Source organism: Calliopsis andreniformis, chromosome 7 (genome assembly GCF_051401765.1).
Source record: "Calliopsis andreniformis isolate RMS-2024a chromosome 7, iyCalAndr_principal, whole genome shotgun sequence".
Taxonomy (NCBI): Eukaryota; Metazoa; Arthropoda; class Insecta; order Hymenoptera; family Andrenidae; genus Calliopsis; species Calliopsis andreniformis.
In genome coordinates, this window is record NC_135068.1 from 8,227,415 (window position 1) to 8,371,593 (window position 144,179).

At 43.9% G+C, this 144,179-nt stretch overlaps 1 protein-coding gene across 2 annotated transcripts; it reads right to left on the reverse strand.

Moving 5' to 3' along the window:
* Positions 1-30,270: 30,270 nt before the first annotated feature.
* Positions 30,271-104,928, reverse strand: LOC143181790 (neural cell adhesion molecule 2). 2 transcript variants are annotated; one of them, XM_076382397.1, is made up of 6 exons: positions 104,797-104,928; positions 55,426-55,533; positions 48,937-49,109; positions 33,470-33,625; positions 32,160-32,493; positions 30,271-30,773 (listed from the first exon to the last, which is right to left on the reverse strand). In XM_076382397.1, exons 2-6 carry the CDS (start codon positions 55,481-55,483, stop codon positions 30,634-30,636), a joined length of 861 nt encoding a protein of 286 aa, XP_076238512.1. In that variant the 5' UTR covers positions 55,484-55,533; positions 104,797-104,928; the 3' UTR covers positions 30,271-30,633. The 2 variants fall into 2 exon arrangements, with proteins under 2 accessions (XP_076238512.1, XP_076238513.1); XM_076382398.1 differs by lacking the exon at positions 104,797-104,928 and adding an exon at positions 57,722-58,067.
* Between the last annotated feature and the right edge of the window lie 39,251 nt (positions 104,929-144,179).

Sequence of the window (144,179 nt, forward strand, 5' to 3'; positions counted from 1 at the left end):
TTTCGCAGAACGCAGTTTGATGAACTGAAAAAGAAAAATTTTCAGTCGCACGGAAGCTGATTTCTCGTTTTATTTATTGGTCAGGCAGGCACTTATCGATCCATTCGTTCTGCCTGCTAATCAAATTTTCATGAAAAAGCTCAGGGGAAAAAGTGATGGCAGAGATTTGCAGAATTACAACTAAAATTGTATTATTCGACAAATTACGGTTTGAAAATGCTAAATTTGGTTCCTGGAATAGCTGAACCTAGTTCCATTACTCAGAATCAAAAATTTTGGATACTATCTGTTAATGTTCGAATGGCTGACCTTCGACCACGATGTAAGAAACCGATTCTGGGTGTTTCTTAACCCATACGGTCGTTCAAGGATTAATGCAAAAAGTGAGAGTTGGCCCTAGTTCCCTCGTCTACGACTTAGGGTCCATCATTGGGCCTTAGGTCCCAGAGGAGTGTGCTTGCGTGGGACCGCCACAGATGGCTGGCGGCGTAAGTGGGGGTTTGAGGCGCCATCGCGCGGCGACCCAAAATGGCGCGTGGGACCCTACCGCAGGAGAGAGACATATTTCCCTCTCCCCAGAAGAGGGCCTCAGCGGAGTGTCCTGCCCTATTCCCCACTCTAGTGCAACCTTCGTGCCTAATCTGATCGTGAGACTGCGATCGTGAGACTCTCATCGGTCTGGATTAGACTTTTATAATGATAACCAAACCTCGTTCTCTTAAGATCATCATCTATGCGTCTACTCCTGTTTCTTCTTGTATCTGCTCAAATAAGGATGTCTACTTCCGATATTCAGAGGTCAAAGTAACCACGTTAGGACTACGCGAAACTAACGGTAGGGTTCGAGGTGGATCGTGAAGATTAAATGAGTATTGAAAGGCCAGCGGAAGTGGGTAGAAGGTGGATACTTCCGGTCGCAAAGTGAAACAAATTACCACGAAGGAGGTTCAGCCGACACGGTCGTTGATTCTTCCCCTAATTCTGCCGGCTGACGGAACCCTACAACCCTTTCAATTTTATCTTCAGTCAACCCTCTGCGTTTCGAATAATCGTCCCTTTCCCTTCGGAAACGAGAAACCACCTCTCTTGTTAGGATTCACAATTTTATAACGGTATTACGAAGCAGTGAAAAAAATCTCGCAAATTGAACAATTTAAACACGAATATCTCGCGATTTAGCGTTTATCGGAATCTTGATCGCGGAACAGTTTAATTCTCGTTTTCCCGCCGTTCCACCAGAGCGAAAACCTCGAAAAGGCAATTAAAAGTTTCGAGCCCGTTGCCCCGGGGACGTGCAAAAGCCGCGAACAGGTAAACGGAGAATTAAAGTTTCGGGAAGCGAAACGGATACGGTGGTCGTTACTTAGCGAGATCTCGCGAGACGCGTCTTTTCGAAAACCGCGCCGCTCCGAGGAGCCCCATTAGCGTCATGCAATCAGGAAACCATGAGACGCTAATGGCTGCTGTTGCTGCAGTTCCCGGCGTTCTTGTTTATGAAAACACAGTCGTAATCTTCGCTTAGAGAATCGTGATTTTATACCAGTTGAAGGGGAAAATATCGTTATCAGTTATAATTGTCGATGATTAATATGGAATGGGAAATGAATAAATGAATTTCTCAGGTGCAAAAAATAAATCCGTGTGTAACAGAGGTCCTCGGAAGAATAAACTTCAGGAATGGTGAAATATTCTCAAAGATTCCTCAAACTTGCGCTTATCGTCACCTGCCAGGCCATAATCTCGGTTTATGCGATTCAAACCTCATACTGATGAGCCTCACATAGACGACAGGTTCGTCCTGTTGTCTGAAAGAACTCATTCATCTGGTTGGTACACTTATCTCATTGGATTTTAACTGAATGTACATATTGACATGGAGGGGAGCTCTACTATCCACTTGTGCTAACTTCATACTGCTACAGGTAACCTAGCAACGCTATCTATGAAGTACTGTATATCTTTTATTTTATAATTTACGTCTTAACATTTTATTACAATATTCTATATTTCAATGTACTTCCTTTTTGGCACTCGACAAGAGTCTATTTGTTAAGAAACTCGAATTAGAAAGGTTATGGTATTGCGTCGGAAGCATCGGTCGCCATTTAACAATGTCGTAGACTTGCAGCCCCGCTAGATGGCGCAGGTAGTTTGTTAGTAGTGGGGGTTCTTGCGCCAGAATCCACCGATCAAAGTGTACACTGGCCGTTCTACTTAACTTGTGGTTGCTTCGAGAGTACGAATCTCTTAATGGATAAGAAACCCTCGAAGAGAGTGCACGCTTTTTCCGATTCCCTGCCCCGCAGAGATTTCTTCTGAACTAATTCCGCACTGAGTGTCGATTATCTTCTCTGGAGCGCCCGCGCTCGTTCTCTGCGGTATTATTAGAAGTTCGAGGGAAGCTTGTTCGTTTCTTAAGCGGAAACCTCCGTGGATCATTCCTCACGATATTGATAGATGGCCCGAGGATCGGGACGAGTCTCCTACGCAGAGACACGGTGTACGTCTGTGATAACGATCGGCTAATGCCTCGGCCGCGGAATGGAATCAAATCTAAGGTCGGAAGTTCTGGATCTTAATCTACTTTTAATATCCTGCGACTGAGAGGTCTTCGCGGACCGACGATCGCCGCGGATCAACGTGAACCGATGGAAAAGTTTTCTCGTTTGAAGGAAGGTACCCGTCGCTCATTTTCTCACGGAGATTGGGCCTGTGGAAAGAAAGGAAGACGCGAGGAAACCGGATCTGACCGACGATATCACGGGAAAGCGTCTTCATGGGGGCTCGCCGAAATCCTGCCTGTCATTGCGTCCCACCTTCTTCAAGACCCGATGAATTCTCTTGGATTCCTTGGGAGGCTGCTTCTCCAGCTTCTGCTTCATTGGACATTCGATTTCCACTGTCATGGATAGATATCGCGTAGCAGTTTAATGCATCGAATGCAGAAAGAATCTTTTGTGGTGCCATAGAAATTTGTTATGTATCTACCCTTTTTACTGAACAAATTTTGAAATAATCTTGAGATACTAATGAATAACCCTGTTAAATGTTAAAACGATAACGTACAGTTTCTGGGAAAGGTTCCTAAAGATCACCATATTTCCAGGCTGTTACAGTAGGATAGCTTCTTACAATTCTTATATTTTTATCATTCCTTACAATTACTCCATAATTGCAATTAAAAGATCCTTCATAGATAGATTCATAATCCTACATAGATAGATTTCTAATTAAGGACAGATTGGCACCACCGCCATCCCCCACTCAGTATCCTCTCTTTATTGGCCAAAACGAGACTACGATCATTAATGCGGACATCGAGCATCGACGTAATCGGTACGGTGAAGTGATCATGAGAAAAGTAGCTGCGGCTAATTAAGCGGCTAATTACAACTTGTAACGACCCGAGGTCTGATCAATTATCCTAACTAATGAATTTTACGCAAATAAATGCAATAATACAGTGACAAGTCGGACTTTATGACCGTGACACCTGGTTACTGTCTATGTATCGTTCGTACAGCGATATTTTAAACCGATATTCCCGATAGTATTGACGCGATGGACAGAACGAGTTCGACGATTAAATACCATCGTCGGTAAATAGACGTTTGCATATACATATCGCAGCTGCTTGTTAATTCTGACGGAGGTCGAGCTTCATTAGTTTTATCATATCCACCAATAAACCTCGACATCTACTTGCAGCGGTGGAGAGGTTATGTGAATCAGCGATTTATCTGCCCTCTATTGTTTTCTAATTATGATGTTCAACGGTAGAGGGCTTCGAGCATAGACACATAAGACTTTATGGGTTGAGTTAGTAGGTATGGGTTAGAATTAGGACGCTGTGTTGCAACTAAGATGGAAGGATAGAGGGATATATGGCAAGCATATAGCCCCTTTAGCGTAATGCCCATGCGTTAAGGTGGGTTTACGCTACATGTTATATAACAAAGTTGTATAACTTTATAGAAAACAAAAAAGAGACATATGTGTAACATCTCTCTTTTCTGTTATATTATTACGTTGTTATTAGATTTATTATCCAGGGTGTCCCAGGTTTTTTTGGTTAAATGGAGTCAGTATATTTTACGAGCAAAAATAAAGAAAAAATGTCACATAAACAGAGGGTCAAAAATGTTTTATTAAAAAATCATAAGAAAAATATGAAGTAATAACAAACTGATTTTTATTCAACGTAGAAATGTTAGTAGTATTTTTCTTGGTAATTATACTTTTCTCTTATCTGCGTTGACTTATCTAATCTATGTTTACTAATTCAAATCGTTTTAATATGCATGGTAATAGTCCTAATATTGCTTAGTAAATTGAAGTAACATATCGCGAGGTTTTTCGAATTGAGAGTACGCTGATATTCACTTTATTTACGGTTTTACAAACGAAAGTTTATCTATCAACAAATAAAAAGAAACAAAAAAAAAAATTCGTACGTTCAATTTTTCATAGATGTCAATGCTGTATTGTCAAAAACGGGCGATACATTGAAATGGAGCTTACATAGGTAAATATTTCCACTCAGTCTGTTGTTATTACGTATTTTTCTTTCGATTTTTTGATAAAGCATTTTTTAACGTATGTTTATATGACATGTTTTTCTTATTTTCGCTCTGAGAATATACTACAACCTTTTTGGGCGAAAAATCTGGGACACTCTGAATATTAATTCAACCATTAAATGACATATGTATTACTTCTCTTTTTTTCGTCTTCTAAAAAGTTATATAACTTTATCATACAGCATGTAGTGTAGACCCACCTTTAGGAAGGTGAAGAAAAGGGACCGACATATATATCTGTGCTTTAATGTTGACTTCACTGGCCTTTCATTAGAAGTATACCCAGTGCCCCATATGGCTTTAAGCTACAGAACCTCAATTCTGTGTATCGCATAATGAAGTCTTATACGTCCTTCGGTGACTCACTTGACCGTGTTACTTCATTTCCACGCGTACAGATAATCATCGCAATTATCATGTGGAATCCAGCGACAACGAAACCGACTGAGTGATTTATAATGTAACAAGGGCGACAATTTTGACAGCGCTCGCGACGCGATCCTCGTGCGTTTATTAATTTATGAAACCACGGACTAGTGTTAATGAAGCGACTAACGGAATAATAGCAGCCGATATGAATTACAATGATTGTAATTAATGAATCGCCAGCACCATCGCCTGCGAGCTCTGGTTGTCGGATTCCTGTAACTTTGTTACCATAATTCCGATAACAGAACATTTTCTGTACACGATGCAACGTACACTCGATATAACGAAGATAGCATAATCATACGATTCACAATAATCGTTGAATTTAAATTCAATAGAGGGCCTCTGCAACCGGAATTTCGAACGCCGCTGGGGCTAATTGGATCAACCGATTTTTACACAAAAAAATCTCTCGAATACTTACACCGCCCTTCCAAAATCCCAACGCCAGAATTTCCAATTTATCAAAGCATGCCAACGTTCGATTCGACCGAGTTTCAAATTTAAACGAACAAATAGCCACTACTCTACTCGAATTGGTAACGTCGATCCCTGTTCCCTAGTCGAAATCCTCCGCTCGTAACTAACAGAAAAGTCCCCTAAAAAAATGTGCTGATAAAATGTTAATTAAAAAGAAAATACTTTGTTAAATCGCATAGAACAGAAAACTCGTCCGACTTGCGCTCACGACACGCAGGCCTCTCGGGGCTATCAGAACAATCTGTAATATATCGACAGCGAGGAGGCGGCAAGGAGACGTGAGGATTAAATGGAATCGTCGAGGGGAGCGATCGTGAGCGTTTCCCTCGCTTGTACCGCGTTCCGGTCGCCTTGTTCCATTTTCCCCGCCGCGTGGTATTTGCCGACGATCGTGGTCTTCGGGGAAGCCGCGGTATCTCCAGAGACGTCACAGGAAATCTTCATTATCGGTACGGACGGCGAGGAGTGGTGGGGAGGATGGCGGGAGACAGAATCCAGGAGAACGGTCGACGCGTGAGACCGATGTGAAGGGGAAGCGGTGACGAAGGAGGGTGGGGAGAGCCGAGGCAGGTGCGGAAGTTTTCGAATCCAGCGGGAGAGAAATTGCATACACGGGTCTTGCATCAGCCCGTAATAAAGGCGATGAGCGTTCTTTCATCAGGGGAAAAAAGTTTTGTCCCGTTTTGCCGCGGCAACTTCCGCAGCGCCAAGAAAATCCAGTTTGTCCCTGGATGAATATGCATGGAACGGGGAACGCAGGGAGGCACAGAAATACAGACATCGTTCTTAATGCAACGCGCAAGGATACGTTCACGGAAATGATAATAATAAAAAGAGGGCTGGATGAGGAGGGATAGGAAAGAGCCATTCGCTGTGTGCTCCAAACGAGGGAACGCTGTTCTCGTTCGAAAGGGTAGAAAGCATCGAGGCACATCAAAGGAAGTAGACATGATATATGAGAGTTAAAAAAGCGAACTTGAAATTAACCTTAACAGTGTGAATGTCCACGAATATGCATATAATCTGGAGGCACCTGTGCTTATCTCTTTGGGAAGGTAATCGAAAGGAGTTCCTTCTTAAGTAACCCTAACCCTAGGTTGGCACCTTGTTTCCTTATAGCAATCAGGGTTGCCAGGGAATTCCTCACCTAGAAGAGAAACCGAATCTTACGCACTTCCCAGACAGGCAACTTTAGGCCTATCGTAGGGTGTTTGGAAGCTGTAGGACGTTTGAGGGATTTGCTTTCTCTTATCGGTAAAGAATCCCCTAGCAGCCCTGACAACGACTCGTGAACACTCAATCGTGGAAACATTACTCGGCAACAAAGGCTTGCTACGTCTTCGATAAGAATTTCATTCTGACAGACACGACAATAGCCCCTTGCTCGGGTCAGGGGCGCAACAATATCTTCCTGAGCGATCAGGGCAAGGGGAAAAGGAAGAAGAACGTCTTCCAGGGAAGTTCCTCTAGTATCTTAATTCAATTTTCGCTCGTACGAATTGTCATGCCCGAATAATCCACAGGGAAATACGCGTTCGCATTTTCCTCGCCACGTTTCTTTTATCCTGCGTACAGGGTTCGTTCCCTTGGTATTCCTGCGGTTTCCACGCGAGTACATATGTATACATGTATGAAAGCGTTTAGAGGTAAGATTTTTAACCGGAAATGCGGAGAGAAAACATTTACCTAAGGTCTGACGTAAATCTGATTTTTCTTCTACTCCAGGACTGGAAATCTAATATTGCCAGATGTCGGGACAAAATGTCTCCCAGTGACGTCACGGAGTAGAAGAGTGGGAGTACGACACGGTATTCGACTGCATTGCCTGCAGTTTCTTCTACTCTTCTACATCTGCTCTTCTGCTCTATGACGTCGTTGGCAGACATTTTGTCCCGGTGTATGGCATACTGCTTGCAGCAGAGGTATCCCAGATCCAAGTTGCATCTATTCTATAAAGCGGTTTTTTGTGCACTCTTGCTATACTTTTCAATATTTTCCTCCGAATCACCGACGTACTTGGCATCCCTTGACTCACAGCCAACACAGACGCGTTTCTTTAACTGGATTAAAAGAAATAAATCTTATTAGGAAGCAATGATGCCAGAGATCAAAGAGTCGCAGCAACATCCCCGAAACATGATAACATACATTATTCTTTATCGACGGAAGTGGAATCAGTATCGATATCAGCAGAAAGAGCCAAGAAAGATATGTAGATAAAATTCCAGCTAGTTGAGCAATCGATTGCCCAGTTATTCCATTAACTTTAGCCAGTGAGCGATAACGAAGTGTGGTTCGTTTCATGGTTCAATGTAAATTGGTGGCGAAATAGAAAAGAACAAAACCAACCCAAACGGAAGCCGATAGTCGACCCATATAGAATTTTCGGTGAAGTCCTTTGAGCTTTCGATGCCGGAACGGGAAGCAAAAATGCTGGGGACACGTGTACAAGCATTCTTGCGCAATCAATGACAACAACCCACTCTTATTCACAGTTACCCTCATTCATCACGGTACCTGCACTCCCTGTTTCCCTCTGCTACGTCATATGTCTCTCTTCAGCCTCAATTGTTAGTTTTCCTCTTTAACACTCTACTATTCCTATCACCCACTTTCCTCCACTAGCCCACTCCTTTCTTTCTACCCTCCGCTGTTGTGTCCCTCTCCTCCAACACCCTTTCCTCCCTCCTCTTACCTCGTTCCTATTTACCGTTATTCTTCCTCTTCTCTTTGAGCTTCTCTTTATTGCGAGCGCACTGGATCATCTATCAGCGTCGAAGCCATGAAAACGCATAAAACTTGATGATGGTGGATACTGTACCATTCCATGCTACTCAATACCTTTAACTTCGTATTGTGATAGATGAATCGATGGAAACTCGTGGCGTCCTCAGTGGAAGGAATTTACGTGCGTTTGATGATTACTTGAACGTTGCCGCGAAGAGGTTCCGTGCATTCCGGCAGTATTTCTGATGAAAGCTTCCCGGTACCCCAGAATGTTGACGCAGAAATCAATATCGTGGATTGGTACCGTAAACAGCGGAATATCTTCGAACCCTGATTTCCGAGAGCTACACAATTTCAATTTTACACGTAACTGAATTATTTACTGGAGAATTCTGCGAATGCCCAATGGAATCGCAGAATAACTGCGTTTCCAATTAACCAGCATCGTCAGCGATTAAGTCATCCACCCTTCGCCTCCGGCAAATCAATCTCGCTGAAAGACTTCTATATTTGTCCCAGTACTTTGCGAAATAGAATTAGAAAAGACGTCATCCGCCAATATAGGTTACGAGCTGACATAGAAATTTAATAACGTAATTGCTCGTGCACAGAGCAGACCCATCGGTACTCCATCCACCGTCAGGAACAAGACAGCGCGAGCACGGAAAGCCACTCTAGATAAAACAGTAGTATACCTCCTCATTTACGGTCGCGAATATATTTTCGCGTCGCCGATTCGCAACAAGGAGGTGCACCAGTACGTGTGCCGCGCATATGCATAAAATATGTTACCCATGCCAGATAAAATACCTATCCACGGCTGTCGCGAGCGATAAAGTCCGACGTACGATGTCGATCCGTCAATCGGACGCTTTATCGCCGTCGTGAACCTCCCAAGGAAGATAACACTATCACCTGCTGCAGGTGGAAACTTTTCGCAGTAGTTCTTCCTCCGCCACGTCAACTAGCAAAATGCTTCCACGAGTCGCCGTTCTCCTTGCCCTGTTTTGCGTTGCTTTCGCTGCGGGAGTACAGGTACGTGTCCTTTGTTTTCGCATACCGCGAGTGAACTACATTCCTGAGAAAATGGAAATAAGTCAGATTCGGGTTTACTGATCTTCAAGCCGTGCATCTAGATATGCGAGAGGATGAGATCCTATTTTACAGTAGTGTCTGGCGAGCAATGCCTGAGCCAAATGACGTAACGGGGGTCTGGGGACTAAATGACCCAGGCAGTCGTACTTTAGCAGTTCACATTGAATTCACTATCAAATGAGATTGAAGGCATCAGGATTATTATACACCGGGACAAAATGTCTTCCAGTGACCTCCTAGAGTAGAAAAGATGGGGCGCCTTAGCAATGCAGTATAAATAATTAAATAAACAGCGTGGTATTCCTACATTCCTACTCTCTGACGTCGCTGGAAGATACTTTGTCCTAGTAAATGGCAACACTGGTAGGCATTCACGAGGGGAACTTCAACTTCACAATATACGTCGTCGTTCTGATTTCCCTCGTAAGTTTCGCGTCCTAAAAGTCTGCCTGGGAGTCGCGCGATTAACTTGTTTATGTGGCTGAATCACGTTCCCGCGTCGAATTTGGATAATATGACCCAACAGAGGGGAGCTGTCGAGGAGAGCTGAAGGCAAAAGCTAGCCACGCCCAGAAAATCCCTCTACTTAACTCGAACCTAGGTTTTGGGCAGCGCAAGGTCTGGAGGAGTAGAGGCTATTCTCGGTCAAAGGGACAGAAAAGGGTGGCGTCCACTGAAGGACACATCCGTGCCTTATCGTGTCGCGATAGTGGCAAGACCCTCTCCTGCTGCTTCGAGCTATTGCGTAAACAGAAGAAACATCCCTCGAAGATTAAACTTACCGGGAAGAGAAGGGATGCTTTGTTTTCCAAGGGAAATTCGGCCAGGGTACAAATATTGCTGTCGTAGAAGTAGTCTGCCCCGAGGAATGATAGAATCGAGAAATACCCTTTCGATGAGAATACGTGGACTGAAAATGGCTTGTCATATTCAACTACGGAGTGCATTTGTGTTATCCAAATCGATGAGTGTGTCATCTGCACCTTATGAGTTCTAGATTGTCTTGCTAACTCTTTTTGGCTTCCATGTCTCCAAACATAACAGTGCACCTATTTCTGCCTACACATGGTCTCTAGAGTCTGATTTTCTTCGTACAAGTGATCTGAGGTAGTCTTCCAACGAAGTTATGCCCATTTTTATGTTAGGGATTCCCGAAATAGGAGTCTTTATTATCCTGCCGGAACATTCTATTTCTTTGGTCCATCAGGGTCCTCTCCATTTCAGCCCCAGGCAATTCCATGTTATTATATCTAGAAGGATCAATACGACATAACTTAGACCTACCCCAAATGTAAATCAGATGTAGGCAGACCTAAACGAGCTAGTTCAATCTTAAGTCTAACCTAACCCAACCTTGGGTAAGGCGATTCAGCAGAACTAGCTTCTCAGTAGAGGTATACTGTCCCTCTAGGCTCAAGGATATATTAAAGGAAGGTGGTCAAAGTTTCTCTGCACGTAAGTAATTTTTATCCGATTGTCCGCGGTTGGGAACGGGATAAAGCGAGAATTGCGTTTGTCTCGTTAGTCCTGGCGTTCAGCTAACCAGAACAAAGGGGGTGGCTTGGCGCTGGCGTCGAAAACTGGATTATAAAGTTTCGTTGTGTTATCACTACTTAAGAGATTAGCGCCTTCTTGCGCAACGCGCGTCGGGAATTCTAATCAAGCCTGTTACTCTTCGAAACTCGATCGGAACTGTCGGATTTCCGCGTGAGCGGCGAAAACCGCGCTGAATACGTGCTATACCAATCGATCATGGATTTCCTTCTTGCCTAACATCCCGTTTCCCACACCTTCTCGCAAACTCAGAACACCTAGGATCTTGCTAGGTATGGCACTGAAAGAATTCTATGCAGCATCACGAAATAATAAATTAACAGAAAGAATGATTATGCACAGATTAAAGAAGAATTGAGTCTGATACATCTGAACTTTTCTAGGAAACCACTCCTCACCCAAAAGTGATACGCACGACCTTATCCGAAGTGGAGGTTCTTATCTCGACAACTGTGTGCTTAAGTGTGGCTGTGGCGATAGTTCTTCTCCCCACGCTTGTATATCAGTAAGTATACACAAATACCTGCAAAGAAAAAAAGCAGTGTTAAATTTTAAGGTAAAGTGATTGGCTGGTGTATACTCCGCACTTCGTTTCCCTGACAGTTATTGCAGGTGTCATAAATACTTAATGAGATTTTATATGCAATAAGCTTATTTTCTGCATTGTCTCCGCTCGATAACCATCGATGACGTGTCATGCGATGGGAAGCATACTCCGCGCTAATGAAAGACCGTGTTCTCTGGACGCGATAAGGTTAATCGCCTCGGCTAATGGAATCGTCTCGTTTCGAGCTTCCGTTTTATCAGTTTAATCCCTGTATCATTCATCATCTAATGATACCCCTCAGCGTCCAATCGAGTTATTTTTTCGATAGATAGCGATATCTATGATGCCCTACTAATGTCCAAACACTGATCTGTTCGATTGTTTCTGTAGTAGATGCAAGGACCTGAAAGACGAGATGATATAAGGAAGATGGTCAGCCATGATGAGACGTTTTTGCATAGAATTATCGTCGTTACTTGAACAGTTCTGTTAATCAAAAATGGTGTATTCCTCATCCACGATAGCCACCAAGAAGAGAAGGGAATCGTATGATCAAGCGTGATGGAGCGGTACTCATAACTTCGCATCCCCTGCCGAAGGGGTGGCTGGGCGCAGTCGTGAATGTATAAACTGTATACATAAAACTCTTACTGCCTGAGCACTAATAGAAAGTTCAATACGGCTTCGAACTTCCACGGATTATGCTCAGAGAGGCTTGCCACAGTGTGGGCCGCGTCCTCTCGTCGCAATGCAAATTTGAAACTGTTTCTTGGGCGGCAAGAAGGGAGTTCGTGTTTTATGCGCCGCGAAAAGCTTACTCAGGAATATCAGAGCGGCTTGCCACGTTCTGCGAAAGCTGTAACTCTTCCCCGTCACTCGTATATATGTAGTAGTCTCTATATGTAAGGCTCGTGAAATTTTATTTGACTCAGGTGGCCAACATGGATATATATCACCTTCCGCTACCATTGTCGCTGCTGTTATAGGTTCTAAACTCGAAATGTTCGGCACATTTACCTCACATTTGTAATCAATATTCCGTTTCGTATTCAAAAATATTCACGTCAATAAAACTGTGTATGAATTCTTATTCTAGTAACTTTTTATCGACTGAGGACGATTCTGAAGATTACTGACTGTCGATAAATTAGAGTTAGTAAATTACAGTCAATAAGTTACCGACAATAAATTGCAATCGGTATGTTACCGACAATCAATTGCAATCGGTAAGTTACTGTCGATAAGTTAGCTTCGGTAAGTTTCTGTCGATAAGTTACTGTCGGTAAGTTACTGGCGGTAACCCTGATATTATCCTTCCTTGGAAATCTAAAGCACAGACAAGTGGACAGGATAGACTGACATCTTATATACTTTTGTGTCTCACGTTCTGAAATACCGACTTCTGGAAAAACCTCTTGCTTCTAAGCGCCATTTACGATTTTCCAGCGGTGGATGGAGGAAACACATTGTTTTTGTGACTATCGTTGATGGTACCAGGTAACGAGAATGTAACAAGTGAAAATGTTATATACAAAAAAAATATTGCTGTCAAAAATTTTATAGAGTGTCAATATTTATTCTAAATAAAATGTGTAATTTTTTGTGCCTAAATTCAGTGCAATAATTGTGCTCCTTGTTTGCACCTTCCCTTCTGCGAGGAATTGGCGACGGTGGAATTTATTCTTCTTCCTTTGGAGTCCTAGATTGGAAGAGACGACGCGAAAGTGGAATTCCCCCTTATCCGTCAGATGGCCTTTCTAAGTTAGGTTGTTTGTGATGGTACAGTTGCCATTGTTACCGACTGCCATTAGTGTAGAAAACGTTATTTCTTACAGGTATCCATATTATCGTCTGGCATACCAGTAGTCGGTAACATGAAAGACATTTCCTGAAAAGATCGAACCGATTATATCAGACAAGGAGATTGATGCGAAAGGTTTCAAAGAAATTTTCAATTCTTGTTTGTTGTTTCAAGTGAAGGTAGCTTGCATACAAATATCCATATTAGATAGCACTGTAGAAAGATTCCTGTAACAGTTGGAAGTATTGTAAAGAGGGACTAAATCACCCACGTATGCAAGGATTACAGAGAGTTTCGAAGCTAGTTACGCATTGTTTTGACCAGCATACTTCTGAACTAATTCCTATGCGTTATCCCGCTGAATATTCCATCCTCCTTGGACCGTGCATCTGCACAATTCCCTCGAAGTTCCGGTTAAGGACTTCCTTGGAATGCTGATTTCCAACATCGCTCTACCAGCTCTAGCAAGGGAAATCAATCTTTCTCATTAGGAAAGGGGAGTCTTGAGTTTCGCGGGTAGATCACTCTGTGTGAAACCACGAGACTCATCGATCCAAGTCTGCAAATACGAGATTCCTCGTCTCTTCGCAAGACGTACTCCAGCTTGTAGCAGGGTGTAAAGCTAAACCCTTCCATTAACCTCGAATCCGTTTGTTGTTCGACGTAATCCAGCCAGCGACTGGTACAGGCAATTGTTACCTGCTTGCGGTTGCTTCAGGCTACTCTGAGTCGACAGAAAACTGAAGTCTAGGTTGGTAACTATGCTGAACCTAATATCAATAGTGCCTCTGTCCGCGTGGCTACTTGCTGTTCTGTTCATTTATGAATCAGGACGCTACACTAAATTCTTATTAAAACTTGCTGCTCGGTCATTTAGTATTCATAGTGCAACAGCAAGTAGTTACATTATTCTCAGGTGCCCAAAACTCGCAGTAGACGTGGGTATTCAATTAATGACAGGTGTTCGGTTGCCGCCTACGTCACTTAAGTGGAATCCATATCGTCCCTTAGGGAACCGGGCAGAGCAGGATCGCGAGCTAACGCAACGAACAGTTCGATCCCAAATTGAATCGAGTTACTCATTGTTTCCCTCGCTTCGTTTACAGGCGAATCTACAGCGCCGCTGAGAATGCGCAACGTGACTCGACTCCGCCTCAATGCCAGTAATTGCCTTTCGATTACCAGCGCTGCCTTCAACGGCCAATTTACAAGCGAAGTCGAACGTCGAGTAAGTTGAACGTACTTCCGTCGTTTCGATTCTCGAGCCGCCTCTTCAAGAAGTCTAACGCTCCTTCCATATCGCGAAGAAGCCACTGAACAACGCTACATACCCCTCACTGCCAATTAGACCGAGTTACCGTCCGAGTTTATTTCTGGAGAAGCATCATAATCCATCGTACAGGCTTTGGATTTCGTGTTAGGATTGCCGAAGCTGATTAACTCTCTCTGCTGTTGCCATATTGAGTAACCTTATACTCTTCAGAAACACCGAAAAATACTATCTTCACTTCTCATCTTTACTAACACGTCTTCCTTTCACCTGGTCTCGATCAACTCTCCTTTTGATTTCTGACATATTTGTCATCTCTATTCTCTTGAATCTTGAATTGAGGGGATTCCTTTACCGAAAACCGATCAAGTTTCATTGGTCACAGATTTCAAGTAGTACAACAAGACAATTAACGCGAGACAAGTAATCATCGCGTCTGTTTGTGCTTTAGGGGATATCCAGGAGCGAAGTTCTGATAGACTGTACCCACAAAGCAAGAAGCCAACTTGAGAGTCGCTGCCTTTGGACGTTCCAGGTATAATCAGGAGCTTGCCAGTAAACTATTGCCCCAGGAAACTATTATCGTGGATGCGGCACGGCCGGACGGATGCAAACGTATGGACGGAAGCGTCGCGTCGCGAGAACGTAATTTGAGGATTACGCCTGCTCGTATATTATCGCGGGAACAATGGTCGGGCGACGTCGGCGTCGCACAATCACGTACGTAAGCCGCGAGGATCTTCTGGAATTCTCTATTCCCAACAGCGCGTTCTGTCCGTTTGCTGCACCCTAAACACCCATCGCGAACCGACCAGCCGCTTCCCCAGTAAGCTTCCGGAGTAGCGCTATGATCCAGAAGGATTAACTGTCCCCGAACTTGGAACAAATTGTTTTCTGGGCTTGCTAATCTGTCTGAGGATCTTGCACGGCCAGAGCCACCAAAATTGATGGGTCTTTAATGGACCTCCTTGGAGACGGATTCTTTGAAGTTGGCCTGATTTCATGGCTGACAGTCCATGGATTCAGTCTACACTGAGGGACACTGAGGGGCACTAAGGATGGTAGCACTCCTTAAGATGATTTAGTAGGGTTGCCATATTTGTCCCGTTAGAGTCAGCTGCAAGTCTTCAACGTAATAATGTCAAAGATGCTCCACAAAAAGGAGTATATTCCTTGATGCAACGAAATACGTCTGTGTACCACATTTACGGAATGCCTTGTAGAAGGGGTAAAACTCTTAGGTTATGGTACCTGGGGATCTTAATGTTAAGAGTTTGCCTTATGATATACGCTGACGAAGTTTGAGCATTTGCTGTAATAAACGGGGGAAATGGGCATTACAGGCTGCTGTCGTTACAACGCTCCAATTACGACTTGACAACTTCCCTGCAAGACATGAAAAACTCGCGACTGGAACTTTACGGCTACTGTCGACTGCAGTTCTTCCCGCTTTGAGCATCGCCGTAATTTTTCATCGAAGAATTATGCGGCCCCTGACGCTGACAGCAACGGTTGCACGGGATCGAAATTCACTGGCGAGTTTTCGTTGGTTGCCTGACGACTGTTAATGCTGCCTGGAAAAAGTTCGATAAATGCCCCCCTAATTATTGCTTGTATCCCTTGACAGCATAATTTATTAGAAAATAAGGTAAAAACGGATTGATCGTGATTGGGAATACGTCACTGTCTATTATTGCTGTGAATATATCGGAGGATATAACTGAGGATTTAACAGGAATGAGACAGAACTGAAATCAGGAAGAATTTCCAACGGCGATTAAGGGCGTTATCGAGAAATCGAATTTCAGACGAGTGGAAACGATCCAGTGTATCATTCGGAAGCGATTTCCACCGATTTCCTAATCCAACTATCAGTGAACACTGACAGAGAATCTGCGCGTGATTGAAACACAGATGGAAATCCTGTCTGATTGACAGAAAATACATTTTTATTGGAATCGTAATTCCTTCGCTCGTTAGCTCTGTAGCGAGCGAAGGAATTACTAGTTACGATACTACCGCTTGTTTAATTTGTTAACTGGAGTGATGGTTAATGAAAGAAGATGAGCGAGTAGGTGTGAAAATAACCGCTATATTTTTAAAAAAAATTAAAAAATATTGCTTTCATTCGAAGTGAATAAAACACACATTTTGTAACAATTAATTAAGGATTCTATATTATGTCGAAATAAGACGAAAAGCAAAGACAGTTTAATTATGTTTGAGACCTGCTGTTGGATTTAGTAATTGTTGACGTTACGCGTGAAGTGTGTCTGACGCGAAACTTACCTATACTACTGATACCAATGCGTGACACCCCTGGAACTTTCGCCTGCAGTAGTATCAGTCCCTCTGTCAGACCTATTTCACACACCTGCTTAACAATGAACTCGGAGTGAAGTTCTAAATTGCTTATATTGGCACATAGAATCGTTTTTCGATATTTGCTGACACCTGTCACATTTTGTGATTATTGCTTTTGACTATCAGTCTTTTATAAAATATTGTTTTTTTTTTCACGAATTCTTTATTCTGACAAGGCAAATCCATATTTTTGATGAAAGCACACTTTTAAGGACTGTCTGGGACGCAAGGATTTGCGGCGACCAAAATCCTGACTCCACCACTTAGGGAATCCTTTTAGAATGCTAAGACGTACTCAGAAATGTCTCACCCTTCTCGCGCCTTTTATTTTCACCTCACGCGGCCTGAAATTATCGCAGTCACCCAGAAACGGGAAGCTACTCCCCTCCTGGCATCAAGCCGAGTGCGAAGATGGCTTTCTTTCCACGGTCGCTCTTCGTTGCTAATTAAATAACAGGGTCGCTGAAAAAAAAGCTACCCCCACGGAAGCTCGCGACAAGACAGCCTTTCACGGGCGTGGTGCTCGTAGCTTCCCTCTCAGCTCTCATTTCAAGCACATTCGTCCCTCCTATTTGATCTCCTCCACCCTAGTGATTTCCATCACCCTCCCGTCGTTCCAACCCTTGTTCCCTGAGTCGTGACTCACAGAACACCCTCTAGAAAACTTTCACCTGCATCGGGATTCCTCAATCGATTTAGTTGAAATTTGTGATGTGACTTCGTGGAGACTAGCTAATTACATTAAATGATCGATCGAGCTGGTCAAGGAGGTTAAATGCAGCTGTCCTCAAACGACTGATTTATCGCGCAAGATCGGATAGAGCTAAAGGAGATTACGCATTATCTCACTCGCGGCATCGAGCTTCAACAGTATCATCCCCTCTATCAGCTTAGCTATCGCCAAGATAACCATCTCTCACCCCAACTCTCGGACAGGGCTACTTTCTGACCCGAGGCGAGGGAAGGAAGAAGCACATTCGACTCGTCAGGTGCAGCCTGCCCTTTCATCCAGCTTTGTACAAAATTCAGCCGGGCAAAGTGCACTTTGCTCGCGCCTTCTCTGCTTGGCTGGACACCTTATTCGGTGCGGCGTTGCGTACCCCACGTCTGAGGAGCTCCATTTAGAGGCAAGTCGAAAGCCAGTCGCTTTGTCAAAGCAGCCGCAGGTCAAACTAGCCGACACGCCTTTTCTCGCTGAAGGAGCCTGCCTAGCGGAGGTCAAGTGTGTTGGCCACGCAGCGAAACAAAGCTCGAAAATAAGAATAATGGACGACAGCGAGAAACGCCTCGTTATGATCGAGAAACGGGGGCAAAAGTTGTCAGCGACATTTATGCTGAGGTAACGACCTCTTTGTAGTTGGTTATTGCACTGGTATTACTTCCACTGAATTTGTGTGAGAAAAAAAATGAACATGAAAATGGCCAATATGTCCTGGAACGGACCTAACATGACCTAACGCATAATTTACATACCTGATCTATATGTAACTTAATCTAGCATGACCTAATTTACACCTAATCTCATTTCGAAGTGGGCCAGCTGAATGTTAGAACGCTCCTACCCTTCTGCCAGAAATTGTCAGTGGTAGAATTCACTGTAATTCCTGTAAATCCTATTGATTTACGCCCAGGTTCATTTGCATAGGAAGAAAGATTCAAGCTCTCCCTTTGTGATCTGAAAAAGCGACCGCTTCTTATCGCCACTCCTGCGACAAATTGGCGCTTCTGAAGTACAAAGAGGGATGAACTGATTCCCTGGCATTCAGACCACTCGAGGCACGTGTATAGCAATTACTGTACCAAGGAACTGAGTGTCTGCGTGACGTGGAAGCCATTATTCTCGTTTACGTGTCTATTGTTACTGTTATTGTGCTTTCAAGAATAATTCAGTGGCGACTAAGTCAACGTCTCCTCGTCCTTTCTGCAAATCTACCAATTACTCTAAAACACAGCGGGATTTCTATGGTGCACAGAGGAGGAGGAAAATGATATATGGTCCATAATCAAAAGACGAGGAAGAAAGTTTTTCTCAATCAACCCTGCACCCGAAGCAATTGTATTAGTCAAAGTGTAACCGCGGGTACAGTAGTCACGTGTGTGTGGTCGATAACAGTTTAATAAACTTGTACACCGTCGATTGGGCATGGCATTTTACTCCACAGCACGTACACGTTTGCTCGACTAGTAAGCCAGTAGCAAATAACGCTGCACTCTCGAATATATCCACCATCGGTCGTCGTAAATTAGCCAGCGCTACTCGCGCGGCTAACTTTACTTCTTTATTGGGACGTATACCGGTGGCCCTCGCGCGAAATTGAGGTTTTATTTCAGCCATCAAATCTAAATGCCGTGAATTGGCACGCATCCCACTGCATCTCCCTTTTTCGCGGCATTAAGCTCTCTGCAGGATCGCGAAATTCCATCCGTCATGGAATTAAATTGAATTTCCTTCATTGCGAGGGCTGAAATAGTCATGACGATAGAATTTCTGCAAAAGTGAAGAAGGCACGAGAGTTTGAAACGGAAGCGAATGCCAGAGCAAGCGTAAAGTGATTTGAACGAAGGTAGCTGTATAATTTCTTTATTGCATTATCTCAATGAGTTTAAAATCTTTATACTACTGCCTGACAAGGCATTAACTTACACGACTACGTAAACAAGCGTTGATACATACTACTGTATCATCAAGCATTGACTCATACTACTAGCTGGCTGAGCATCGACTCATACTACTGTATCACTAAGTGCTGACGCATACTACTGGCAAATCAGGCGTTCGCCGATGCTACTGCCTGACAAGTTGTCGACACGTATCACTCTTTCACAAAGCATTACCTCATACTACTGTCTGAGAAATCGTAGATCCATACTACGGGCGAGGCAGGCATTGACACTCACTTTTAACATACCGAGTTGCAAAACATACTACTGCCTGACAAATCGTAGACTCATACTACTGTCTGACCAACCATTGACTCATACTACGGGTTGGCCAGGCATTGACACATATTACTGTCTCATCGTGCTTTGATTCATACTACTATCGAAGAGCACGTAGACTCATACTATAGCTCGGGAAATCGTAGGCCAATATTACTGCCTGACAAATCGTTGACCCATGCTACCGTCTGACCAAGCATTGACTCATACTACGGTCTAACTAAGCATTGACCCATACTATTTTCTGACCAATCGCGGACCTATGCTACAGGTGGACGAGTCACTGACACATGCTACTGCCTCACTATGCTTTGATCCATACTACTATCGAAGCAGGCGTCGATCCATAGTACTTTCTGACCAGTCGTAGATCCATACTACGGTCCGACCAGGTATTGACTCGTACTACTGTCGCATTAATCCTTGAACAACACTACGGTCTGACTAGAAATTGACTCCTACTACTGTCTGACCAATCGTAGACCCATATCACTGTCCGATCAGGCACTGACTCATATTACTGTCTGACCAATCCTAGACCCATATCACTGCCCGATCAGGCATTGACTCATATTACTGTCTGACCAAACGTCGACTCATATTTTTATTAATCCAGTTTCTCGCAATTCCCAACGTTTTCTTCGCACCAACAGTTGTGTGACTATCTGACAACAACCATTTGGACCGCGAGCGTGCCACTAGCGCGTGTTTCCACCTCCGTCGACTCTATGGCCGTCTAAGACGCCTCCATTGAACCCATCTCTCCCACTATTTCTCTGTATTTCCGTGGAGAAACCGACTTGGATCCCTTACACGGTAAAGTGGTGGCGCGTTGCGTGCCGACCGCTCGGGACAAATATGTCTGCGGAATAGGGCTCAGCTCCAATTCCACGCGGAGTGCCGCTATTTATGTTGCCTTGCTCACGCTCCCTCTGCTTGTTCATATCTCCGCAGTTCCTGCTTTCTCTGCCCCGCGATCATCCCCATTGTATCGGGGCTATATAGCCGATACCTGAATGGCTTCTTCGTGACGATGGCTTTGGGGAGTCTAGAAGTCACTCTGGAGCTAAGAAATGTGGACGTTAACGTCGCCATAAATGCTTCAAAGGTACACTGGGTTCGTGGGGTTGCCAAGGGTCTCTTATTTTCGTTGTGGCATCTCGATGAATTCTGAAGATGGAATTTGGCGATTACTGTGAATTTAATGTTTTGATTAAATACTTTTCACTGCATACTCTTCTTTGGAATTTCAGACCTCTAAGCAGAGAGTGTGTAAATAAACTACTATTTTCTTCAGCTATTTGTGGTATCAGCCCTTTCAGAAAGTACATCATTAATGTTTCTCGAATTCCTACGACTTGACGCTTCGCCAACTGTGCCAACGCATGTCCCGATAAACCTAAACAATTCTCTTTGCGGTGCCATGGTCTATACTTACGAGGTAGCCGCGGTTCGATGAATTATACAACCACGAATTGTTTGACGATCGATAACCGCACGCGCCGCTTGTGCAATAATAGTAATAAAGTAATCGACTGGTACACATCACACAGTATCGCGTGCCAGACGCATCCATCGGCGTCCATCAGTCAAATTTCAATAAATAAAGGGCGTATCCTGGGGCCGTAGTGATGGAGGGAGGAAAGTTGAAAAGGTCAGAAGGGAAACTTTCCCTCGACCACCAGCATACGTGAACGACAAGTCTATGGGCAGGTACACGAGCCAAATTGACTTTCCTCTTCGAGACATTCCCAGAATCTTCGGACGACCGAACGGGTAAGGCATTTAGGAACACGGGATCCCCGCGTGTGCAATAAATTACATTACGAGTGGGTGGCACGGAAACTCGTAAAACTAACCTATAGGCGAGCCAAAAGTGAAAGCTCAGCGAAAGCTCTCGTCGAGTACCGTGGCTTATGGTGCTCTGTCTAGGATACGCTGCTGCACCGACTTCTGAACAGGAATCGATAGTATCTAGATTGAGTAGGGTTCTGATACCAATGCTTACGATGTATTTCGCTATGTGCTTCTGACTTTTTATCGGATTCGAATGCAGGCTGGGTGAGAAATTGTAGTACAATGAGAAATTGTAGGCCAGGGGATTCTATGTAAAAAATAAGGAAAAAATTAGGTATTAAATTTTTTCACCCCCTGCTTGTTTCTCCTACGATTTTCTACTCATCCTATATATGCAGCATGAGAACCACATTATTCTACTCTAAATCACAACTGTTTTTCCCTGATCTAGGCTTGGCTCAATCATTTACAGAAATTACTATCAGACTGCACTTGGACCTAACTGGAACCTTCTCTTTTTAGCAGACCAATCCAAACCAAGACTAACCTAAATTAAATCTTCCCCTGCGCAGTGTTTGCAAAGTCACATGGAAGTTTCTGAAGAATCCTTAATGCTCTAAATAATGGGGCATGTTTTTTTAAGGGAAACGTAGAAGTTTTTAGAAACTCCTTAAGTATTCAAGCTCAGCTGACTGATGGCAAACTTTTCTTCCTGACTTTTTAGGGGATCTTCCATCTCGTTCTTTGATTTTTCAGTAACCGAATAGTACTTAAAGTATTTACTTTTAGTGGAGAGTTGGTACTTCCCGATGAACTTTTTTGTACGTCAGAATTCTGTACCCAAATTGTTCAAAATGGGTTTCATATTTCATCTCCAAAGAGCGACAAAGAAGTGTGAAGATAATCTTACTCACAGAATTATGGTCCAAGTGTTCTCATGTCGAGCAGTGACTCTAGAGATGGTTTAAGAAAATTTCTGTGACAAGTGTCAGCCTCCATTGTCTGCATTACATTGTTTATAAACAAGAGGAGAACGTTAGTTATTATTTTCCTAAAATCAACAGCACGGTGAGTTGAAAATCCAATCGCAGCGAGATGGTCGACGCGCGTGAATCGCCTCTTGATAATTTTCCAATTTCGCTCTTGAATGCAAGCGAAACGATGAGTGTTTCAATTCCCTGGCCCCATTGCGAACGTGGATGAAATCACCTGTAAACCCTTTTATTTTACAGATTGAAGCGTTTTTCAATAGCGCGAGTGGCTCGAACGCCGATCGCTATTTTCTAAGACCCTACTTTGCGTTAGGATCCATTCGACGAAAATCCCAGGTAGACTCGATCACAGAGCTGCGTGGATGGCCATTCACGAAACAATAACTCACTCCCGAACTTCCATAATAATTTGTACCAAGAGAACACTTCAGGGATTCTGCATGAACCAAAGCAATTGATCTACAAAAATGTAGTTTCCAGCTTCACGCGGCAGCGTTATGAACGTCGCTTTTTTGAGTCTCTATCAACGTGGTAGCGTTGAAATAAGAATGCCTGAGAATTAATAAGGTTGCACGATATTAATCGACCTAGAATTTCACGTGTCACGTAGCAATTTCCTGTCGTGCATATTTGTTCTATTAAAATCTATTGTCGATTTGGAAGCTTTTTAACAAATTGAAGTAAAGCATCTCATCGCCAGCGGAGGGGATTATCGACCCAGTCTCTTTAATTAGAACTTGACCCACAGGTATTATTTATTCCGACAAATAACGCACTTAAATTTCCACTCTGGTTCCACTACAGAATTGTAACATGAAATGCTAATTATTCATATAGTTACGTGCAAGAGAGCCGTGATGCTTCCAAGCAACTAGTTCGCCAAACAATGCACATTTCTTTCCAGGTTGCTTAACTTGCAACTCTCTAAACAGCATAATTACCCCAGAAATTCGCAACAGTTTGCGTCAGGCTCCAGCAGCCCTTCTCCGAAACTGTGCAGCGATTGCTGTTCTCTTTACCTATGCGTTGATACTAGCTACAGACTAGCTTAATGCTGATTGCTCGAACTAGAAAAAAAAATGTCGCCAAACCCAGTCTGAACTCTGTAAAGTCTTGTTCAGATTAGTTAAGTTACGTGAACTCGAGTCGCTTAAATGCAAGTGATTTGGGCCAATTTGACTACTGTAAACGTGTTACTTTACTTGAGTTGAGATATCCTTTCAAGTTTCAAGTGAAGTTAATTTCAGCTTTACCTTGCCCTCAAATGTACATTGAGTGATAGGTACTGTACTATCCAGGGTAAATTTCAAGCAAAGCGGCAAACACGTGAACGTCAGGGTAGCTGTCAAAAGCGCATATTCTGTTTGATAAAAATTTTTAACCAAATATCTAGTAGGCATCACTTCCTTTGACGCTATTTTTGTTATTTTTATGTGATAACTTGAATTCGAGTTACTTTTGAATTCAAACCACTTGAATTCAAGGAGTTTCTGAATTCAAACCACTTGAATTCAAGTAACTTTTGAATTCAAGTTATTTTTGAGTTCAAGTTATTTGTGAATTCAAATCACTTGAATTCAAGTTATTTCTGAATTCAAACCACTTGAATTCAAGTTAATTTTGAATTCAAACCACCTGAATTCAAGTTACTTTTGAATTCAAGTTATTTCCGAATTCAAACCGCTTGAATTCAAGTTATTTCTGAATTCAAACCACTTGAATTCTAATAACTCTTGAATTCAAGTTATGTTTGAATTCAAACGACTTGAATTCAAGTTATTTTTTAATTCAAACGACTTAAATTCGAGTCATTTTTGAATTCAAATGACTTGAATTCAAGTTATTTTTTAATTCAAACGACTTGAATTCAAGTAACGTTTGAATTCAAACAACTTGACTTGAATTCAGGTAGCGTTTGAATTCAAACAACTTGACTTGAATTCAAGGAACGTTTGAATTCAAACAATTTGAATTCAAGTAGCGTGTGATCATAAACTTGACATCAGGCTACATGAACACAAATAGCTCGAATTCAAATAACGACTAATCTGAACGAGGCTTAACATCATAATAAGCTGCATGAAATCGTAATTTAAATCAGATACAGGAAACGGTCAGGAATCAAGGCAAACGAAGAAACGCACGCGTAATTATAATAATCGACTGTGCAAAGGGGCCGACGTGACTTTCATGATCCATATCGCGATAACACGCTCTCGATCTCCGTCACCCCCGAGCACCCCCATCAAGATACAAACGTGCCACGGCGTCCTCATCCCTTTTTCTCTCTTTGCATCTCGTCACGCGACTCCGTTAACGACCTTATCGCGGCTCCCAGCTGGCACACGCTTGTACGCGACGCCCGCCGCCGACAAGTGGCTTCGTTTCGTTTGCACGGTTACGTGAGCCTTGATGTTTATGTCCCACCGTTCCGCGGCTGTGCACGAGGCCATTTATCGGCTCGGATTTATGGCGAAATCTTGAGCTGGCTCGTCACCGACTCCTCCACGATCTAATCCTATTGTCAGCGACACGTCATCGATAAATGAATTCGTCGCAGTAATTGCGTGAGATTCGCGCGGTTGCTCGACGTGGTCTGGAATTCATTGGTCGCTGGAGATGGAAAAAGGGAAGCAGCGAGTGATTTGTCAAGGTTTCTGATAAGTTGGAAGAATTAGGACAATTTGTGCTACCACTTGATTTAGATATGTTATATTTCCGTTATATGTTCGCTAAATCGTGAGTATATTAGCGCTGCGCGAAAAATCGATTTATGGAGCTCTTAAATCTAGCTCCAAGTGATGTGGGGATTTTATTTCGTATTTATGGTTAAGGGGAACGCGTCAAGCTGTTTCCATACATGTTCACGTGGAAACAGTTAGGATGTTAAAGAATACCAAAAAATTGTAGCTGATTTAAATTCGCCTTGTCAATAAGCCAAGATCAGGTGATACGAAAGAATACATTAAATCCTCGTTATATGTCCGCTAGATTGTACACATTACATGTTCATCGTTATCTCCACCACTTGGGTGGAATCATACTCCTTTGAAACGTACTTAAACGAAGTAAACATTCTTCTGGCATTCAAAAGAGACTAGTCTATCCTGTAGGCGATATATGTCTCAATGAACATGTAACGAGAATTTACTGTACCTCCCTGATGACGCAAGTAAGGGGACGAGGGTACATTCCGTCTGACGTTTTCGCGAAGGAAGATGTCTTGACTATCTCCGAATTACCCCATCACGAGTACGAGAGGGGAGCACTCATTCTTCTTTGAAGAAACAGAACTTTCGCGAACACCTCTAAGTCTCCTTTCCCTCATCTTCACCCCTTTCTACCGCGACGCTGGCTGTCGCGCTATCTGGGAAGAAAGTTGAGCAAAGTAAGGGCCACCGCTTCCGACTCCCTTCCCACTGGCTGCGTTTGTATGTACAGGATATAATTGTTCCCATGAAGAGCACGCTGCTGGTTCGCGGCAGGTTCCAACGTAGATTAAGATCTCCGAATTTCCGCCACGTTCAAGACGTACGACCCGACGATTCGGGTCGGCGCGTCGAGCACTGTGCCTCCCTCCTTAGGGGAGTGAATTAGGGCACCACTAAAAGCTGCCGAATTACGCTCAGAGACTTTCGATTCAATTTCGAACAGCGGAACTAAAAATCGATAGAGGGAAACGTATTACTTGCACCTAGTGTCTCTCCAAAAGTGATTTCCACAGTAGTGTCACTGTTTATGAATCTCTTGGCTGTAGCTAGTTCTCAACTGTAGTTATGTGTTCACTCACATTTATCGTGTAGGAGACATTCTTTGAACTCGAGAAGATTTTTTACATCGTTTAATTATGTTTTAAAGCGATACGATTCTACCCAAGTGGTGGGGATAGCGATGAACATATAATATGTGCAATCTAGCAAACATGTAACTAAAATTTAATGGAAAGGCAAACTTAAGGTAGGTACAATTTTTCTTACATTCTCTAAGATTCTAACTGACTCCGAGTGAACTTGTATCGAAACAGCTTGAAATGTGCTACTCAACCATTAAAGCAAAATAAAATTCTTACGAAGTGTTCTGTTGGAGCTAGATTTAAAAGCCACAAATTAACTTTTCGCGCAACACTAATATACACACAATCTGGCAAACATAACGAAAACATGTTGCATCGAAATGAAGTCACGAGACAAATTATGGTAATTTTTCCACCTCTTCTCCCTTGAACTCACGTAAGTCGTGCCACAGAAAGTTAACGGTCACGAACACTTAACGAGTAATTTCTGGAGAACATATAACGAGAATTTACCTACCGTATCTAGTACATTTACGTTCTTCTTCGAAAGTCCAAGTGAGGATTCTAAATAATTTACGATCATACAAGCACATAAAGTTAGACAACAGAAAACGGTCGAAATCCCACTTTCTCACGAAAGACCCAGCGATCGCAGGGAGTCACGGGAGGAGCCGCTTAACTGCATCGCTGTTTCAATTTAGCATCCGTTAAAAGAGTTTCGGCCGCTTTTATCGCGGAAAGTTCAGCGCGGTCAGACGGAAAATAAAGAGAAGAAATCGCGGCAGGGTGGAACAAAGTTAGGGGACAGCGAGTCGGGGCGGAGGGAAGAGAGAGTGGGACACGCGGTGCCTTGCCGTGACGAGGCACGAAAGGCCGACTGCCGAGCCGATTAGCACCTGCCCGTTAAATTAACTTCCTATTGCGCTAATTGCCCGCGGTATCCCTTTCCTGGGGTCCTGCAGCCGAATCGACCCCTCGAGACAGCCCTTCCCTCCACCCAGCGAATCTTTGTCATCCCCCAGGCGTCCTCTCGCGAGAGGAGTCCGTGCAGCGTCTGCAACTGTAAGTCTTATCGATTAATTCGGAGTTAGCGTTAAAGGAACACTGGCTGGAGCAACCGCGAGATCTCGACGTTCCCTTGGTCGAATTAGTCAGCTCCAAGGGAAGATAACGACGGTCCTGGTAATAGCATTCGCCAGAGGCGTATCAAAGCGCCGAGACTCCGAGGGATGTGTAACGCGAACGTGCCCGTTTATCGGTCGTTCTCGCAACTTCGAAGCTTCGGAATAACTTTCCCCTCCCAGGGGTAGCTTTCCTTCCGCGGTGAGCGCGCTGTCTCGCGTTCAATTTCCTGCCTCGTCGTTGGCCTATTGGAGGCTGAGGCTATCGGAAGCAAACAACTTCTCTGTTCTTTCGCCGAGGTTGGAAAGGGACGATTCGCCTCGTCGTGCACTTTGCCTTCGACGATTAATCGCGATCGTATGCTTTCGTTGCGATGACTGAATAATAGATACCTGGGAGAAAATGAATCGCGATTGGAATTCACGGCGCCATTCGTCTATTAATTTACTTGCGATTTGATGTATCATCGGGTTGATTAATGGCCACGATGAATATGGAGTTATGCGAAGGTGCTCATTAATACGAGAGCACGCGGACTTTATTAGAGTATAAATATGTATCTTTAAGCTGACGAGGTTAATGACAGAAACGTATCGGGGTATAGAGTGGCTTATTAAGATTAATCAACGTGACGCGGTCGCAGAAATAATTACTTAGTGTACAGTAAGTATTAGAGTACAGCAGGTCGATAAAGGGAGAGAAGGAACGACTGCACCCTTTAATAGAGTCTCCTTATGGTAGTGTACCTTGTAATTGGGACGGAACTTCATTCGAAGACTCGAAAGGATAATGATCTCGATAAGAAGATTTAAGTCAGTTTTATACTTTTTTTATTTTATCGGAATTTCATAGATTACTACTTCTGTTGGGTTTTCTGACAATGTAGTAATATGAAATAAAATTGTTAATCTCCTTATTCGATTAGATCTCACTAGGAATATTTGTTAAATAAAAAAAAATTATGTTTCTACTTTCACTCGATTTATCCAGTTTTGAAAAAGCTCTGCTTCTTCACCTATTTTTGAATTCTAAAATACTTACCTCACTCATTCCTGGCTCAATTTTTGAATCCTCACGCAGCAGTCCTTGATACACCTTACCAGGGTTGCCATATGCATTCCCTCTTTGGGTACAGTGGGGAAAATAAGGAGCTGAGAGAAGAAATAACGCATGTCATATTGGTATAGGTCCAGGCCCTAGATAGGAGAGCTGTCATTACTTCCCCTACCTTCCAATTTCTCCCCTGTTCCCAATAAGGGAATTTGTATGGCAACCCTGCACCTCACACCCCCGCGCGACTCTTTCTATCAAAACCCACGTAATTAATTCCAATACCAGCTCTCAGACCCATGCTGCGCATGAAATTGAAACCCTTTAAATTTTACCACGCTCTCGTTTTCGACATTCGCTTGGCGCTTTAATATTCGTTGCAATTTAATGAAAGGTGGGGGGAGAATCATCGTCGAATCACGGTTAATGTTTTATTGAATGCATAATTAGAATGCAGTATTTACATCGATTCCGTTTACTCGGCCGAGGAGCGCCGATCGCGCTTGAACATCCGCCACGAGTCTCCCCGCTCGCAGTCGGATCGATCCACTGTGCCTCGGCGACGGTGACACGCTGACACCGCGACCCGAGGCACCAGTCCAACGTTTGGACATCCCCAGAGTCCATCCAAAGGAATCTTCAAACTGCGACGCAGGAAGCTCGTAATGGGACCGCGGGGGCTCGACTACCGAGTCCACACAGCGACTTACACGCTACGTATGTGTACACACACATGTAATGTATCGCACAGGTGCTTCAAAAGCAGTACAACTCAAAAACCGAGATTTTTAAATTATAGCTATAAATCAGTTTAGTAAATGCTATTCGTTATAAAAAGATTACTAGCGAAATGTCAGAATTATAGAATTTAGTCAAAGAACTCTTCAAATGTTAATTACAAATTATTTATATAATAAATGATTATTTAAATAATAATTGAAGAAATAAATAATTATTTAAATACTAAATAATTTGAAGAAAATCATGCAACGCCAGTAACACGTTAATATTTTTTAAGCTAATTCAGGGTTGCCACACGAATTCCCTCCTTGCCTATAGTGGGAACACTGGGAGATAGGAAAAGGAATAAGAAGTGACCCATTGTACCTTGTCGCTAAAACCTTGCTAGGATCTAGAGCTTAGTACCAATGGAACACACGTTATTTCTCCCCCTAGCTCCCTATTTCCCGCACTATACAATAGAAAGGGATTAATGTGGCAACCCTGGATAATTGCTTCACTTAAACTACCATTCATTAAGTAAACCTACTCTTTATGTCAACTCATAAACAGTTTCCTCCATTCCCCCAAAAATATACTTTCCCGAGTCGTGTCACTTTTGTAATACATGTGCGATACGTGCCTTCACGGTATGTAACGAATATATATATGTATGCATACGCATGTATTTATGTATATATAGAACGCACGTACGTACGAAGAAAACGTAATTCACCCATATCACGCACACCGAAAGATACTAACAAGTAGGGGTCATTGGGAGGGTTACCAGTCGCTCTGCGCATCCCTGGTGCAGGGGGAGCCTGGTAAGTTAGGATGGGAGCTTCTCACGCCTCGCTTCTCGCCCTGGAAGTTCGGCGGAAGATCGTCACGGTGGGCCGTCTTATCGCGGCGGGTTCTAGATCAATTCCAGAACAGGGAATAATCGTTATTCCGACCGCGCCCGCGATGCGGAGATAAAGAAATTGCGAGATTAAAGGACCCTGGGAGCGGGGTAGGGGACAGGATTCAGCTGCGACAGAGGTGGTGCCGCGATCGAACGCGGTCCTCAAGCGCGTGGGTCTCACCGAATTGCACAGTGTCTGCACACAGAGGGACGCTTCGGGGCACTCAGACACGACCACGTCAGTCGTTCACGTCCATGTTCGTGCACGAACGAGCGCACTGTTTGAGCACCGCCTGTCCCGTGCCGCGGGTAGGGCGTCGACCTTGCGGAGACGATCGGAGCCACAGGGGATGACGGAGCCCCGAAGAGGGCGGCGATCGTTGGAGACCTGGTTGCGGGCAAGGGTGGACCTGGCCGCGGTGGCACTGGCACGATGGCAGCCATCGACAAGGGCTGAGCGGTGATTCACGTCGGGTAAAGGTTGGTGAAGCTCGGTATCCTCCAGCTGACGGCCGCCAGGAGGAGCAGCAGAAAGTTGCTGGCCGAAATTGCCTGGCCGTGGCTCCTCCTGTCGCCCCCGTGCATCGCCGCTGGCTTCTCCTCCTCTGAAACGAGATTAGAAACTTCTGCTTGACGCCCCCGCGAGCAGAGACCCCGCTGGAGTCGTCCGAGGTCGTGGCCAGAGAGGGAGAGGGAGCGCGAGGACTGTCGCGAAGAAGCGGTAAAATACCCCCGAGGGCAACTACGACGTTTTAAACGAGCCCGACCGAGAGGCCACTCCTCCGCCCTTGTCTCTCGCGCGACACTGCCCGCTTCCCACTCTGATCACGTGCAAAACGACCTCTGCAGCTAGATAGGGTCGGGGCTGAGGAGACCCTACGCCGCGCGAACCCTCCACGCGGCGTGGATGTGTCAGGGACCTGGAATAGGGTGGCTCGTACGGCGGGCTGCGGATTTTGGTTTCCCTTGCGGGCAGGTAGTTGGCGGGAGACATGCTGCGAGGTTCTTTGGGATTGTTAAGAGATTCTGAGTGCTGGTTTCGATCAATCCTCTTGGTCTTTGTGGTAGCTTATCATCTGGTGCAGAGTGGTACTGGGATGATGGAGGACGTGGAAGTTGATTGTGAATACTAATTGTAATAGGCAATGCTTTTTTGTGAATCGAACTGTTTCCGTCATCAGTCAGTAGTACAACTTTGAATATGGTCAGACGCGTAGTCGGTAGTATAACCGTAAATATGGCCGGACGCGTAGCCAGTAGTATGACCGTGAATATGACCAGACCTGTGGCAAGTAGTATAGTCATGAATATATTCAAACGTTACGTAAGGCTTTCAAAAGTAGTATCATCCAGAATATGGTCAGACTTCGGTCAGTAGTATAACCTGAACATGGTCAGACATTCAGTAAGTAGACTATCCCTGAATATAGTCAGACCTTCTATAAGTAGTATAAACGTAAATACAGTCAGTCCTTCAGATATAGTATTATGAATATAGTCAGAAATTCTGTAAGTAGTGTAGCTGTGAGTATAGTCAGACCTTCTACAAGTAGTATGAACGTGAATACAGTCGTACAGCCATGGAATATTCAAGCTGAAGGCTCAGTAAGAAAAACTGTCGAATCGTGGGGTATTGTTGACAGGTTGAATAGTCGCCAACATAGCAGATCCAAAGATCCAATATTTCAATACAGGGTCACGTTGTACTGCTGCGAATCTCGGCATGAAATATGCTACTTGTCATGATAAAAGTCTCATTTATACAAAATCCCACCTGTTGCATCATCCCTACGTAATCAAACTTGCTTTAAACACCTTTGCTACTACCATCCCTTGGGACAGGCTTACCACACTCACCGAAGCTAACCAAAGACGAACAAATTGATCGAAACGAGCATTCCTATCGCTGTAATCCCTTGTGCGCTTCTAATCAACAGGACATCGCGATTAATTCGAAAAAAAACGCCAGAACTCTGACCGACGTCCCTCACCTTCAATAATGTGGACCATCACGTATGCTGACTTCGCGTTACTGGGCGCGCACGTGTAATTCCCGCCGTGCGACGGTTTCGTCTTCTTCACCATTAAAATCGAGCCGTTCTTCGTCAGCTCGACCTTCACGCCAGGCTCCTCGTCGTAGTTAACCATGTGTCCCTGACGGTACCAGAAGACGTACACAGGCGACTCCGCCGCTGCCTTCAGCTGACACTCCAGCCGAAGACTGGACCCCTGCTTCACATGCAAATCGGGAGCGCCAGGTATGATCGAGTAGGCCTCTGTGATTTTCAGTTGCACGAAGTTCTGTTGCACGGGATGTGACGTGATCTGAAAGCACAGAGTCGATAAATAATTCCCTACAACAGGTGGAGTCCTCCGTGAGAATTTTCTTTTCTAAATTTTTTAGTTTCTTTCCCATAGATCAGGAACAGCGGCTCAAGAGCATACGTGCAGCTCTTGACCCCACTTAGATGCCTTCCCACTACTTGATTCATGACTGCATTGTATCTCGGCCCTATAAGCTCCTGTAAACTGCGGCCCTGTAAGCTCTACGTCTCTGTATAATAGTGAAAGACAGTTTGGCTGATAGTGGGGACTAGAGTTGCCAGGGAATTCCTCATCTCTCATATTCTCGAAATAATTTACAGTAGGCCCTCACTAGTATTTCATTGAAGGCTATTTGTGGGAGGAAAACTGCAGAGATTCACTTTTCCCTCTCATTGAGGAATTCCCTGGCAACCCTGGTAGCGATCTCGCAGCTTACGACGAAGAGTTCCACTGTTCCTTCTCCAGCTCCTGCGAAATGCTATTTTTACGCAGTCCTTCGGTCAGCCGCCTCACCCACGCAACAACCGCCACTTAACATTTAACGCAATAGAGCCGAGGCGAAGCCTCTGATCTTCACCAGCCCTGGCCAGCCATTGTTACGAGCCAGCGTTCTCCCTTCTGACATTTTCCCTGGTATTTGCGATGCACCGCGCGAAGGTACTCCACGGTCTCGCGTAAAAGTAATTAAGAAGCCGCAAGCGTAACTTTGATGCCCATTATTCTGAAATGCCACGTTTTATCTGCGGCCGCATCGGTCGGCGCCAGGGGCTTGCTCGTCCGTCGCTTTGTGCACGTCGAAAGGAATGTTTCATAAAAGTCAGCGTGAAGTAGCGCGGCGTAAATTTAGGAAGCGGCGCCAGGGCGGTTTACGGGCGAACAAATGATATGCATGGCGCGATGTTGCGACGGGGTGAGACGCTATCGCGATCGAGGGTGGCTTTTATCGCGGTTGACCGATGCCTCGTGACTGCTATACCTGACACTCGTATATGCCAGCGTCCTGAAGCGTGACTGCTCGTATCTGAAGTGACCAATCGGTGCTCGAATGCATCACGACGAAGCGATTGTCGATCGAGTGGGTGCTGGTGCCGACGGTTAATAGCTGCCTGTCTCTGCGCCTCACCCATGTAATCTGTAACAAGAGACAGGGGACAGGTGAGAGATGTTCGCTGGAGATGTTGATTTGCTTGAACCACAGAGAGATTTGCTAAGGAACGTTTCTACTGTTTTAAAGTTGTTGTTCTGTTCTTTAAAGTGAGACTGAAGTTTAACAATTAGTGATGGAATAACAAAGCTGCTTTTGAAAATCGAGTTCGGAGATACCGTTATCAGAGTATCGACAGTGCAGTTCAGTGTTGCAGGGACACTGTTATTAGACTATTGTCGGGAGACAGTTCCCTTTAATTGCTGTAGTTGTACAATTAATTGGAGTACCAATCACTGACAGGTCTGGCTATAGACTGAAATTCGATGCGACGGAAGATAATGTCCTCCATCATCGTCCAATGGTTAAACGTGATCAAGCTGGGAAACCTGAGAACGTATTAATCGATTTTTCTCCTTGGGCTATGTACAAATCACGTAATCTGTACAGAATGGTCCCTTTAAAAGGGGCGCTCGAAATAATAATGTAGGGGTTGAAGGAGGGGACGTGGCGGGACAGGCGTTAAAAGCATTTAGGTCATTTTCGGTAACGATGTATAGGAAACAGCGTGTATCATATCAGCCAATAGGGTAGGGAGAGTCGCCCACGCTCGCGTCCAATATCAATTACGTAGCCCATTAGTGCACCCCAATTTCGGGGTAATTTTCATTCCTGAACGCGCTGACCACGAAACTTCACTCGATTCATCCGACAGCCTCCTCATCTCTTCTCCAGCTACTGAAAAATGCTTTATCTTTCCTGAATATAAATCAGTTCCTTAGTGTGTTTGACATTGAGTTAGACAACAGGTGGTGGAAAATTTAAAGGGTGGTACTAAACATTATAGTCTGAGATAATATCTCTACTACAAGGAAATTTCAATTTTCTTAAGGGGAATTCCAGCTCCTGCAAAAGGAGAGGATATTTCCTGTACAGTATATTTAAAGTGAAAAGGAAAACGTGATACCGTTTAATTTTTCTTGGTTGCTCAATGTAAATGATTTCTGTGAATAAATATTCCTAGTAAAAGAAAATTCCAATTTCCCGTGAGGAAAATTTCAGTTCTCGTACAATTCTGTTTTCATTATTTTTTATTAAAATAATCCCGCCACAATTGTACAAATATAATAAATGATTCCACATGAGTAAGGAAATTAAAGAAAAATTTACACTTTCACCATTCAGAAAATTATAAAATTTTCCTTTACCTGAAGCAATTATCTCCACTTTTTAAGTAGAGATAATTACACAAAAGATTATTTGTAATTTATGCACATTCTCTTTCAATGTTCTGAATATAATTATGCACATAATTCTGTTTTAACATTGTAGCACACGATAAAAGCCCAATTCATTTTTACATTTACAGTTTTGTGCTAACTCGCACATTTCCAAAGTTATATTAACCACGAGAAAAAGTCTGAAAACTTCAAAGGCTGATTTCACTGCTTCAAAGTGTTCTTCCGTCGGAAAAAATTACTTCTTGCATACCCTAATGTGCTCCATATTCACCAAAGTTTAATTAGATCCTGAATTTTTGGATCCGAAACTTTCTCTTTAGAAAAATCTATTTTAAAATTTCTTGGGTGAAAAATACGTAATAATAAAGACCTCGTTTCCTTCTACAATTCAATTCAAAGTTTCTGGATACTGAGGATCTCTAATAAAATATTATTTAAGCATAGGTTGAATCTAATATATTAAATATTGTACCTAATTTATTAGATAATTTACTAGATGACTTATCAGACCAGTCATTCTCCAAAATATTCCCTTCCTGCTCCAAATCCTCCTACAGTGGAAAGTCAAGCAGAAGAACCTAACAAGAGTATCCCTGTCTCGAACCAAACCTGACAAACACGCCACTCGATCTTAGCCTGGTTCAAGCTCCAAGGAGCTCACACGCAAGCACACCCAAAGAGTAAATATCGTCACACATTGCAGGCCAAAGTCGTGAATCGTGTAGGAGCTGCGTCGTACTCTGACGTCTGACATACATCAGCTGCCTTCCCTAATTCCGTGAAGGACTGTGCATAGTTGAAATTCTCGCTGCGTCGTGGGAGATCAAACAGCTCACCGACGTCGATTCTCGCGGCTGCGCCATCGTTGTCGACAGCCAGTCTTCGCAATTAATGGAAAGAAGTCATTGGTTTGTCTTCGAGGGATCGTGTTTGCGCGCTGGCGTAGGAGCCAAGACGATCGCGGCCCCAATCGGAATTGAACAGTATCAATCACTCCGATCTGGGAGCTGTAAGAGGGCTCAGAATGGGCTGCCTTAATGCTTAGTCGGCGCAGTAATTACCGCGATTCCATCTAGTACGTCCGAGGGAAAGCAGTTCCCGCTGGATATGACACTCGAGGAAGCACCAGTAATCCAGAAGGTTTCCTGTAATTCTGGATTCCGCCTGAAAAGGACCGATCTCCTCGCGTGTTGCACCGAATCCCATATTTCGAACGAGCCTCCGCGTCTAGTGGCTCACCAGAGCACGTGTGTGTACACTCGATTCTCTGCTGTTCCATGAACGCCCGCGATTACAGGAACTTCAGTTTGCCATGATCAGCGAGAAGTTAGGGAGAACTTGGCTGTGCGCTGGAGTGGAACGCAGAAGACAAAGACAGACTCGCTGCCGTTTTGACTGGCAGAGGATGTGATAAGAAATTGTTAATGTTGGAGCATTGACATACTTTGGAAACAGTTTGACTTAACCCAGAGTAGGGTCAGTCAGAGTTCTAATAGAGATTTCTAAGAATTGGAATTCGGGAAATTGAAAGGAATATACAGAGTGATCGATCACAGCTGGCAGACATTTTGAGGAATATCTTTCTTCCATTTAGGACGAAAATGGTGACTGAATAAATTACGATTGGAGTTTTCTTTCACAATTATTAATTGATGAGAAGATGTCAAAAGTTCACGTGAAATGTGTCTGACTTCGGAGTTATTCTACTGTCGATATGCTCTAGCCAAGTTAGACATAACCAAATCAGTAGAATAAGACACAAGTCTGGCACAGCGAAGGCAGTAGAATCAGCCATAAATCAGACACAGGGAAATCAGTAGAAAAACCCCAAAGTCAGACACATCAGTGAAATCAGTGTCTGACTTCGGAGTTATTCTACTGTCGATATGCTCTAGCCAAGTCAGACATAAACGAATCAGTAGAATAAGACACATGTTTGGCACAGCGAAGCCAGTAGAATCAGCCATAAATCAGACACAGGGAAATCAGTAGAAAAAGCCCAAAGTCAGACACATCAGCGAAAAGCTCAGTTATAGCAAAATCTATGAGAATAAGTTCCAAGACAGACACATTTCACGCGTATTTAATCGTTTTCTGACAATTAAGTCCTTGCAAAGGGAATTAATGTTTTTCAAGGAAGTAGACCTTCAGACGAAGAAAAGTTTAATTTTCTATCATTTCTTATACAGGGTGTTTGACAAAACTTCACAGAAATTTTACTGGATGACTGTATATCCCGAAACAAGACTTGAAAATTCAGGAATTGTTAAATTTTTAATTAGAATTGACAGTAGTATAGGTCAGCGCCAAGGGAAAGAGACAGTCAGTCACGTCTGACCACAGACAGGGCACTACTACTTGAGGTTACCGCTCTCAAAAGCGTGTAAAATGCATGTTAAATTGTCTGACGGCAGGCATATTCTACTGCTGTCCTGACACGACGAATCCAGTAGAATAAGTCAGTCTCAAGCCAGACATAAAGACGCGTATAGACCAAGGCTCATGTCAGGCGTTGCGAAATCAGTAGAATAAGTTCCAAGTGACACACATTCTACAAGTATTGTAAGCGAGTTCTCAACAATGAATTTCGTCTCACCTTAACCTGTAGAATCACCCCATAAAACTTCTGCCACCTATTGCGTCAGTTTAACTTGCAAATTAAAGATTTCAATATTTAGAGACGCGAAGGGCTGGAAAATTTTAAATCCGAAAACTTGAAGACTCGAATTCGTTTATATTATTACCTCAGTAGAATTGCTCAAGGATAAGTCAGACCCAGATGTACCCTCAAAGTACCCCAAAAATCGATGGAAGCTCCGCCCACGCCCCGAAGGTCTCAGTATACCTGAATTAACGTTGTTTCGAGTTTCCCTTCTCGATTCGATGCGCAACGAGCCCGCGGTTGATAGTCGGGCTGAAGCCCGCTGGCGCGAATGCAAATCGCGTACGACGGCATAACGACTTCATTACGCGATCGCTAATTTCCTTTGGCATTGTTTCAGCCATCGGTCTTCCTGGACGCGGATCGAGGAAAGTGTACCCAGAATTCTCCCGGAGCTATTAAAGCTCGTACTGAAACGAGAGACACCCCTTCGGAGCGGAAGAGCCACCCGTTTCGGTGTAAAGAAAACGGGGGTGGATCCGCTCGCGGACCAGGATTCCCAGGGTGGAGGTTCACCAGCGCCGATGAAAGCTTAATTGGAAACGACTACTCGGCAACTTCGATCCCCTTTCCATCCCTAATCTCCTCCATGGAGATTGCCGTGGAGGACGTCTCCACCGCGATCAGCGGATAACGTTATGGTCGAACCTCCTATCCTAGCGAGATCTTAACAAACTAGTTCCGAGAGGCTGCAGAGCGCGTTCGACGAGGCCTTTATGGCCGCTTGAACGTCCTGGAAATTCCACCGCGGCTGAATTACGCTTCCACATTATGCAAATCCTTGGCAGGGTGTGGGACTGGGTCTGCAAACTGCGGACCACGTAGCCGCAACCGATACGCGTAACTTTCGTAATCGCTGATCCATCGGTGGTCCCTGTTGGCTTTTTCTGCGTCGTTTTTCTTAACTGATGGCGTTCCTGGGTTAAAATACAACGCTCGGGGGTCGAAGACTTTAATGCAGTTCGCGACATAAAATAAAACACCAGTCCAATTACGCTGAAACAATTACCGTCGCGGCTCGACACCCAGCCCGCATAATTTCCTGGCGAGCGTGAAAAGTTCGCCCAGTTATCAGAGGAACGGTTCTGAAAGTATTCGCTCCTCTGTAACGAGGAAAGTTTTCGTCGAGGAATTGCACACGAACGCCTCGCGGGCCACCTGCATTACGGTCCTCGTAAGTGTCTTCGGATGGCGCTGCTTGGAGGGTCGAGGAAGGGGTTAAGGAATTGTCTGGGGGAAATTGAGGACAGTGGGTGATACTATTGTACCTTCCGTGAGGGAAGAAGTGTCCACGAGGATTTTTCTAATAAAGAAATGATAAAAGGAAGGCTGGGTACCTAGAGTTGGGACCTAGGTGTGGTCCTAGGTACTCATTCCTTCTTTTCGCTTTTTTCTTACTAGGAAAAATCCTCATGGACACTTAAGCCCCCATGGAAGCTACTAAAAAGTGGGTACCTAGGCTCAGGATTTTGGTATGGTCCTAGGTACTCACCTTTTCCTTTTTGTCTTACTGGAAAAAATCCTCATGGACACCTAACCCCTCATGGAAGGTACATAAGTAGGCTACCTACGCGAAGGACTTTGCTAGGGTCCTAGGTACCAACATTTTCCTTTTCCTTTACTAGAGAAATTCCCCATTGACACATCACTCCCTCTACAAGGTACCCAAAGTTGGGTACCTAGGGTCGGGACTTAGGTATGGTCCTAGCCTAGGTACTTAGGTACCTAGAGTCGGGATTTAGGTATCGTCCTAGCCTAGGTACCTAGGTACCTAGGGTCGGGACTTAGGTATGGTCCTAGCCTAGGTACCTGGGTACCTAGGGTCGGGACTTAGGTATGGTCCTAGCCTAGGTACCTGGGTACCTAGGGTCGGGACTTAGGTATGGTCCTAGCCTAGGTACCTGGGTACCTAGGGTCGGGACTTAAGTATGGTCCTAGCCTAGGTACCTAGGGTCGGGACTTAGGTATGGTCCTAGCCTAGGTACCTAGGTACCTAGGGTCGGGACTTAGGTATGGTCCTAGTCTAGGTACCTAGGTACCTAGGAGTCCTTAGTACCAACTTTCTCTTTTCTTCGCTTCTATCTAGGAAAATTATCATGGACATCATGGTCACATCATCCCCCATGAAAGGTACCACACCACCCACTGTTCCCAATTCCCCCCAGAACACACTCTAACGACTTCTTCCACCCAACACGCGTTCATCAGTCTGTAATTCGAATTTACCTCACAGGTGTGAAGTAATCTGCACATCCAAAGCACTGATTAGTAATCAAAATTCCCGACACATCGATCCGACTGTACGAAACCGAAGTAATCAGGAGACAGGTAAAGCAGAGCGAGAGAAGATGACAACGGCCACAGCGGAAGATTTAATTTCCACGAGTGCTTATTGTGTACAAAGTTTAACGAGAGCAGCTTAATAAGTATCCGCTGAAGAGTGGCCCGTCGGTGCAGCATTTGCGGAACAATGGCTGCACGAACGTGGAGCTTCCTCGCTCGACAAACGCTCACCAATTTGCCCCCGAGTTCCTCCAGCTAATTTCGTTCGCCCGTGTTTTCTGCATTTCGAAAATTCCCCGGCCAGCCCGAGCCGCGAACAGCTCCTTCGTTTAATCGTTTAATTCCCGTCGAAAGGAGATGAGAAACACCGTTTGAGATAATGCCCGTGTAGTACAACGCTCATGCAGGCGTGTTCCTCTTATCTAACGACGCGGCCGCGCTTAGGATTACGCTGACAGCGTAAAATGCGAAGTTGTCGTAACGGCGGGGGACAGTTATGATCTCTACTGCACATGGTTCAGCACTTAACGCGTGATTTACCTCTATTGACGCTGCGTCGACCCCTCGTTTCGCGGTTCTCCCGTAAATCGGCCGCTTTAACTGTACGCTGAATAGGTAACGACAGATTTATGGCACGATAAAAGTTGCCGTTGCATAAAGCGCGACAGGGGTCCTCCCGTTTCCTCATATTCCCACCCCACATCATGTCTGCTTGGTACACTCTTCCAATATGAGTCGTTATCCTGCTGAGAGTCACGAAAATTCTGACGACAGCAGTGCAATCATGAGAGAAACAGAGATCCTTCAATTCTGAATAATAGACTTTCGAGGAAAGGGAGCAACGTTTAAAAGTAATCTCGACATGGACCTGAAACTTAATTTGTGATAATTAATACCAGGACCAGGCGTAACAGTGACAGTCTAGAAGTTGTAAGGAAGTAGCAGAGGGGGAGGCCTACAGTGGATGGGAAGCTGGATCGGCTTTTCACTGCCCTACTGCTAAAGTTCCCTCTCCACTGCAGATTGCCCTTTCCTCAACTTCTGTAGAGTTTCTAGACTATCACTTCACGTAAACACAATGCAAACCTAATCCTGAGATAAAGTGTACAAACAGCGGAACGTTAACTTAATTTTTAATTAACTCAGAAGTCTAGAGCTTGTAGGAAGTACATCTAATGGAGAAATAACAGGAAACTCGCTTAACCTAAATCTAACCTAGACCTAACCAAAGTCTAACAATAGCTTAATACAGACCTAACTATGACCTAATCATGGCTTAACCCAGACATGACAATTGTCTAATGCAAACCGAGGTTAGGCCTAAACATAACCCAGACCTAACTATGACCTAACTATGACCTAATCATGGCTTAATCTAGACCTGACAATTGTCTAATGCAAACCGAGTTTCAGTAATCGACTGGAAACGAGTTTACTTATTTCTAAGTAACTTTTATTATTCTAGCGCAGATTTAACTCAAACCTAATGCAACCTAGCCAAGACCTAACCCAAGCCGAATTTCAGACATCCACTGAAAATGAATTTATCTATTTTCAAGTAATTTTATTTTTTCAACCAAGACATAACTATACAACTACCGATCCTACAGTATTTATTCACAGTAAGGACACGTTTTGTTATGAAAAACGAGTGATAATACAATATGTACATTTCTGAGAAGCATGAACGCGTTAACGCAGAAGTACTGTATGTTGAATAAAGTTGTCAATTTCATAAGAATTTACGATTTCGTTAGGGTAAACTTTGCCCCAGCTGTTTTCGAGCGTCGCGTTAAATCCAGCGCAAACAAGGAAGGCTGTCGGCAAACAAGGAGGACACCTTCTATGGAAAATTTGTGTACACCTCACCGAAAGCTGCTTCAGCGAATCAATCTTGATACTCACTGCGGAGTGTAGCACCCTATCGCCTGACACTGTACCAAGTGCTGAGTGCGGCGAACTTGGCAATGGATAAATTGCTGGACGTAGCGAAGCCAAAGGGAAAGAAGCTAAATCCTGGCAAAGTTAAGGGTGAAAGGAGAATCTGTCTTCAAGATGGAAGGAAAGCAGCAACGCCTCAATGAAAACTGAAGCTCAGCTCGATTTAGCAAATGGGTTTCGTTGCTTTACAGTTTGGTCGTTGTTAAGGAGGGCGAAGCAAGTCCGTGGCAATTTGGAAAAAGATCTACCGCGAAGTTTACTGGATAACGAATTAAGCCCAAGTCGCGAACTTCTCGAATCCTCTCCCCCTTCATGACCCGATCGCGAGTGCTGGTATTCTGTGGAACAACATTAATCAACGTTACTTTGACCGGAACCCACTTAAGGTGCCTGTACTCGGAAATTCCCGACGGAAATCCGCCGCTGGATTTCCCGGGATCGGGCAAACTATTTCCTGCGATTGGGCAAATTATTTCCTGGCCACAAGCTACCACCACTGTTCGTCAAACGTATTGGTGGAACCTATTAATCTGGGTAATGATATTCCATGCGAAAACTCGATTCTGATACACTGTGAATAACAAAATGTGGTACCCAAATGAATATTTTACCTGGCGATTCTGTGTTATCTTATGATGTGCTAGGTCTGAGCCAGGTTGGAATTAGTAATAATAAGATTGATTTAGTATTGGTTAGGTATGAGTTAGGTCTGGGTTAGACCATGCAAAGACTGATCCAGCGTTCGTGAGGCCAGGATTAGGTTATATCGAGACTGATATAGAATTAACAACGGCCCAACCCAGACCTAACCCAGGCTATGCAAAGACTAATTCTGCGTTCGTTAGGCCAGGGTTAGGTCATATAGAGACTGATTTCGAATTAGCCAGGACGGGGTTAGGTCATATCGAGGCTGATTTAGAACTAGTTAGATGCCAGACCTGAGTTAGGTAATATCAAGACTGATTTAAAATTGGTTAGGTCTGGGTTAGATATTATCAAAGCTGATTTAGGACTAGTTAGGGTCTGGGGTAGCTCACATTAAGACTGATTTAGGTTTAGTTGTATGTCAAATGTGGATTAGATCATTATAAGTCTAATATGCAATTAGTTGGCACCCAGTTTTGGAATAGCTCTGAATTAGGTTATATTAGATCTGATTTCGAATTAGCTCGATGCCAGGTCAGGGATGGGCCATATCAAGACTGACTTAGGATTAGTTGGGTGTCAGTTTTCTGTTAAGTCACATCAAGTCTGCTTTGAAATTAGTTGGATTCCAGATCTGAGGTAGTTAAAGTTCGGGTTCGGTCTGACTTGGTTAGAATTAGTTTGGTGTCAGACTTGTGTGGAATTCGATTGTCTGACTTCACTTTGTCTTGTTTCTGAATTATATCAAATTCAAGCGGGTCCTATCGAAGAGGAAGATTCGGTAGTTTTATTTCCTTAGTCGAATTGCCCGTGTTTTGCTCCTCTACGTACAATTTTCTGCTCCCTGCCTCCCTATTACAGCGGACCCCACGCGTAATAAAGCATTGAAAAAGATTTAGTCCTATTGCTTGATCCTCGGGAGTCCTAAGAGCTTCTTTCCTTGAGAGCACCTGCTAAATTAATTTTCTCCGATTCTGGAATCCCTTTGAGCCCCAAAAGCCTGGGGGTGTTTATACAGTAGTGGCTGTCCATGATTGACGGACGCAAACAAGGGGTTTAAGACAGTCAGTCTCCCCGTTGGAGAATTTTTGTTTGCGTTTCCGTCCTCCACTTCTAGGCCGAACTTTCCCTCGCAAGGAGCGGGCGTCCTGGCACGGTTCGCTGTTCCCAGTGAATCGACTTTCGAAATTGTATTTCGCAGACAATTCAGTCTCACTTTTCCCTAGTTCCCCTTATTTTCTGGATGTACTAGCAATTTTGTCGACTGGCGCGGGAATGGAGGCCTCGGAAAGGGTGCAGACGGTTACGAAATTTTTCGAAATTGTTATTTCATCGCGGAGATTCGACCTCCTCTCGGCGAGGCTCCTCCGTTCTTTCAACCCTCTCGGTGGCCTGGTTCAGCCGCCGCGCCCTCCGCAACGACGCCCCTTGTTTCTCTGTCTCGGAGACATAGATGAATTCATCTTTTATTCATGCACCACGTCGGCGTGCGATGAACCGACGGTATACTTGCTCTCTGACGGTGGACAGAGTGTTTTACATAAGTGCCCGGCAGCCTCTCCGGCATTCTTCCCCTGCTTTCCGCGATGAGAGCTTCTCGCGTTCTTGATGCATAATTCGACAGCCAATAAGGTGGCGCGATGGCCTGGAGAGAGTGTGAGGATCGATGGAGTATTCGACATGCCATTCAGAACTTTTCTGCAATGGAAGCAATCTGAATAGTCTAAGAAACACCTAGCAAGGTGGACCAGGACATGCTGGGTCTGGATTTGAAATAGACCATTGTAAATCCGTATCAGAGCAGGTCTCGTAGTATTACAGAAGAATTGAGACATTGCTGTCTTCTTGCTCGCAACCTCTCGCAACTGGAAAAGAGGTCAGCTGGGTTCTGGGCGAGTCATGGTCAGGCCATGTTAAAGAAACAGAGCTCGCTACATGGACCATATTTAAGGGAACTAAATGGACAAGTTGGACGAAGGTACAGCAGAAGGAAAAGTACGTGATACATTTTCTTTGGGCATTATTCTTATAGCCAAGTTGCAGGAAGGATTTTATGAACGCAAAAAGTCATGTATGTTACCCATCCGATAACTATATCACGATTTTTCGTCTTTCCCTTGCGGGGTTTCCGCGTGTTGAAGAATTCCAAAGAGGGAAAGTAGTTTCCCTAGAGTTGCCATAAATCACACGCCTCCCGAAGCATATTTCCAACTTTATCTGTGCCTTTGATGCCATATATTCACCTGTCCATGAGATCCATACGTCAGGAATGTTGATGAATAGACACCTTATCTAATTTCTTGCCATTCTTTCAGTAGAATTGAATGCAGAACGGAAATAAAGAAAAGAAATGTTAATAATGGGTTCAAATAAAGGATCCGAGATACCACTGAAGAGGAAAAGTTTTAAAGATCCGTACTAGCTGGCAGTCAGCACTAAAGTGCCCCCTTAAGTAGAACAAGTCAGTGTATAATCAGACGCCTCACAAATTACATAGACCACTAAACGATGTCTGCAGCGAACAGCGTTCTTAAGTAATCTCGAATTACTTAAGAAGCCCAAAAGACCGTATTCTCTACCTCCCCAATTGGTTACCATTATCTCTCAGCCTTCTTGAAGTAACTTCCCTTCTACAGTTTACAAAAATTGAAGTACTTGTCGGATTAATTCTACCGCGTCGAATCCACCACAAAGATCCCATTAACGTTCCCCAATAGCAGCCCCTTCTCCACGGTCAGACATGCTGCAAGCTTCAAAAGCGAAACCCAAGACCATTTGACCAAGGAATTAGTCCTCCACCCAACGAAAATTTCTTCCCTCCCCACTAAAGCTGATCAAGCACAGCCTTCGATCTTTCACCTAAAATTCGTGGAAAAACTCCGACAAGCTTGTTTTATAAAGAGCTCGCTGAGAATTCGATTCCAACGTCTGATTTTCGACATCGCCGACGGCTATCGCGAGAGACTTCGCCGCTTCTCGTCGCTCTGTGTACACAACCTGGATTTCCCGTCGCAGCTCGTTCTCGGTCACCTTTTTCAGACGTGGAGCTTGAACACAGCACCTGCCACGGTATCGGTTTAACGGCGCCACCCCCGCGTAAAATATTCTGAAATATTCCCGGGCTGTGGATCGAGAGCGAGGGAGCCGAGAGGAATACGAGCAGCGTGGAAGTCGGTTGAGCGAAATGTTACAGGGAGGTAACGCGAAATACGAAATTCGAATCAATCGAGTGGGCGTCACCGTAGCCGTGGGGTACGTATCCTATTCATGGTTCGCGTGGAGCTGGAAAATTCATGTCGCGTTGATCGAGTTTTTCCGGAGTTTTGGGACACTCGAGGTGATTCATCGATTTGAGGAATTTCGCGGGAAATGCTGGAGAGAGGGTGGCGAGGATCTTGGTGGATGGGTGAGGCAGGAGGAGCAATTTGTCTAAAAGTTCAGAGAGGCGGAAAGAAAATTAGCGGGAACTGTGGCCGGGCTATTTGTTATCGAGGTGACAATAATGCTTACTGGGACCGAGCTGCTGCTCGTGGAAGTTTTAGTCGTGGCGATAATTAAAGTTAATGGCGTTACAGGACCACCGAAACCGGAAAAATTCGCCGACTAAAGGGTCGCAGCCTTAGCAATGGGGGACTGCGGAACGTGGCATTCATCCTCAGCGCGACCCGTATATTTGGTTTGGTAACGAGTTCTAGATTTTCCTGAAACGCAGTGAGAGTCGCCTTAAAATGGTGCCAAAAGTCTGCAGACCATTTACATGTTTCTAACGGGTATAGGAAAAATGGGCATCAGAAGATCCACAAATAAATGTACCTACTCTATACTCCATGGAATGCCAAGTATGGATTAGGTTATTCTAGGATTGGATCCGTTATGCACCAAACCTGCTTCAGATTATGATAAGCCAGCGTCAGGTCGTGGTAGCTTTGACTTCAGCTAGGATCAGCTCTGATTCAGGTCTAAATAAGATGATCCAGTTTCCGCTAGGTCAGTATCAAAACAGATTGTGATAAATTAGAGTCAGATCGTGGTACCTCTGACATTAGGCGGGACTAATTCTGGGTCAGGTTCAAGTCAGTTGATGTCCACTTTAGAATTAATCAGAAACAGAATACTGTTGGGTCTAAGATAAATCTAAGTAGAACTCCAGTCATAGGTTAGGCCTGAATTGGACTTAGACTAGTCACGTCTGAATTTAAATACTGCAGGTCAGGACCAGCCATATATTCGATTTGTGTCTTACTCGGATTGGTTAGGCCCAAAGGGGGTTAGACTCAACTGGTTAGGCCCAAAGGGGGTTAGACTCAACTGGTTAGGCCCAAAGGGGGTTAGACCCAACTGGTTAGGTCCAAAGGGCCTAGACTCAACTGGTTAGGACCCGCCAGCGCGCGCTGGTTAGGTGCGGGACAGCTCGTCTGGTTAGGTCCAGGGGCCAGACTCGACTGGTTAGGCCAGGGTTAGGCTCTACTAGTTAGGCCCAGGGTTAGACTCGACTGATTAGGCCCAGGGTTAGACTCGACTGGCTAGGTCCAGGGTTAGGCTCGACTGGTTAGGGCTGGATTGGACAACTATAGGTCAGATACAGGCATATATTAGACATGAGATTGATTCCGATTGGTTAGGCGCAGTTGTTGCTTAGACTGGTTAGGTTCGAGTTAGATTTGGACTCGTCAAGCCTGCAGTAGATCAGTACACGTTATTACCAGCCATACATCAGATCTATGTCCGATCCTGATTGGGTAGTTTCGTGTCGAACTTGGACTCGTAGGGCCTGGATTATATCATTACAGGTCTGGGTCAGTCATGGGATAGGTCTGGCTTAGATATACTAGCATCTTAATGTTATTTTGCGTCACACTTCTCAGACTAAGTCTCCCAGGTTACGCAGAGCATTCCGTGTCACCAAGGCTCTATTGGTGCACAACGGATGAAGTCCTCCTAGCGCTGTTATTTCTAGAATCTTCAATGTCCATCATGTCAAGATACATATCCATGTAGATTGACCTACTCTACAGGATTTTAGAAATAACCTGCTTCCTAATTGATTTTCCGTTGCTGTTTTCTTCTTCCAGAAGTCCAAAAAGGGTTTATCCGTGTTATTCAGGAGTGGGACTATTTGCAATCCAATTGAAACTTCTATAAATACTGAAGACTAGTCGATCCAAGCCCAGCGGATAATCGCGTTCCTAATCGAAAATTTGATTTCGATAAAAGGGATGTAATTGTTCAATCGACGCAGAGATGAGACTCAGCCAGGCTTTCGCGGAGATTGAATTTGTAACGCGAAAGGAGCAATTTCGAAAACAGATTGAAACTTTCCAGAGAATCGGTACGAAGCACTCTCGGCATGTTTATCGCCGACGATGTACCGAGCAACATTAAACGAAACTTCGCCCATGCTTCGCTTTGACGTTTGCTCTTCCTCGAACTCTAGAGGAACAATTCGTCTGGCTAACGTTCAACGTTATTCAATGTTCCTGTTTTTGTTCGACGCCATTTGCAAGCAACACCACCCCTCTTTTCGCAATAACGAGCACGTCTTCTCATTGAATCACCGTCCCAGGGAACATTGGGTCATTAAAAGCGAAACGATTCGCCCTGGTTTATAAGATCCTGCACCCAGTCGTATTATGTGGCTTCGTCTCCCTTGATTGGCTCGTATGCATAGTGTGGCGAACGGAAATTAAATAAAAATCGTTCGACTCGCTGCTCCGACGGGAAATGAAAATTGAACGGTCGTGTATAAAGACACAGATGGAGAGGGGCAGCTGGTCGGCTCGTATTGATACAAAAGGGAACGAGAGATGGGTGGAGCCGGAGAGCGAGGAGCAGCATGCATCCTGAAAAGCTTGAGGATTGCCGTCGTTTCAATTTTTACGGGACGATAAAAGCTGTCGCCTTTCCTCGCTTCGAAAATATTATTCCATGCGTTATTACAGGGCTTGACAGATGGAGCTCCTCCACTGTATGGATTCTAAGGAAAGCGTCTTTAACCTATTGGAGAATATTGGCACGTGAACGTGCGTCTACCTTTTGTACCTTTTATTCCAGCACTGTTTTCAGAAATGTAGTAAAAAAGCAATAAATAATATTCCAACATTCGCTACAATATTGGTCAATATATGAAAGTAAAATTGACTATCCATTTTTAACCTCCAGTGTGCCATTCTGTACATGTAAAATTACAGGAAATAGTTCTCTAATTTATTCATGCAGTTTTGCTACACTGCAAAATTACTTTCGCTCTTGCTTCAATTTCTCCAACAACCGCTCAAGTTATTAACAACCCCTGCATTACACGTGGCTCAATTTTCAACACTGTAACAAATTCCATAAAATAGTCCCTGGTCGGGGAGCAACCGCGATCATGAGCGAAATACCTTGCGAGGGTAGTGCACCGAGATGACGCGCGTCGGCATGGAGCTACCTTCGACCCTGCATGAATTATGTCGTCGAGGGAGGGGCAGCCTGGAGATCGGTTTTCTGGGTCAATCGCTGGGCGGGATAAGTTGTACTTTGATACTTACGGTTCCAGCGCCAGGATCGGTGATCTTGCAGGGCAAAGTGGCGGTGCTGCCGCTCTGTGCGAGGACCTCCCTGATGGGACCCTCGATGACATCTTCGACTTTATCGTCAGTGCCTTTTAATGGCACCACTTCGTTTTCGGAGCTCGATGATCGCTGATATTCTGCCTGGCTCCCTGGAAGTACAAATCATGACAGTCATTTTAGGATAAGTTATGTTGCAGGTACATAAAGGACTTTTGCTTAGGGTACTTAGTTAACCAGGTACTCAGGTACTGAGATGTTGAAGTATACACGTGTTCAGGTAGTGAATTATCTTAATGTTTGGGTAGCTATGTACCCAGATGGGGTATCAGGTGCTTGGGTATTCTAATAACCAGGCACCCAGGTACTTGGGTACTCAGGTATTTGGGCATGTAGGTACCTGGGTAGCCAGGTACGCGAGTATCTCGATCAGTCGAGTACTCTGGTATCCAGGTTTTGGGATACTCAGATACTCAGGTACTTAGGTGTTCAGGCACTTGGGCATTTAAGTGCCTGAGTTCCCAAGTACTCAGAAATCCACTTTATTAACTCAAGTAGCCAAAGAAGCTAGTACCTATTTTCCCAAATACTCAGGTATTCAAGTATTTAGGTGCTCAGGTACTCAATGAATTAGGTACTCAAGTATTCAAATATTTCGAATTTCCAATCCAAAATATTAGAAAAGCCTTCAGTCGTTACAACTACTGATTCAATATTCCTCAGTGAACCTCGCTTCGCAGAGTTGCTAGTGAAAATTATGCAACATGTATAACATAGGTTGTTAAAACTGGTGGTGGTTCCGAGACTGATAAAGAGTGTACATATTCTCAAATGCATTGCTGGCATTAGCTCCCTTAAAATAATCCATGCAAGATAAAGGTAATTGAATACGACCCAGCAGTTTCCTAAATTCCTCGTCGTTACAGGATTAGTGCCCTCCGAGTCCGGTAGAGGAATTCCTCATGTGTTATTATGCAATTCCTGCCAATCGTCCTCTACTACCAGAGTTAACTCGAGCTTCGTCGACCGTAATACTTTATCACAGCGGCGCGACGAGCGGAATTGTTATCAGGAACACTTAATCGCATCGCAGTTAGCGAGTCGCGATCTCGCTCTCCACTTCACCCTATCTACAGCGCCCGCCCAAGTAATGAAGCGTCTGCGATTATTCTGCAGCATGAAACTGTGATCTCCAGTCGCAGACTTGTCTCTGATTCCCTTCAACTTTCCCTGAACGCTCGAAATGAACTTGAAAACGCACCCAAAAGGCTTCCGAACTTCTCTCGCTGTTCCAACTTCGGTATTAACTCGAAAGGGTCTCCGTGAAAATTTCGTGTCTACGTGGCGGAGCTGTGGACTTCGACGATACAAAAACCTTGGCTTCAGAAGCTTAAGGAGACTGCAATCACAGATTAAGGACGATTTTCGCGGAACTTCCCTGGCGAAGGGCACAATGGCGGAGACAGTGAACCAGGGAGGGGTGTCCCCCTAGGACCGAGATTAATGCAACCACTGTCGCGGCGATAACGCATAACCCTGGTACAGGGTAAGTGGCTTAAATGAATAACTTAGTCGAGACAATTACGCGGCTTTCGGTCGCATTTGTGGCATTCGGGATATTGCAAATCCGCAGAGTGCTTGGAGGAATTTATTTTGAAATCACTTAACCACAGTACTTTTTTTGTATTAATATTAATTCTATCTTGAGTTTGGCTCGGACTGAGTTGTTACTTGATTTGGTTATTCTGTAAGACAAGAAGCAGATTAATAAATATTTGTCTCGTTAGTTGAACACGAGGATCATGTGATAGTTAATTAGTGAGAGAGAATTGTATAATCTTGGTTCAATTTTCTAAGATGTAGTATGTGATCGAGTGTTGGGAGCCATTTTAACCAGGTATTGAATTCAGGGATCTGATCAGATTTTGGGATAACTTTGACTACGTTTTGAGACACCTCTGATCACATTTCGTCAGCTCCTCACCTTTACCATACTTATTACTGCAAAAGGGAGAGAGACTAGATATGATGACAGAACATTTTTCACTCCCTTCGAGCTTCCTAACCTCAAATAACATTTCAAGATATACTTCCCCCTCCGCCAGAAACTACCACAAAATCTGTCCCAGCACAGTCTATCCAGAGGACGCAACTATTTCCCGAATCGACTCCTACCTAGCCCACCCCACCGAATGACCTAATACCTCCAGAGTTGACAGAGCAAAGACCCCGATTTGCAGACGTCTATTCCCAGAAGCTTCCATCCACGTATCATCGATCCCACGTCGGTTTCCCGAATGTCGAAGCCCCGATCCGTTATTCCTGTCGCTTCCTGAGCTCGCGCATTAAAATGCAATAAGACGTCCGCGGGCACGCGAGTCCTGCCCGCCAGGTAATAAGGCTCCCCGCGAGATGCGTGGGCGCGAGGAGCAACCGACGCGTAACGAGCCGCCACTCGGTCGTTGCGCGCAGCGAAAACGTCGGCAATTAGCTCTCGTTACCCCGCTCGTGGCTCGTTCGACGGTTCGTTAAACCTGACCCTGTTCCCCGCGGCTCGTCCCCTTGGAGAGACAAACAACGACGCTCGGGCAGGGATCTCGTCACGTGGCCGACCTGCTCGTGGAATCGCACGCGAGCGCGGAAACGACCCGCCTGCACGCGATCGTAGATCGACCGACGCGACTCTTCTCAGCCGATCTCGTTCTTTCCATGGACAGTTCGGCCTAGATTCGACGCTACGCCGGAACCCCTCACGATTTATTGCGTTTTTATTGACGGTCTCCTGCAATTCCCCCGCCCTCCCTGCCCTGGTACCATGCTGCTAATTGAAAAGTAGGCACGTATGCTGTCGTTTGGGCGGTCTTAACCGAGGGCTGGTAACCCTTGCGTGGTTGACTGTGCACTGTGTGTCTGCTTGGTGTTCAGGCCTTAAGTGCAGAGTCTTTTTGAGGAGGGAGGCAGGTATTTGAGGACTTGAGGAGCAAGAAGAATATTGCTACTTGGAATGGTACTTAATTATGAATCGGTGAGTTGAAGAGCAGTAGTAGTTTAAAGTTAGCCATTTTCAATTAAACCAGGGGTTCTCAAAGGAGACGATATCACTTCTTTGGGGTCCCATCATGGAATTTTCGATAGATTTGGTCAGAAAAAAAATAGGGTAGGAGAAAAGAAAGAGGAGGGAGCCATGGAGGTGACTGATATTTAAAAAAGAATCGTAAGCTGAGAAAGGTTGAGAAACCCTGAATCAAACTCAGACCTGTATCTGTAACGTGGATTCAAAGTGTAATAATATTCTTAATATACTCTGACTCTGGGGTTCAGGTACCTAAAATACTGTAAAAATTGCTGTTCTTCAACTCATCTTGTACAGGGTGTTCAGCAGGTGTCAGAAATTTTAAGAAATGACTCTATATGCCCAAATAAGACAAACATCAAAATTATGGAAATTACGTTTAAATCTTCATCTTCAAATTATTGCTAAAACAGACACTTAAAATACACAATTGTTCTACTGCCTTTCGCCTATCTGACTTGGGGATTATTCTACTGACTCTTCTGTGTCTGACTCTAAGCATATTCTACTGACTTCCCTATATCTGGTCTGACTACTGCTTGACTACAGTAGAATAAGTTCCAAGTCAGACCCATTTCACACGAACTTTCAGAACCCTCTTGTCACTTAATAACTAAGAAACAAAGCCTCAAACACAATCTTGCCTATCTTCATTTTCACCTTATTTCAGCATGTAGAATCATCCCTTAAACTTCCTGACACCAATCGTCGAATACCCCATGTATCAGCAGCATTATGAAGCAAATTATCCTAAAAAAGATTCAAGCAACCAGAAAGAACCGCCAAGCACTGTCCCCATTTTTTATTCAAGCCTCCACGCAACGCTACATGGACATTCCTTGTCGAATAGCCCTCTGAATAATTTCTACCGCATCAACGTCGCTTTCGACCACCGCCTGGTCGATGGTACTTAACACCGTGGTACTTTACACGAGTCTCGACGTGTCCTGCCGTGTTACGAGCTCTCTAGCGGCGATGGTAGCACCTCCTCGTTCGGCATTATCGCCTTTTTACGAGGTACACAGCGATAGGAAGTGCCACCTTAGCGGCGGCGCATGTACTTTGCAGCTGTACGTGTGAACGAACAATGCACGTTGCTCGATAAACGTCCTGATAGCGGTTTTCTTAGCTGGGCACCCGCCCAGTGCGACCACAATGTGTGCTCAATATCGATTTTTACGGGCCTTTAAAAAATGTTTGCTCCCTTCGATGGCGGTGGGGTTGGACGAGCATCGAGGACTGGGATAAGATTCTCTTCGAGGGGAAAAGGAGTTTCTTCCTTTGGAACTCGAGTGACGTTGATAAGGGACATGGAGCGCTGAATAGTGGGCCAAGGTTTAACTAAAATTCCGTCTAGAGTCGTCTCGATGGGTGATGGAGGGAATTGAGTGTGGTTGAATCTTTCCTTGGATTTGTATCTATAAGAAGAAGAAAGGGTTTAAGACTTTAAAAGATTATAATACTCACGAGAGGAGTAAAGAACATCTAATCGACGTAGGTCCTAAAGTCAGTCCATTCAAGGAAAATCTGACTTTTATGTAAACGAAATTTTCAGCCAATAACTCGTCTCTTTGGAAGTCAAAATAATTCAGCAGATGGTGTAGCATTCACAAATGTAAACCCAGCCTCAGTGAGGGCCAATTACCTCCAGCAGCGTTCCAATAATGGCCCGCCATTTAAATATCCCGATAATAGCGGGCTACTCGAAAAATCGAGTTCACAGCGATTGTTTCCGAGCCATTCGATGATAACGTATCGCGCATTCACGGCCTCGTAACATTTAACGCGCCTTAAATTCTTGAAAGCAGCCCCTCGTTAATACACTTCCGCAAATGGTATGCTAAAGTCGTCCGCTCGTTACAGGGACATCGAGACTGCCAAAGATTCGCAACAATCGCGGTAATTGCTAGCGTTATCGTTCCTAAGTGAATTCGCCGTGTTAAACGGGACCAGTATCCGGAATCCAATCACGCGATTGCAGATAAGTATGGCCCAGAGTCGCGTGAAAAATTTATCGCGCGAAATCGCTGCGAATAACCCCATTAATCCAGGGTGATCGTCAAAATAGAGTCGCTTCCCTATTAGTAGAACAATTTAAAATTAATCTAGCCCGATTCTGCGACGCTCCAGGAATCATAAAATGTCCAGCTCGCCGCGCGCTTAATTAAACTTTCAATTAGAACAGGGTCCGCGGGGCGCCTCGAGGGACGACACTTACGACGCTCGTCCCTTCAGCGATGGACTGCCCAATTTTTTATGGACGATGACGAGTCGGAATTCAGCGATTTCGTGGATGGAATCGCTTCGATTTGGGAACGAATGCTGGTGGAAACTTTCCGCCGCCTGCTAACGAGCCGAAAGTTTGTGTGGTCTTCAAGAACACGATAACCGGATATTACTTGTCAGCCATCAGCTTGCACGGTGAATTAAGTGTTTTCTGTGTCAGCACGGAAACGACTCGCTGAAACGCGAACGAGGAAGAGATTTTCGTCCTGTAAGCACACATTCGGGCCTCCCTTCTATTCGTCACAGTGATTGCGAAGCGTGGATTTCATTTTTAATGAAGTTACATCAGTTGCCTGACAAATGGCGATACAAGAGTCAGAAGGGTGGCTCTTGATTGATGGCTCTTTCATTTCACTCACGATACAGGAATAGTATTTTTAAATGCAATCTGGGTTTTCCCTTCCAGTGTGAGTAATTTAGAAATAAATTTTGTCGAGCTTGGCTTCGATGGAAAAACCCTGGAAGTTTTAATTTCTGCATCTTGGGACCTCGAGTGCACAGCAGTACACGGAAATGGAAGTTTAATTAAATAAAAAAGTGTTTTTTTCGGAAGGGAGGATTACACGTTTTTAGAATTTGGGTTTTTCTGACTTTCCGTCTGTTCGAGCGTGTTACCTTCATTTCTAACTTTATATGGAATGAAAAATTCAATGATAATTTGCGCTATGAAAGTTTAAGTATATTAATCCGCTTTTCCATGGATGATATGCTATGTTGTTCGAAATACAAAAATTAATTCGTTGCTTTTATGACTCTTGCTTGCCCGCGTTAAATGTTAGGTAAACTCCTTTCAAATTGAAAAGCTTATTTCCTGATTAAACAGATACTGAATTTTGTAGACAAATGGCTTTAAATGAATTTCTACTCTTATAATTATTCCCTCGAATTTTTTCTCTCCTGCGTTCCATCACAGAGTTGCCCAACGAAAATAAACCCAGTCCCCTGGTACCAGAATTGCACAACACACTCAGCCCATTTACCAAAGTCCACGCAAGCGTCTTCATTACGGCCCGTTTATTAGCGCCTACTCCTCTAAGGCGCTTCCCGCGATAATTCTTGGCGTCTTGTTATTCAAACTGATAAAGAAGCTGACAAATGACTGTGCTTACCAGTGAGATGAAGGTGTAGCTCCAGGAAAATGCTCGCCAGAACGAGGAGCGCTCTCATGGTGACAATTAATCTGTAACGTCGTTGTTTCAGACGTTCATCGTCCTTATCTGTAACAGAACGAACGAAACAGAATGAAATGTGGATCGTTTACCCAAGCTGTCGCATAAAGCCCAGAAAAATATCTTCCTCTGGACTTAAAATTACGCGGAATTCCATCGATACCGTCATTTCAATTTTATTTCGTCGAATAATCTCGTCAATAGAAGCTACAGGGGGACATACGTTCGCCTGGGATTGAACGTTCTCGCAAAAAAATAACAAGCTTCTTTCCCCGTGATATGCTGGATCCCAGAGGATCTGCTCTACGTGTAAGCGGCGATGCTCCAGTCCCTCGCAATCGATACGGGTTTAAGTAGGAGGGCCGCGACTCTCGAACCTCCTCCGTTCGAGTTCCTGCTATAAGTAGCCCACCTTTGTCAAGTACGTCTCGACAAGAGGGGGCGGGCCGCGGAAAAATGGATCGCAAAAAAGTTCCCGTGGACAAGGAATTCTCGACACGCTTCGCCGGTCCTACACGATACATCGCGCTCGAAACGTTTTCTTTGCCCCGAAAAGTTCCGCGAGCCACGACCGGAATTGCTTCGATATTGTTTCGAGAGCAGCTCGTTCGTTTCACTTCGATCGTACTTACAGTTGGAATTTCGGATCTATTTTTCATTTCCGCGGAGGGCCATTTTTTGGGGTCAATGGAGCGGACTATAATAATTTCGATAGGAATTTTGGAATGTGGAAATGGTAAATATGTCACGATGCAAACATGGTGAAAGTAGTAGAATATAAACACAGTAAAAATGGCACAATGTGAAAGGGAAAAATTACACCATGCAAAAAGGGAAAAATGGCACAATGTAAAAATAGCAAAAATGATAAAAATGAAATAATGAAAGAATGGTAAAAATGGTAATAATGGCACAACAAAAGAAATGGTAAAAATGGTAATAATGGCACAAAAAAAATGGTAAAAATATCAGACTCATTCTCTGGTCTTAAGTGACTCGTGCAATCTGTATACTTGCAAGTAGACGTCATGTCCCTCTTTCTACAATAGCAATAACGATCGTACTATTACTATTATTATTATTAATATCATTTTACATTAAAGCTGCAGAGATTATGATACGATATAAAAATGGTAAAAATGGCACAATATAAAAATGGTAAAAATGGTAAAAATGTCACAATATAAAAACAGTAAAAATGATCAAAATGAAATAATAAAGGAATCCTAAATATGGTAAAAATGACACATTAGAAAAAATGGTAAAAGTATCACATTCAACCCTCTAGTTTTAAGTAACTTGTATACTCTGCATAAACGTAGAAGGTTTAGTTCAATGGCAATAAAGATTATAAAGATCACTGCACATTAAAGGAGCAGAGGATTTTGAATACAATAATGGGAAATGCTTACGTCCTTCCCTTGAAAAGGTAAAGGCAGGACAGTAACGCGATCGAATCGAACAAATCCCCCTTTTTGTTCCGCGGCACGAAAGGAGCGCCGTAGGCGATGATAAATCGGGAATTAAAGCAACGATACCGGAGGCAGAATTTTTTTCCAGCCTCCCCCTGGGCAACATCTAATCGGATTTTTTGCGACCATTTTCCTAACAAATGGCTGTTTCCCGAATTCGCGCCGTGTTTCCCGCGTGTACACAAAGGAAGGGGCCGGCGATATTCAATGGCTCGCCAGGCGAGAAATATCGCTGCACCGTGGAAAAATAACGAAATACCGCCGGCTTATCGGTGCTTGCATCGTCAACGTGTTCAACCCGCGAGCACTGCGTTCCACGCCTCTCATTTATTCAAACATTCATGTATGCTAGCGCTGTTCAACATTTCGCAATCGATACCTTCGTAAAGGCGAATCATCTGCAGATCCATTCGTCGGGTTCGTAATAAAAAATTGACGAGAAAAAAATGACTGAAGCGAACTGAAATGAAATAGTGAACTGTTCCTCTGATAAATTGTTCGACATTCCACCGAGAAAATATTCAAGAGTCTATCAGATATAAATGGTCTACGTATTTATACAAATTCTTCATGGTTATCGTCAATTCAACGAGGAAGCTCGAACAAACTAAGAATTCTTGAAAATAACATCACCACCTAACCCAAACCGAAATTGGACGCCACTGAGCAACCACGAAGTTAATGAAATTCTAGATAAAATAATGTAACTGGAGTATTCGAGAAAGTTTCAAATTGCGACAGTATTCGATACAAAACGTACGTACCTAAAATGAAAAATTATTGTAGCTTCTCTTCAGCATAATTAGAATGCCCACCAAATTTTTCAGAACTCACGTAACCTCATAAAAATCGTGGTCTAGCGATACGCAGGGTCCAAATGCAAGCAGAAAATTACCGTGACGCTTCAACTGTCGCAATTTCAATCTCGCCTCGTCTTGCAGCCGTTCAATTACGAGACAAAAATCCTCCGCCCTAAATACTCGATTCCCCCGCGAGCTCTTCAGAGGTGCAGGCATTCACGATGATCTGGAGCCGCGGGTAAGCAGGCATCATCTGCTCCCCGACGAAACGTGCGCGCAGCGACGCGTTAATTCAGCTTGCCGTGAAATTCACTCTGCACAGGGCGTAGCGTGTACCTACACACACATATACTCGTTAGCGGGTCGTGTGCGTGGATTGCGAAAGGGTGGCAGGAAGGCAGCGGGCTCATGATAATGATCTCGGTCATACGGTTTCGCGGTGATAGCCGCGGCGCTATTTACATACTGATACGGGAGAGAGGCTGGCGCCGCGAAAGTTTGTGTAATCAGCTCGTCGCGGAGATGAACAGGGGAATCCCAGCAGGATTGTCGGTCGTAGAGTTTAAATTGTACGCGTGCAAAATATGCGAAACGAGAGGAAGGAAGTTGGGAGTATGATAACGAACGGGTGGGGGTTGGGGGAAGAGGGTAGGGGCTTAAAGACATTAAGCCGATTTCAGGTTAAACGAGTATCCCCTTTCCTGCTCGCCTTAAACGTTCGCGCAGCTCTGTGGATTAATATTTGTTTCGTCCACTGAATAATTTAAATGGGCGAAATAATAATTTACATGTGCATCTTCGCGCAATTGTTCGACAGCAACAAGGAACATATGATGTAGCTTGGGAGATCTGACACGTCAATCTGCGGACTAAGGGCGCTGAATTCCGCCCCAGTGTGGCTCAGAGTGAATGGGGGCCAAAGGAGTTCCCATTCGAGGAACTAGCCATGCACTAGCGGCCCGCTCACTCGCTATCGTGATTCGTAAAACTAGTTTATCTGTAGGCAGACAAACAGCCGCGGGCAGTTTCGAGGGATTGCGAATTCTCTGTAGGAAACACTGAAACTCGTGCGTTAATGGTGGTGCTCACAAAAGGCTCGTATCCGACGGCGTTTACCCCCTCTCCACAACAAACGAGGGAATTTTGTGAGTTTGTCGAGCGAGTGTTTTCATTGAAAGATTGGCTATCACGTGCTTGGGGTGCTTTTACAAGAGAATTGCTCGAACTATAATTATTCGATGTTTTTGCAGAGGGTGCAACTGCAGTTTAAACTGCGATTACCAGTCAGGAAGAAAGAGTATTGCGAAGTACAAAGATGAACAGGTCGAGAGGTAGAGGAAGACGTTCCTTGGAGAATGCTCTTTGTTCGAACTCGATATCTGCAGCGGTTCCGGAGATACAGCCTTTCAAAGTTCAAGTAAAAAGCGCGGGAACCTGAATAGCCACGTGACCTAGTAACCTAGTTGCGATTCCAGGAAGTGCGTGCGTATAGTAGTGAAAAACCGTTGAATCAGCGTCTGTCGCTGACCACCGCATGCGTCACGTGCGCGAGAGGGACAGACATAGTGAATTATTAAAAATCACGCTCTCACTTAAACGACGATACCTCGGGAACGGTGCATTGTAGCGACATGATTCAAAAGGTGTTTTACAGGGGACTGTTCCGCGGTTCTACTGCTTGCTTCAAATTTGTCAAACTCTTATCCCTTTCAGAGATATGAACGTTCAAAGTTTCGGTAATTTTAATAGAATTTCGGTGAGATTTTACTCAAAATCGCTGATAAGTATTATATACATTCGGTTCATTAATGATTGTAATAATTCAGTGAAAGTACTGATACCATATATGCCTATAACATGACAGAATATTATTTATTTCGTACATTGATGGAATACGGTTCGATTGATACGCCTGGTCGATATTAATCTGATTAATTCAAGCCCCATTGCATATAATGTACGCTCTGTATATTGTTAACAGAAAAGAACAACTCGTACACGTAAAATGCGCATCCCTGGGCGCTTACGTAAAGATTAAAACGCAGTAAAGCGGATTTGTTTGAGAGCAACTAGGCTAGCTCTTCGCAGCCGGCTCGCGCACGCGCTGTTACGTAAATATTCAATATTTCGTGTCACTTTTGCCGTGGACGGCTTAGAGTATAAATACGACGTCCTCATCGGGAATAGTTATTTGCTTTTCATTTCACAAAATCTGTCCGACGAACAGGGTTGCCAGGAAATTCTTCGTGATGGTACAGAGTTAGACTACGTCAGGGATAAGAGAGGGGGGATGTTGGTGGGGAATTGGAACTGAAGAGGGGTGCACTGCTTGGCAATTCCCAATCCCAGCGATTTCAACTTGGTCCCCCTCTACTTCCTGCTGTGACACAGATCAGTTAAAGTTAAGAACAATATCATTCTTTCGCAATTCGACGTGGGGTCGCTTACCATCTTCCAAACACTCTTAAAACAACAAGCAATCCCAGGCAGCTGATAATTGAAAGACTCAACGTGATCAGCATCTATCATTAGCTACTAGAACTGCTTACTCTCAAGCTCTCTCTTTTCAGGCCACACGCACCCCACGTCCCAGCCATAAATTGTACAACAGCGAAATGCGTCAGGTTAATTACCTTCGTTGATTCTCAAACTATCCTGTTGCTAAGATCTAACTCCTTACACCGATGAAGAATTCCCTGGCAACCCTGCTGACGAACGAAAATCGAGAAATCGAGCTTGGCGCTCTTGTCTCCGTGAAATTACATGGGTGATATGGTTTTCCAGATTGAATGGCTTCTCGATGCGCCGTACAAAGGCTGGATTATGCTGTGGACGCACGAATGTCTGTCGAAATTTTTTCGCGGACGGCCACGAGCCTCGATCGATCCGCCGATTAATCTGTTGAAACCTTTGGAACGACCGTCATCGGTTATGTGGGATTACGTTACTCCTCCTGTCCACGGAGATCCCCGCGCAGTTTTTGTGCGGTTTCCGCGCATTGACAGCAGGGTTGCCACACGAATTCCCTCCTTGGGTAAAATTGAGAAAAAGTTGAGAGGTATGGGAAGAAATATTATGTGTCCTATTGATGTAGGTCTTGGCCCTAGACCAGAGCGATTGCCAGACCTAACCCAGACCTATTGGTATGGGTCTTGGCCCTAGATCAGAGCAAGGTCTTTAATTTATTTAATTACTGTCAACTTTCCAAATAACGTCATTAATTCGTACCGCGTTATAAGATACTCAAGATTAGTGTAAATCAGAGCAATTCGTACCGTGTTATATGGAAATGAGGGGAATTCCTCGTTAATTTCAATCGTAAAAGTGTACATATTGTAGAGACATCGCGTTTAAGGCTACCACCAGTCGCAATTTTTGCTCCGCGTTATAAGTACCGCTGTATTTGATGGTTTACTGTATACGGACATAAACTCATTAGTCTGCAATAATTAAAACTCAAAACATGTAAAGTATTCATTTAGATTGAAACATTAACGAGTAAGTTACGTTTAAATGTGTATAATGAGCGGAAGAGGTTAATCTCACTGTGACGATTTACATTCATGGTAATTCTATTTATGCAATCATATTGACCATAAAAAGTGCATTTCCTATTTTATGAAAAGACGGAGCCTTAAAAAGGGTCTTGAAGTTAGTGATCTAGACTGAGTTATAGAGTTTGGAACAGTGATAAAAGAATTAAAAATTTTATGCGCAAAAACTAAACCGACCATTAAAAGTCAGCGTTTAAGTGACATTAAATTCAGCTTGTTTAATTCATATGAGTTACTCGTATGAGTAATGGACAGCTAATCGCAGAAATCTACATTATATACGCTCTATATCAAACAAGTCCATGTTATAGCGCGCGAACGAGCCTTGCTCGCGCCAGCTTTGCCAAAGTGGGGACATGGCTCGCGTGACGTCATAAATTGAAGAGTCCTGCTCTATATTATTAATCTTGGAAACACAATGCAATAAGACACTCGTTATTTCTTCCCCCGTCTGCCATTTTATTCCGCTATATCCAAGGAGGGAATTCATCTGGCAACCCTGATTGACAATGTACCCGATGTTTCTCTTCGCGAGGATCGCAACAGCCTCGTCTCTGCTGCGCTTTGTGCCTGTTTGAGTCTTCTGAAGTACACAGATTTTTCGAGAAGAGTTTAATGCTGCTTGGCGATTCACGTGGAATCGTCTTTCGACAGTATCTCTTCAAAGAGCGGAGACATAAGTATGTGGGAGCTTGAAATAGGTCTCGATGGGTCACAACCTTGGTGTATGGTGGTCTGTGAATGCTGAACGTGAGAACGATGTGAGGTTACTATAGCGAGGATTGAAAGGTGGAGGCGAAGAAGGTGGGTGGTTCCTTTGAATCTGTTATGTGCACTACTTTCTCGAGAGAAAAATGCAGTCTTGGAAGAGAGCGAGAACAGAGTACAGTGTTATCACGATATGAGCTCGTGGTTCAATAATGATTTTATGATCAAAGATGCTAGATATTTAATATTTAATTAAGAGTATATAGTTATATACACCTGTATCGCCTGAATTTTCTTGTAAACTGTTTCCTGCATTAACAAATATTTGAAACAAAATTTGCGTGGTATCGAGAACATGTTCTTCTTTAGTATGCTACTCTCGATACCAAACATACGAAGTTTAATATTGACTAGAACTTCCTCTAATATTTCCTGTAAACACGTGCTCAAAAAATCAACGTACTTTATGCCTGTTGGTTTTCCAACAAGAAAAATGGTCCAATTAAAAACCTTGCTCAGGAACTACTGCGGTCTATAAAAAGAGGAGTTAACCAGCCAGTTTCCCCTGTCCATAAAATTCATTATATCTCATAAACGTAGACAGATATGACATGCATTTACGACATTTTTTCATTGCTTGTAGGCACACAATCAACTCTCCAAGTGGTACCCACGCGTTATGAAACGCCCTGTACATGGTTCAAGGAAGAAACAGCAAATCAGACGCGTCCAGGCGTCCTCGTCCACAACGAATGAAGGAAGACGTACACGCAATCGAGCTTCTCGCGGAGTCCGCCCTTCCATTGTCTCTGGGGGTTTAATTAAGCTTGTAGTCGCTAATGGGGTGCAGGGGTTCACGCTAGGGATCCGCGGCACTCGTTAGAAAAGTTGTATCAGCTTCGCGGGGCGAATGAATTTCCATTCGGTACGAGCGCAGTCGCGGAAGGGGAAATTTCCTAACGAAATTTTTACTGCACTCCGAATTTACATTACACCGTATTACCTCTCCCCCCCCTCTCCAGCTCCAGCTCGTCTTTCGTTTAAACGTCCCAGTTACGCCCAAGGCGCGCAGCGTTCCCAGGCAGGCAACGCGAAATGCTAATTTCCTGGGAAAATTGCTGCCCTTATTCGCGGGCCGCAGTAAAAACCGTTTCTTCTGCTTTTGTTCACGGCGCGCCCCCATTTCTCCCCGAATGTTTTCCCGGGATACGCGTTCGTTCGGCGCGAAACGGTTAAATGAACGATAATGGCGGAGGAAACATGGATACGATGCCTGGACTGGCGGTAAAAGGTGGCTGCCACTTGTTTTCCGAAGGGACGCGATGTCGCGATCTGTACACGAAAATAACTGGAATTTTTCTGCGAATTTTATGGGAGATCCCATTTTGAGATTCAAGAGAGAATAAAGAATCATTGGAGACGCTCAACTGCAATTTTCTTTCAGCTCCAATTGGAACTGATGAAGCCATTGCAAGATAGTAAGAATCTCGTTTGGAAAATATGTACTTATTTTCTAGTGAATTCCTTGAGGAGAGAGACAAGCAATGGGTAAAAAGTCGATTTCTTATTGAATGAATAGGACCATGTTTTTATATCTCAAAAATGGGGGTAAATGTTTCAGGTAGAAACTTTAAGTCGTGTCTGAAGGAAGAATGTTGCTTGCGCTATTGAGTGCAGATTAATTTCGAAAATGATTAATTGATTGAGATGATCCAACTTAATATGCGTACATATACATAATTATAAGAGCCTCATCGTATAAGCCTACTTGCTTCATAATATAATTATTGAAACTATGTTTATTATTTAATTAAAATAACAATCTTATGTAGAGGTGATTCCTTTAATTTCGGAGCTACGTATTATAATTAATATTATATTTTTTAAAACAAGATTCAAGTTCATACAATGGCGAAGCAGTCTCATAAAATAGACGTCGTAAAAATTGAAATGTATACTGTCTACACATAAATAATATATTAAAGATTTTTAAGTAAAGCTATTGTAAGAAAATATTGAATTTGAATTCTTTTTTGTTATATACTTCCTATACATTGAGGCGTGAATGCATATACTTTGCGCTGGAAGGGAAGATAAAGGTGTCAGGTGACTGATTCTCATCGCGTGCGACGTGATTGATAAGAAGAAGCTCCGCGTTGAAGGTTTTGAAATCTTGTTTCAGAAAATAATGAAAGAAGGTTTCTTGATGTTGCTTTTCACCCTCCGTCGAGGGTTGCACTTCGTAAATACGTGGACGAGAGCGATTGACACTGTCCTGAATAGCAAAATGCTTGGAAATCCTTTTCATTGATGCTTCTAGATCTCCAAAGACGATAAGAAGTGCATTTCATTATTTACCGTAAATTTCTGAAAGGATGAGCGTCAATTAAGCTAAAAAGTCACGACAAAAGCGTGAAGCTGCCAGTCGTGTATTTGCTTCAAATTTAATACGTTTATTCAATATTCATACGAGGAATTTGAAAGCCAAAGAGGAAGCACTTTTGTATGCTAAAGAAGCGGTGCTCCACAGTTTTTCAGCTTTTTTAATCTTTACAGCGAGGAAATTGTTTATCAGCATAACCTTGTTCTATGGGATAAAATATTACCGAACATTTAATGATATCAGAGGGAAACTGGTAGTTCCGATAAGGAACGCATCTGGGAGATTCCAAGAGTGAAAACTTAAACTTGTGAATTTTCAGAACTTTTATTCCAAAAATGAAATAAACAAAGATTCGAAAATTCTTAAACTTGGATATTAAAATATTTAGAAATTTATAATTCCTGAAGATTGAAGTTTCTAAAAAATTTTCTAAAGAAAATTTTCTAAAAAAGTTTCTAAAGAATTCCAGGATTTGGTAAGACAAATACTACCTCTGGCAAAAAATTTTTAATTAAACCCAACAATATGAAGTTCTTCAAAAATATTGTAATTTTTGAACTGTAAAATGCTATGATATGAATGTAAAACATACGGGAATATTGGATGGGTCTGATGCAGTAGTATTTTACATTTTCAAATACTACGATATTTTTAACATTGTTGCATTTAGTTGAAAACTTTTCGCCAGGGGTAGAAGTAAATTAAAGTAGAACTGTATTTGTAACAAATTTTACGAATTTTCCATGTTCTTCCGCAGAAAAGCATCTCTCTCAAAACCTCCTCATTTTATCTCCAAATCTCCCCTCCTCTATTGAAACCAAAACCTCGATATTTTAAATTCCACCCTCAGGGATTTCCCTCGCGAAAATCAGCCAATGAAAAATGTCCCTAATTTTTCCAGCGTGTCCTACGCCGTGTTTCGCCAACCCATTATCCCCTGATATACAATTTTCCCTCGCAGAGTAGCACACTCGTCCAATTACGCGGAAAGAATCGATTACCCGAGCATCACGTGGCCCAATTACAGCCCATCAATCCGCTCTATCAGTAGAACGAGTCAACGACTGGTGCTATCCTCGGGATCAATCTCAAATATACCATCGAGGATTAAATAAACGGAGGAAGTTGGGGGTCAGGGAAGGGGTGGGGGTTAAGCAAACTAGTGTCTTCCCTAAGTGGCCTCGCTTTCGAACGATATCGAAGCTCACGTGAAACTTCGGAACGCGAAAGGTCCTCAGCGAGCCGAAACTGTCCAATTAAACCGTCAGCCAGCACGAATCAAGGGCCCTCCACCCTCTCGCCCCTTCGCTTGGAGAATCTCCGAGAAACGGTGGTCGATGTCTTCCGATCGCTGCAGAAAGACGCTGTCCACGTAGACGGTCCAGAGATTAATCACGGAAAAAGTTTATCGGTTGTAAGTGGACGAAGGGGTAAAACAAGCGAGGGGACTATTAATCTTGAGTTGATGAACCCGCGGCGACCTTTCGACCGTGGCAGACTTCGATTCTGTCTTTCAACGCCGACTCTGTAATTAAAGCGACGAGTTCTCAGGCAGAGGCTCTCCCTACTTACAGTTTTCTTCTGCCTTTAGGGTCATTTCGAGCTAAATCAAATACTTTTTGGAGTAGTTTCCTGGATTTTATTCAAATTTGGATACGTTGACGTCTTTAACGATGTTGAAATGTGTCAAAGGCTTCTTCAAAATTTATGGAATTATGGGTTTTATAGGTGCTTGAAGTAGAGTTTTGACTTTGCAATTTAAAACAATTGCAAGAAAAATAGTCAAAAACAATTTTTTTTAAAGAAAATAATTTTTTTTTTAATACTTTAATACCTTCGCTACGAGAACATACAAGATCATTCTCCTACATTTATTAGTTCAGGAGATATGAATTTTTGAAAAAAAGTTAGCACTTCACTTCAAGCAGCTATAAAATTCGTAATTCAAAAAATTTTGAAAAACCCCTTCAGATACGATTAAATATCGATAAAAACTACGTGTTCAAATTTGAACAAGATCTGAATTGTCACTTCAAAAAGTGTTCGATTCTGTACGGGATGACCTCACCTGTTTTCGTTTTCGTCTTCATGCTTCAGAGATCTCTTGACAATTAGAATCAGTATAGCGTAACCAATACAGTGTAAAAATCGTTAGACATTGAGTAAGTAGTATAAACTGAAATTAGTCAGACCCAAAGAAGTACAATCAGAAACTAATCGGACACTAAGTAGTGTAATTGAGAAATAGTCAGATATTAGGTAGTTTAATCTGGAAATAGTCAGCAATCAAGTAATCGCCTGAAAATGATCAGACTTCAGGTAGTGTAATCTAAAAGTTGTCAGCCATCGAGTAAGTAGAATTATCTGAAAATAGTAGGCCACCGAATAAGTGGTATAACCTGAAAATAGCTAGCCATCGAGTAAGCAGTATAATCTGAAAATGGTCACGTTTCACTCAGTGTAGTTCGAAAATAGTCAGCCATCAAGTAATATAATCTGAAAAGGGTCAGATAGCAAGTAGTAAAATCCGAAAACGGTAGCACCCAGTAGTAAAACCTGAAAATGGTTGGCCATCAAGTAATGTAATCTGAAAATGGTCAGCACTGAAGTAGTATAGTCTGAAAACGATCAGCCTTCAGGTAGTGTAATCTAAAAGTTGTCAGCCATCGAGCAAGTAGTATTATCTGAAGATACTCAGACATCGACTAAATAATATACCCTGAAAGTACTCAGATATTAATACAAGACAAAAGAACCATATTTACTTAAAATAATTACAGGAAAAATAGTCAGAAGCAATTCCTTTTGCAATGAAATAATTCTTATTTTATATTTTAATATCTTCCCTATAAGTACGAGCTGATTTTCATGCGTTTATTAATTCAGAAAGTGTCTGATTTCGCATGCAATGGCTCTTATGTATACCTGTGTACGCTTTCGTCTCCATTTTTCGACGGCCTGTTGATAATTAGAGGAATCGGGGCGTGCGGGGGCAGGCATGCACGTTTCGATTGGATTATTCCGGTCGAACGGGGAATTAATTTCGATCGCTGGCTACTGGTGTCACGGAAGCTTCTGGTGCAGAAAAAATCGGGAGGCGTTTAATGATAAACGTGTTGCAATTTTGCTTTGTCCGAGTACAACGACTCGCGGATTTATTCGTTGAGAATTATTGAGTTCACATGCGTGAATTTTGAAGAGAGTTCTGTTTTCACGCTGATATTAGGTGGATTGGCTGAACTCGCGAAATGTACAGAATAAAAGGTAAAATACCTGATGTGATAAAACGCAGATAAAATACAGATAAAATGAGGATGAAATACGAATGAAATTCAGATAAAAAGTCGATTAAACACAGCGCAGTATTTCACACGATCCACTGATATCCTAAAAATATGAGAGTGAATTTGTTATTTACTCTAGTCAATAGATATTCATTTGGATTTCACTCGAAATTATTCCGACTCCCTAATTTTATTTTCGATCCCACTGTAATTAAATACCATTCACAGTCACTCAAACACACACGAAGTGAGTGACTGGAATGTCAAACACCATCCCCTCTCTACCAGCATATGAATTTACTCGACAGAGTTCAATTAAATTTCAAAATAAATTTACGTCACTGACTGACCATCGCGACATGATTCTCCAATTTTGAGATGTCAATGCTGCCGCTTTTTTAGAGTAGTATAAGCCCATTTTTGGATATAAATGAGGTAATGACACTTTTAACGAGACGTAAATGTCCCTTTTTTATATTCATAGTAACACAGGCAATGGTGTACAATATCCTCATAAATTAATAAAAAAAGATTTAACTACAAGATTTTATTGCAAGAATATTTTTTCTGAAAGTAGAATATGTCCAGTCGTAATAATCAATTTTCTAATCGTATCAATTATTAATTATTACGACTTTAGTGTGCACTGCTCTCAAAGCCTTTAAACCTCTAAAAGTAGAGGAATTTTTTATTCAGACGAAGAAAATAGTTTCAACAAAATTAACTCAAGATTCGTGCAAACAAATAAGAGGAGTAGAATTGTAGAATTATTAGATTTAAATTGCTTCTGTTCATAATTTTAATAATTTATTATTACTGAAAGTAGTGTAAGTCCATTCGTAGCTAAAAAAATCGTTTACATCCTTTAACAATTTTATTAATCATAACAATAATTCTGTTATAAATTAACAAAACATAGCAAGTTATAGTTTAAAAAACATTACCCAAATTTATTATCATTTGCCAATGTTTTCACCTGCTTCAAACAGAAATCCTTAACTACCTGAACGTAGGAATAAATGGACTCACTACTTGCAAAAACAAGGACTCAATTTTCCCCAAGAAATATCCTCAGCCTACTTATTCAGCCCTCTCGGTCATTACAGGAGAAAAATTAGCTTAATGTTATTTATTCTCGCCGTTCCGCTGAGTCAGGGAACAAGATTAGAAGATAAATAATCGCAGCATTACAGCGGGGCAGGATTCGCGAATTAACCCAGAAAGTCAGCCCGCCTGGCAAAGAAATTGAAGCGATCGTAACTCCGCTGCGGGAAGCAATTTCTCCGCGATCGTCCATTTTATTCTTCAATAGCACACGGTGTTGCGGATACGAGCCCCGCATTGCCTCCTTTTACGTCCGCCCGACGTTCCCAAAGAATTCGTCGCTCGTCCCCGAGCATGGGAACGATCAATCGCTCCTTCAGGACCGTCTGTTCGCGTAAGAGGCTCGTGCAGCTCGAGAAATTTTCTCGCGGCTCGAGTGCAGCGGGACTCTACAGGCATACGATCAACGATCACCGCGGCAATTGTTCGCGAACGAAGCAGCGAAGGGAGAGCCTAGTGACTTTGAAAGACTCTGAGAGACTCGAAAATTAGTCTTGGGAAAGTCTTTTGTAACAGTTTCCTCTTCTGTGGGAGAGCTTGCAGAGAACTGTTAACTGACGGTTGCGAGCTTTCAGAAATTGGAAACAGAAAATTCTAGCAAACGAAGCAGTTCTTGAAATATTGCGGAATTTTACGTACGGAATATTGAATGTTTAGATATTGAGAAATCTAAAATTTTAAATATACTAATATTCATAAAATTCGAATTTAAATATTTAGAAAATTTCGAAATGTAATGTTTTCAGATAGAAAAATTTGAAACGACGGATATTTAAATGTTGAGACTTCATCGATTTAGGTACACAATATTAATAATAATTTAATGCTGTATTAAATTAAATTTGCGAGATAAGACCCTCTGTAACAAACGAAAATAAAAAATATATATAAATGTAAACAGCTGTCATATACGCATACAAGCAAATTTTAGAGAAGAATAATTAAGAATATAAGTTACATAATAGTGAAAATAATAATAGTAATAATAATGGAATAATATGAATAATAATAATCGTGACAGTAATAAAAGCAATAATAATAATAATGACAGTAAAAGTGTCTATAATAATAATAACAACAATACTAAAAAATCGAAAATGTAAAAACATGAAAATTCGAAAATTTAAAACTTTGAAAGCTAGAAATATTAAAAGCTAACATTGCAATTACAATTTTCCTTCCGCAACTGTCAAACTCTTCAAGCAGTTTTCGATCAAGCCTCAGCTATAAACCTGCGGTTGTCGTCAATTTGCTGCTGAAAGTATTTCGTGAAAATCAATGCCCCACTATGAAAAGATACACTTATTACTGACACGCGAGGGTACGCAGGTCTCTCAGGAATGTAGTCAGTTGCTGACTGTTAAATAGTAGCGTAGGCTCTCTTGGAGAAAATTTCGTGCATAGACTCGCGAAGAGTTTCCTGCGGAAATCTGTCGGAAACGAAATTACTTTCGCCGTCCATTTTTCCTCTTCTTATTGAGCTACTACTCTGAAAACGCATTAGCCTACTTCTGAAGTTTAAGTAAAATTTAATGTCGGAACTCTGGCGATCGAGTCGGGGACTGCTGTTTCGTATGGAAACGTTTTTCCGTCCGAGTCGTGCCATGCCCCAGGCAGCGGCCACTTGACGACGCTATTTAAGCGATCGTTTATCGTCTTGTCCAGGCATTAAGCTTCAATGAAATTTAAATCCTAATAAAAATTACTCTTATCTGCGCTCTGCACTTTGCTAAGCCGAAGTTTCCACATTTCCCACGAAAAAGCCACCTCATTCTCGGTTATCTACGACCCTCCCCCGACGTCAGGGCGAAAAAATTCCACACCCCATTTTTAAGACAGGCTGTACAAACTAGAACGCAACCGTCTTTCGTGTCCACAGGCCATTTTCCCTGGAGAAATATGCCTCCAATAATTTCCTCCCTCGGTGAGGAGCGTCATAAATTTATCTTCCTTCCGGATCGTTTGGCGAGCAGACCATTTTCCCTGGTTCCGCGGACGGGGATCTAAAGAGCCGCGACACGTGAACAAACTCGCAGGCAAATAGGATTCGTGTAGGCGATAATCCGCCGCGAAACTTTTTCAGGGCAGCTCCGCGCCAGGAGACGGCTGGCTGGCGCGCCAGCTTTGGCCCAGCGGGCGCAGAAAACGAGCGCTGCCAGGGCAGCTTCCGTTCGTTAACAAAATTCCTTCGGCACACTTTCCGCGGCGGAGCTGGGACAAGCGTGGGGCGACAGTGGCGAAGGGGGATGGAAAATTTGGAATTAGCCAGGGACGTTCTCGCGTCGAACGGGTGCGTCGATGCACGAGCGCTCTCGATTGGCCGCGCTCGCCGTTCGAGCGAGAGGAATGCGGTTTTTACAAGCGACGATTGGCCAAACAGCGAGCCTCGCCAGCCAGCGCACGTTTCCCCAGCGAATCTGTAATTACGCCGACGCTCGTACGCTGGGACGAGCCTGCTCTTTGACGCAGAAAAAAAAAGGGGAGGGGGAACGAGTGACGCCACGCCGGTGAATGCTCGAAAAATAAAGCGAGCCTGTGGAACTGTCGATCGATGACTCGGATTCGAGTTCACTCCCGAGCGACGAGCGCCCTGTTTCTTTCTCGCGTGCTCGCTTCGTTAGGGATGAACTCCCGTGGGAATGTCGTCGAGAGGCTCGTAGTCTCAGGCTACGCGGGGATTGAGGAAGGAGCTCGTTTCATGGTGGCATAACCTTGGAAACGGTTGGACATCGAGTTAGTACTATAACCTCGAATATAGCCAGGCAGACTGTAAGTAGTATGGTTTGAGAACGGTCGGCCGTAGTGTAAGTAGTATAGTGTGAAAATGGTCTGGCGTTGGGTAAGTAGTGTAATCTGAAAATTGTGAGATTTGAAGGAGTATAATCTGAGAATGGTCAGACACCAAGTAGTACAATCTGAAAATGGTTATATTTCAGACAGTATAGTCTGAAAACAGTCAGCCATCACAAAAGTAGTATAACCTGAAAATACTCAGCCATCGAATAAGTAGTGGAACTTGAAAATAGAAAACCAGCCATGAAAAAGTAGTATAGTCTCAATATAGTCAGCCAGTGAGTAAGTAGCACAATCTGAAAATGATCAGCCATCACGTAGTATAACTTAAAAATAGTCAGCCCTCAGGTAAGTAATAAAGTCTTAATGCAGTCAGCCTTTGGAAGTAACATCGACGTCACCTTCGCTAAGAATAAATTATGGGGATGTGAATATTGACAGCGTGGAAAGCAGTTACTTTTTTCGGTGTATAATATTGGAGGCACTAACGGTTCTGAAGCTGATGGGATTTTAAAAAAAATCGTTACATCGCGCGAATAATTAAAATGAAGGCATCGCGCCGTTTAATGAAATGTCGTTTACGGTTACCTTTAAGGCGCCTTCGTTAATTTTAAAAACACCGCGGCGTAAGTAGCCGTGGAACGGTCTCGTGTTTCAAAATCTGAAGCTAACTAGCTCGATTACATTACACGCTTCATCGTCGTTATCTTCACCAACGAGCTTCCCCCCCAGCTGCTACCAGAAAATGAAGAAACGCCTACGATACATCAGCGCGAAAGCTCTTCATGCCGATGTTCGTTAATCAAGGGAACATTCACAATACAGCACATTTGGTTGAACAAAGTTTGTTGTGAAACAACGCTGCGTTGGATAGACAGCTATATTGAAAATCGGCTTTCGGTAGTTGAAATTGTTTATGCAAGTTTTAAAACATACATGCATGAGCCCTAATAAGTATACTTCTCAAACTGGGTTGTGAAAACGAGCAACAACAGCATTTTGTATTTATTCTTTCAGCGTGAATGATTAAAAAGTTTCCAACTCGCAAATTTTCAAGCAGTGAAACTTTTAAGTCGTTAAAATTTCACATTTGTAAATATTAACGTCTACAAATGCACGAATACTGCAGTATTCTAGTTTCTGAGCACACTAGCACTCAGATAATTTGCCATGCAGGTATCTGGACACAAATACTAGGGCGGTTAGGTACTCGGGTTCTCGGGTACTCGAGTTCATAGGTTTCGACGCGATCAGGTACTCGTATATTCAGGTATGCAGGCATTTAAGTGTTCAGGTACTCAAGTGATCGGCTACTTAGGTACTTAGGTACCTGCTTCCCAGGTACTCAGGTACCTAAGCAATTGGGTACTCAGGTACCTCGACATTTAGGTACTCAGGTACCTCGGTATTTAGGTACTCAATTGCCTAGGTATTTAGGTACTTAAGTCTCAGGGCATTTGGGTACTCAAGTCTCTGGACATTTATGTACTCAAGTGTCTGGACATTTAGATACTCAACTCTTCAGGTCTTCAGGCACCTAAGTAACCAAGTAGTCAGGTACTCGGCCAATTAGGTACTCAGCTACCTAGACCCTCAGATAACCAGGCGCATCTGAAATTGAAAATTCAGGTACTCTGGTAGCTAGGTACTGAGGAACCTAGGCATTCGACTACTCAGGTACCCAAGGCTATAAAGAATCACTAGTTTTACGATCCATACTCACCATATCAGACTCCCTCTCAAATCCTTGTGAATCAGGTCACGCATTGACCACATTCGAGTTAAATGCGCGATTCGATGGCTATCAGAGGCTCGAAGGAAAGCTGCCGCCTTGGTCGCGTGAGCTTCGAGATCACGATCGTCCGCGTGCGAGCGAACCCGCCAGAGATTATGCCTGATGATCGTGCATACGTCCACGTTCTGGAGGGATCCGTACGACACGCGCGACTGGGCAAAAAATTGCAGCGGCCCAGCTAATTCCTTTCCCGCTCGAGGGTAGAACAGTGAGTGTAGGAAAAAGAGGGCCAGGCATGTTCAGGTAACGAATCGTGGCGGTTTTTCTGACCACGCTGTTACGCCTGCTCCTGCCTAATTCCTCTTCGTCGGCTCGTAACGAGCCCCGCGTACCTGTTCCCGCGGCGAATTTACATTTCAAAAGGCGGCGGCGCGGGCGCGCGGTTTGAATCGACGCTGCGTCTGTCGATTGAAGTCCTCCGGCAGAACGGTGAATTATTACGAGCAGCGGCAGCTTATTTTTACGGACGCTGAACTCATTTCATCTGCAGTCCGCTGCATTTACGCGCACTGTGCCTAGCACAGACATAGAACCAACACGGCTGGTTCTAATGAACATTGACTCGCGCCTCCTAGAGGCGTGAACAGTGAAACTGAATTCAGAAAAATGAAGTGGCCGTCTGCATGCCTTTGTGCATAAGGGAAACGCAAATTGGTGGCCCTGTTACATTCTGCTCGGAAGTAGAACACTTTTTTCTTCTGCTATTTTTACCAACAGAGGAACTTTCCTTTTTCGTGTTGGTACGTATCTGTGTATTCCTATTACAGCTCAGTAACTTGCTTCGAAACTGTTGTTCACATATCAAACTATGGGAAAATCGATCTGTAATATCGTTTCCTCAGTGCAGAAACCACAGTAAGGGTTTCTGTGGACGGCGATTCACGAGGTAATTAGATGAATGGGAACCTAGGTCCCAGCAGTCTTAATCACGCGGCAACAATGATCAACGAAGACCGTTCTGCACGCGTATAATTCCCGATAACTCAATGATTACCGTCCTCAATGCCTCTCTATTTCCTATCGACGAATAAATCATACCCGAGGTTGACTTTATCGGCTCGCCCGTGGTCGTGCGCGACCCACTAATCGACTGGTCGAATCAGAATGGAGGCATCGCGACAGGACGCGTCTCAGCAACAGGATAGGAGGACACGCCGCGAGCACCGATGAAAGGGACGACGTGTTTTATTACCTCGCTGATACGCGAAAATGGGCGCCTAGAACGTCGCACAATGGTCTAACCCTGTTATTAATCACCATTTCCTCGACCATGGTACGCGGTGACCTTTGCCCTGACTGAACTTGCACGCTCGCGACGATTGGAACTGCTTTCTCGGTGCAGAGTCTGGGGTACGTGAACTATTTGTTAAGCGGATAGACGGGAGTTGGAATGAGCTTACAGCGTGTAGGGACACTTCTAAGTTCTGTTCTGCAAGATTTTGAAGTAAAACAGAAGGGGTAGTTGCTGATTCCAAACATAAGAGTTATGAATAGATAGTGAAAATAGTGGCGAGCTTATAAAGCATACAAGCTCAATTTTCTAAAATCTGCTCGTTCCTATTTTTTATTGCATCTAGGATTCAAGTCAAAAAACCAGAGAAAATTTCAAGGGAAGTTGAAAGGGTATCGAGTTTATAACGCATATCGACTCCCTGTATGCTAAATCCGACATCCCTTTCCGTCAATGCCAACAAATCGAACGCTTCCTCTTCCTGAATAATTCCAATACCCAATGGAAATAGCGGCGAGCTTATATCGCGAGAGTTCAGTAATCACTTCCCCCTGGCCAAAACAATTTCCATATTCCTCCCTTCCGATTTCACGACCGTAGGAAGCGAGCACTCACCCAGAACGAACCGCGATGGTTAATTACGCGGCATCGCGTATTGGCGAATACTTTCCGACAGGCGGAGGATCGGAAAACGCGGATCGCGTAATTAATGTCGAGTCGAATCGCGTGCGATTTGGCGCGACGATAATTTATGAGCGTCGATGAAAATGAGAGCCGACGTTATCTTCGCGGGGCTCATTATCGTTCAAGGTATTACGGGGCTTCGAGTTTGCCGCATAATTAACCGATCCCAGCAGCGATAAGCGTTCTAAAGGCCACTTCGTGTCGGTGTGAATTTATAACATCATTTTTTCTCGGCTTCTTAAGGTTCGCGATAAAGCGAGTGGAGGGTTACACTTCGCGGAAGCTATACGACTCGTTATCTGGAGGAATGTGCTCGTGAGCTTTGAAGAATGTTTCGATCACACCATCCTACAAGAGTAAAAACGTCTAGAAACATTATGCCCCATTCTGAAAAATTTATTAGGTGTGCACTTGAGTCATGCATACATTCAGGTTAGGTGTACCCTCAAGTTTGGTGTAAATTCCGGTTCGGTATACACTCAAATTAGGTGCAAATCCTGGTTAGACATGCACTGAAGGTAGATATAAATTTAGGTTAGGCATACACTGAAGTTGGGTATAAATCCTTTTTAGATATGCACTCAAGTTAGATATAAATCCTGGTTAGGCATACGCTTAAGCTAGGTATAATCCCAAGTCAGGCATACACTCTAGTTAAGTACACACCCAGTTAGGTGGACACCCAGTTAGGCACACACCCAGTTAGGTGGACACCCAGTTAGGTGGACACCCAGTTAGGTGGACACCCAGTTAGGAGGACACCCAGTTAGGCACACACCCAGTTAGGTGGACACCCAGTTAGGAGGACACCCAGTTAGGAGGACACCCAGTTAGGTGGACGCCCAGTTAGGTGGACGCCCAGTTAGGCACACATCCAATTAGGCACACACCCAGTTAAGCACACACCCAGTTAGGCACACACCGAAGTTAGGCACACACTCAAGTTGGGTACACGCTCAGATTAGACGTGTACTCTGGTCTCGTTAGCACTGAGGTTAGGCATACACTCGTGCTAAGCAGAAACTTGGATTACGTGACCACTCAGGTCAGGCATGACTTAGGCACACCTAAGCCATAAATTCTCAGAGAATAATAACTTCTAGGTATACTATATCCCATTTTGAAGAAATTTGTTAGGTATAAATTTGAGACGTAGGTGAGGAACGTGAATTCAATTATTCAGGCTATAATATGACATATAGGTATTAATGAAAGGTCATTACTAGCAGGTTTCAAGTATTGTCAAAGGCGTTTCACAAATATATAGTGGATATTTCCATCATTTCCTGACTTCTTCATAATTTTTGTTCGTAGAAAACCTCACAATAGGCTTGTTAAAATTTCGGTGGATACGAATTGAAACGGTGCCACGACGTTCGAATTCACAGCTAGTGGAAAGCACGAGATTCGACAGGATTCCTTATCGCATTTGCGCGGGGTGATGTATAAACGGGCGGGAGGGGGGCGAGCGGTAATAAGAATTCCGATTTCCCACTCGTTTCATTCCAAGCTTGGCGAGGAGATCCGTCTTGAAATTGTGGATGCTGGCAGATCGTTTTTTCGATAGCTCCGTGAGATGGGCTGGTGAAAAAAGAGGGAACGTGTGCGAGGGGGGGAGTGGAAGCGGATAAAGCCAGGAGATTCGACCAGAATCTTCGGGGTCCGTTCGGGTCGGTAATAGGGATGAGAAAAAACGTAATTTCCCGGAGACGTTTGAAGCTTATGGGAAGGACACGTTTTCTTTGCAAGGAACCGTTGCGTGGCCCCTTCGGTGATATTCAGCGACTTTTACGAGAGAGCTGTGACGATAATTCCTCATCAGATTAGAAACCAATGCAAGTCCATTAATCACCGCAGAGAAATCTCGAGAATCGTTCAGAGCGACACCGTGATCTAGGCCACGGTTGAAATCCTGCGCTTCGAGCCTCTCGTCTCGCTAATTGAAAATAAGGACGGCAATCGGAGCTGTCTCGCACTCAATTACCGCGATAGCCTCCATTTTCATTGGACGGCCATTGGTTTGCATGCCAGACGCCACGCGCGTATTTACTGAGCACCTCTCCCTCCTCCTGGAACACCCTCCAGCCATTCCAGACCGGGCAGCCACTGCAAAGAGGATTCGTCTCTCAGGAATATTGGAGCCCCGGGTCCAACTGCTAGGCGGCTCGACGTTGCGATCGAGATAATATCGCGATACTTTGGAAGTGCAGAAACGATGCCATACCAGAGGAAAATTAGGAATAGCTCGCGGCGTTGCCTCGGGATCGTAGCAAGCATGAATTCATCCCTCGAGGGAACTCCTGAATTATGTCTCGAGAGGCGCTTAGATTACACCGAGTTACGGTCTAATAACTCGGTAGAGACGGTTCGACCTGGCCCGTGGGCGAGGTATACAGCGTTTCCTCTGTTTTATCAAACGCGGATGAAGGGTAAGCTTCTTCCCCTTGTATCGACGCATGAGGCTAAGTCGGGGATAAACCGCGGCGAATTAACCATACGAGGTATTAGGCGTCCCTGGGACGGGCTTGCGAGCGCTTGTGCGTGATGGAACGAAGGGAATTCAGCCAGTAATCCGGATATTCGGAGTTACGTCGACGGCAAAATCCACGTTTCTGCAGATTTTGAAGCCCCTTTCGAATCGACCTCGCGGATCCTTCGAAACCTGAGCAAGAAGCTTCGGGATTCGTTGTTGCCGCCACTGTTTGCGGAGCTAGTGGCTTTGAGACAGCCTAGCCTAGGGATTTCAGTCTAGCAATTCTGGTGGTAACTTGAGAAGGTTTTCGAGGTATTTATTTTTGCACGCTAAGCTTTGCGTATGAGTTCTTTTAATGCGATGCATTTTCATCTGACGCAGGAAAAAATGAGGGGTGGAACTGGATCTAGGTTAGGGCTAAGTAAGAACTTGGATAGGTCTTTGCTGGGCTTGGGTAGATCTAACCTAGACCTTGTTCTGGTTAGGTCTGGGCTAGACTGTGTCTTGGTCAGGTCTGGCCTAGTCCTTGTATTTGTTGGACATAACCCAGTTCTTGATAAGGTTTAATCCTCGGCAAGATCTTTGTTAGGACTTTGTTAGTCATTGTTTGGGTTAGGTCTGGACCAGCACCTGTTTTGAATAGGTTCGTTCCAGCGTCTGTCTTGAGTAGGTCTGGGCCAGCTCTGGTCTCGGTTGGACTTAGCTCATGCTTTGATTAGGCCTGATTCTTAATAAGGTCTGACTTAGGCCTGAGTTAGGTCTGGATTATGTCTGATTTTTGATAATTTCATTATTAAGTCTTGATGAGGTCTGAAATATTTACGGTGAAATATTTACAGTGAAATATTTGCAGGAAAATATGTGAAAAAAGGCTTCAGCATCATCGTTCATAAAGCTTAATATTAAAATTTGTTCACATTGCAGTGTCCAACTCGCTGAGTTTGATCATAACCAACACAAGTGAGCAACTTTTGTTCATTTTCCACTGCGACATTCATTAATCTAGCGCCTCATTATTTGCAAATCCACGTGTTGCCAGTATTAATTCACGTCTTCCTGGAAATCGTGCATCCGAACTCAAAGGCGAGGCGTATGCAATCAGTTAAAGTGAATCAGATTTAATCGAGCATCATTTGGGATTGCATCGCCGGCACCGTCATAATAAAGGCATGTATTAATTCTCTCGTGCCGTGACTCGGTAAAGGACTAACAGAGAGAGGAGCCTACGCCTCGAGTAATCTCGCTCGATTTGGTTTCACCTTGCACAATGAGAACTCGCAAGATAACCGCACGCAGCTCCGAATCCAGCCTCCATCCCATGGCTTATGCTGTGACAAATGGCAAGGTTTCGAGATAACGCCAAGGAGATCCTGGATTCGTATCTCTTCCACGATCGATCGGTTTCAATTCGAATCCTCTCTGTACGAGACACTTGGCCATCCAATCCTCGGCTCGGCTTGACAAATAGGACACGTTTTCTCGAAACCCTGCATGAATGTATGTATCGAAAAAATTGACAAACTGATCCACGATTCTGTTTGAGGTTCTATATTGGATTCCTAGACAAAAGCGGTGGAATATCATTCAAAAGGATTCTATACATTTTTTAACCCGTGTGTACAGTACTCAGGAATTTGCTTACGAGAGATTATTAAACGCTGAACCTGCAATTTTTAAAATGTTGTCTGAGTTAAAGTTGGAGGTACTTAGTGAAGTGTTTGATGCGGAAGATAATGAGGTGACGAGTGGTGAGACGAAAGTTAGGCCTGATTTAGGGGTAGGTTAGGCCTGGGTTAGGTCTGGGTTAGGTCGAGATTATAAATGCTTATAGATTTAAAAGTGCAATTATTATCACTTTTTCACCACTATTTTTGGAGCAGCTGTCTAAGAATTGTTTAAAAAATGTTCACTAGCTATGAATATTTTCTTCTTTGTTTATATACTAATACGAGTTTCTAGTGTTGAATATTAATATTTGATCCATAATTGTAGTTGAATGTACCTGGTATTGCAAAGGATCTTCACGGATGTAAGAGATTATGACAATTATTGGAATATTTGAATTTCAACAGTCCAGCTTGTATTTATACAATAATCTTCATCCAGCAGGAAATTCGATGCCTTCGAAGAGCGAAAAGATAAACGCGTACATGAATTCGAGGGAAGTACTTCGACTATGGAATCTGCCCTAGTTCCTGGACTTGCCCCATCGATTACCTTCAAGCGGCAACGATACGACTGTTCTCTATCCGTTCAGCTGGCAAAATCGAATTGATGGATTTTCCAAATTTTTCAAAGATTTCCTTGCAAAGAAAACTGAACCTATATTCCCCTTCGTATAACCGCGAGCTATGCAACATTCACCCACTATTTCGGCCGCTGTCGCAGAATTGAAAGCACACAGGTTGTCTGGCCACAGTTTTGCAATTTCCATTAGGGAAATAATTGAAAGATCGCGTTAATTAAAATCCATTTCGTCTGGCGTGAGCCATTAGTCCAGAAACCCTGTCAAATTTACGAAATTACCACTCTAATTTCGTCGCACACGGCTGAATCACGCCAGCCAGTAATTGGTCTACTTTTAGTTGGATCCGACAGTGGATTCCACAATGGCTAGCCGATTGGTCGCAGCGCTCGAGGTCCCCAAACCGCAGCTTCCAATTGTACCGCTCGATAACGTCCTCCCCTGTCTTCTGGCGTAAACACAAATTATTTCACCATTCTATTCTTACACCAAATTGTCAATGTCCTGACATTTCGAGACAGTCCGAGACCTAACCCAGACCTAACCCAGGCATCTGTCCAGAGAGTACAAACTGCATACAATGGCATCAATCTACAGATCTCTCAGATGACTTTGACATTATTCTTCTAATCAATATCAATCTTTCCCTTTAGGGGGTGGAGTACTATAGTTTCCAGTCGTTGCTTTTCTTAAACTAATTACCCATCTGGGAGCTTCCCTTGTAGGTCGTATTTTATTTAACGATCGACTTTCAAGCTTTCGAAACAGCATCACTTTACAGAGTAGTGTACAGCAACGCTCTCCAAAGGCCCGAAGAAATTCAGTGAAAAATTCCATGCCTAGGTCCATTCTGTCCTCCCTGTATTGTTTCTCTATCAGTCGCTTTACTCTGCTGGGGAATTCCACGGGCGGCTGGTAAATCGTGCGAAAAAGTCGCGCGCTACGTCGAGCTCATCTGCATTCTCCTAAGCTCCCCCGGATACTGTGAATACTTTACAGCGGGACACAGGCGTCGTTTCATTTTTCCTCTCCCCGTGCCACCTCGAATCACGAACATCATACTTTCAAAGCGTCGGCCCGTGAAAAGTTAATGTCGTTCCATTTGCTATTACGCGGACCGCGTGAAATGAAAGGGGAGAAACAGACAGAGGGAGGAAAAAAAAGGCGGCGGGATCCGCGGCGCGAGAGAATTACTGCTCCTCTTTTCTCTCGGCAGCCCGCGCGCGAGCTGAATCGCCTCGTCAGGATCGGAGCGACACGATTCTGAAACATTCGTCCGTCGGTTCCCAGTCGTTATCCACTTTCATTGAATTACAGTAACGAACGATCGTTCCGCCGACGGAAGATTCCTCGTGCACGACCAATTAAAAATTTCTGTCGGACCGTTTTTCCCGCCCGTTTTTCGCGCCCCCTTGGCGATCCTCGAGCACCGACCGCGTCGAATACCACGAAGCACTCGGGACGCGTCTGCATCGAGCACCGAGTGCTCGTCTAGTGGCTCGTTGCCGGCTCAACGACCGCCACTGTTGCGTTTCCTCATTTAATTTCGATTTTCGAGGAGCCCTCGTCGCTGACGCTCACCCGCACCACTTTGTTACGCCTATCGGACGAGAGCTGATCGATACGGCGCTGGGACGATTGTTGCCCTATGGCGAGCTTTGATGGCGATTTTATTGTTCGTTTCCTGTGTTATAGTTCTTTCGTGGATACAGAAGGGAAAATTAAATACGAGGATATTGCGGATTTAGGATGCGTTGTAAGGTAGCGAATTGAATATTTTCATGTGTCTTTGGCATCAGATGTTGGTTGTATAAAAAGACAAATATGATTGGAGCATTCACATATATAGTTTGGCAGTTTAGATAGATTTGATTAGGTGTAGATTAGCTGTGGTTTAGGTATGGTCAGGGTGTGGTTACTCTCGGATAGGTCCTGGTTAGTCATGACTAGGCGCGGCTAGGTCTGAACCAGACCAGAGTTAGGTCATGGGTCAGGTGAACCCAGACCAGGGTTAGGCCATAAGTTAGGCCACGAGTTAGACCATGAGTTAGGCCACGAGTTAGACCATGAGTTAGGCCACGAGTTAGACCATGGGTTAGGCCACGAGTTAGGCCACGAGTTGGAGCACGAGTTAGACCACGAGTTAGGCCATGAGTTAGACCATGAGTTAGACCATGAGTTAGACCATGAATTAGGTCATGAGTCAAGCCATGAGTTAGGCCACGAGTTATGCTGTGAGTTAGGCCACGAGTTATGCTGTGAGTTAGGCCACGAGTTAGGCCACGAGTTACGTCTGGGTTAGGTCTGGGTTAGGTTAGCTCCAAAATCTACGAAATTTTCCACAAGTCCTCTATTCTGTCTGTAAGTGCTACTCACAAGAATTCTACCAATAACTTCGTCAAGCCTATCAGCCGTGCAAATTTGCTACTAAACTCCCGCCGATATTTGTGCGAAACGTTCGCAGAAATCAGTCAGGAAATCCAAGTATAACGCACCAGCGCGTGTTAAAGGAACTTTCTCTTTCGTCGGAGGCTCGGATATTCGCTTTCCCAGCTGCGTGTTTGATCTTAGACGTCGAGTCATTTCTCTGGTACATATAACTGCGAAACTATCGCGTTACCGGAGCTTCTGAGGATCAAAGGAAGGGAAAGGGAATGGGATATGAAGCGCGCTTCGCGCTGGTGACAGACCTTCCTCGCTGCCTTATGTATTCTGTCTGTGGAAAATTCAACAAAACAGGTCGCGCCTTCGCGTCGCGTGACCCCTGATGAAGTTTTAAGGGTGGCTTCGAATGCAAAGGGGTAGACAAATAATGGGATTTCTGGTGTGTCCTGTCCAAATTCCCTGTATTTTATCAGCAAAGAAACAGGACTTTAGGAAATCCCAATTAATTCCAGTTTAAATACAGATGAAATGAAAGTGGATCCTTGTAGAGACTTTTGGCTCAGTGTACAGGGTGCTTCATAACATGTGGATCCTACTTTGAGAGTTGATTGTATGCTTAAAAGCAATGAAGATGGTCATACAATCGCCTGTCATCGTGGTGACATCTGAAAATCTAATGGAATCCAATCCAGAGAACGAACAGGTCATGCAGTAGGACCTCTACAACCAATCTATTTTCTTGCAAAATCCTGCTTTAAAAATTGCCTAGCTCATCAACTAAAATGCAGTGGAGCTCCGCCATGCATGAGCCACATACGAATTCTAATATAGAGAGTTTGCTCTGTTTATAAAATTCATTATATCTCATAAACGAAGATAGGTAGGACATGTCTTCATATGACTTTTTTTCATTGCTTTTAGACATACAATCAACTCTCTGAGTGGGTCCCACATATTATGAAACCCCCTGTATTAAACCAGTCGAGTATTCGTGAATAATATCAAGAAATATTACCTAAACTTTAACAGACGACATAGTGTCCCAAAAAACGTCATAAGGGGAATATACAAGCAAGTCCTCGAATAGGATGAGCTACACAACTCAGCACACAAGCTGCCTCCAATCTTGTGCTTCCAAGGAATCCCAAAGTTTCCAGACATCCACGCAATCTCCTCCACTGAGTTTCTGTTAACCACACTAAAACTGATCTTTCCATGCGTACTATACTCGAAATAACTTCCAGAGCACGTTTCCCACGAGGTCCCCATAACCATCAACCCGTCTGTAGCGTCCCATGATTCATATTCCTCGGCCAACCCGAAACCGTATCGCTGTCTAACTTCCCCAGACAACTGAGCTCCGTATGACGAATTTCATCGGCACCCCGATAACGCAATAAACCCAATTCCCGCTGACGCCGCGCCCGCGAAGAATACCAACTCACCCCCGAGGAATCCGCGACGTCCCTCCCATTAAATGCACACCATCCTTCGCGCCATAAAACGGCCGATAAAAAAAAAAGAAGAGGGACCGAAATTAACTGGCACATCTGTCGCCCGATTTGCCAGGTCCAGGGGGTGGCCTCACCCTCGGGGATGGTCCACAGCGCAATCGGCGTATAATCTGTTTAGGTTTGCTCATTTGACACGCGTGACTAACCGCGGCTGTGGGTCGCCTGGAGCCACCCCACGAGGCACGCGGGGTGGATCCCTTACGAGAGCGCCAGATGCGCCCGCGGATCATCCCCTAAGCACACAGTGGCTCGTCTTGCATGTTTCATTCGCTCGGAGACCACGGCGGCCCCCTTGTTTCCTGGGGGGTGGAAGGGGCGTAATCTGATCCCACGTCTTGAGTCTCCACAGCGGATACAACTTTTATTGCCCGCCCTCCACCCCTTCGCCGCGAGCTCAGCCCCGTGAAGTTCGTTTGCGGCCGCCGTTTAACGACCCAAGTCGAAACAGGGGCGGCTTACCAGGGATTTGCGCTGGCGCGTGTCTGCGGCTTTTTCGGGGGAGCTGTGACTCATCGGAAATTTTCGGGAAATCGCGCTCGGCTCGTAAAGAATGCTAATTTTCATTTTTTATTTGCGCCGCGGACCAGTAAGCCCGCCAAAGCCGATCGGCTTACGGCGCGCGTGTCCGCGCTTAAACGCCCCAGCGACCGAGCTTTCATTCCATTCGCGGGCTCGACCGTTTCGATCGCCGCGCTCGAGCGCTGTTTGCCTCGTTCGGGCGAGCACGGAAGCGCGCGCTACCCGGAAGTCAGTTTGGAGAGTATTATTTACGGTGGTCGGAGAATTTATTGGAGGCTACCGCGGCTGCTTGTTCGGGCTATTTAGGCAGCTAGATTTGCTTTCCGCAAAGTAATCGGGAGTCTGGTGAGCTGAGAGGAAAGAGATGGAACTTTGGAACTTACGAGGAACTGCACTTCAGTATCGTCTGACGATTTTGACATTTGGTGTACCAGTAGAGCAACGAAAAATATTAAACGAGTATTTTTTAGCTGCTGATATTCATTTTTGTGAGGTGGAAATTAACCCCAAAGCGAATACACGAAATATATTTTAGTAAATATCTCGAAAACGAGTACAGGGAGAGAAAATGGGAAGTATACAAAACGCGAGGCTTTTTAATAAGTAATAGAATGACGTAAATGAAATTCGAGATATTTAGAAAAATATATTTTCTGCCCTAGTTTGGGGGTGGTTTTCACTACTTAAGCGTGAATTTCAGCTGTTAAAAGATATACCTATCTAATATTTCTTGATGCACTACTTGTATGCCGAGTTTCATTAAAATCTGAAAATGACACTAAAATTATGTCCCTCGATAGCTGTCGAGGGGTACGCGATAACTGTACTAAATCAACTTTTATTGCCTAGTTTGCTAAATATACGTAAATAACTCCGGGAAATACGTAACTTGAAAACATGTGAATTTTCTAAATTACTTCATGAATTGTTTTTGGCTAACAGAAGAAATTTTAACATGGACTTTAAACAGCTTAGCAAAGTTAAGTTTTTTTCGCTTTGTATGTAGATTGTTGCTTTATATTCAGGAATACTACTGTTCTGCTCCTATTAGAGTTTTATAGGGTTAATTAAGTTAGCTTTTACAAAGTAGTGCTCACAATAGCGCGTGTATATAATGTGTATACTCTATGCAAGATATTGGGTAATTATTGTAATTAATACTATGTGAGGATGCTTGCAATTTTCGGAGAATTAAAAGGGAAATTAGGAAAATTGTATTAATGGTATAAAATTGGGAATAAATTTTAAAGTAGATACATTCAACCTCTGAAATAAAATTTTAAACGACCTTTCCAAATCGTTTTATGGAATCTTTAAAAATGTTAACTTTCCTAAATTTCTGCAAAATGCTTCAACCTCGAGATACACACATAGAATTCTAGATAAGTTAGCCATTTCAAATACACTGATACGATTCGAAGAAAAATACCTCACCTATAAAATTATATTTATCGACCATTTTACACCCACTTTCTCAGTGTTTAAAAAAACCGAACTAGCATTTTAGGATCACTTGTACAAAGTAACTTCCATAATGAAAGAATTTCGAAAATAGTGGCGCATTTAAGGAACAAAAATAAATATTCATCACTCCAGTATCAATGGCTCAGAAAAACCCAATTTATCAACTCGATTATAGGCTCCAACAAAAATTTGCTCAAAACAAGTAACCTATTCCTTTCGAATCCCATGCTAGAAACTCAGTTCCCTGACCTGAAAGATCTAACCACAGATTTAAAAAATATAAAAAACTCTCGGGTACTTAAGAAGTGATTAATTGCTAAAAAACAGGTAGCTCGTAGTTCTGTAATGACCCAGTGTTTCTGCAGTTCAGCGAGATGATGCCCTTATCGCTCGTACGCGAGGAGCATTATCGTCCCGATTCGCTGGCAGCAACGTCGCTAATTAAATAGGGAACTGACCGAGCGATAAAGCGGCCGCGATGCAAAATAAGTGGCCGAGGCGTGCACGATGCTGGCGAGATTCGAGCACTCTGGCGCGCCCATGGAATTGTTCATTTGCGAAGAGGACGCTTGTTTCCGCCGGGAATTAGAAGATTAAAAGCGTGGAAAGTCCGCGAGAGAATTTTACATCGCTCAGGAAGCCCTGAATTAGGATTCTCCCCTGCAATTTAACGTACCAAACGCGGACGCTGAACTCGCCCTTTGACGAGAAAATAGAGGAACGTTCCAAGCGAGATGCCTGGAGATAAGTGCCGTTTCGGGTTACCCCAGAATCGCCGATTCCGCGGAATAAAAACGTTGCCATTTTTCCTGCGCTGGGCACAAAAAGGAATATCCTTTTTTCCAGTCGCTAATTACTGTAATATTCACTTGACCCTTTCCAAAATCCAAGGTAAGTGTCCTAGGAGTTAAACATGTCTCGTTGCCTAAACACTAACATTAATTTTACCTAATTTTATGCTTGAATCCTAATGCATTAAGTACCCTAATTAAAAACAGAAAATTGTGTCATGAAATATAATAGTGTCCTTAGTTCCCTGGGTTTCATAATTAAAAGTCAGGATACACAGTTTTAGGCTGTTTACTTAGAGATGTATATGACACCTCAAGCACTTAAGTATTGGGACATTTGCCTTAGGTGTCATTCTGCTGTCCATGTCTAGGTGATACTTTGATGATTAATCCATCTTAAAGAGTGACCAACCCTGGCGCGAAATTCAAAAGAGAGTAACATTAACTGAAACCTCGAAAGATGCTCTTATACTCGGTGTCGGGGGATGAATTCGCAACCCCCTCGCCATATTTCATCGCGCTGGCGATACATTGCCATGAAGCTTTTCGCAGGCCAGATGCACTATCGCTAATTGGAAACGTGAAAGCAGCTGAGAAATAAAGTCATCAAGAAACTGTGTTCTATCTTTGCACCTTGCTTCAGCCATGTCGTCCCGCAGCTTTATGCTCAGAAGAATTCATCCAGGATCCCGCATCGACGCAGCCATTGCACGTTTCTGTGGGTTTATTTGTACCCCTGCGTACTCTCGGTCTCCGTGACACGAGTCACGCCACGAGAACGAAACGTTCTTACGTGGATTCGACACTGGTATCGATCCCTCGACGCGGTTGCCGATAATAGCGCCTTCAGAGACGTACTCGTACAGCGAGCAGAACGAAGGACGTACGAGATTGCTGGGTGATCGATCCACGGGGAGAAAGTCGTCGCGGGAGGTTTGAGGAATAGAGAAACCGCGACAATGGGTTCGCTGGATGTCGTCGGGACGCCTGGGCGTTCCATCCCGCGAGCGTTCGTAAAAAGAGAAACGACGACACGGAAAGAGAGAAACCACTCTGACCACCGAGGACGGAATCGTGTTCCAGGGGATGAAAAGACGGTTACGTTCGCTTTGACCTTAAAGGTGCCGTCGACTTTGTATCGTAAAACCGCTTGACCATCCACGATACGCCCAACAGGCTTTCGCTGTGGCCTCGATCCACGCGGTTCCGCGCCGCCGTCAAATGTAAACAAGGATAATCGGGTTAAGAGGCGTGATCTTTGATCGAAATGAAGTTTGCGGAGAATGGAAGGCGAATCGTGTTGACTTTCAGTCGATTTGCAGGGCTCTCTGCAAGGTGTTAAGCTTCCTCATTTTTCTTAGCTTGTACTAGGAAAATGGGAATGAGATTGATCCCTTCTACTAGTCTGGATCCGTTTTTGATCCTAGTAGTGCCTAATGGGGTCTCTAAGACAATAATCCTTCTCTCTGGTTAGTAATTCAATTTGGAACCCAATTGAAACTTAACCTAAATCAAATACGATTTTAGTCCAAGCGTGGATTAAACCTAACACAAATCTAATCTCGTGGATTTACGTACCACAACACAGACGTAACTGTATTTGACTATACGTACCTATACCTTGCCATGCCTGACAATACATGGCTCCACCTCGCTATACCTGATAATGCATAATGATACCTGAACATATTTGGTCATACATAACCAGACCTAAATAGATTCTAGAATCATGTCTAACTATAACTTATCTACCCATGTCTGCATATAACTAATAAACACTAATCATACCACAATTTAGCTAACCCAGACCTATTCCCCGATCTGATAATGCCTAACACGCCTAACCAAGCTTTAACTATGACTAATCCAGGCCTAACCCAGGCCTAATTACACTTACTACGCTGGCTATTAGGTGCACCTAACCCATGCCTAACAATACCTAATTATACCTAACCGTGCCTAATAATACCTAATTATATCTAACTGTGCCTAATAATGCCTAATTATACCTAACTGTGCCTAATTGCACCTAACTGTGCCTAACAATGCCTAGCTATACCTAACTGTGCCTAACAACACCTATTATACCTAACTGTGCCTAATAACACCTATTATACCTAACTGACCTAACAATACCTGGCTATACCTAACTGTGCCTAACAATACCTAATTGTGTCTAACTGTGCCTAACAATACCTAATTACACCTAACCATGCCTAACAATACCTAATTATACCTAATTGTGCCTAAAATATCTGGTCACAACTGATCATACCTAACCTCTCTTCAAGCATATGAATCACGTAATTAACCTCAGATTTATTAAGAAGAAACATGTCCACCCAAAAATTGCTGTGTGAAGCTATGATATATCGATATCATAACCGCAATGAGACTTTGCTCTGTGCTAGAAACGGGGTTATTACCATCTAATTCGTGTCACGTATCGCGGCCTTCTTGGCCTATCGAGCGAAAGAGGAACGAACGGTAAGTCGAATGAAGTCACTTTCGATGAGGTTTCCCCGGATACTGAAAGAGACATAAGCCTGATATATTTAGCGAGATCCGATAAGTCTTCTCGCCCGGTTCGAGGGCGAGGGGCGCGCATAGACGCAGGGTGGCACGAAGGGTTGGCCTCCCAGTGGGAACGGCAACGTCTGACCATTTGATTGCCCACGTTATACCCTCGAGCTGGTAATTACAAGTCGAACGCGATATTCGTCACGCCATCTGTCCTATCTCAGGAGGTCGTCTCGGCTTGCAGGGAGAAAAAAAGCGGCGATTCGATCTGCTCCTGCGTGCGAAAAGGAAATTAGAGCTGAACTTGGGTCTTGGCAATCCTGTCGCAGGGGGTGCTTCCAAGTGATAAGGAATCACTAAAAAATGGAGGTTGATACGTACACTTTCAAGATGGAAAAAGTGATCAAATCCTTTGTTGGTGGATATTTTATGGCAATATTCAAATTCAGGAAAATAGTGGAATATATACAGGCTGTTGTGTCCTGGATTCGTGGAAAGATAAAAAAAATCAATTTACATTAGAAAAGGTTAGTGCAACCGCATTATTTGCAGCAACTGTAGAAAATCTAATGAGTCCATTTCCCGTGTGCTGGACAGCGAGACGTAATCGCTGGTTTATTTCGAAATGGAGGGGTGCGTCGCACAGGGGTGAAAAGCCGTACAGGGCACCGAGGGGTTTCGCTAGCAATTTTCAGACAATTTCAGGTAATAACTTTTGCATGTGAAATTGCAGTAATACGTTCTCTCCGGTGGGTCGGTAAGTTGGCAAGTGCGTTATGCAAAGGCCAGTCTCTTCCTGCTTCTCTCTTTCGCCTGGGCGATAATGGCCAGCCTGTACCGCAAGGTCAACCTTCCGGATGTTACCTACAGGCGCTTGTCCTCCTTCACGTTTTCCCTTTACACTCTTTCGTACGCTTTGTCGCGCTCGTTCCCTTTGAATTCGTTTATTAGCGTCCCTGCTTTCTGTCAGGCTGCTTCCCAATTGGATATCCTACATTTACCCCTTGCCCGAGGCACAGAGAGAATCCCTTTCAGACGACATCCCACACCCCCTCTTTCATGTTTCCTTTCTTCTTTATTATGTACTATATAGTCGAAACGCTTCAGGATGGGTTCAAGAGCTACTACTATTTTAGGAAATCAGAGCTAAACATACTTAAAACTTAGACCTACCTAATGTCTAGTCCACAATTAATCTACCCACAATCCCAACCCTAGTTTGGACCTAGGCTAGGCTTTTCTCAGTTGGAGGAGTTCTGACGCCCCACGTAGATTCAAATATAGACCTAACCCTGAACTGATCAGTAAGGAAGGGTCAGAAGTATGGAAATCGTTCAATCCTAAAAATTTAATTTGCTTGAAGTAAGACATTTGCATGTAGATTGATGCTCCTTTCGTCACAACTCCAATAGGATCTTCATGAACTCGTTGTGCCAGTTCACACGAAGAGCGCCAGTTTCTATGCCCTGCCTTTCAGATAAATTAATCCATCCCAGTACCCATTCAAGGGCCTTTCGAAACCATGTCCATCTCCCTGATCTTCGGAGTCACCTAGCCTCAATATCGCGGGGAAATCTAGACAACAGCCGAGTGGCAAGAGCGCAATGTCGTCGGGAAGAAACGCGAGACCTTTCGTTGCTTCGAGAGCCTTCGACGTTGGACTCGAGGGTGAAGTGTCGATGGTAGAGCACTCCAGAAGCGGGGCTTGAGTTTCCGCGACGGTAGAATGAAAAGGGGCGAATGAATGGCTCAGGGAATCTCAGATTCATACGGATACTCAGCGAGGGCAAAAGGTAGCAAACGTTGCCCTCAAATTTGGGGACATTTAAGGAGGAAATCCGTCGTGTACAGGTCGATTTTGTTTCAAATATGAAGGATCTATGTTCCTCGTTATAAGTTTGTTCCTAGTTTCGCTACCCATTTTAAGATATTCCTCATAGTGTCTTCCTAGCCACTTGTTCAGGACCTATTTAAATATAGTCTCGCGTCTGAGATTTGTTTCCAGGTAGCCGCGACGTGATCAGACTTGGAAAGAAATTTCGAATGACATCGGTGTGTGAAGAGGTTGTTCCAACTTTGTATCGATGAAAATGAAACAGGGGAATAAAGGATCTCGTTAAGAGGCGACCCTCTACTCACGCTCGGCGGAACCTGAGCAATCAAACCGTGAAAAATTCAATTTCGAATCTGCGTCAGAGGGAAACAGTTCGAAGTTTAAGTGTCGAAATCGCGGAATAATTGCTGCGTCTTTCGATATTTTACCGCGGCGGAATCCCACACGCAGTTTCCTCCCTGGGTTAGTGTAATTAAAACAGAGCGAACCGCCGCCGTGATTTCATTGTCCCTGGCTAAACGTGGACACGTTTCATTTTTTCAGCTTGTCCTGGATCCCAGACAGCACAGCATAATAAATCTTGTCCCTCTTTACGTTTCGGCGCTCCTTTGTTTACGCTTCATTCGCGTGGAAGCCCCAGCTCGTAACCTCAGCTACGGGAGCAGCGCCAATGAAAGTTGCTGCGACCATGTTCAGCTGTTTCAAGCAATTACATGTTTCCTGCTGTAATTTCCACACATTTTTCGAAAAATGTTAGGCCTGGGTTAGGTGCACCGCACTGGTTAGGTCTGGGTTAGGTGTCCGGACTGGGTTAGGTCTGGGTTAGGTTTGAGTGTTTAAGATGACTCAATGTTTCCTATAGCAACACTCATAGATTTTCTTAGGCCTGGGTTAGGTTTTTTAAGCAGTTTCAGATCTAGGTTAGGCTGCAGTTGGGTCTGGGTTAGGTGACGCAAGGTGACTCCACTCACTCACATATGACTCAAGCTTTCCTATAGTAATAGACACTGATTTTGTTGAGCTAGGTTAGATCATTCAGTATTTCATGAAACTGAAGGTTTCCTGTAATAATCCTCATTGATTCTTTTATGTCTCGTCTCGTTCTGGGTTGATTTAAGTTATTTCTCTAACAGATTTTATCTAGGCTCCATTAGGATCAGGTTATATTTTTAAAGTCAAAATCAGAACTAGTCCACCTTATTGCTCGTGCCATCCATTTTTTATGATTTTTATTGCAGGCTGTTTTTATTATGCATATCATGAAAGTAAGTACGTATTTTCTGTGGGGAAAAAAGTATGTGAAGCTTTAGTAGTAGCCGTAGCAATAGTCGTACATCGCGTTTCTACTTTTTTATTCTTCCAAGCGTTTTTTTAAATCGGTCAGCTTTATTACCGTGTTACTTCTATCGTTACGAGCGAGTCACGCGAGAGAAGCGCTCGTAAAATTTCTGGAACCGCCAAGTTCTTATTAGTCGCGATAAAATTTGCGTCTCCCTTTACAGCTCCGTTTTTACCCGACGAATTCGCCCATATTCGCCAACGTCCCTGGAACTTTATCCAGTGGTTGATCTACTGCCCGCCGTTGACTTCGATTTTCCTCAAATTCTTTTATGGGGCGATATTTCGAGATTTATATAGTTACTCCATTTATGAACGGAGCCGATTTTACAGCACGATAAATTTAATAGTTTGGATGCATGTGCTCTGTTGCTACTGTATGAATGTTACAAATGGGTGCAAAGTTTCGAAAATATTAACTCTAAAAATACGAGAAATGTAAATTTTCAGATCCTGAAGTTTCGTTCAAGCTCATTCAACCATATCTGCAGAAGTTCAAACCGTCTAGTGTCCAAAGCAAGCACGGTTATTTCATATCGGTGCAATCTCAGTTGCAGAGACAATGACAAACGCGACCCCTTATCGTTTCCCATGACTTAACAAGATGATAAGTATTGCAGAATACCTGAACATAAACTATCGCAGCTACACAAAAGAGGATATACAGCAGGTTCCGCAGAGGACGCTACAAAGAGTACAATTTTACTGGCCCAAAGCCACTCTTAGCCTATAGTACAAGAGATAGTCCAGGATTGGCTAAAACGATGAAAATACTTAATAAACTCTAATATTCGATCCCATAAACCTAGCCTTCAACTCGACTTTAAGAAACATTCATTGAACCCCAGTGCAATCTAGGCATGAAGTAATTTCTCGGTCCGATCCCAAACAGTTTCGCTCTAATTTCGATGATCGGATTGAGCCAGCGATGCAGTGTTAACGTTGGGAATCCTGAGCAAAGCCCCATTCAAGGTGCAAGATTACAGTTAATACGCGCGATAAGGATAACGGGAGCACATCCATTTGTAAAATGAAATAGGTGCTTACGCGAGGGCAGCGCGGTGCAGTCGCGTAACAGCCTCATCTTTGAATAATTAAGCTTCCTTGGGTCTGGGGTCGCGCCAGTCCGCTGTCTGACTTTATCAAAGACGCATTACTTATTCGCGCCCCATTGAATTAACCAGGCTGGACGTGCGCGCTACTCCCCTCTATCCTCTTCAAGTTACTCTTTCCATCGCCTGGAATTTCCTTCGACGTTCTCAGTTTCGAGCTTCCACCTTTTACCGATCCCATTGTTTTATTTAGAGTCGGTCGTCGTTCGCGGCTTTGTCCTCCCTCCACTGTCCCCCCACCGCCGTGTCCGTTCCTTCCTTTATCTCGTTCCTTCGCTGGCTTCTTTCTTCTTCCTCCCATCCCCACCACACGCCGCCACAGCCTGGACCCGTTTGTATTCCGTTCCATTGGGATCGCTGCGCGGCTCCCTGTTTCCTTTTGTCCCGCTCCAAGAGCAACCACCGCCGCCGCGCTGGTTCGTTACCTGGACACTACTTCCCCCCCTAATTATCAATGAGAGCACGAGAAGAAACAGCCTCGAGCGAAGCAGCACGGGACCGCGGCTGATGTGATTACCGGTCACGGAAACTAATCCGCTGCAGCTGCTTGTGCTTCGTCATCGTGACTCGGTAATGCAATTTTCGGACTGGCTGGATCGAGCTTATCGAGACAACGCCTCTGACGTGGTTCATTTAGTTTCCGGCTAGGGTGCTTGGCTGGAAATTGAGACCAGATAGCGGTGGGGGAGAAGAATTAACAAGGTGGCTATGGATGAACCTCGGTTCCTGTCTAATGGCGGTGCAAGTATCGAGATCTTTCGATCAGTGTCCAAGCTGGATGAAAGTATAGAGGCATCTCGACAAGTGTCCAAGATGGACGCTAGTATAGAGGCATCTCGACGAGTGTCCAAAGTGAGTGCAAGTATAGATGTCTGTTGATAAGTGTCCAAGTTGGATGAAAGTATAGAGGCATCTCAACAAGGGTCGAAGCTGCATGAAAGGAGAGGCCTCTCGACAAGTTTCCAAGTTGGATGAAAGTAGAGAAGCCTCTCGACAAGTGTCCAAGATGGACGCCAGTATAGAGGCATCTCGACATGTGTCCAAAGTGAGTGCAGTGTAGATGTCTGTTGATAAGTGTCCAAGTTAGATGAAAGTATAGAGGCATCTCAACAAAGGTCGAAGCTGCATGAAAGTAGAGGCCTCTCGACAAGTTTCCAAGTTGGATGAAAGTAGAGAAGCCTCTCGACAAGTGTCCAAGATGGACGCCAGTATAGAGGCCTCTCGACGAGTGTCCAAAGTGAGTGCAAGTATAGATGTCTATTGATAAGTGTCCAAGTTGGATGAAAGTATAGAGCCATTTCCACAAGTGTCCTACCTGGGTGCAAGTTTAGAGGCGTTTCTATAAGTGCCTAAATTGGATGCTAGTATAGAGGCCTCTCGACGAGTGTCCAAGGTTGGTGCAAGTACAAATCCCTCTCCATAAGTATGCAATGTGTGTACAAGTATCGAGGCTCCTCGATAAATGTCCACATCTTCTGTTTTACCCTAGCTGGTATTATTTGTTCCTAGCATTGTCTGAGGAGATGAGTGGGACTACAAATTATAGCGTACAAGTAAGAAAATCGTAATTAATTTTTTAGGAATTCAGGGGAAAGTATCCAGGTGGTCTTCTAGAACAGCAGTTATATATAGATAGAACGAGAAGAGCAGTGATAAGGAAATTGATGGCACGAGCAGGATATTAATCTAAAGCGACGACAAGTAATTCAGTCGACGATATAGCGGGTGTATTATGTCGCTAAATGCGACATATTGCTGCAAGTTGAGTTAATTACATCTCGACAGTGCGATTCTAGCAACATGGTTAACGATGCAGCTATTACAAGGCAATAACGTTAAAATATGTTACATAATGATCTCTTGAAGGTAGAGTAATTTAGCCTGAAGATCTTTCCACCTACATTTATCTTCTTTTTCTTATCACGGTCGTCACAATCAAGAATCTAATTAAAAAATTAGACTTCATAGCCTACTAACAACTCCAGGTCACGCTACGCAGCTATGAGTATGCATTTGCCATTATCAACCATCTGTCTTCCATCAGGGACCACAATCCCATCGTTTTGGCAAGGCACCGACGACCACCGACTCCAGAGTCGCTTTTACAACGGCTAAGCTGCACTATTGCGATACAAAACATATTCCTCGGGGCGTTACTCGCGTATCTGATATACTGTTCTGGGTTAATTGATTCAAATTTGCATGCATACTCGAATACGTACAGCGTGACGGCGATATCAACAGTTCTTCTATCCGCGACCCAATTCGAGACAGGCGCCCAATGTCGGCTATAATATTATTACAGGGTTTAGTCCGTAACATTTCCGTACTTTTCCATTACCAGGGCTTTCCTTGTCAAGCGTTATTGCTATTAGCAGGGGAAACAGTTTTTATCCAGGCTGGACGCAGCGGCGCGCATTACGTTACATACACGGAACAAGGGAAAAAATGCAGGGAAGGGAGTGGGAGAGACAGGAAGCGTAAAGTTCGTTCGGTTATTCCGGCTTATGTGAGTACAAATGCACACGGCGCGGAAACGCGCGTCCAAAAAGCCACCGCGGCATCTGCGTCCAATTACGCGACCACCCGAAAATCCACGGAATCGGATAAAACACGACCACGTGTCAGAAATACCGTAATACTGCGTACACCTGCCATATTCGCGCCAAGGTCGCTGATACTTTCGAATGCACATTCCATGCCACATATGCCGCGATTTCGAAGCAAAAGCCAGTCGAAAGTGTCCTGTATTTAAGGTATTTCTACTTCTTAGGCCTTGTATAGTGTATTTAGAATACTGCAAGCTTGATACTTCATACAATCGTACTTTCAGTATGTGTATAACTGACTCTAACCCAGACCTAACCCAGACCTAACCCAGTATGTGTATAACTGACTCTAAAATATACCAAACACTTAGGTCTAAGTTAGCCTACAGCTCAGCCTCAGCTAAGTATCAGATATGTTTGAGATAAGCTAAGTTAGGTCGCGATTTATCCTGGAATTGACTTGATGCAGTAGGTTTAGTCTTACAATACATTAAATCACTTATTTAGAACCACACTGTACTACGTTCTAATATGTTAGGCATGCTGAGAGTTATGCATTCTGGGAGTTACGCTGCCTAGGGGTTAGGTACATCAAGTTAAGCACAGCCTATGTTAGGCATTCGACGGAACATCTGCGTTAGGTCTTGGCTAGGTACTTTGGATTAGTCACACTGAGGGCTAGGTCTGAGTTAGGCATGCTGAGAGTTACACTGCCTAGGGATTAGGTACATCAAGTTAAGCACAGTCTATGTTAGGCATTCGACGGAACATCTACGTTAGGTCTTGGCTAGGTACTTTGGATTAATCACACTGAGGGCTAGGTCTAGGTTAGGCACGCTGAGAGTTGTGTACCCTGGGGTTACGCAGCCTGAGAGTTAGGTCTGGGTTAGGCATACTGAGAGTTATGTACCCTGTGGTTACGCAGCCTGAGGATGAGATCTGAGTTAGGTCTGGGTTAAGCATGCTGAGAGTTGTGTACCCAGTGGTTACGAAGCCTGAGGATGAGATCTGGGTTAGGTCTAGGTTAGGCATGCTGAGAGTTGTGTACCCTGGTGTTACGCAGCCTGAGTATTAGATCTGAGTTAGTTATCATCCTGAGAGTTGTGTATCCAGTGGTTACGAAGCCTGAGGATGAGATCTGGGTTAGGTCTGAGTTAGGCATGCTGAGAGTTGTGTACCCTGGTGTTACGCAGCCTGAGGATTAGATCTGAGTTAGTTATCATGCTGAGAGTTGTGTATCCAGTGGTTACGAAGCCTGAGGATTAGATCTGAGTTAGTTCTGAGTTAGGTCTGGGTTAGTTATCATGCTGAGAGTTGTGTACCCTGTGGTTACGCAGCTTGAGGATTAGGCAGCTCATCTTAGACAACTTACATTAGACATTCTACGATAGACACTCCATATAAATCCTGAGTTAGGTGAAGGTTAAATCTTCTATTGTATATCCGCAACAGCACAATCAACCTATTCCAGCCAATTCCACTGACAACATACTGTCGAACCCTTTCCATCTATCCCAAATCGAATTCCCCGCTGGCAAGCAAAAAAGTCATGAGAAAGATAGCTGTCATCGGCTGGGCATCAGGTCGACAGTTGATCGTCCGTATTCCCATTGTGCCAGGGAAGGCGTCCAAGAGAGGAATCATTATTGGCTCGCGAGCGTCAACGTCCACGGGGTGAAATGGAATTTTTTACAGAGGTCGACACCTGCGGGTCACGTTCCCGCGGCAAAAGAGACACATCGAGAGGCGAGAGAGAATGAAAAGCGCCATCCCTCTATCGCAGCATTTTCGCGAACGTCCCCGACGAGTGATTTAAAACACCGCGGCAGAGTGGTGGTCCGCGAGGAAATGTTTTTCCTCGTGTCGCGAATCGGGACAGCGGTCGAAAACCGCGGCTAAGCGGACACGCAATTAACTAAGTGGCCCACTCATGGGACTGTCAACGCAGCGCTCTCTATTACTAAGCGCAATCAAAGTAATTAATTATCCATCGTGCTTTTCCGCAATTCCATCGACGATGCACCCCCCTAAACGAGCAGATCTCGCTCTTCCCTTCTCGCTTTCGTCACCCTCTGCATCGTGACTGCAGTACGTATTATATTAATTCGATTTGCTCGCAGTTGAGTCGTGCAATCCTGAACGATTACACTGTTCAACAAATTTTCACTTTTTTTCGATTTTGTAAACGTGAATAAACATTTCTTATAGATTTCGACGTGCTGATTACGAATCTGCAAACCGTTTTTTTCCAGAACGTACAGCTTTTGAAAAAATCAATTTTGAAAAAAATGACAAATTTTCAACTTTGGGATTTTTCTGTGCTTTTGCCGTAGTAGTTACTTAGTTGCTCTTTGCACGAAATGATTCTGTGGACTCTCCCGAATAAAATAATATAAATATTTATTAGATTATAAACATCGAAATAGGTTTAAATAACAATTAAAGTGAAAAGGACACTCAAAACGCACCCATTTTTGCTGATATTTTTCACTTTATTTCAAAAAGTAAGGGTCTAGGAGAAAATTTGACTATAACACGCGATAGAGCAAACCTTTCCACTAAGGAAAGCATCAAGCGAATGTTCAAAATTATTTTTGTTTTCAATATAGAAATAAAATAGTTTGGCGAAACGCGCGGCGGCGACAGTGGTACTCAATGACGTCAATGCGTATAGGGTCCGCGGAACGGCAGGCGATAGGCGAGGCGTCCACCAGCGCGCGCCGCCGTCATTGAGTACCACTGTCGCCGCCGCGCGTTTCGCCAAACTATTTTATTTCTATATTGAAAACAAAAATAATTTTGAACATTCGCTTGATGCTTTCCTTAGTGGAAAGGTTTGCTCTATCGCGTGGTATAGTCAAATTTTCTCCTAGACCCTTACTTTTTGAAATAAAGTGAAAAATATCAGCAAAAATGGGTGCGTTTTGAGTGTCCTTTTCACTTTAATTGTTATTTAAACCTATTTCGATGTTTATAATCTAATAAATATTTATATTATTTTATTCGGGAGAGTCCACAGAATCATTTCGTGCAAAGAGCAACTAAGTAACTACTACGGCAAAAGCACAGAAAAATCCCAAAGTTGAAAATTTGTCATTTTTTTCAAAATTGATTTTTTCAAAAACTGTACGTTCTGGAAAAAAACGGTTTGCAGATTCGTAATTAGCACGTCGAAATCTATAAGAAATGTTTATTCACGTTTACAAAATCAGACCCCTGTTGAACAGTGTTATCGCCGACGGCTCGATAATAATGCGGGATTAGCAGTTAGTGAAGTCTCCGACGATTCTCGGTTTTAATTAACGTTGATATCGACCACAACGCTAGGGTAAGTTGTTTTCTTGTTCCTGCTTTCGTGAGGGTCTTTGAATCCTCTGGGAGGGTGTGTGAAAGCTATGGGGAAGAGGAAACTAGATAGTCTGTATGGTAGGTTTTCTGCTGCTACTGTGAAATTAAAGTGTAGGGTATGATTTCTGAAAGATTGGTGACAGTGACTGACAAAAATAATATGACCCTGTAGTGGATTGGTGTAATTGGTGTAAAATTGAATTTCTCGTTATTAACGTAGTACTATTAAAAATAACATAGTTAATGATGTTTTTTAATAATAGATACTTGAATAAAAATTAAAATATTTTTGGAGCTTAAAATTATTTTCACAAATTGTTTTATTGAGCAATTGTTGGTTTGTATTTAGGGTCTATCTGGAATTTTGAGTGTAATAATCTTTAATTCTTTGTGTTACTAGAGGGTTCAAATAAATAAATATTAATAATATATGCATGTATGCTACTCTTTTCAGATCCTATCTAACTCTCGTGTTTCAAACGAAGCAGGCTATATTTTACTAGTAGCCTACTATCCTCATACCACAACAATTTTAATAAATAATCCTAGTAATTATGTTAAAAAATTCCAGAATAGATTATTGTAGTTAAATTAAAGCTAACTATTTGTGGGTTAACACACCAATGCAGAACAGGGTCCAATCAGAAATCAAATGAGTTATAGATGCAAAGTTTTTAATCCTGTATCTGCCTTTGTACATAGATATTAATTACTGTACAGATTCTATGTTTTCCAGAAAAGCTTCATCAATTTCCATTAAAATATCATCAAGACACAAAAAGGAGTTACATTCACAGCGATGAAATAACAGTTCACGGCTCTGGCTCCTTTCAGAATCCATGGATCAATTTAACTAAAAGTCCACCAGTAACCCATCACCCTTTTCCCTCAAACATTCCCCGGAAGAGAAAACAAAACACTTGTCGAAGCAATTGCATCGCGAACACCTTCAAACGCGCAAGTGCTCGTCGCAGTAAAACGGTACGATCCACTCAACAGGGGAAACATTACAAACGGAAAATCATTCAGCCTCATTTCCATCGCAGCATTACAAACAGCGCGCGACTGTTTGCAGAGCCGTTCGTAACAATAATCGCATAAAATCACTGAGAAATATTGACACGATTTATCGTCCAATTTGCGCCCGAATCGCGCTGCAATTTCGCGATCGAGCGAACTCGTTCATCGTGCTACGTATCGTTCGCGGAAGAAAAGTGCTTCGAGCGCCCTGTTGAACGAGGAAATTAACGTTGTCGGAGAGAGGTCCTAGCCAGCGAAAATATTCCTACCCCGTGGGGATGTTTTCACAGCGTGTAAAAACGTTTCGTCTGGCGGAGGAAACCGATACTCGCTTCAGGCCCGATTCCAGTCCGAGGGGATACAAAAGCAGAGCGCCAATTAAATATCCGCGTTATTCGCGATTAACGGGCGATCCATTGGTTCGTCGCTCGAAAAACCTTGCTTCCCTCGCGCGAGAACGCCAGATCGATCGCTCCTGAACCGTCGGCCGAATGGTAATCCCCTCTTTAGCTGTTGTGTGAGGAAACAGTGTCCACCAGCGGTTCGCTGGCGCGACTGCCTACTGTATTTCGAAACAACCGACACGGCCGATCGATGGAATGCAATCGCCGAAATTACGCTGAGGGAATGAAGATGGACGAGGAGGCCCGCGACGACAACGACGTCACGAGACGCTTTGAGCAGTGGCTGGGTCATTTCTGACCCGACGTGGTGTGGCAGACTACTATCCTACTGATGATAGTAGCCACTGGGCTGGAGCCATCGAATGTTGACTTTGTAGCTTGCTAATGGTATTCCAAAGAAAAACTGGCGCCAAGTCTTTAAGGAGCATTCTAGTTCAGACACTAAAAGAAATTGATTTTTTAGCTCATTTTCTGAGGATTATTCTCGATTTGTTAATTTTAAATAACCAGAAGAGTCAATATCATTTCAACCCTGAAGGCACACTCAAAAGAAAGGGCTGTACTAAAGTGAGTCTATTTTTTACAATTTTCAATATATTTAATTTAAAATACATTTTGTATACTGCTTAAATATAGGTGATCAATTTATGAAAAAATGTAATACAAGAACCTTAAGAAAAGGAAAATACGCTAAAGAACACTTAAAAAGTGGCGATCTAGGCTACTCTTTTAATACTCTTTTAAGGTGTCTTTAAACCTTTCGAAAATTGTCATAGAAGGAAATGAACTTTCCAAAAATTTTGCACCATTCAAGTTCATGAAATCATAGATCAGGCAGGCAAATAGCTACTATTTTAGCTTACAGAGATGGGGCATATAACATTTACAGAATAAATGTCAGTGCAACTATGCTGAATTTTGTTAAACAGCAGCAAATTAATTATGAGTAATTCTGAAATATTTAACTACTGGCATAATCAGATTTAACCAACTTGTAAATAGGCATAACACAGCATACTGTGAGTTAAATTAGTGGGTACTTGCACAACTTTTCTATGATTTCACAAGTTTAAATCGCGCAAAGTTTTTTGGAAGTTCGTTTCTTTCTATGGCAATCTGAAAGGATTAAAGACACTTTAAGTACTTGGCGCGAACTTTGCATTTTTAATGTTTTTGATAGGGATTTCAGAAACTTGTTTCAACAGCTGGAATACCTCGATTATACAATGGAGAAACATATCAAACAAATAGATATCCCTAAATGGGGATTAAAGTGAAAAATAAACGCACCATTTTGAAGCCAAGGAATTGTACTTCGATATTTTTCAATACCTCTTCTTGTTCTCAATATATTCATAAGTGTGAATTATTCACAGAAAAGATTCTCTAAGTAGAACCAAATTTTTTAGTGATTGTTTCGCCTATTTGTGAGTATTGTTCAGAAAAATATGGAAATACGAAAAATTCTCGTTATATGTTCGTTGCTTGGAATTGGCCAGATACATATATCGTATACAGGGCAGTGAGTTCTCGTTTTCTTTGAACTGAAGCCAATCATTTGTGTTAGATAGGGCAACCTCTTCTCCCCAAAATGGTGAGGTTAAGGGTGAACAAATAACCAATAAAATCTGAGGAACATATAACGAGGATCTTCTGTATACCATTCTGGAGAGATATAGACAATAATTTATGAGATGTTAATTTCTGGAAATTAACTTAAAATTCTGGACAGAGTTCAACATTTAAGACTGATCAAAACAGACTTTTAAATTTGTAAATGCTAAAGTTGTCAAATCTCAAGATTTTCAAAATTCTAAATGTTCAAACATTCAAATTAATAAATTTTTAGTCTTAAATTTTCAGATCTCAAATTTATCACTGTATTAGATATTAAATATTCAAGTTACTAAACTTTTTTAAGAATTTTGAAATTTAAAAATCTGAAAACTTTTAACCCTTCAAATCTTTCAAGAAATTGAGGTAGAGAAATTAATTTTGATCATTAACGTCTCGCATATTATTAAATAATTATATTTCTTAAAAAATTCATTCATACAAGAAACTCTTCGTTTCCAAAAATATTTGGTATGACAATTTTGTTATTCTTTTTTTAAATTATTTACAATTTCTACGTTTATGTGTAACTTATAGTGACATTTATAGTACCTTTAAATGAACTAAGTGAATTAGTAAAGAAATCCAATCTATTACACAAATGGTTACATTACTGCAGACTCAATTTAGAGAATTGTTTCGTTCATGCATAGTTCGATATGCAGCTAGCGAGGAACTGTTGTTCGTATACCATCGAAGTACGACATCCATTAAAGTATTTACCTGGATGAATTCTAGAAACCAGAGAAGATTTACGAAAATGTGTCGCTGATGTAGAACCTTCGCCCCAAGCAACATGGGCGACACAGGTGCTCGCGTCACGCACGAGGAACAAATTACTAAGAAGAAGCGATTGTACGTACGAAATTACACCGTGACTGTCGTTCGCCCGACGTTTCGTGGCGACTCCACGATTCGAAATTACGGGTATTTATCGAGCGGAATGGCATCGATCGAAGGGCGACCCGCGAACGAACGAATCGCTGGGCACGAAAGCGTTCCCGATTTCAATTACGCTGAGCATTAAATGCGCCGACTGCTCGTTTAATTTCAGGAGCGAAGGGAAGACACGCGATGCTCGTTCATAGCGGCGTCAAAGTTGACAGATCCCGCGCGACACGGGGGTGGAAAACAATTACTCCCCCTCGGCGCTGTGACAAGTATTTTTCGTAGACCAAACGATATGAAACGATGTACCTTTTTAAAAATAAAACGAGGTTGAAATGGAGAACATGCTTCGGTATAATACCGACGTGTCGCGTCAGAGGGTGGAGCGAAATATTTCTCGGCTGCTGGATTTTTCGCGGATCGTCCGATGAAGGTGGATTTCAAACGACGAGGGGCAATTCGATTTCATCATCAGGGAAAATCCTCCCGTGTACATAAATTCGCTAAAAGTCGTGCTTATTCAGAGAGGAGGGAGGATCGCTTATTCGGCGCGAAAATTCGCGCGGATCCCCTCTGATACGCGCGATGCTCTTCTGTGAGACCTGACACCATTTTCAAATTAAATTACGAAAACCGACCGTGCAACCATCGTTATATATACTAATGCGATGACTCAGTTTCTGAACGAGAAATAATGTAAATAATAATATAAAAAGGGTGAGATAAAAACTGCGACGTTTCCAGAGGAATATTCTTCAAGGGATGCAACCCCTTATCGAGATTAAAATATTCCAAATGCGCAAGGGCTGTTACTTCTTTTTTGGCCCTGCAGATTTAGCAAAAAGGGTCAGTCAAACTGGCATGGCTACTTGTCTAACAACTGATGGAACCATCTCTGCAATCTCAAAGTAAATTTCAAGCATCTTGGGTGTCTACTGTTACCTTGCCTTGAGAGTCCTAGCCTAAGTAAGAGTTTCTTCCCCTAAGGGACGAAACATAAGGGGAAGACCCTATGGGCCTTCGTGAAGGCACGTATCAAAACAAGCTGCTACCATGGGCTACCTGCTAAAAAAGCTCAGAGCTACCCTACCCTAATGTACCCTTAACACCATTTGGCACCACATTGGTGTCTTGTTAAGCGATTCTCAATGCCTTAAAAATGCCTCAAATAAAAAAGCATTCATGGTACTCATAAATCCTTTCTCCCACTCATTTTCCTAGAGTCAAACCATCTCGAAACCCCGACCCAAGAACACAGGAGCACCTTAGAGACCGCCGCGCAAATCAGCACAATTGCCAGCGTTTCCATGGACCTCGAACCTGATCGACAGAGATCTACCACAGGCAGCACAATTCGGTCGCGTTCCACCGAGGCATTGTCAACTGGACAATAGAACCGCAATCGGACTTCGCGGGTGCACGCGTCAAAAGCCGCACCGCCGCGTTTGCAGTAACCAGGGAGCCTCCATGGGAAAACTGACATACCTCGGTCGGGATTCCTGAGTGGGTCCCTCGGGGCACGTAAGATCCAAGAAAAGGGCGGCCAGGGTCGCAGTCCAGCACGAGGCCGATCGAACTTACGCGCACTTTTTCGCGTCGTTCACTGCAGTGACGGCGATACGTTGCAGTAGTCTCACGGTGACTTCCGGTCCACTTGCATCACAGCACTCGCGGTTGGAACTGTCGTCGATCCTCGAGGTGGTTTCCCGCGGCCACTGCTGTCCACGTGCACTCTCTGCACTCCGACCAGCACCATCGAACGATCTCTGGCGTCGATCACACGCGAGGTCCTCGAGTTCGCCACCGATCACCTGAGTCCTCAATCCCTCGCCAGGCTCTCATCTTAGGGATGCAGACCTGGAAGCAGCACACAGGAGCGGGGCTATGGAACACCTGGGACTGTCCAGTGGCAATTTATCGAAGGTAACGATTCGAACCAGCTTCGATCGCGATGGGGAAAATACGCGCGTAAAGTCGACGCGTTGACGGATGCGCGAGAGCGAGGCGAGCCAGGCCGAGCGCGAGCGATGCGTCGTGTTGTTGGCAGGCGACTAACCCCCAACGCGCTTCTGCACTCCCGGCCGACGCGCATGCCCCCTACCTTGGCGAACTCGCCCACCCTCCGCCGTGCCGCCCCGAAACCGCCGGTGACTTCATCTTTTTTGACGAGAGGCCTGCTAGTACCCCACCTTTTATCTCCCCCCCTCTTCCTCGCTCCTTCTTTGCGTCTTTCATCCCCCGCGACCGTAACTCCTTTCTGTCCCCCTGCCTCCAGGTCCATCCCCCGTGGCTCTTGTTTTATTGCTTGTTTTATGTGCGCTCGTTATTCGCCACCGCGGCGAGCGAGAGCGACGCGGCAGGAAATGTCTTTCCGATCGCCACCCAGCGCTGTGGGGAGCCGAAGACATCCAATGGGGTTCCCTGGCGAGGGATAGAGGTTCAGGTGCAGCGCCGGAGTTTGGGACGACGGGAACGATCTGGCGATCGTGCGGAAGCTGGCAGGACGTAATCAGCTTCAACAGGTACTTGCAAGGGGAGGAACAGGCTCGCGGGACATCGATTTTTTGCGAGTTTTGCGTGGAGATTCGGTTGGGGAACATGTTCGACACGTGTTTTGGGAAAAGAGTCATAACTCTGTCGTTTCTGGAAAATATTGTTTTTGAAGAAAATACTGTATTCTGAAGTATTGTAAGCTGTGATTAAGAGTTAGAATTCTATCCCAGAAATATTCAATTTTTTTTCACTATTTATTATATTTTCAACACATGCTCATTAATGCTTTGCATCAGATACCACAATCATAAACTTTTGCATCGATGGACTTTCGACATTTATACTAATAAATATGTATTGAAGTATATTCCAAAGAACAGGATGACATAGAAAATGAAATCAAATTGTGTATTCTGTTCTATGTTATTTACATTTAATAAACATGCGCTACATTCGGGAGGATACTTATCGCAAAAACTGGAAAAACATATTTTTTTTACTCCACAAACCTTTTGCAAAAACTGCATCATAAACACATCGGCTTTGAAGTACTTACTAGCAAAAACATACCCGCTTTATATGTAAAAATATTTTACACTTCTCCTACGCTACTACGTGGATTGGACAGTAAACTCGTAAGTTTTACAGTACTTCAGAATACAGCATTCTTTTTTAGAACAATAGTATTCAAAAATGGTAACATTGTGATCCTTTTGGCGAAACACATGTACACTATTTTTGCCGAAAGAAGCTCTGTGCAAAATTTGAATAAAGTCGGTAACCTACAAGTGTGGGTTAGCTCTGGGTTAGGTCAAATCTTGACCTCAAAATTTGAATAAAGTTCTTTTATTCTTTCATGTGATTAAAGTCCTTCCCTTGTGAGACACTGGTTTCTGTGCTAGTTTCTGATGGGTTTTAAGTTCTTTAAATTTGTCTCGATATAAGTTCACTGAGACAGTCATGTTTCCATTCAGCTATCTTATTGTGTCCATATAAGTTCACTTTTTTAAATAAACTTTAAGCTCATTTATCAGATAGGAACTTGATTTCGATGTTTCGAAGGTCAGTGCTAAGAAAGGCGAAAGAATAATTTTAATTGAAGGTGAGTCTATCATCGAACGTGTATCGAGACAGCACTGTAATTAGTAACGTACGTTGGCCACTTGATTTTGTTGGGATTAGATAAGTTGTACAGGTTGTTTGTCGCAGAAAGTTCATATTTTTCTGCGAATCAGGTGCGAATGTTCCAGAGCAAGTGGGATGAAATTTCCTCTCGAGCTGAGTGATTCTATTCACGGCCAAACTTTGCACTCCCTTTAATGCAATGAGCATGGAATTAACCAGGAATTCTGGAACGATACACTAATGGCAAAGACGAAAGTTGGGATAGCGCTAAAAAGTAATCCTATAATTTCCATCCGAGTGATCTATTATTCATTAGTAATGGGCCTCTCAAGTTCGCATTGAAAGTGTCTTAAGCGTAAGCAACATTCGCCGCAACTTTCTGACGTAATGAACAGTATGCAAGAAGCAGTAAATATCGAGCAAGAACAAAGGAAAGCGATACAACGCTGAATTATCGATAATCTCCTCAGCAATAAATATCTTCTCTTGTTGTCGATAATTCATAACGCTATTGCGAACGTGATTAAATCGATCATTTCGGTTATGAACAGGGTCCCTGAAATAACAAGAAATGCCAACAGAGGCTTCAGGCGAGGAAGTTCCTTCGGTGTAGGGACCAGCACACAAGGATTTGTGGAATTATGGGTGGTTCAAACAATGACCCGTTTCTCTTTCATGTTGTGGTCTTCAGGGAGCATGCACACATCGGAACGTCGTGTAAAACTGCAGCCTGCCATCTTGGTTAAGGGCGTTCCTCATGTAATATTTGTTGTAAATCGTGGCACTGTGGATTAAGGAGCAGTGAAACCTGGCCAAAGTTGGCCAAGTGCAGCCAATCCTAAATGCTTCGTGCTTCGTTCAAATATTTTGTTGAAAAGGTTAAAAGTCGACTATTCGAGTACCATTACAGTAATTATAGCATGGATCCACATGAACAATAATATTTTATTCAGTAAAATCGATTCGCGAGAATAATCACGATTCGTATTTATAGCAGGAATCAATTAAAGTTAAAGGAATGCTTTCATTCATATTGAAACACAGGTTGAAACGAATCCCACAGGTTTAACAGCAAAAACCGATCAATAATTCGATCAGCATTCCTTCCCATTAAAACGTGAAAAGGAATGGAATGTCCAGGTTCATGTTACTGCTGTGTTTACTCACAGGCGTATGCTTCCCGCCCATTTCACCTTTGCTTCACGATGGGAGAACAAGTCGTGGAGAGAGCAGAGGATTAAAGAAATTCGATCCACGAAGCCGAGGTATTAATTCAGAGGCCTCGCAGGGATGAGTTTATTAAAGGCGGCCAAGCTGATGGAATAACTGTGCCGCAAAAGAAACCGCGGGTACTTATTCAGACACCTTCTTCTTTTCCGCTTGGCAGCTATCGATTCACTCGTCGACAGGTACTCGCTTCTTCTCAAGCTTCTCCCTTAGCCACCCTTGAGAGCGCCTCCGTAATTTTTCATCCCGAAATGACGACAATGCCATTCGCTAAACCACACTTTAAAGAAAATCTGTCCATTGTGTCTCTGCTTTTTAAACGGATTGCCAACACCGCAGTGTTTAACGGTCGCACCAGGAACGCTTTGTGCTTTGCGAGATCCAAACCCTGTCATTATCGTGGCCACAACGACCATTGCTCGCGACGATAAAAGAAGTACCCTCGGTAGTGAAAGCCGGATTCTTGAAGGGGATAATTTCCTCCGTTTTCGTCTTAAAACTACGAAATCGGAAGATACAAGTACAACTAGCACAGACATTTTCCTTCAAAAAAGTCAGAATGACCTACTCAAGACTTAACCTATACGTAAGACATGCTTAACCCAAACCTAACCCAGGTCAACCAATACATAATCTAAGCCTGGCCCAAGATTGACCCTCGCATGACCTAACCTTCAAGTGGATTAATCGTCAGATATCGTAACCTTCAAAAGACCAGGCCCTCAAAGGATCTAATGACCCTGCCTCCAATGACCCAGCCTGCAACTGACCTGGCCTTCAAATGAGTTAACCCTAGAACCACGTGACATTGCTGCTCAGCCCTTGAGGGAGCTAACTGCCGCTGCCTAACCCTCAGATGACCCAGCCATAATGTTCTAACCTGCTGCAGCTTGGCTTAGGTCTGTCCTGGACCTAACTCTAGCCTAATCAGTACTGACCAAACCTGTCCAAGCCTTCCTTGTGCCTGTCACTATCTAATAGAAATATTATTCAACCTATTCCAGAGTCCCAATGAATTACTATACATAGCCAGTGTCATAAGAGGATTCATCTCTGCAGCAAAGCGACTGGATGATCAATTCAATCGACTCTAATTTTCACTGTACCGATAAGCAGTGGGGGTAGGGTAGAGGGAACTTTTCAATCTCTCCACGTGCAAAGGATAAGAGAATTCCGTAAAGCGGACGACTGCTCTCCCCTGGCCCCCTCCCACTCCGTGTTCCATCCTCCTCCTTCGGGAGCCTCAGTGTCGTGCTAGAGTAAAGAGGGTAAATCACCCCACGGCGTTCACCTTAACGAGAGCAAACGGTCTCTCTCGCCAAATCCAGAAGCTCCACGGGCTGGTACTACCGGCCATTTTCGGCTGAATAAGGAAGGAAAAGACTCGTCCGTGATCGTGCCCAGCAGCTACACCGCGTCCTGCTAAAGTCTCGCCGCCTCAGGGAGATAACGCCCACGCGCGAGGAAACTTCCCCTCTTTCGGAAGTTGTTTCTTCTCGAGGGCCCCTGTCAAGGGGGAGGGTTCGACTCAGAGAAAAAACAACGCTCAGCACGCTCGCGCGTCGCGAATGCGAACGAATGTTTTTCCCCCGTTTCGGTTATTGCCTCGCCGAGCTCCCGTCTATTTCCAGCCGCGTCGACTTCCCTGCTTTTCCCATGCACGCTGGAGGTCCGCTTGCTATTCGAGTCGAGATTAACGGATGATTTGTAGTTTGAATTCTCGCTGCTTCAGAAAACGGGGTTCGCTCGAGATTATTCCCAGGGTTGCCAGGAAATTCTTCCTCGTAGAGAATCAGACTACGTCAGGGATCAGTGACAGGGTATGTTAGTGGAGAAGTGGGACTGGAGGGGGACGAGTCACTTGGCAATCCCCAGTCACAATTCCCCACCAAAGATTTCAACTTGTTTTCTCTGTACTTCCTACTACGTCACAGATGGATGACGCAGTTTAATTCTTTACGGCGATGAAGAACTTCCTGGCAACCCTGATAATTGCGTTCTACGTTGTTATATTCCATTTCATCGGGCATTATACTGGATGGTACTTTGCATAAATGTCAGTCAAGACCTCGCTATTGTCTTGTTAGTCAATAAGAACATTAACGCCACTTTGGCACATTAATTTCGCGCATGCAAGATGTCTTAGTTGCTCATTAGCCAGTTAATTTGAAGCTGTTCTACGTCAAAGAGATCGTCAGTCTTCACCTGTAAACGTTTCCTCCCATGGTGGAATTACGCCGCGCTTGGCTCAATATTACACTGCGTATCGGGTGCTCAAAAAACACCGAGTGAAGTCTCTCCCAGGGAACAGCGTTGACTTTTAATTAACTTTCTCCCTATGCACGCGGTCCCTGGATGTTTTCAGAGGCGCGACCAAATAAAATTGCCCCAGTCGACGCCACTTACACTTCGATTTCGACGCAATTAGCGACCACCTCTGGCCAAGTTGATATCAAATGACATTTTTCCCCCTTGCAAGCCTGGAGCCCTCTTCGTTCATCTGGTCCCGATGTCCTGAGTGAGATAGAAGGCTACGACTGAAGGGAGTCACGTGTAGCAGACCCAGGTTTGAGTACACGAAAGGACGCGCCGATATAATTACGAGGGATAGAGAAGTTGGCATCTATGCCCCATGGATAACTGGAATTCTCCGAAAACTTGGTTGGACATTGTGAGCGAGTGTCTCGCGGCCGCTAGGGCCACAAATTTCGCCAGGACGAAATTACAGCAACTAGTCAACCCTAGGGCCTGACAGTTAATACGAAACGCGAAGTTCCGGCTGAAGGATTTCGAGGTACAATGGCTGCGAGTATCGTCAGCCAGCTCAGTCGATTAGACATTAAACCACATTCCAACCCACAACTTTCGTCCGATAATCTTGCCCAGTCGACGCTGGTATTAAAGTTCACGATGGGAAAATAATTGACGGCACTTAGGTTAGTTGAATTGGTCACTGAACCTTGCTATGACCTTTTTTCAGTAGTTCAACCTCCAATAGTTCATAGTCCAGATTTTAAGTGAGGTAACTTACCAGAAAGAGACATAGATATGGAAATCAGTTTTGAAATGACACTAGGCCCAAGTGGATTGGGTGGTTATGGTGGAATTCCAGGATTACACAGCTGTAGGCTGAGCTGGTCCAGAAGAGTATCTACATAACCCAGTGACTAGTACAGTCAAAAACCAAAATGGTCTTTTGCAAATTTAGGGTCCTCGGAAGCAAGTGTTCTCAAGCTCTCACGAATCCATTTTCACTCGACCTACTACCTCCACTCCTCGAAGCGTCATTTAGGTAAAGGTGACCGCGACCAACTGGTAACTACCAGAAGCTAATAAATATCTCAGCGAGAGTTCCACAAACGGCGTTGCGTGAGGCGTGCGACAATGCCGCCAGATTTTGATGGAACAGCCGATTACAGCGAAGGCCTGAAAGAGAACAATCGCGCGATAAACCAGTGTCGACGGAAGCGCTTAATAACACCCTGTCTCGTGCCAACGGGCAAACTCGGCTCGAACACGAAGCAACGTCGATCACGCCAAGAGAAAGGCGACGCCTGGCGTCGGAGATCGAAAGGGAAACCGCACCCGTTGCGTCCTTAATGGTTGTAGTTCTCCTCCTGGCAAGAGGAGGGGGGATTGAAGCGTCCGAGGGACCGTGCACCCACGAATTTCGACACTGGCGAATTACGCTAACCATCCCCGTACTTGGAATTGTCGGAGGGTTAATACGAGCCGTCTAGCCACCCCCGACATTCTCGTAGCCACCCTCACACAGAACTTTAGAGCACAATGGGTTAGGTGGGAACTGTGTGGCACACGGTTGCTCGATTGGTCCCCGCAGTGGGCTGAGAAATGCTTCTGTCAGGCTCGACGTACACTGTGATTCCACTTTGCTCGGGGGACTATCGTGTTCGGTTGAGCAGGTTATGTGTAAACTCGACTTGGCTGATGGATGCACTGCATTAGAGCACATTTTTCATACTCCATCGTTGCCACTGTACAATTATCAGTCATGTCTTAATTGAATTATTCATCAGTATCTTAGTGAGGAAATTGGACAGTGTCTTAAATGTTCCAGAATTTATTTTGGAACCACGAATGGAGTAAATTTGACTACAAGTAAAAATAATCCAATGAGACCACCTGAACGCTGAGCAGCAACAGAGATAGATACATCCATTTATGGAACATGTCACTTTGCCTATCGACAGGCATGAAAGAATTGGTACATTTATTAATTAAGATGACTATATCAGAAAAGGGAATCAGAGCGACAGAAGAGTGTCTTGGAGAAGGCTAATGTGACAAGTTTGTATTTTTGGGAACAGTAGAAACAGGACTATCAGAAAAATCATGAGCTCCTAGAGAAGACCGATAAATAGCCACACGAAATAGAGCCACGTCTGGTGTCCTCGCCGTTCAAAGGCCATCGTCCAAAAATTTCATCTGCCTCGATCGATCTCCCGCGTCACGTCGTCGCAGGCGTCCATTCTTCATCATATCCTTGTCTTTGTATCAAAGTGGAGCGAGGGTGATCGGCTTCTCGAGCTACCCTTGGTCGCGTACGTGTTTCATGTCCCAGCGCCACCCTCGCTCCACGATTCACCTTGGCGCAAGAGCGAACGTGTCTCCCGAAAAAATCCTTTCAGTCTCTCCTTTCGTCTCATCCTGATATCGAGCACCTCAATTCTCCAATTTCTCCAGACGATAAGGGTGAAATTATTCCGTGCCCTCTTGGGACTGCAGATGAGACCAGAGACCCACAGACTGTATTTCCTCTGCGTAGGGACGATTAGGCTGTCCTAATCAGTGGAGCGCACGTGGGCGGAGATTGTGTGGCGCGGAATATTTATGCGTTTCGGGGCAGAGGTTGGTCAGAGGTACAAAAATAGCGAGGTGGACACCGTAAACACAAATTTATTAACGGGACCGTCATAGCTGGAAAAACGGCGCAGACACGGCGGGACGTGGGCGTTTCTCAGTTTATCAGGATTAAGGGTCGACCCTGGGAACGACTTCAACTGTAGGATCTCGCGGAAAATTAGCGAAATGACGCTGTCACAGGTTCCACCTGGTCGACGCTCGGTATTAAACGGCGTCGGGCGCGTAATTAATTTAGAGGGGAACGCCGTTCCGCTCGTAAACGCCACTACGATTAATTTCGGCCAGATAGCACTTCGAATCATGAACTGTCGTTCCAATTGGACACTTTTATTCCTCTGAGTTGATTAACGCCGTTCCAGTCTTCCATTGATGGGGCCAAAACTGAGGTGACTTTTATGTCTGTGGAAGGAGCGATTATTGGTAGTGTTCCAGCATGCTGAATTAAGTATATAGGAATTTAGTTTCACGACGTTCCTGGGATATAACATAAATTATATTACTCTGTACAGATACAACATAAAACTAAATGAATTTTAGAATATACTCAGTATCTTTTTAATTAAAATAGCTACTTGTCTGGCACGCTGGAGTAAAATGGTAGAGATGTGTATTCTTCAGACATTTGTTTAGTTCTAAAGGACCAGTTTTATTCTTACAAAGGTAAAAGCTCGGCGTGTTGGAGTTCGTATCTTTTAGAAGCTCCAAGATGGGAACCAGCAATGAGTTCACAGAGCATAAGCAGTATATGTTTATAGAAACACAAATGAGCCTATATCCAGACGACACTATGCCTCCAAACCTAACGAATCGTAATTTTCCATGAGGGATGATCCTCTTCACCATTTGCTTCCTGTGAAATCTCGCCTCGCTGTCAGGAGGAGTTATTAAGTTTCGTATGGAGACATTTGAGAAGGTTAAACTGGAAATCGTGGAAAGGGAATATTCCAGCGGGGTCCGCGAGAGTCAGCGGTGAGCCCAGAATCGTATTTCCAAAATGGTCCGATACGACCTAATGCGGTAACCGTATCTATACCCGTAACTCTACGCTGGGTGCATTAACGTTGATGCAAACTAACTCGTTCCAGACAGCTCGCTGGAATACACACAGTTGAAGGCGTGCTCGTCGCGTATCTACGATCATTGCCCCGACGAAGGTTTCGTTGCGATGTAAAACAATATTGGTACGACAAGCATTTCAGCTGACACGGCGGACAGTAAAATTGCCGATGGAATTTCGCAGCGGTGTGCAGGCAGGCTTCTTGCTGGGCCATGCCGATGATCGATGAAACTGTTACATAAAGTGAACGTTATCGAAGTGTATCGAGTTCCCCAGTGAGACGGGCCTGGAAAGCAGACGCAAGAAACCTGAGAGTAGCATCGTATCGCAAAATGCTCGGAGATCCTTTCTTGCGATCCCCAAGCTGAAATGAAGTTGTAACCCCTGACCTCGACCTAGTCCCACATCGCCGTAAGAATGAATTATTTCCGGGAAGAGGAATAAACGGTGTCTTTGGAAGAGACTTCAAAGGCTACCGACGGCCTTGTTTCCATAGACGACTGTAAGTCGGGTATAGAGCCCAGCTCTGTAATCAGGTAATACGTGATACGTATGGGAAAGTTCGCCACTTGCACGCGACGCAATAACTCTCTCCGTCGGTCTCTTGTTGGTAATAATACAACTGTCTTGAATCGCTGAGGCAAGATTTTCTATCAAAGTAGATAGAACTAGTTCTTTCAAAAATAGTTCTTAAATGTATTGAGTGTTAAAGGTGTTAAAATTGTCAAATGTGTCACAGGTGTAAAATGTGTTTGAAGTATTTAAGGTGTTAAAAGTGTTAAAAGTGTTAAATGTCTTAGGGGTGTTAAAGGTAGTACAGGTGTTAAGGGTGTTAAAAGTGCATTTTACGATTCGTTTACACCTGGTGCACATATCTGATTTACACATTACCATAATCTGATTTGCACATTACCATTCTACTCCATATTTTTCTATTTCTTTGTACCCTGATGGTCTTCTTGGAGTTTCATGCAAATCAACCGATTGAAGCTTCATCTCCACATGTCCATCTCAGAGTTTGTCTACTTGAGACGCCGCGTCAAATGGTTTTCCAATAATTTCGCTTCTGTTTACCGTGCTGGATCGGCACCCAGGGTTTGAAATTAGGCAGGAATGCGCTTGAAGTTGAGGGATTCACTTTCTATAGCATCATAATGTGCGAGTAAGATTGATTGGAAACGAATGAGGTCAATTTTGAGAGATTGTTCGGTGAACAATTTCGTACTACTCAGCCTGAGTCATTTCCAAGTTTTCTAATTCTCGCAATACCAAATCTGGCTTCTAAAACTCCAAACTTTGAAGACATGCCCCAAGCATATAGCTACAACCCACTTTTAACACCAACGTTACCTGCCCCCAGAAGCCCTCCCCATTTCTCTTTTCCAAACAAGAAGAAACAGATTCCAACTTCCAGTCATCCTCCACCCATGCATTGTATTCGAACCCTCGAGGGTCTTCAGGGCGAGGAATTCCGCCTACACTTGAGGGAAAGGAACGATGTGTGGGTGTATATGGAATGCGTCGCAATCCAAACAGATTTTAGGGGACGGGCGCGTGTCTGAATCGTGGTTGTTCCGCGTCGGCCATCGCAATGGCGCGCGAGCAAACAGGAGCGTGTTTGCAGCCACACGGCCGCACGAAGCGCAGAGGTACCCAGGCGACCAGGTATCGGACGACGGAATTCCCCCTTGGAATTCGAGCGAGCACAGAGCGCCGCCTCTAATTTCATCCGGCCACGGAGTAATGGCTCGCCACAGATAAAGGGAAGGGTGTTACGGCGTCTGCTCAACCAGTTGTCGTGTGTGGAGCTGATGCACGCAAAGTGGGCGTAAAAAGGAAGCTGGCATGCCGCTCGACGACTACGTCAGACTAGGGGCTGTTCAATTACTGGTGGATGCTTCAAGGTGAGAAGAGCTACGAGAGGGTTTATGTGCCTCTCAATGGCGATACGCAGGTGACTAGCAGACCTTTGCTAGAGAGTGTTTTAACAAATGGGGTTGAAAATGAGTGGATGTGATTCTGCGTACCAAAACAGGACAAAAGTTTGGTATGGCGAAATTGCGCCTGAGGCTTCGTTTCCGAGTTATTGACCACTGAAGATACGTCGAAGATGGGTCTGCCGCGGGGACTACCTGTGACGTTGGCTGCGTGCGCCGCAGTCTTCGACCTTGGCGGCGCACGCCGATGCGGTCCGCGCGGGAAACCCCCTCTACAAGTATCTTCTATTCTTAATAACTCAAAAACGAAGCTTCAAACGCAATTTTTTTATTCTTTACATTCGTCTTCTTTTGGCACGTAGAATAGTTTTCTGTAAGTTTTCATACCTATTATCGAAAATCCTGAATTTAATTGCAGTGATAAAATCCTTTGGTCTCTCATGAATATAACAAAAACAGAACATCGAGACTGTATATCGTGAAAGGATTCGTAGAGCAGCGAGTCGTTAAAAAATTTCATGTTTTTGAAAGCCTCTTCCCATAAACGCCCATCACAAGAAGAGCTAGAAATCGCGCGAACGAAATAGTGATGTGCATGATTCGATTCTACGGCAGCTGCCAGTCGACGTGACTTCTCCCTGACGATAATTGCATTCGCGTCATCGAGCGATTCGTTCTCGCGACGGTGCGCCGCATCGACGTCGCCGTCGTGCTCATCGAAAACGGCGCATCTTGTAAACAGCCGACGCCTCGCGGCGGCGGATTTGTGCTGCAGGCATTTTCTGGCTCGTTTAACGATGACCGTTCGTTATCAACGCATCGTGTGGACGCCTTGCGTGTTGATTTTCACAGCTACCCTTCATCCGGTTACCGCCAATTAATTCCACGTCGAATGAATAATAATGACGGTCGTTTGAGCGACAAACACGATCATTTCGATGCTCTCTAGCTGAGCAGCGTGTCATTGTAACGTTTAATACAACAATAAAGCTTTTCGTGTGTTATCAGCGATGGAAAAAATGGATCCCTTTCATTCCATGTACTCGAGGTTGAGTTACCTGAAAATCTCTCTTCTCTAAAAATGGTAGAAATGAATTGGCAAACACTCGATGCTCAAGTTCCGACATTTTTCCGGATTTCGGATGGAAGTCGGATTTAATATAAAAGCCCGAAAGTACAAAAGTGAAAATCGTTTGGCCCAAGCACAGGCAACGTTCGGTATCGCCGAAATCAACTTCCACGCGAATAATTTCCTGCTACCCGTGGACCAAGCGCCTCACCTTTTACCCGTCGAAAGATTTCGGAGGAGAATTACAAAGGTGGCAGGGCCGTTTGGTACAGCGAGAACGTGACCGTATCTCGCAGGGGATCCCACGGTGTGTGGGTAGGCGGTCTCAGCTTCTCTGTGACCGCGGCGTCTCCGCTGCACCCGAGGGGGGAGCAAGGCAACCGTGAGAGTTACGATTGCCACGGATAAATAAATGCAACGGAGAGGCCGGGCACACGATGGACCTCGAAACGGAAACTCCTTCCACCGATACCGACGGTCCTCTTCGTCCCTTTGTTTCTCCGGCTTGTTTATCAAGAGACCGAACGGGAGGGGGGTGGGCTGACTCTCCAACTTCAGCCTCCCTCTCCGCCACTCTTCGCTGCCTTTCCTTATCCGGCCTGGCCCGATTCCTTCCTTCCGCTGCCTCCCTCCCACCGGGAGGAATGCTTCTTCGAATCCTCGCATTTTTCTTTCGTTTCGGTTGCATTGGTCGTCCGTCCCACCCTCCCCGCGCCCTCCCCCGTCCTTTGTTCTCTCGGATGCACCGGATGCAACGCGGTTCACAGTCTCCCCTCGACTTCCTCCGTTTCGCTCTCTGATTATTGATCTTTCTCTTTCCACTCTTCCGCGCTCGTGCTCGCGAGACCCCCTCGCATCCGGAGGCTACGAGTCACGAGCCCTTCCTCCTCCCCAGAGGGGAACGGGAGGCGCTCGATATAATCAAATTAGATCCCCGAAATAGAAAACATTCTCGTGGCGCAGTCGGCTCTGTGTCGTTCCTGAGACGCTTCGAGGGGGAAACGCGTTGTCGGTGAATGTACTGAGCTGGGACGAAGACTCTTGAGCACCTTAGGACTCTGTTCTATCAACACTAGCAATGGGCCATGAATTTGTTCGTGAGACACTACTGAATTAACATAATTATTCAGGCTTTTGAGATATTTTGTTCCTTTTAGGGAAGAATACTTTACTCGACAGTATCAAACTTAGAGATTTGGGAAATTTTTTATTTCCGTGGCAGGAGACCTGAGACTTCATTTACTATGTGCTGTTATTTTGATCAGGTAAAGGCACAATGAAATGTTACACGTAGGATTTAACAAAAATCGAAGAACTTGAAGAATTAGAAATTTGAAAGTCTCTAGAAAGAGTAATAAATTAAAGATTTATGTTATGTATTTAAATAAGCAGAGTTGGTAATAGGATAACCCTAGTTTGAGTGTGTGTATCGTGATTTCTGCCTTGATAAGTGTCCTAAGTATTATAAGAATTTGTGTACATGTAGTAAACACAGATCAATAGTTTTGTGAAGCTGAAAGACAAATATTCTATTTTAGCATGGGATTATTGAATTTGGTCCACTAAACTATATTTTCGAACTATGTCTGTTTTTCATATAAAACATTAATAGCCTCGGAGTGCGAGAATTTCTAAAGAGCCTTTACAAATAAACTTCTCTTTAATTATGTACCTCAGCACAGATGCACGAGCGGCAATTATGAAAACAGTGCTTGAACTTTCATATAAAAAACAAGAAAAAAGAAAACACGACAACGCCATGCAGAGCCAATCGGGTAAAACATCCCATATTTGGGTCAATGAGATTGAATTGATATCCGCGGCATATTCGAAGAGGATTCATTCTCCCGATTGACTTTATTTCAATCTGAGAAACCGCTCGATGTTTGTTAATTGCGAATCTCGTGAATCACCGACGCGTTCCGTTTTACCTAGCTTTCAGTGCGCGGAATAATTCAGCCGTTTTAAAATTTCAAAAGACGGGGAGCACTAAGGGTTTCCTCGGATCCAGTGGTGCATGAATACGGCATCGACGTGATGCGATAACCCAATATTTGCGAAAATTTTCGCTCGATATGGATTCGCGTTTTCACGCAGAGACATGCTATTGCTGCGCCTATTGGCGGACCCTGGGGTGGGGGGACACGGGGGAATCTTCACGGGGAGCGAATAATTCGGAACAATCGAATCGTCTGGTCGAGATATCGCCTGCAAAAGGATCCTGCCGTCTCGACTAGGCCGCGTGCACACGATGCATCGCGGTATTCACGCTGGTCCGATTTCCATTGTAAATCATCGTAGCGCTGGAAAGTTTTGCATACTTGACGAGCGGTGTCTGCTTCCACCCTCCATGTAATTCTGTTCGCGGATCGTTCTGTGCAAAAAACAGTGGTGCTGGTTACGAGGCTGAGACATTCAGCTGATGCAAAGTCGAATATAGTAGCCTCGTCTTGTGATCTTCGAGCTGAGTGTCCCGAATATTTATGACAGAAGGCTGGGGGAAGAATCTTTGAACCTGTGGAATTTCTGGTAACTTATTTCTAGTTAAATAAAAATGGAACAGGACTCTAGACAGAAATTATTTCTGTTTGAATATTAGTGATGTTAAAGGTATCAGGGGGAATTCGAGTTTTATTTATGGATCTCAATATATTGGCTGCTTTAATTAACGCTTTAAGCGCGGCGCTGATTTTGTTAAATCCATTGCTTGTCACCAGGCAACGACACCGCGCTCAACGTGTTCTAATATAATTGGGTCCATTAAATGTATATTTTTACCAAGTGCTATATAAAGTAGAAGAGAAGCTATTTATTACAATTGGCGGATATGGCTTGTATAAAGTATTAAATTATTTCTTTTCTATTTTCGTGAAATGCACCGAGGGACTTTTTAAACTTTACGATAGAAAATTGCATTAACAGAGAAAATGGGAAATTGTAAAAATTGAATAATTTTACGCTAAACTTCTCATCGATGATTCAACAGCTTTTCTTCCCTGAAGGAGCTTGCGCAAACTTATTTTGCGCTATAGTTGACCATAAGTTATTCGATCACAAGGAAATCGTTCTTTGCTGTCCTATTTCGCGTTTCTTGTCGGTCAAGCTGGGATACTTTGCCTCTGGTCCAATAGCCCGCGCAACGCGTGATAGACGATCTCGATAAAGTTACTCGATCTCACCGAGATTCTATCGGTGGTGAGGGCGGACCGTGAAACGTGTTCTACAGGTGGAAATAGATATCCAACAAAAATGTTTCGCTGGCTACTTTCGCTGTCTCCCACGCTCATCCATCTTCCGCGATGCGTTTCCTTTAGATGGAAACGACAACGAGAAACAGGACGATCGATGCTTGCTACTACGTCTCTTTTGGATCAGTTTCTGTAAATTGAACTCGTTCCACAATGAAACATTAGAGAGCCTTATATATCTCCTTACTGAGAACGTACTTGGCGATGAAAAGTGTTTAAAGAGCTCTTTAAAATTAGTACTAGAATTTTATCAGGAGGAAGATAAAGCGATGACAACCTTAATCAGGGTCAATTTAGTTGAACCAGAAATCGTCCAGCTTGATTCGACTCAATCCAACTTGAATTGACGTATCCCAACTTGACTCAAATTGATCCGACTTGTCCTGATTTTATTTAACTTAGCTCAATTTGATCCTACTTGAATTGACTCGACCCAACTTAAGTAGATTTAAGCAGCGTAAATTCAACTTGGATACAGCCAAGTTAGGCCTAAGCCAAGATTAACTTAAGGCAACTAGACAAAGCTTGACTCAACTTGACTACATTTAAGAAGAATCAATTTAACTTAGATTCACCTCATCTAGGCCTAAAGTAGGCTTGAGTTAACGCAACTGGGCTAGACTTAACCCAACTTGATTAGATTTGAGTAGACCTAATTCAACTTGACTGTACTTGAGTGGATTCAACTCAAGTCAATTTAAATCCACTTAAATCAACCTAAGCCGACTTAAATCGACTTAACTCAATTTATATCAACTTAACTCACCTTAACTCAACTCTACTCAACTTAAATTAACCTAAATAGACCTAACTTAGTGTAACTCAATCTAAGTCACCTTGATTTAGTTTACTAGCTTGTTTCACCTTATCTGGTACAAGATGGGAACCTTCCAAACTGCACTCGATCTATCGAAAAGAAGACTGACCATTTATCATGATCCTCTCCGCAACAGCTGTTTTGCGCGAGATTGCGTGCAGCTCTATGGAACTTTCTACTGGCTGACGTCATGTGTTCCCGACGCAGTCGAAAATTCTCGAGGTGAGGGTGCGCTCGTTAATTATTCTCCCTAGGAAATCCTCCCATCTCCGAATAGCGATCTACAGTTCTGGTCGCTCTTTACCGAACCTATTGGTATTCCACGCGTTGATTCGTGGCGTCGGCGCGTACGTGAGTGGGTGCCATCAGCCTCGCGTTGTGTCAATAAACAGCCAAATATTGTATATCTGTAATTGCCTGCGTATCCAGTGTTTGCTGGCCGTTTGAAACCGCGACGAGTGTAACGTTTGCTAGCGTGAATTCGAGTCGACGTGCTCGTCACGCGAAGCATCATTCCCAGACGCGTGTGACGTATTATGATGGACAGAAAAGGCAACAAACTCGAAGAGTTCTTTCTGTCAGGCTGTAGACTGGACTAATTGAAAAAGACGATAGAATGACGAATGCTCTGCTTACTCTTTGATTCGACGTTGCGTTCTAAAGAACTGGGTTAGATCTGGTTGGCCATAACCATTTGTCATTTATTCTCTGCGTTAAAACGAACCTTGGAGACTTCTTATAACTGCGTATTTCGGAGCGAGAGATAAATTTCTTGTGGGGAAAATTCGAGGATTTCCGCGAGAGAAATAGAGCGCTCAGAATTCATTTTAAAAAGCGCTCCCTCTGTCGAAGCAGTATTCCCCAAATCCTGACACCATGTCGCATTATTCTTACAAAGTTCTCCTTTGCTTTCGTATTTCTCCGTAACACGCTTCACGATGAAATGGAGAATGTCTGCAATTTAAAATTCTAACGAAAGCTGCTCGCTATACGTGTTCTATTAGAAGTCTTCCGGTGTCTGACCGTGGTTGGCTAATTCTACTGCGGCGAGAATTCTCCATAGTCCACAACCCCACAAATTCTATCCATCAGAATCCTGAGCATCCATACGATAGGCTACAATGCCAATACAGGAACTGATGAACCAGTTGCAGGGCATTTCATTAAACGTCAGCAGCTTGTTAGGAAGTAATTAGCTTCATGGTAGTAATCCAAAATCATGTTGCATCACTATAGAGATTCGTGCATGTGTAATATACGATACTGTGGTGATTAGCATTCGAAACTCGCCTGCAATATTTTTAGCATGTCTAATACAATAATGAACTCTATCATACACTTCAGTATCGATTCGAGTCCAGGCGAGTGACAAGAAGACTTACACAATTTTCTGAACTTTCGAAATTATTTTTACCCTAGTCTTTCACCCTCTGTTTGCTTCGTTCCTGAATCCAGCAATGCTTTCACCTCGAATATTATCAGAATAACTTCCCTACAGTGGTTCAAACTGCTAATAAAAAAAGACCTCAAATATTCTTTTATCATAAGGCCAGAGTTTCGATAACGTACAAATTCTCTTTCAAATCCTGTTATTTCTGCTTCCTTTCTGCCTCGAGCTCGCTTTCAGTCTCAGTGTCCACAGTTTGCTTTGCCCCCTCGCTTCACTCGTTCGCCAATCGACGGAGAAATTACGCGCGCATTAATGGCGCTGTTTTTTCTACATTTTCGTCCACTGTGCTCATATAAACGCGCGAATCGAGCGCCCCCGCGACATTTCCAGGACGTGTTTGCGCTTCTATTCGAGCGATCGCTGTCGAATTGTTGTTGCAAAGAGCTCCAGCCGAGCGTATTTCAGGCTGGAGAATTTTCCCGATTCGAAGCGGCTAGAATATGTTAAACACGCTTTCCTGGCTGAACTTCACTCTCCAGCAGCCTGGAGTCGTGTTCCTCTGTTTTTAAACGACTGAGTCGCTCGGTTTGGGTGCCACAGAACGAGAAAAATTATTGGCTTCGGAGTTCGATTTTCAAATGCCTGCCTTTTGCAGAGACGATCGCGAGCTCGCTTTATTCCAGACGCGTTCTGCTTAACGACATTGCTTTCACTTAGTGGATACTGCAGATGTTATGGAGTTGCCAAATAAAAAAGCCTCGACTGGTTACAGTCGGATAGCTTAATAATCCACATATAATCAACTATTCTTCCAACGACTTACGTAACGACAATTAAATGTCCTTTGTCAACACGTCCATTACAATTTCAAGGTGTTTGTTCGCTTGTCCGAGATTGGGCTAATATTGATAGCTGGGGCTGCTTCGTTAAAGGGGCTGGAACGAAGCGAATCGACTGTGAAGTGTCTGTTGCGAAATTTCTAGGGGAAAGATTAATGCTGCATGGTCGAAAATTTTCGTGACTAAATAGTTCTCTAGCTTCAACAATTTTTATGCACCTGTCAGAATTTTATAATTGACAGAGCAATGGTAAAATTGAGAGAATATTGGAGGAAGTAGTGCGAATAAACGATTTCTGAGGTAAATGGTATGTGAAAATGATTTCTCTTAAAAGTAGTATAAACTTAATAATTTCTCTAACAAGTAGTATAGCTAAACAATGTCCTAGATAAGAAGTATGAGTAAAGAACTTCTCTGACAAGTAGTACAAGTAAACGATTTTTGAGACGAGTAGTACAAGTAAATAGTTTCTCTGGCAAGTAGTATAACTAAACGATTTGTCTGAGAAGTAGTACAAGTAAACGATTTTTGAGACGAGTAGTACAAGTAAATAGTTTCTCTGGCAAGTAGTATAACTAAACGATTTGTCTGACAAGTAGTATAGGTACACAATTACTGCACTTATGTAACGCGGATAACAGTTGCTGCTGTTAGTAGTATAAATAAAGAGCCATTCTAATAAACGTATATTTGATAATGAATAAAGTAAGACGACGGACGGTCGCGGAAATCCTCCTTTTCCTCGCTCTTTGTAAACAGTCGTCAGAGGCGCTTTTCGCAGATTAAGTTTTTTCAAAATGCTGTTTTTCCTCGCTTCTCACTCGACTAGCTAAAAACGAAGACTTTTCTTCTTTCTGCTGCGCACGCTACAGAAGCATATGTAATCAGGTTCCTCGAAAATGGAAAACACTCAAGGCTAGAGGAATTCTAAATTAAATCTCTTTTAATTAGATGACCCACGATACCTTGATGAATGAAACTAATTATAAATATAACAAATAATACTATGTCCACAGCTTTTGAATTTGCTACACCTGTTTCTCGAATTCTATATGTAGATGATACTTAAAGCAAGGATTTCGTAATAAAGAGTAACAGGCAGGATACCGTGAAGCAGAAAGTCAATGGACAACTTTCGACCCTATTAAATCAGCCCCAAGAGCACCTAAAAAAATTAACCACAGGATAGGGGTGCAGAGGACAAAGTAAGTCTGTAACTTTCTAAGAAAAAGGACTAAAGAGACGCATCGGTTACAGCTCAAGAATAGCGAATACTTGGTGCAGGACGAAGGAAGGGGTTTAGCGCAGGGTTGAAAAGCAAGAACGAGTCGGAGGGGTCGGTTACGGTAAGCAAGTTTCCCAGTAAATTTAGTGAGTTCAGCCGCGATGGCGGCCAGGCTCGCGTTAATACGTAGCTCGCGGCTATTCGAAAAAAAATCCCGTGGAACTTGAACGGCGTCCGCAATTGCGAAAGTTCCATCGCGGAACGCAGAAAGGAGAAACTCTCAACATCGGCAATGAGTCGCAAACATAAATCCTCTCCAAGGGGAGATGAGTCTCTGTTAAGACCGCGTGGTCTCATTCAGCGACATGGAAGCCTCGCGGAGGATATGCTCCGTTGCGGAACATGCCGATAAAGCCGTAAATTTCGGGGATTTATTTTAAAACGCGACGCCAGAGGCGCCGCGCTCCACAATGACAAATTTTTATTTCACGCTGCCGTGAGGGATTTATCGCGGGTTGTGTGAAATCTTATGCCCCGCGGCTCGCGAACACGAGAACTGTCATAGCGCCTGGCAGCTCGCTTACCGTGTGTTTAAACCAGATTTTTATCCGTATCGTACCATTTGATAACAGAGGTCCGGAGCAACAGAACAGATTTCGTTTGATGCACTGAGTAAAAAATGATTGACAAATTCCGGCAGGTATTTCCGGAATTTGGAATTGATTCATGCTTTTGGGGATGATAGATACATGGGATGTTTCAGGGATACAGCGGTAGAAAGGTAATGGGCAGCTGGATCTGAATGAGTGGGCAGCTCTGACAGAAATCTGGTGGAAATCTGGTGGAAATCTGATGTATGACGCATGGATGAAAATTTAGTAGCAGTATCCAATGAAAGCATTATAATGTCCTCGTTCTTGCCCGATAATACCACACATGCCCAGGTGGTGCTAATTAACAACAAACGTGACTAAACGCTAAGAATTGACGTCCCACCGCGATAACGTTGCAGCGTACCCAGTCTATTAGCGTCAAGTAACATCATTAAGTTTGTTGGCCGAACTTTGCCAGCGGAAATCCCACAAACCGCCAGAACGAGAATCAAATAGCTTGAACAAACACCACCGAGGAGAATAATTTGCTCTCAACTGTGTATTCCACTCAGTTCTGCATTATCCTCAAAGTGGTAACCTGAACAAATGGCGGTCCACTTAGAGATGTATTTTATAACAGCTTGTCTAGCAGCGAGGCTTTCGAGAGTTAATTGACCCATACATAATGTAATCCTAGACAAAAAGTAGTGTATTTCTGGATAAAAGTATGGCTTTTGACTCTACTTGTGTTTGTTGCCTCTGTGGCGCCCTCTACTTATGTTCGCTGCCTCTGTGGCGCCCTCTACTTATGTTCGCTGCCTCTGTGGCGCCCTCTACCTGCACTTCTCGCCTCTGTGGCGCCCTCTACTTATGTTTGTTGCCTCTGTGGCGCCCTCTACCTGCGTATCTCGCCTCTGTGGCGCCCTCTACTTACGTTTGTTGCCTCTGTGGCGCCCTCTACCTGCGTATCTCGCCTCTGTGGCGCCCTCTACCTACGCTCACCGCTTCTGCACGTCTGTTAACTGTCTCATCACCGTACTGTATTACTCTACCTTCGTCAAGTGTGACAAGTAGTACAAGAAATGGAGCGAACAATCGAGTTACCGTTAGCAAGCCGTCAGATGTAACTTAACGTTTCTATTGCACAAATTTGCGAACGTCTCCGAGCGTGATCTTCCTCTTTGCGACAGCTCCAGGCGGATCTTTTGTCTTGCACGGCGATCTCGCACGATGCCCAAGGGCGTCGGCTTAATGATGCACGACAATTTCCTGAGCTGCTTCTTCCACCTTGCGAGCGCGCGCTGCATTACTTAACGCTTCAACCCAAATAAAACGCCGGGAGAAGATAGTTCTGAAAGTGCAAAGTGCTAACGATTGTTACAACCCAACATCCACGGAGCACCAGGTGTAATCCATGACTATCTTTCAATTACAGTTAACACACCGTCTTGGCTTCATTTACGGGACCTCGAGTAGCTTATTTGAAGAGTCCCTTTCGACCTAACCCATTTCAGCCTCACAAAGAACCGTAACGAAAGGTACACTTTCGAAAGCACTCGCGGTCCAGCGGCAATTATTACCAAAGACCGTAGCGATCCTGGGCGAAGTTTAGTTTCAATTTACCGAGGGAATTCGTCAGGAATATTCTAACCCGCTCATCGCTAAGGGAGGGGGTGGCAGAAAGTTTCTCGGTATTTAACTTCGCAGCAGAATATCTTAGAATACAGCCTGCAGCCGATTAAGGAACTTCGGCGTCTTCGTTCGAAAATTCCTCGGCGTTCATGACTCCCCTCGACGAGCAGGTCGCGTATCCCTTGCGTCACCATCAAGAAAAAAATTCACACTTAAAGCGCATCAGACCTAGAACACAGACCAATGGGCACATTGTGGTAACTTCGCCAGGACCACAGTCCCGCAAGTGCATATCTCACCACGACAATTGCGACCTTCGCTGGTGAATCTCGCAAGCGGAATCAGTCGGTACGAACAATTTAATCAGCGAGACCGAGTCTATTGGCTAGGACGTCGAACTTAATCTCGTGTTGACCAATTTCGTCGGTTTACCCTCTCTGCCTCGTTACCGTGCAGGCCAGAGAAAGGCGGGCTCGCTGGGGGGCGTCGAGGGAGGAGCTAGAGAGGGCACGGGGTTGCACTTACCCTTAACTGTGCCACGAGGAGTTTGCCGTACGGTAGTTATAGTTAACGCCAGCTACCAGACCTGGGTGGAGGAAAGGGACCGTGGTGGATAGCGGGGGTGGCTTCAGGGCAGCTCCAGAGGAAGTTGCCACGGTCGATATTATCTCTTCAACCGGCGGCTTAACCCTATCCGTGACCCCGTCCGATTGCGGACCGCCTGTCGCCGTGTCGTCGTTTTCTACCCTGTTACGTCCCCCTGAACCAACCCTGGCTCGTTCGCACCCCTTCTCGCGGACCGCCGGCCACAGATAACCAGCTTGGCCCTCGTCCAAAATTCACCGCGATCCAACAGGGTTTCCCTTTTGTTCCGGCTCGAGGGCTGTAATGTATGCGTGTGGAGGCATCGGCTTCGTGCTGCTGGATGAAAGCACCCCCAGTTTATTGTGGATCGTCTTTTCGGACGATTGAAGCTACTAATGTTCTGAAAGGCTCCTGTAATCCTCGTGAGGGGTATGGAAATTAAGATCTGGGGTGCTTTGAGAACATCGTCGAGTTAACATAAACCTGAGTTATGACTAACTTGGCTCAGAGATTACTTATGACCTGGTGTAACTACTGATAGATATTACTCAACTCAGACATGATTGAAACCTATCTCAGAATCGTATATCTTGGTCTGTGGGACTTGGCTGCTCGATTCAATTTCTTACGACGCGTCTCTGACGCTTCTATAAAATTGAATAAGAATTTTCCATAAAACCTGACACGTTGAATACGTGTCAGATAGTGTATCCAACGCTACATCGACGTCCCAATTTTCGGTCAGTTTGAACGAGCAGGCGATACACCACGTTGAAACGTGGTCGCGGTTTTATCGTTGACGTGATAGTTTGATCGTTCCGCCCGTCACCGATGGCATTCGCGAAAAAGCGGTAGCCGAAGGTGACCGCGCGGAGGTTGGCCCGCAAAAACCATCCGCGAAGCGAGGTCTTCTGAAGGTCAATAATAATTAAATCCGCTCCACGGAGCTGGGGAAACTTTGGCCCTCATGAATTTCTAGTGAGCCCAGGTGCTAGTGAATTATGCTCGCCAGTGGGGAAAAACAGGAGCCTGAAACGCTGAAGCGATGTTAAACGTTTTCTGCAACCTCGACGAAATCGAACTGATATTTCCATTTCGTTGAAGCCTCCCTCGCGACAATTAATTGTGCTCTAAGTAGTATAAGCACACAACTTCTCAGGCAAGTAGCATTAATAAACAATTCTTCAAACAAGTAGCATAGCTAAACAGTTTCTCAGAGAAGTTATAAAACTATACGATATCTCGGATGAGTAGTATAAGTAAAGGACATCTTGGATAAGTAATGAAGATTTCTCAAAGAAGTAGTATAAATAAATAATTTCTCAGGGCAGTAGAACAGCTAAATAAATTCTGAGTTAAATGGTGTAACTAAATAATTTCTCTAACAAGTAGTATAAGTGGAGAACTTCTGAGGCAAGTAGTGTAGACATGCAATATCTCAGACAAGTAGTGTGACTAAATAATTTCTCAGCCAAGTAGTATAACTAAATAGCTTCTCAGACAAGTAGTAAAACTAAAGAATCTGTCGGAAAAGCAATATAAGTAAAGAATGTTACTATCAGGTAGCATATGTACATGGTTTCTGCGACAAGAAGCATAGGTAAACAAGTAATAGGAGCCTGGAGCGTCGAAGCGATGTTAAGCGTTTTCTACAACCTCGATGAAATCGTGTCGATATTTTTACTTGCTGTACGCTTCCCTCACAGCAACTAATTGGAAGAAAGCGATCCCATCGATGTTCCTATCGCGTTCAACAGGGTTCGATTCAAGCTCGCCTCTTTTTTGCAAATTGTTCGAGGTCCATTGTTGCCAGTGCTCCATGGCCGGAAACGCAACGAACGCAAGAACTCGCTCGCTCGCGAGTTCCCATCCGGGGAGTTAATTTAGAGCTGCTTCGTCATCCCGGAAATTCAGATTGCGTTTACGAGAGATGCGAGCATTAATCATGCCCCGTAGTTTTAGCGCTGTAGCGTTTGACGCGAGGGATAAATCAGACCGAGCCCGAGGATCTCATCGATCCGTGCATAAATTAATTCCTGCATCGCGATTCTTCATTTTGGGGGTCGGTGCTTTCGTGAAACGATCCCTGACGAGAGCAGCGATGACTGCCTCGGATATGAAATGGGCTAGAAGCTACACTTCAGTCTAACAACCCGTGGTGTCCGAAGAAGCTCTCTCAAATCCACAATAACTCAGCCCGCTGACGAGAAGAGGTCCCGGACCAATAGATCTGCATTCCTGGCACAGTTCTTCGTATTAGTGGAGCTCTGTACATATGTTCCTCTGACTACACGGACACTACAGTTCCAAATAGTGAACTTAACTCAGATTTAACCGCGAACTTGAATGCTGAATTTCAAGTAATTGATCTAACACAGATATAATCCAAACCACCGACTTCCTTGATAGTTTACATCCCAATAACTGACCTAACGCAAATCCAATCTCGATCCTGAGAGTTGAATTCAAAGTAACTGATATAACATAGCCATAGCCCAGAATTGGCAGTTCAATTCCAAGCAATTCACGTAACCCAAAACTTGATAGTTTAACTCCAAGTGATTAACCTAACCCAAGCCTTACCCAGACCTAACCTAGAGCTAGCCTGGGCCTATCCTGGGCATCGATAATTCCATTCCAAGCAATTGACCTAATCCAAATCTTGGCAGTCCAATTCTAAGTAACTGACATAACTCAGACCTAACTCAGACCATGGCAATTCAATTCTGAGTAATGTAGACCTAGCGCAAACCTCGATATTTCAATTCCACGTAATTCAACCTACCCAGACCTAACCCAGACCTTGGCAGTTCACCTAGCCCAATTAAATTCCAAGTAATTGACCTAAGCCACACCTAACCCAGACATAATCCTGACCTAAGCTTGACCTTAACAATTCAATTTTAAGTAATTTGCAGTTTCGCAAGTAAAGTACCCGAGCTTCAATAATGTTTTTCCACTCTCCAGCAACACGGAGTGCTTTAAAATTCGCAGCGCGGAACGAGCAAACGTAAAAATCCACGTTCCATTGGCCGACGTCGAGGCTTTTAATCCCATCGCCAGGGCCGTTTATCCCGCTCCATTAACGTGGACGTATTTTATATCGCGATACACCGAGTGTCCACCATTTCCCACGTCAGCAGCGGTCCCAGGGGCATGGGAGAGCTGGCGAAGGTAAAAAGCGGAAAGCGTGGCCGCATAAGAAAAACATGGGCGAGCGGGCAGCAGTCGTAGACCAGAGTTGGCTCCGCCGCGGAACGGCACAGGATACGGAAATGGCGGAGTGTCCTACGGGATACGCGATTGTTTTGGCTCCGCTCCCATTTCTACGGCTCTATGGGCAGCGGACAGAATTTGTGGCGTCCCGTTCCGTGGCGGCACTTTTGCCGCGGCTGTTCTGCCATTAGTTACAGACCCACTGACTCTTGCGCCCGATTGTTCTTATTTTTCGAACTTCCCTTGGCCGCGAGCCCTCTACTCGTCCCCTGCCAGTTTTTTCAGCCTGCTTTCATAGGATGCTAATGCCCGCCCTATAGCGACTCGTTTTTCCCGCGCAGAATCATGGTACGCGTTAAGGGGGATAACTGGACACAGGATACAAACCTTTAAAAGGATTAGGACACTGGATCACAAGAAATGTCTGGAATGTATTGGAATGGTATTAATGAATTATGTTAAATATTGAGTGCTTTGTTTTGTGTCGCATTAGAGTCTATGTATGTTCTAGGAGACTTACTCTACTGACATCGAGTTTCAGGTTAAACATAGCAGAATGAGTGGAATAAGTCAGTACAGTAAATTAAGTCAGACACTTTTCAATTTAGACCTTCTTTAACCAATTAATAGATCAAAAAGGGAACCTCGAGTGAAATTTTATTATCACCTAACCCAGACCTTACTCTACTGACATCGAGTTTCAGGTTAAACATAGTAAAATGAGTGGAGTAAGTCAGTAGAGTAAATCAAGTCAGACAGATTTCAGTTTAGACCTTCTTTAAGCAATTAATAGATCAAAAAGGGAACCTCGAGTGCAATTTTATTCTTCTTGATGTTTTCTTTATTTTGTATCCTAGAGTTACGTGTTGTCGAACACATCTAGTGTATTTTTTCTGGGTTTAATATACAAATTCTAAATTTGTAAAAAGAAGTGATTTTGCATTGTTCCTTCATATTGCAAAATTAATTGGAAATAGGTATCCTAGTACTTTTGAACAAGGATATATACAGATGCACTTTGTACTGGGTTTCGTTTCTGTTGGTATATCCATGAGTTTAAGCAACAGAACTCTGCTCTCACGAGTTTTAGTTATGATTAGACTTTCAACAGCTTAGCAAGTCTGAGCTATGCCTAAGTCTACACAGGCTAGGCTACGATATGTGTAGATGAAGGTACCTTAGGTTAAGTATGTAATATACGAATCCAGGTGGAGTTAGTTCTAAACAGGATGTAGCTGAACCAGGCATGTGTTAGGTATAACTCATAATTGGTTAGGTAAGCAAGCTTAGGTAAGGGTCATGTTTGCAGCGTGGGTTCTCTATGAAAAATATTCTACGCTCTTATAGCAACATGTATGGAAGATTCCTGGCAATATTTCCAATTTAAGGCGCGTCTCAGACATTTACTCGGGCAGCGATGCACTGCTCTGCGCATTGCATCACCTAATAACAGGATCGTACGTGCAGTAGAGATTCCACAAATTCTTGCACCATCGTGTTTCGAGCTACGGGAGAGAGAAAGGGCCACGATATTATGCGGCTATATTAAGGCACCTGATACTTTGAAATCCTACGAGACTCATGGAAATATGTACCAGCAAACATCTTCATATTCCAGGAATTAAATCCCCCTGAACTGGCAACAACCAGCCAATCTTTCACAGAGGAGTTCGATCGAACCTGACCTCTGAAATTGAAATTCCAGCGAGAGAGAGAGTTCAGTTGCATCCCTCCGAAGATTGTACCCTACATACTCATTAATCCAAGAAGACCAGGTCCTCACAGGTGTGACTTCTACCTTGTTAATAAAAGTACCCGACGTTCCCTTAATTATTATTCCTGACTGCAGCTCACCGCCACCTAATTCACACGATGCTCGAAAGATTCTCAAGTAAAGATCCCCAACTTCCGATAGTAGGGTGTGCAGGGGGAGCCAGGAACCCAGCGAAAACAACTACTCCAGCCCATCCCACGGCACAATTTCCCCCAGCAGACGAGAAACGCTCGCGTTGATTCTACTTACCCCTGTCGAAGCAGCTGGTTTACATTCCGCCGCCCAGAGAATCGGCTCGGCTTCACGAATCGTCGATGGCCGCGTATCTATCGCGACAGACGAGAGGCAATCGCGATTTCCATAATCGATACCTGCGCCGAGATCGCCTGTGTATCGAGGCTTCGCCGCGGGACCGTGGTTTGTTTCTCCACCCCCCAGCGTCCGCTGTCACGATCTCCTTCGGTTATTTCCCGAGAGGAGAATCATCACGGCTGAAAAGAAATTTCGTCGCCAGACCTCCCGAACGGAATGCCTTCTTCGATTACCCGACGAGCCAGATCGAATCACGATTTGTTACGTTATACACTGCGATGATGAAGGCAGGGGTGGGGGAACGGGGTTGGACGTTGCTCGAGCCGACAGTTGGGAGGGGGAGACATTGTCTTATTCCAGAGATCTTCACAGTTGTATTCCCTAATGAAATGCCAGGCGAATTGGTGGGGGATCGAAGTCGATGCTTGAGGGATTACATCTACCTGGGTGAATTGAAAAAGCGATTTTTTGTTTTTAAATGTTGGGAAAACTTCGGGCTTCGAGAATGTACCCTGAGAATTTGATATCGATATCTCGAAGGTTGGTAAAGTTGTACAGCTTTGAACGACACTTGTATACAAGAAGCTAAGTAAAACTTTAAACGCGTTTTTCTTGAAATACGATTTTCAAAGGCTGTGGACACCATATCTCGAGAACCACTCGACCGATTCACTTCCAATTTATAAGAGATATTTTGAGGAACCTTACGTTGGCCATGGCGATTTAACCTTTTTATATTTTATTTCGAATTTTTTAATAATAAAAAGGAAAGACGATGTTTTCATCGAAATTCCAGATTATTACTTCACATGGCTGTCATTTTGTAATAAAATGCAAAATTAAATTTTAGAGATCGTCAAAGACTTCCAAATTTCATCTATTCTTAATACCAATTTAGATTCTTGCATTCAGATGCATTGTTTAGCCTCGGAAATGTCCATCAACAAATGCTTAAAAAAGATACACGTCTTCTATCGATGGTAATACGTTTTTTAGTTAACATCTTTTTATGAAAATTTAAGATAACACAGTTGAGAGATGTACCTTTTAGAAGAAAACCATTTGCATTATTTCCATTTATACTTAAAAAAACTAAATTCGCGAACTTATATATCTTTCTCAGGTTTCTAGGAAGATGTAATCCCTTAAGCAGATCTCTGATACAATTCTGCGACTCCATGAATTCGAGAAATGGGAATTGGAAATGGTATCCATTTGTAAAATCTAATTTAGCCATTTAATCTGTTTTTTCCTCGCCTATAAAACGTGATGAAAAGTATTAATTGTCTGTCAGAATCTCCAAGCAGAATATATGAAATAATTTTTTAAGAGCCACTGGGGACATATTGTTGACAACGTTTGTTTAGCCCCCCTCGAAAGTGATTTTAATATTACAAAAGGTGGAACAAAGAGCTCCCTTGTGTATTTTTCATTTTCCTTTTTACGTGCAGCCATCAACTTGTACCGCCAGTTACGAAGCACCTAGTATATTTATATTAAATTCCGCCCGCGACTTTTTATTCGTCTTTTAGGGTTTCCTAAAGCGTTACGCCCGCTCCATGCATCACCGTTGCATTTGACGAAAACAATAAGGGCTGCCGTGTCAGGCCACCGATCGATGGCCCAAAGCACGAGCCCTCCTTTTGTCGCGACCCTATCATCGGTGAGGTGAAACTGCTGTGACGTGTCAGCGTCGAAGAAAGAGTACAAAACGGCGCGGCTGGGACCGTAGCGCCACGTCAGCCTCGTAATAGGTTGTTGTGTAATGGAGATAAATGAAATACAGGCTCGAGGATGGCAGCATGAATTGGTCATTAGCCGATGCAACCTCTCTCATTTTGGTGGCAAAAACTTGGATCCTCCAGGAGCGTCTCGAACGAGACACAAGGTCTCAACCCTCATCCGCGGCAATCTCGTCGCTAAGAGTATTACGAAAGTTCTATGCAACAGTTTCTGAAGGTAAAAAATAAAAAAGAAGAATTGACAGAGTTATTTCCCTGTTTTTACACGTTAAACAGATTTCACAAATGAATTACAAGGATTCAGCCATAGACGAGCGAAAATGTTTCAGGAGTCTCATTATTCAAAATTTGACGCAAAAATTTCGGTGAAAGGAAATGCCAGAGTGGAAATTATCAGAAGGCAAGACCGAGTAGCTTCAAGAATTTAATTAGCATAATCACTGCGGAGTAAGAACCAGAACGAACGTTTCGCATGAGTGAAATTATTTTGCAGCAATGCAGGAGAACAAAGGCTACAGAGTATAGTCGGAAAACAATACGCGTGCCTCGAATCGCGAATGCGAGCAGATATTTTGTAAAGTGCTAGAATCTCATCCAAGCTATTACTCGGGTTTTAAATAATTGATATCCAGTGTGCGATTTTAGAACAGGCTGTGCCCGATATTCAGAGAAGCGTGAGCCTGTTCACGATTTTATATCAAAAACTGATCGATCTCTGTAATTCTACGCCTGAACGGTTCTCTAATTCTGAAATCCAGATTTAATTCCGCGGCGGTTAAAATCCAAACCCGCTGGCTATATTTTAACGCAACAAGAATATAACGTTAGCAGTTCCGTGTTTATACTTGAATAATCCGCTGGAGAGTGAATAAAAAGAATAGAATGGAACAGAAAATTTGGGGGAAAGCTTTACCAGGAAATGCTGGCAAAAAATTTTGGGAAAATGGGAAAATCGGTGGGAAATGGAAGTGTAGATGGCTTATGGAAGAAGCAGAGGTACGACATCTTTTCGTAATTACCTCCCGAGAACGCATTACTCTTTGTCGTCGGGCGTTCCTTGGATCCCCTGCCCAGGGTACGTCAACTGGAAACTCGTGAACGATGGGGCCACCAAGGGATGACTGGAATCCTGTTACAGAACATTCTTTCCATTCTCAAACTGTAGATCACTCTTTCACTTATACTACTACTTGTTGTGATACAGAGATATATCGAGTGTCTCAGCACTGCAGATCGAAAATTGACTCTTGAGAAGTGATTCCATGCGATAAAATAAGACAAAAATGATTTACAATGAAAATGCAGGTGAGGCTTCGTTTAATTGTTGAGAAGACACCTGAAATACGTCAGAAATATGTTTAACTTATTGTACTGCTAATGTGCACGAGGCAGATCAAACGCGAGGGTGTAAGTAGAATGTCCCGAGGCACACAGAAAAATCAGTAGAATAAGCCTCGAGACAGACACAGAAAAATTAGTGGAATAAGCCTCGAGCTAGGCATGGAGAAACTAGTGGAATAAGCCTCCACTCAGACATAGAAAAACTAGTAAACTAAGTGTCGAGATACATACAAAAAATTCAGTAGAATAAGCTTGAAGTCAGACTCAGAAGAATCAGTAGAATAAGTCTCAAGTAAGATATAGAAAAATTAGTAGAATAAGTATCGAGCCAGACACAGAAAAATCAGCAGAATGAGCCTCGAATCAAATATAGAAAAACCAGTAGAATGAGCCTCAAATCAGACATGTACAATTAGTAGAATAAGTCTCGAGCCAGACACAGAAAAATCATCAGAATGAGCCTCGAATCACATATAGAAAAACCAGTAGAATGAGCCTCAAAACAGACATGTACAATTAGTAGAATAAGTTTCGAGTCAGACACAGAAAAATCAGTAGAATAAGCCTCGAATTAGACACAGAAAAATCAGTAGAATAAGCCTCGAATTAGACACAAAAAAATCAGTAGAATAAGCCTCGAATTAGACACAGAAAAATCAGTAGAATATGTCCCGAGTCAGCCACATTTCACGCGAATAGGCCTTCTCTTCAACAGCAAATGTCTCTTAAAACGAAGCCTTAAGTGCAGTTTTATCACGCTTCCTCTAACACGCGTGTGAATACAATAGCTCCATCTACTTGCTGCCAGAGCTGAAACAGCGAACAGCTGTCCGTCTTTCAAGAAGATTCACGAAACTCGAACGGGAGCCGCAGTTTTTACGAACCATGACTGTTGCGAAACGAGGCCGTGCTTCGGGTCGAAACGGGTGAACTCTCGAGCAGGCGGGAGCAACAAGTAGCGCACTCCAAGTTCCCACAGAGCTGATCCTCTTGTTCTAAATGCAGCTCGCTAAGAGATATCGAAGCTATTAGCAGCAAACGAAGGGATTCAGCTGCTTACGTGTAATGCTTGTCAAATGATTGCGGAAGTTCGGAAAGCAAACGTCACTATCGTTTACGATTGTTCCTGCTTGTCGACGGTATCACAGAATATGCAATTATACATACTTTTAGCCTGCCATAAAAAAATAAAAAAGATGAGAAGCCTGTAGGAAGCGAGGACATCTTTTCAAAGGGAGTGAAGTGAAAGGGAATAATTTGCTCTAGCAGTCGGGCAAATGAAATGATTTGAAAGCACTTCATGGTGGCATTTTCTCTTTGAATGACCTGATCGATCCTCGTCAGGAAATTTTTCACAGAGCGACGCGCGGAAAGCTCGATTATCGTGTGAGCGCGACAATGCATTTAGCTGCTTCGAACGACCGTCAGCCAGCTTCCAAATAAATCAATCTTTGTTCTGCATAAATCGTGGCTTGGGGACGAGCCACCAAGCGAAAATATCTGTTTACGATCGCGAATAATATGCGAGCGGAGTTGTTCATTCGCGGTTAAATGTGCCGCGAGGAAATACTTAATTCTGTTTCAGAGCCTGTTCAAATATTCTCGCACGCAGGATTCATTAGATACTGCTTATCTGCGCGCTGATGGTCCTGTGTCGTTCGCCTGTGGCTCTGTGGCCTCTTTCTCGAATAAAAAATTACTGATGACCGTGCGTTTCAGGCATCTTTTGATGCGTTTAAAACGCTTTCAGGGGTCCTGGCGAACGTGTTCAAATACCGATCAACGTGTTTTCCAATAAAAATTTCGGCTGCGAAATCGCGTCCTGTGACACGATACCCCATCCCACATTGTCTTCGTAATGAAAAACGTGAAATAGGAGCGGAATGTTCACATTTTTGGAACACGTACTACCATGCAATAATGTTCCATTAGTGTAGGGTAGTGATCTCTGCTAATGTGCTATTAAACTGTCATTCTCATTCGTGGAATAATTAACGAATTCTCTAGCATTCATCCTGTTTAATAGAACTTTATATCAGTTTTTTAAATTCTAACTTTTATTCGGGTACTCTTTTCAAAGTAAAATATTTATTTTTCCCCAATTTTTTAGTATAAATGAGAGGAACTGTATTATGCGTTTAAATATTAAAACTGTGGCAGGTTTTTATCAGAAATGAGGCTTATTGTTAGCGAGCAGTTTTCGTCGATTTGAACCCCTTAATGAAAGCTGGCACAGGTAGAGAGCATCCACAAACATTACATATATTTTCTACAGCTTCCCATATTTATACCTAATAAATAAAAACACACCTTAAATCCAGGGATGAAAAACCTATTTCATCAAACTTCTAAAAAACTAGTAGTTTTCATTATTATATAAGCACACCAAGACTGCAAAAATAAAATTTCCCAATCTGCAGACTCGGTGTCCCAACAAACTCCCTTTATGTGTCACGTGTAAAATTTACTCCACTACAGACGTGAATACATCCATTTAATCCTGTCAGGTCCAGAAGACTGAAGCCACGGCAGCGTCAAAGTGTTAAGAGCTTCATGAATCGAAAATACTAGCGCTCCCAGAGGAGGGTGGTTCCGCCAAAGAAATGCACTCGGTGGCGCAGAGTGCATTCCCAGCGCGTTAGCTCAGTCATTCGGGCAGGGGATCGATTTGTCGCTGGCTGTCAGGCGGCCCCGAGTTGCCATGGAACTCCCGGTCGGCGCGATCTCGTATTATACGCGGCGTATCGAGATTAACAGCGACTCGCGCGGCGTGTGCACTGGGCGTACGCGTCTCCCGCGACTTCATCCAGTTACAGACGGTTTTATCCGGCGGCGATAACAGGCCGCGATAGGAGGAGAGGCCGCTGCCAGCGAGAGGCGACGCTCGCTTCCGCCTCGCACGTCTGCGCCCGTGTTTTCATTCGGCAAATGGACGGGGCCCGCATTGTTTCGAGGCGCAGCGCGGAGCATCGCGGCTGAATGGAGCCGCGGATCGTCTGAAAGCCGTTTTTTGTCTCGCGGCCTGCTGCATGCGCCAGGCGGATGCCTGGCCACGGAGAACAGTTACTCCTCCAGCCGCGATCCTCTTTTTTTCTCTACGACCTTTTATCCGCCACCCTTCTCGCCTGCTCTCGTGTATATTTCAGCTTAATTTCATCTCGGCCCTATAAGGGTCCTCCGCGTAAGCAGGAAGCCTTGTTGTCTTCTCTGACTCGACGTGCTGGGGAACTTACTTCGGAATGGTAAATTGTACAAGCATATGTTCTATTGCTAGATTCTGGGAATAGTGTTGCGAGAATGATCACCAGGATTGCTAGATTCTGGGACTAGTGCAGTGGGATTGATTGCTAGTGTTGCCATATACCGGGACAAGGCGACTTCCAGTGACATTATAGAGTGGAAGAGTGAAGGTGTCTCCTGGCATTTGACTGCATTGCCTGCGGTACATCTAGTCTTCTGCTTCATGACGTCACTGGGAGACATTTTGTTGCGCTATCTGGAAATATTGTTGATCACCAAAGATGCCAAGTGAGCAGAACTTTGTGACATCACTAGTAACGTAGATTGAGGGATAGGAGTAAGATATCATTAATACCCCGCTTCATAGGTAGAAGAGTAAAAGTAGGTTGGGGCCATTCCCCAACTCCTATTTCTATTCCCCTATTTACTTTACTAGGTGTGAGTCCAATCAGTGGTATCAGGCAAGTGGAACTTTCTAACGTCACTGATTATGATAGTAACGTAGTAGGAGAATAGGAGCAGCAGTGGGGGAATGACTCCTAGTAGGGGAGTGGGAGTTGAAGTGGGACAATGGCGTGACTAGTACTCTAGACAGGGAAGGGGAATCATTCCCCCACTCCCACTCCTACTCGTACCCCCTACCTATGTTACTAGTGCATAGGAGTATGAGTGTTATATTCCCCTACCTAAGTTACTAGTGTGCACGAGCAGGAGTGGGGAGTGACTCCTTCCGTATCTACGTCACTAGTTGCGTCATTCCCACATTCCTACCCTTGTTACCTTATCTACGTGGCTAGTGACGTCTTTTCTGCACTTCTACTGCTTTCCCCCTAGCCAAGTTACTAGTGGTGTCAGAAAGTTCCTAAGTTCTAGTCATAAATCGTATAAAAGTAAAATAGGCAACTAGTGACCCAGTGGAGAAATTCAAATGTCAGGTGAATCTGTGACAACACCGGTTGGACTATTAGTTGGGATTGAAGCTACATTGTTTTTATTGATCTTCCTTACTTTAACTTTTGCTGTATTTTCTATCAAAGAACCAGGGAAAGAAGGGAAGAGATTGTTATTTATGGACAGTTCAGAAGTTTAAATGTCGCTCTTTGAAATATTCTTGAGATGTTATACAACAGTACCAACACTTTTGCAATGTTTCAGAACTCTCTTGACAGGTGGATTCTCTTTTCCCTTATATCGAGATAGTACATTTCATTTAGTGAATTTTTTTTCTAATACAATTTTCTTATACGATAGCGCAGCAGTTCTGCGCATGGCGGAAATTACAAAGGAACTAGCAGTATAATGCTGAATAAATAACAAATAGTGACAGATAAAAATTCTTCAATGTGCCGAATAATTTTTTCTGAAACCTTCATCCCATTCAAAATGTGAATAGCTGTAATCAAGAATTTAATTAGACCTTTGAACTTCCAAGTTGAGGTGGGGTCAGAAAACAAACAATGGCGTCAAGAGAAACTTCAGAATGTGCCATTATTCTGTTGTATGGCTTTCAGAGTTAATGGTGCCTCAAGCTGCCACCTCGACTTTTTTCCTCATTCCACTGTAACATGTTGAAGTTACAGCTCGACGCTTTAATAAAATAAATGCCGGCGGAAATGGTAAATAAATTGGGCTAAATGGATTGTAAATTGATACAAGCGAGATGATGATTTCCTTTGAGATGAGGAAAGGGAGGAAACTGCATCGTCAGCTTCTATTAATCCATATCCCTGTTTCACTTTTCCCACCTTCGTCATCGTGCTTCTTCACCACTGCACGTTTCCTTTCCCCGACGTGGTCTAATTGCGCTTCCAGGCTACATTGTGCAAGTCTGGCCAAATGAGATGAAAAAAGGGAAAAAGAAAACGATGTACGGTAGTTCGAGTAAGACCAGACATAGAGAAATAAACTAAATATAAAACGAGACAATAATAGCTCGAGTGCAATTACTATGCATCATTTTCGTATTGCCAAACACACTCTCATTGTCACGAGCACTTAATTGCAGTACTCACTCGCTCTAATTTCGCCAATCAGTCTTTATTAGCCAAATACTCTGAGAGAGAAAACAATTAAAAAATCCTTTTAAATTATGCCTGCACACTATTTCACAGTAATAATCAAAGAGGACATTTAGAATAATTCTATCCATTCCATTTTCAATTGTTCTTCAGTTTCTCTGTGTGTATGAACACATGAACAAAAAATATCAACAAAAGCAATAGAGAAGGGTTAGAAATTGACCTGGAAGAATGGCTGAGCAGAAGTAATGTAAGTCCAAAAGGAGCCTCGGTGGAGATGGAGGAACGCAGACATTACATTTGTCTGGAATTTTGCTCGCGAAGTTTCTAAAAGAAATAGGTTGGCTCTTGGAAGGTTTCTCAGCGACGATACCTTTCGACTCGAGGTGGTGACCGATGCTGAAGGGATGACAGAGGAACAAAGAGTGGAGTATGTTCACGGTTTATGTAAAACAATCGCGGAAGTTGGTGCATTCGGCTCTGCTCTTTCTCTGGCTCGATTACAGGACGAGAGGGAGCAGCATCTTCCTTAAGGTCCTCCACCCTTTCTCTTCCTCCGCCAGTTCCCTGTGCTCTGATTGCGGGAAAGTACGTGCGGTTGGCCCGCTTGTCTGTCCAGCCATCAAGCTTCTTATTGTTTCCTCTGATGCTCTTTTCCACCTCGCGGGAATTATAAAGCTGGCGATGATAGTGCTTGATGAAACGACAGAGGTGAATTCTGACAAGTTCACAAGTTTACAACAGCTGATGTAAAATCTTGGAGGGAATTAGTTTTTCAGAGTTACACAGTTTACAAATTGTCGCAATTGCAAATTAACTCTGTTAGTGTAATGTAGGAGCTGCTGAGGACCATGCTAGAAACTTCTGAAGTCCACTTAGGTGACGTCACAGTCTCTGATACTGCAAAGTAGAGTTCTGCCAAGAGCCAGGTATTCTAGTACTGTAACAGCACCTGGAAATCTCTTCAGTCATAGAATACCAACTTGATAACAATAAAGGGTCCTGACCCATAACCTATTCTTGCTCCATTCCACAGCACCCTTATGACCTAAACCAGCACCACACATAGTCCCATCCCCGCGTTTCAGTCCCAAAACCGCTCGAGTCTTCGTTTTAATTTACTCGCTATCTCAATCTCGGAAGCAAAACGCCAGCAGGATAGAAAAAAAAACGAAAGGAAAGAAACGCTCAACGATTGTCGAAATGGACGCCCCATGGAGATAAGGGAACAGAAGGAGTGGCCTGGCGAGAGATAAGCAGACGTTATCTACATAGCTTCCGTTCGTTTCCTCCTGAGGCTCCCCCTAGCCTTAACCTACATGCTATCTAAATCCCTAGCCTGGAATCAACATCCTTCGCGAGGATATCGTGTCCCAGCGAGGAGCTCTATCCTGGATTAGCTCATCTGCCAGTCGCCTGGATGGAGCCACGTTTTTATCCAACGTTGTCCAGCCCCTCTTGCATCCTGACGGAGGTTTATTCGCGAGCACCGATATCTTTAATCTTAATTCGCGGTCGGAGCGTCGGACTATCCCGTGTTTGAGACGACGGAGCAGCACTCAGGGTCGGGCACTAGCGACGTCGATGACGCTGGCCTCGGCCAACCTTTCACCTTTACGGTACTCCCGCTTAACGAAATCCTGCTGGCAGCCTTGCTCGTGCTTCTCGCCAAACAATCACTGCGGACTAGCCGTTAGCGAAAATTAGACGAAGAACAGTGGAACCGAGGTCAGCGATACGGTCCCAGCACGCAATACCCAAGAAGAGCTTCTTGTTTCATAGCAGAGATGAGTAGCTAGCACTGGAAGATAGAATTATCGCAATTCTAGGAGTTCGCTAAGAGTCTGTTTACAACAATGTAGAGTAGTAATTGGATTTACGAAGATACGAACTGACTCGTAAAAGCGCCACTTCGGAATTCGAATTAAACGAGATTAACTTCGTAATTGACCGAAGGAACGGCAGTTGTCTAACACCTGGGCTCTTCGGGGAATAGCAGATACATAAACTCAGATGCTTCTAAGGAGGAAGCTATGGACTCCTTAAGATCTCGAATACAGCCATCCAAGGGACTCTGTTCGAACATCGAAAAGTATGAAGCATAACTGACTGTTAAACCTAACACAAACTAACTATACCTGATGATCCCAACCCTGCCTAATCCTTCTTAACCCATATGTAGCCAGCTTAGATAGCGAGGAAATCCTCCAACGATATCTCCCTTTCTTGGGGATGTGTAGCGTGGGACTTTGGATACTGTAGTGGTTCTGTCTCCTCTCCCCTTTTCAATCTAGCCCAAGCTAAACCCAAACTGCTCTAGACAAACCCCAGGCCTAACCCAGACCTAACCGAAGCTTAACCCAGACTTAGCCCGAACGTAAACCAGATCTCTAGCCTTAAACTGATTAGGATGTATAGCGTATCTATCAAACAGACATCAATGTTCCGTTTTTCTGCCTGGAAGGTTCAAGAGAACCACGTCCCAGGACGATACAGGATTGCAAGTATCTTCACCGAGGCGAACAACACTTTGTTGCAGTCTCAGTGCTTTGAAGGATATTCCGAATAATTTCCCAGCCTGCAACTCATGATACACGATTGCTGCAAAGAACACTCCTGAGACCCAGCTAATAGTATTTCGTTCGTAATTTGATATTCCTTGGACAGCGTATACCCACCGCGAACTGGGAGTCAAAGAAAGAATTGATTCGTCGAATCGTTCGTGCATAAAGCAGCGCGGAACTACCGTGTGTCTCCGGAGACATTGCGACGTTGCAGGATGCAACGTTTCGCGGTATTCCGCGGAGAGTTTTGTGGGAACGACGATTTCCTATCGATGTCCTACCGTTGTGAGGGCAAATGCAAGTCACCAGACGACTATTGATATTCTGTCAGTGTAGCAATATCCGCAGGATGTTTCTCGAGGAGGTGACTCGGTTTCCTTGCTGCTATCTTTATATTTTGAGAAAGGATGAAGGGTAGCAGTCTTCTCATAGGGTTTGAATTATAACTACACTGTCAGTGATAAGGTTTCGCATCAACTAAGAGCTTCTTGGAGCGAGTTGATCTCCTTGAAAATGTAGTGTGTGAATTCATGTATATGA

Excerpts from the sequence above, each read along its gene's own strand:
- LOC143181790 (XM_076382397.1), bottom strand. The coding sequence starts at position 55,483 with ATGAGAGCGCTCCTCGTTCTGGCGAGCATTTTCCTGGAGCTACACCTT. Across the intron at positions 33,626-48,936 it reads CCGATCCTGGCGCTGGAACC|ATTACATGGGTGAGGCGCAG; the intron begins GTAAGTATCAAA and ends CTCTTGTTACAG. Across the intron at positions 30,774-32,159 it reads GATGGTCCACATTATTGAAG|AGGAGGAGAAGCCAGCGGCG; the intron begins GTGAGGGACGTC and ends ATCTCGTTTCAG.